At 36.9% G+C, this 116,977-nt stretch overlaps 2 protein-coding genes and 1 pseudogene across 5 annotated transcripts in view; 1 reads left to right on the top strand and 2 right to left on the bottom strand.

The window, feature by feature from the left end:
* Nucleotides 1–13,352: 13,352 nt before the first annotated feature.
* Nucleotides 13,353–13,910, top strand: LOC114030476 (annotated as a pseudogene).
* Nucleotides 13,911–21,127: 7,217 nt separating this feature from the next.
* On the bottom strand, nt 21,128–99,550 carry NCK1 (NCK adaptor protein 1). 3 transcript variants are annotated; one of them, XM_027845242.1, is made up of 6 exons: nt 99,450–99,550; nt 98,717–98,777; nt 58,106–58,155; nt 33,607–33,850; nt 25,523–26,235; nt 21,128–23,207 (listed from the first exon to the last, which is right to left on the bottom strand). In XM_027845242.1, exons 4-6 carry the CDS (start codon nt 33,830–33,832, stop codon nt 23,013–23,015), a joined length of 1,134 nt encoding a protein of 377 aa, XP_027701043.1. In that variant the 5' UTR covers nt 33,833–33,850; nt 58,106–58,155; nt 98,717–98,777; nt 99,450–99,550; the 3' UTR covers nt 21,128–23,012. The 3 variants fall into 3 exon arrangements, with proteins under 3 accessions (XP_027701043.1, XP_027701042.1, XP_027701044.1); XM_027845241.1 differs by lacking the exon at nt 98,717–98,777; XM_027845243.1 differs by lacking the exons at nt 33,607–33,850; nt 58,106–58,155; nt 98,717–98,777; nt 99,450–99,550 and adding an exon at nt 30,729–30,875.
* Nucleotides 99,551–106,929: 7,379 nt separating this feature from the next.
* SLC35G2 (solute carrier family 35 member G2) overlaps nt 106,930–116,977 on the bottom strand; it is a 55,608-nt gene continuing 45,560 nt past the window's right edge. The window contains exon 2 of one of the 2 annotated variants that reach the window (XM_027845307.1): nt 106,930–108,301. In XM_027845307.1, coding sequence (XP_027701108.1) covers nt 107,040–108,278 — 1,239 coding nt within the window. In that variant the 5' untranslated portion in view covers nt 108,279–108,301 and the 3' untranslated portion in view covers nt 106,930–107,039. The remainder of the gene's footprint in view (nt 108,302–116,977) is intronic. The other variant, XM_027845308.1, reaches the window with a different exon arrangement.

The following is a 116,977-nucleotide window of genomic DNA, read 5'->3' as shown; positions in this document are numbered from 1 at the left end:
CAGTCAAGGGAGGGCACTGAAAAAAAGGAAAATGAAAGATGGTAAACAATAGAAATCAGAAGAAAAAAAATTATGTTTTACAAACTGTCCCTTTGGACTGCTAAGTCCTTGAACTACATAAGTTCTTAGCACTCTCTGGACCTTTGAATCAGACCATTAGAAGTGTAAGAGGCCTTAGAAAACATCTAATCTGAATACCTCATTTTATAGAAAAGGAAACTGAACCTTAGAGAGATGAAAAGGAATTGAATAGGGCAAGGGAATAATCATTTGTGTGGCACCTATTGTGTGCCAGGCATTGTGCATAGCACTTTACAAATATTATCTCAGTTGATCCACACAACAAGTCTAAGAGGTAGGTGCTGTTATCTCTATTTTATAGTTGAGGAAACTGAGGCAAACAGAGGTTAAGGGATTTGTCTAGGGTAATATAACTGCTAGTTGTCTGAAGCTATATTAGAACTCAGATCTTTCTATCTCCAGGCTCAACATTCTATCACCTAGTTGCCAAGTAATTGGTGAAGTGATTTACCCCCAAATCACATGGTCAATTAGTGACAGAGCTGGACTAGATCCCAGATCTCCTGATTCCCACCCAATATTGGCTCTTCCTACTACATTCAAATATACTTCTAAAAATTTTTTTGATGGCATTTTTCATTTCTTCTGTCTCTGTGATGAGAATAATAAATCACTCAATCAAATAAATCAACACCACAAAGGCACATTTAAAGTGTTTATTGTATGTATGTATATATATATATATTGATCATCTATCATGTTGAAGATACTATGTTATATGCTAAAGGAAACAAAGTACACATTCTCACCTGAAGGCAATGACCATCCAGGAAAATGGTTAACAGGAGATATTAAAAGAGCATTTGCTGGCCCTCAAAGAACTCAATTCAATTCAAATGTATTGTCCCAAAGCACCAGTTGCCTATTGAATATTTCAAGTTGGATGTCTTGATGACATCTCAAACTCAATATGTCCAAAGTAGAATTCATTATCTTTCTCCCCCAAATCACCCCTCTTCAAAAATTTCCTGCTTCTGTCAAAAGTACCACCATTCTTCCAATCTTCCAGGTTCATCACTTTGGTGTTGTCCTCAACTTCTTACTTTCCATTATCCTATATATCAGTCAGTCAATAAACATTTATTAAGTATTTACTATGTGCCATGCTCTATGATAAATTCTGAGGATACAAAGATAGGTAAAAACATGGTGCCTGTCTTCAAGAGCTCACCTTCTAATCGGGGAGGTAACATGCAAATAACTGTACACACAAGAATTAGAGTAAATGAAACATAATATCAGAAGGAAGACACTGGGCAGGGTGGAGGGGTCCTACAGATAAGACCACCTGCAGAAGTTGGGTTCTGAGCTGAGTATTGAATTCAGAATGCGAGGTGAGAGGGAAGATATGAGCAATAGCCAGTGAAGAGGCAGAAAGAGTTGGGAGATGGTGTGTCATGTGAGAAGTACAGCAAGTGGACCAGTGAACCCGGATCAAAGAGTTCAGGGAAGGGAATAAAAGGTAACAGGACTGGAAAGGTAGAAAAGGGTCAAGTTATAAAGGGCTTTAAGTGTCAACCAAAGAGTCTTATATTTATTCTAGAAATATTAGGGAGCTACTGGCATTTATTCATCTAGTAACATGGTCAGGTCATGGTCAAAATCACTTACTTTGGCAGAGAATGGAGAATGGAATAGAGTGGGGAAAGCTCTGAGGCAAAGTGACCAATCAGAAGGCAATAGCAATAGTTTGGGCATAAGGTGGCAAGAAAACACATGAGGGTGGCAGTGGTGAAAAAGGGCATATACAGGAAATGTTGTTAGGATGGAAACGACAAAACATGTCAACATATTGGATGAGGTGCATATGAAGGATTCCAAGCTTTCAAGCCTGGGTGATGCTCTCAACAGTAATAAGAAGATTGAAAAGAAGGAATAAAAAGATAAGGTGTTCTGTTTTGAATGTGTTGGATTTAAGATGCCTACAAGCCAACCAGACTGAGATGTTCAAAAGGTAATTGGTGGGATAGAGCCAGGTAGAGGAGCAGTAGGAAGCAGTGTGGTGAGCTACCCTCCATAAATTCCTCCAAACAGATCTAAAAATGCACTAGACAGAATCCTGATGAGGAAATACAGAAAAAGTCACAGTGTGTCATTTTTCCAGTTCAGACAGAGATTTTCAGACACTGGGGTTGGGGTCAGGCCAGGAACATACCACATAGGGAGCACTCCAATGTCCAGGGAAAGGCTGAGCAAGAGGAGGTCCTGGATCTATAACAAGGCACTACCAGACCCATAATGGATCATTATGATGAGGGCAAGTGTGAACTGACAGCTTTGTCACCCACTATCAGGCTCCCAGTCACAGATCCAGGGTAGAGTGAGAAGAAGACCTGTGCATGGAGGTATGTCCACAGGTGGAGAGACCCTCGAGGGCGTACTGAGAAAACTGGAAGTTCAATAGCCAACAGCAATAGAAGCAGCAGTAACAGTATGGCTCAGGCCCCAGACTTAGAGCCTGCAAAGGAATAACCAAGACAGGAGCATCAGACCAAAGGGGAATCTACAATTCTACTTTGAACCAACAGAGCTTTCCAGATGGTTTATAGGGGTAGAGTCTAACAGCAGTCTACTCTTACACAGACCCAAACCCAGTTCAGAAACTTGCAGGAGAACAGCTATCAGATGTTGCATTGGATCAGATCATTTTGGAAGCACTGAAAACTTTCAGGTTCCCAACCTGTTGCTGAAATCCTGGATCTCTCAATATCCCAAGAAAGTAGCAACAGGACCAGCCCAGACCTTCCTTCCGGAAGTGTGTCAGAGAACAGCCTTATCAAGTCTATAGTCAGTATGTAGGCTGTAAGAATGGTCAAAAAAACAAAACAAAACATTGTAAAGAACTATTAAGATAGCAGGAATTCTCAAGACACAAATCAAGAAGAGGAGAGTGACTCCAAAACAACTATAAGCAATGACTCAGAGGAAAACACAGCTTGGGCATAAACTCAACTAGAATTCCTGAAGAGATGAAGCAAGAATTTTTTTAAAAAATTAATCAATGAAATGAAAGCACTAGAGAAAAATATTGGAAGAGAAATGAGAGTTATGGAAGAAAGAATCAGAAAGGGAATTAACAGCTTAGCACAAAAGACACAAAACCTTGCCCAAGCAACAAACTCCCTGAAAATTAGAATGGACCAACTAGAAACCAATGATTTCATGAAGCAACAAGAAATATTAAAACAAAAATCAAAAGACTGAAAAAAATAAAATACAATGTAAGTTATCTCATATAAAAAATAATTGACCTGGAAAACAGATTGAGGAGGAAAAAAAACTTAAGAAGAAAAAGTTAATCATAGCACTACTCAAACAAAACCAATTTGACCAAGATTAGAAAGAAAGCAGAAGGTAAGGAAGCAATTTTTACAAGTATCTCTGATAAAGGTCTCATTTTTCAAATATAGAGAACTGAGTCAAATTTATAATAATTATAAGCCATTCTCCAGTTGATAAATGGTCAAATGATATGAACAGGCAGCTTTGAGCCAAAGAAATCAAAGTTATCTATGGTCATATAAAAAAATGCTTTACAGCACTATGGATTAAAGAAATGTAAATTAAAGCAACTTTCAGGTACCACCTCACACCTATCAGATTGGCTAATATGACAGAAAAGTTTCCTTTTCAAGTGTGTGTGTGTGTGTACACAGAGAAAGCCATTTTGGTTGGCTCTCACATTCAATGAGGTTAGAAAGACAGGTTTGAGCCAGGTTGTGAAATTAACAACTAAAAGATCATTTGGAACTTTAGATGGGGCAATTTCGATTGAATGTTGAAAAGTTGGAACTCAGATTGCTAAGAATTTAGAAATGAGTGAAAGGAGAGGAAGTAAAGGTATATAGTGTACATGGCTTTCTCAAAGAGTTTAGCCAAAAAGGGGAGGAAAGTTATAGGATCACAGTTACAGGGAATGGTTAGATGGAGTGAGTTTTTTATTTTGTTTTTGTTTTTTAAGATGGGAGAGCCATAAGTATGCTTGAAGGCAGCAGAGAAGGAATTAATAGATAGGGGAGAGAAGTGTGGATGATAGAGAGCACAATCTGCTGCAGAGGACAGGAGCAAGTGGGATCAAGGGTACATGTGGAGGGATTTGCCTTGTGAAAGAGAAAGGATCACTCTTCCTGTGTGAGTCAAAGGTGAAGGAAGAGATAGTGTGGGAAGGAAGTTGAATGATAGGAGTTGAGGAGAGGAGAATAGAGAACTCATGGCAAAGGTCCTGAGGACAAGTCTTGCTATTTCTGCCTCCACGATATCTTTTGCATTTGATTGCATCTCTATAATCACATTACTACCATCTTAGCTCAAGCCCTCATCACCTCTCCTCTATATTATTGCAATAGTTTTCTCGCCTCAAGTTTCTTTTTGCTCTGTATCCATCCTTCACACTGTTGCAGAAATTATTTTCTGTAACTACAGATCTGACCATTATATTTCCCTACTCAGTAAACTACAAGAGTTCCGTACTGTTGCCTCTAGGATTAAATATAACTCCTCTGTTAAGCTTTCAAAGTCCTTCACAGCCTGGCTCAAACCTGTCTTTTCAATCTCATTGAACATGAGAGCCAGCCAAAATGGCTTTCTCCATGTTACACACATACAACACACACACACACACACACACACACACACACACACACCCCTCCATTTTCCATCTTAGTGACTCTATGCCTAGAATGAACTCTCCTCACCTCTGCTTCATAAAATTACTCTTTTTATTCAAAATGTCACTCAAGCACCATGTTATAAACGAAATCTTTCCAGATCCTTCTTAATCACTAGTGTCCTCCCTCTCACTGGGAAAGAGTGAAGAACGAACTTCACAGACCAGTTCTGAGAGGACAGATGTTTTTTCTTTGTTGTTACAGTTTAGAACTTTGATAATATCACACTTGAATGAGTTTCAGTTTTTGGAAGATCTGACTGTAACATGTGTGTGTACATATATATGTATGTATGTGTATATGTATTTCCCCAATTACATGTTAAGACACAAGAAAATTTTTTTTAAGTTTTGAGTTCCAAATTCCATCTTCCCTTCCTCCCTCCTCTCCCTCCCTCCTCCCTGAGACAGTAAGCAATCAGATACAGGTTATACACGTGCAATCATGTAAAACATTTCCATGTTAGCCATTTTGTACAAGAAGACGCAAATAAAAGAAAAAGAAAGGAAGGAAGGAAGGATGGAAGGAAAAGAAAGGAAGGAAGAAGAAAGAAAGAAGGAAAGAAAAAGAAAAGAGAAAAAGAAAGAGGAAAGAAAGAAAGAAAGAAAGAAAGAAAGAAAGAAAGAAAGAAAGAAAGAAAGAAAGAAAGAAAGAAAGAAAGAAAGAAAGAAAGAAAGAAAGAAAGAAAGAAAGAAAGTATGTTTCAGTCTGCATCCAAACAAGATCCGTTCTTTCTCTGCAGGCGGATAGTATGTGTGCTTTGGGATTGTCTTGGATGATTATATTGCCGAGAATAACTAAATCACTCACTGTTCTTCATTGCACAAAATTGCTGTTACCGTATACAGCGTTAACTTTTTAAAGGTCACTCGGGATGTGGCTGTTCTTCAGCCCCTTAGTCCCAAGAAGTTCCCTGCATTCCATCTGGTGCCAGTAGCCAGTCGCTATAATTCCATCAGAGTGATCAAGGAACCTCCTCACACTTTGCTTTGCTAGCTCCTTGATATTCCATTGTTGTTGTTGTTTTTTTCTAGGAAAACTGCTAAGCTTCCCTTTGACATTTGTTTTTACTTCCTAGACACAAGCTCTGTAACCCTGATTAAGTCACTTAGCCCTTTTTTACGTTTCCTTAACTTAAAAACCTGATCATAACAGCACCTACCTCTCAGGATTGTTGTGAGGATAAGATGAGATAATATTTATAAAAGGTGGTAATCACTTAATAAATGCTTATTTTTTTCTTTTCTCCCTTTGGAAGCATCTCTCTTAATTGAGACTTCACTAGTCACTGTGAACTGATTTTAAGTATCCATTTTTAAAGGGGAGAACAGATGAATATTGTTGCTTATTTCTCCAGGATGTCATTGCTGCTCACATTGCCAGGATCTTTTGATGTATAAGTTTTTTTTCCATGAGTTTTTTTAAGTTCTTTTGGTTTTCGAATGTTTGGTTTTTTACCTTCAAATAAAATGCTCAGGCTTACTAGCAATTGATTCAGGGGGCAGCTAGGTAGCTCAGTGGATAGGGCACCATCCCTGGGGTCAGGAGGATCTGATTTAAAATCTGACTTCAGACACTTAACACATACTAACTATGTGGCTCTGGACAAGTCACTTAACTCCTATTGCCTTGCAAAAAAAAATTGATTCAGGAAATAAAGCACAGATTTCCCCCCACCCTTAAATATGCTCTATTGCAAATTCTTTAGCCTTTTTTGTAGGAAAAATGTGGGAAGATCCAGATTAGTGCTTTTTGATATTTTATTTCTTTTTTCTTTCTGGAAATTTGAAGGATTTTTTTTCTTTGTTGCTACAGTTTTAAACTTTGATGACATTTGACTGAATTTTAAATTTCTCCTTGTCTGAGAGTTTTCTGAATTTTTTTTCCTATTTGTTTCTATTCTTAGAGTGTCACTTGTTCTTGTGGTTCTAGAAAGTTTTTTGGAATGATTTTTTAAATGAGATGGCAGGACATTTTCTTGTTCACTGTTTTCAGAGTTGCTGATGACCCTTAGTTTCAATCATTTACATCTGTCCCTTAGTTCTTTCTCTCTAAATGCTTATTTTATTGATAAGAAGCATGGCAGTGCAGTGGAAAGGGCATTGAACTTGGAGTTACAGGATTTGAGTCCTAGCTTTACCACTTACTGCTAATACCACCTTAGGCAAGTTACTTAAACTCTGTAGCCTTCAGTTTATTCAGCTATGAAATGAGGATCGACTAGATGACCTTTAAAATTTCTCCAAACTTTTTTTTGCACAAACAAAACTAATGCAGTCAACAATTAGAAGAAAAGCAGGAAATTTGGGAAACAAATTTATAGCAAATTTCTCTAATAAAGGTCTCTTTTCTCAAATACATAGGGAACTGAGTCAAATTTATAAAAATAAGAGCCATTCCTCAATTGATAAATGGTCAAAGGATATGAACAAGCAGTTTTCAGAAGAAGAAATCAAAACTATCAATAGCCATATGTAAAAATTCTCTAAATCACTCAAAATTAGAGAAATGCAAAGTAAAACAACTCTGAGACACCACTTCATACCCAACAGATTGGCTAAGATGGCAGAAAAGGAGAATGGCAAATGCTGGAGGGGCCATGAGTAAATGTGTACACTAATGCACTATTGATGGAGCTGTGAACTAGTCTAATCATTCTGGAGAACAATTTGGAATTATACTTAAATGACTATAAAACTGCGCATGCCCCTTTGACCCAGAAATATTGTTACTAGGTCTATTCCTCAAAAGGAGAAGGATTCAAATGTACAAAAATATTTATAGCAGTTCTTTTTGTGGTGGCAAAGAACTGGAAGCTGAGGGAATGCCTATCAATTGGGGAATGGCTGAACAAGTTATGGTATATTAATGTGATGGAATGCTATTGTGTTATAAGAAATGATGAAGGGGATGGTTTCAGAAAAACCTAGGAAGATTTCTATGAACTAATACAAAGTGAGCAGAACTAAGAGAACAATGTACATAGTAACAGCAATATTTGGACACAATCAACTGTGAAAGACTTAGTAACTCTGATCAATGCAATGATCCGCAATAATTCCAAGGGACTTATAATAAAAGATGCTATCCACTTCCAGATAGAGAACTGGCGGATTTTAAGTGCAGATTGAAGCATATTCTTTTCTCTTTGTCTTTTTTTTTAACATGGCTATTGTGACAATATGTTTTGCATAATTTCATGTGTATAATGGATACTGTGTTTTCTACCTTCTCAAACAGGTAAAGGAAAAGAGAGAATTTGGAACTAAAAAAAAAATTTTAAATAAAGACTTCCCCAAAATTTTTATCTGTGATTTTGTCAGTTCAATTATTGCCTAAGTTTATTCTTCTATTTTGGCTGCATCATCTTCTTTTCTACACTCTACAGTATTTAGTCTTCTCTTTTCTGCTTCCAACTTGGGCATTTCCTAGTTTTATAAGTTTTGTTCATTAATCCCCCAAAGACAGCACTCTACCACATCCAGATATCACAACTCATTCAAGCCATTTCCTAATTGATAGGCACTCCCTCAGATTCTGATTCTTTTGTTTTTGTTTTTGTTTTTAATAGTACTTTTTTTTCAATTACATGTAAAGACAATTTTTAACATTCATGTTTTATAAAATTTTGACTTCCAAATTTTCTTCCTCCGTGCCTCTCAGATTCCCATTCTTTGACACCTCAAAAAGAGCTATAAATATTTTTGTACAACCTTAATTAGGGTTTGTTTTGCTTAGGACTAATTCCTTAACCTATCCTCCCTCTCATCACTCCTCCCCTGCATTCATTCTCCCTTTTCCCTCCTATTTCCCTGTTGAATGAAATGAATTTCTGTACCCAACTAACTCTATGTGTGTATTCTTCCTTCTTGGTAAATGACCTCAATTTTTTCAGTGAATTATGAGGCAAAGTTCTCAGTTGAGAGAGTGTGGGGAGAGGTGGATGAAAAAGTATGAAATAACTGCTTTGGTGAGTGAGGTTAATGGATTGATTAGGGATATGTAAAAGGATTGCCTTGCCATAGTGAGGCCCAGTTGAGATTACGTAATTTAAACTTGGAGTAAATTTAGGAAGAATGCCTTTATCACATTTTCTAACCTTGTCCAGCAGTATGTGAGTAGGAGTGAAGGCAGCAGACGCATGGTGGGAGTAATTCAATGTTGAAGTTTATCAAGACAGGATTGACAATAGAATAAGGGGGCAAAGGTCTTAAATGTAGAAGATAAAGAAGAGTTGAACTGGCTCACTAAAAGGTCAAGATAAGGAAGGGGAAAAGGTATAGCCAGCACAGGGATGGTGCTATGGGAAAGAGTAGAGGGATAGAGGGATTAGAAGTCACAGTGAAGATGAAGAACAGGGTTAGCAGTGAAAAGGCAGAAGGAAATACAGATGATAAAAGATTATGTTTAGATGAAGGAATTTCAGAGTTCATGAACATAAAAGTGAAAACCTGTGGTTGATGGCAGACTAAAGGGCAAGACCATCTCTGTATATAGCTAAAGTAGAACAGAGTGATAAGGCATCAGAGTACGTCTTTAGGAATGGTACGTCTGCTCAAAGAAATAACAAATCTATTACTTGGAGCTAACATCCATGCCATTATCAAATCTTTTGCCTACTATTTAAGAAAACATGGATGCCTTAGACTTGGGAGGGAAAAATTTTAAAATATATATAAAAAGAAACCTTTCAAAAAGCTGTGGCCCGATTTTAAATAGCCAATGTTTTCATGTATTTCCTCTGTGGCAAACCATTCTTGTGAGAATAACTACCAATGTTTTTTTTTAAAGTATTATCATTTAAGCTCACTAGGCTACTCTAGCAGAACAAAATTTTTAAATGTTTGTTGAAATCACTACTATAAGAACTAGTTACATTCTAAAAACATTTGGTGCTAAGGAAAATGTTGTGGTATAAATGTCTTAAATAATAATAAAATGTCTTACTTTAAAATGTTTGCCTGTGGTAATACGGCTAATATAAACTGTAATTTTTGTTCAAAATGCTCTCTACAAAATCTTAGGTTTTGTTAGTTTAAAATAAAATTCAACGGGGTGGAGCCAAGACGGTGGATGGCAGAGACTTTCCTGAGCTTCCCCCCAAACTCCTCCAAATACCTTTTAAAAATGACTCTAAACCAATTCTAGAGCAGCAGAACCCACAAAAAGACAGAGTGAAACAAATTTGAGTTGAATATGAAAAGATGATATCTAAAATACAAAATTAAGGGGTGAGAGAGGAATGTACTTGGAGAAAGAAAAAGGGAGAAGTAGAATGGGGTAAATTATCTCACATAAAAGAGGCAAAAAAAGAGAGCTTTTATAGTGGAGGGAAAGCGGGGGAGGTGAGGAGGAGTGAGGGAACCTTACTCTCATCAGAATTGTCTCAAAGAGGGAAGAACATCCACGCTCAATTGGGTACAGAAATCTATCCTACTTAGCCTACAGGAAGGTAATAAGAGAAGGGGGAGGGTGATAGAAGGGAGGGCAGATTGGAGAAGGAGGCAGTCATAAGCAAAACACTTTTAAGGAGGGACAGGGTCAAAGGAGAGAGAGAATAGAATAAACAGGGGTGGGGAACAGGATGGAGGGAAATACAATTAGCAGTAATAACTGTGAAAAAAAGTTTTAAAGCAAGTTTCTCTGATAAAGGCCTCATTTCTCAAACATACAAAGAACTGAGTCAAATTTATAAAAATAAGAGCCATTCCCCAATTGATAAATGATCAAAAGATATGATCAGTTTTCAGATGAAGTAATCAAAGCTATCTATAGCCATATGAAAAAATACTCTAACTCACTATTGATTGGAAAAATGCAAATTAAAATAATACTGAGGTACTACCTCATACCTGTTAGATTGGTTAATAGGACAGAAAAGGCAAATGACAAATGTTGGAGGGAACATGGGGAAAAATGAGACTTTAATGCATTGTTGGTGGAGTTGTGAACTGATTAAACCATTCTGTAGAGTGATTTGGAACTATGCCCAAAGGGCTATAAAACCATGTATACCCTTTGACCAAGCAATACCCCTACTAGGTCTGTATCCCAAAAGAGATTTTAAAACAAGGAAAAGGAGCTATATGTACAAAAGTATTTATAGTAGCTCTTTTCTGGGCGTAAAGAATTAGAAGTTGAGGGGATGCCCATCAAATGGAGAATGGCTAAACAAGTTGTGGTATGTGATTATGATGGAATACTATTGTAGAATAAGAAATACTAAGCAGGATATTCTCAGAAAAACCTGGAAAGATTTGCATGGGCTGATGCAAAGTGAAATGTACTGTGTACCAAATAACAGCAATATCGTAAGATGATCAGCCATGAATAACTTAGCTATTCTCAGTAATACAACGTTCCAAGACAACTCTGAAGAACTTATGATGAAAAATGCTATCCATCCCCAGAGAAAGAACTGATGGTCTCTGAATACAGATTGAAGTATTCTTTATTTTTACTTTATTTTTCCCCTTTTCTATATTTTCTTATACAACATGACTATTATGGATATGTTTTGCATGACTATACATGTATAACCTATATCGAATTGTTTGCCTTCTCAATGCGGGGAGGAGTGGGAAAAGAGGGAGAGAGAGAACTTGGAATTCAAAGTTTTAAAAACGAATGTTAAAAATTGTTTTTACACATAACTGGGGAAAAATAAAACACTAAATAAAAGCTTAAAAGTTCAAACATTTTCTTAAGCCAAAAGAAAATAAATTTTATTAGCTAATTAGAAAAGTGAATTTTACTTCCCCAGTCATTCAGTGCAATTCAAGTAACAGCATGAAATAAGGGTGTGGAGTTTGCTAGTCTCAATCAATACTGAGAAGGTAATATAGCCAATAAATGTGCAAACTTGCTAAACTAACTTAACAGGTTTGCTAAGAATGTCAATGCCACACAACTTAAATTAGAGTCAAACACTGGTTGCTCCCAGAGTTACTTAGCATTTATAAAAAAAAAATCCACTAAGCACTATAGAGAATGAAAGTAAAATTGGGGTATCACTCTACATGCACTAACCAACTTCACTAAATTGCATTCTTAGGATAAAAATGAGTAGACGGGAAACATTTTAAAAGGAATAAAAGTGCTATACAACTGAAAGGTATAAAGGAATAGGGTGTCTGTGGCTTTTTGGGTCCATTGTTGTTGTTCAGTTGTTTTCAGCTCTGTTCAACTCTTCGTGACCCCATTTGGGATTTTCTTAGCAGCAATACTAGAGTGACCATTTTCTTCTCCAGCTCATTTGACAAATGAAGAAACTGAGGCAAACAGGGTTAAGTGACTTGCCCAGGATCACACAGCTAGTAAATGTCTGAGGTCAGATTTGAACTCAGGAAGATGAGTCTTCCTGACTCCAGGCACAACATTCTATTATATTCTATTATAAATGGTAATTTATCTCTAGTAATCTCTTGGGGGCAGTTAAGAGTGACATAAGCAAGGTTGCCATTGATCAGTTGAAAATGTATTGGTAGTGCCACACTCAGGAAGATTGTGGTGACCATTATTCATTGGCCTAAAGATTTTTAAGTGGCCCTATAGGCTGAATCCAAGCCAGAAGTTAGGTAGAACCAATATGGCATGGAAAGTGCTGACTGGTAAATGGAAGCGAATTTCCACGGATGGCAGAAGCCAAGTGGCCAGACTTGGACTCAAGAATGCCTCCTAGTAAAGAAAAAAAAAAGCTGAACTGCCACATCCAGTTTAAATAGGAATGGTCTAAATAACCATATGCGTTGATAAGGACAATGAGAAGAAAATGTTTAAAGAATGATAATTTTCCATCTTTCAAGTAAATAATGTATTACCATTGTCTCTAATTTCTTTTCTTTAACGAGAGATATGAAACTACAGAGTTTCAAAAGAAATTCTAATAAATTTTCCTGTTTGTCACTCTTGATTACTACTTTAAAGGGATTGTTTTGAGTTTTTTTTTTAGGCTTTTATTTTTTATGGAGAAAAAAAACCACATTAGTAAATACAATTTCCCCAAAGAAAAGCATTTTAAAATAAAAAGGTTGAGATCTCACTAATAATCAGAGTTTTAGATTAAAACAATTTCAACTCAACCTATCAAATTGGTCAAAATAATGAAGAGCAATGAAACTCAATGCTAGCAGGGATGTGGAGACACAAGCATACACAGGTATTAGGGGTGGAATTTCAAACTTGTAGAACCTTTTTGAAGAATGATCTGGCTACACACTGTAAAACTAATAAAAATAACATCCTTTGAACCAATAATTCTATTATCAGGAATATGCCCCAAAAATGCTTCGAGTCACACTGCTCCAAAAAAAAAAAAAAAAGCTATCTGTTCTAATTACAAAAAAAGGAAGTAACATAAATGGACGACAATGGGGGAATGATTAAATAAATTATGGCACGTTAATTTGATATAATATCATTATGCCACTAAGACAAGTATGAGAATTAAAAAGGAAATCTGAAAGGATCCTTATGAAACAATACAATACCCCCCCAAAAGTATAGGATCAGAAGAATGGAATATATAAGAAAAAAATGAAAGATAATGAACAGATTACATACAGCAGCAGCAGTAGAAGTGAGCAAGCGAGCTGCTCCGCCAAGATGTGTGACTTCACGGAGGATCAGACAGCAGAGTTCAAGGAGGCCTTCTAGCTGTTTGACTGAATGGGGGATGGAAAGATCTTATACAACCAGCGTGGGGACATGATGCGAGCCCTGGGCCAGAAACCTACCAATGCTTTGGGAATCCCAAGAGTGATGAGATGAATGTGAAGATGCTGGATTTTGAACACTTTTTGCCAATGCTACAGACCATAGCAAAGAATAAGGACCAGGGAACATAGGAAGTCTATGTAGAAGGGCTTTGGGTGTTTGATAAGAAAGGAAATGGCACAGTCATGGGGGCTGAAATACGACACATCCTCATCACCCTGGAGATGACAGAGGAATTGACAGAGGAAGAAGTGGAAGTGTTGGGGGCAGGGCATAAAGACAACAATGGTTCTATCAACTATGAAGAGCTAGTCCAGATGATGCTGAATGGCTGAGAACAACTCCCCTTTCCACAAAGAACCCCCTAACATTCTGAGTGTGAAAATCATACTCTTGTCCCTGAAGTAACTAACTACACTTTCAGGGGTACCAATATCTTTACTTCCAACCCCCACCTTTTGTCCTCTTTGGCCTATTTGCGCTCTTTCACCAAATAAACTTGCTATCTGTTCCTACGGGAAAAAAAAAGATAATGAACAAAGAATTTGGACAGGGACTTAAGACGGAGTGACTGAAGTTGATATTGACATTAATTTAAATAATTTATATTTATTTACAAATCTGTGTTTATAAATGTATGTTACTTATATAATTTTGTATTTTAAATATATAATTCTAGTTATTTATATAACATAATGATTATATTATATAAATATATTTATAAATTCATAGATTAAATATAATCAGTTACTAAGTTTAGTTGGTGGTATGATGTTGAATTTTAAGTTTTTAATAAAACATTTTATTTTTAAAAGAGGTTTGTTCATTTTTGTATTAGGTAGTGTTGAAGATGAATGAATAAATTAACTACATCATCATCCAATTTGCTCTTTAGTCTTTCGATATTTTCTTCTTAGGATAAAAACAAAGTTAAACTAATATATGGCTGTGCCATTGATGTCAGATAAAAATGATGGAAGAGACAGTAGGTTGCATTTGCAAGATAGTTGAAGCAACGTGATAGCATCTCAGGCATTGCCCCAAAGTGAGACCTCACATACAACCAACAGCACATTGCTTAAATAAGCTGATACTTCAGGAGCTGAAGATTGATTTAAGATGTGAAGTATACTTCTTTGAAGACATTCTGCCTCACCTTTTTATAATAGTCATTTCCCAATATAGGCTCCATTGAATCCTTCCTTGTAAAAGTTAAGTGAAACCAACCTAGACAGTAATCACTTCTGACAACATGTGGAACATTCAGAGAGGAGGGAAGTGTGTTTTATCACATGCTCTCTGGGACTATAATTAATCATCACAATCAATCGAAGTTTGGCTACCTTTCAATGTTTCCATTTATATTATTATTGTCCCTTCTCACCTGTCCAGAAGACTATAATCTCAATCATTCTCCCTTCTCTAAACTTCATCCTAATTAACTCACTATTCGTCTTACCACAGCAGCTTTTCAGCCCTCTTCAAACCTCCCACGGCTCCTCGTCCCACAACTCTAAGCCAAGAATCTTGCAAAATGAGGACATTCACTAAGAGCTCCCTCTTCTCCCATCTTCTTCATCTCCCATGACCCAGATGTCTTCTGCAACTATCTCCTTCTTCACCCATCTTGCATTAAGTGACATAAACATCTTTACAAGCACAAATGATCCTATTTAATCTCATCTTCCCCAGCAGATTACCTCCTCTATCATCTCGCCTCTCACTCATCTTCAATCTCTTCCCATCTACTAGCTGCTTTGTTATTGCCTACAAACATGCCCACGTTTCTCCCATCCTCAAAAATCCATCCACCCCCATTAGCTATCATCCCATAGTTTTTCTTCTGTGACTGAAGGCTGTCTATAATAGATGTCTCCACTTCCTCTCCTCTCATTCTTCTTCTGTCTAGTCTGGCTTCCAACATCATCATTCAACTGAAACTGCTCTCCAAAGCTACAAACGATCTCTTAATTGCCTAATCTAATACCCCTTTCCCAATTCTCATCCTTCTTGACCTTTCTTCAGTCTCTGATACTATCTTCTCTCAATGTTTTTAGCTGGAACTTGAAGGAAGCCAGAGAAGCCAGGAGGTTAAAAAGATGAGGAGGGACAGTATTCCAGACATGTGGAATAGCCAGTAAGATGGAATATCTTATTCAAGGAATAGCAACAAGGCGAGCATCTCCCGGTTCTCCTACCTATCTGACCACTCCTTCTCAGTTTCCTTTGCTTGCTCTTTTTTTTTTTTAAGGCAATTGGGGTTAAGTGACTTGCCCAGGGTCACACAGCTAGTAAGTGTCAAGTGTTTGGTCTGAGGCCAGATTTGAACTCAGGTCCTCCTGACTTCAGGGCTGGTGCTCTATCCACTGTGCCACCTAGCTGCCCGCCTTTGCTTGCTCTTCAAGGTCACACCCACAAACCTTAGGTATCACCCAAGGGCTCTCTTCTATTATCCCTCTATACAATTTCACTTGGTGATCTCATCAGTTCCATGGATTCAATGATCATTTCCATGCTAATTATTCTCAAATCTACTTATTCTGTCCTAAACTCTGCTGACCTCCAGTTTCAAATCTCCAAATCTCTTTTTTGTGGTTGTTGCTGTGCAGTCATTTTGAGTCGTGTTCAACTCTTCATGACCCCATTTGGGGTTTTCTTGGCAGATACTAGAGTGGTTTGCCATTTCCTTCTCTAGCTCACTTTACAAATGAATAAACTGAGGCATACAGGGTTAAGTGACTTGCCCACAGTCACACAGCTAGTAAGTGTCAGAGGTCAGATTTGAACTCAGGAAGACGAGTTTTCTTGACTCTAGGCGTGGCACTCTATCTATTGCACCAACTTAAACATCTCAAACTGGATGTTCTGCAGAAATTTTAAGCTTAGCATGTATAAAACTGAACTCCCCATCTTTCTTCTTAAACCCTTACCCCATTCAAAACTTCTGTATTATTGTCAATGGTATCACCATCTTTCCAGTTATCTAGGTTCATAACCTACATGTAATCCTCAATTCCTTACTCTTTCACCCCTATATCCAATCTTTTGCCAAAGCCTGTTTTACCTTCACGACGTATCTTACATAACCCTTTCTCTCCTCTGACATTTGCCACCACCTCGATGCAGGCCCTCCTAACCTCATGCCTGGACAATTTTAATAGCCTTCTGTATCTCTCTGCCACAAATCACTTCTCTCTTTTGGCCCACTGGTTATGATTTTTAGTTTTATCAAAGACGAGGCTACTGTGTCCATTTGCTTCTATATACTGTGTAATCTGTTCTACTAATCAACCAATTTCTTATCCAATGCCAAACTGTTTTGACCATTAGTACTTGTAGCATAGCTTGAGACCTGTTACAGTTAGGTCCCCTTCCTTCCCATCTTTCTTTTTTAATTCTTTTCAGATTCTTAACTTTTTGTCCCTCCAGATGAATTTTTTTTCCTCTTTACTTCTTTAGATCTGTGTGTAGTGTTTTGTACTTCTGTCCATATAATTCCTCTGTGTGTCTTGGCAGTTAGACTCCCAAGTATTTTATATGTTCTGTAGTTACTCTAAATGGAATTTCTCTACTTTCTGCTGGATTTTGTTGGTAACAAACAGACATGCTGATTTATGTGGGTTTATTTTATATACTGCAGATCTGTAGTTTTTCAGGTGATTCTCTAGGGTTCTCTAAGCGAATCATCATATCATCTATATAAAGCATTAATTTTGTTTCCCCATTGCTTATACTTAATCCCTCGATTTCTTCTTGTATTGCTATAGATAGATACCAAAGATCTCAATTGTCAACTATGATGGTCTTCTTTCAGTCCTCTTCCTTTTCAGCCTATTGGCTGCATTTGACCATTGCCTTCTCAATCTCATTTACTATTTTATCAGATCATACTCCTGAGGGTATTCAAAAGGCACTGCCCTAAGCCCCCTACTTTTTTCTTTTTACACTCAGTGACCTCATCAGCTCCCCTAAGTTTATCATTTCTATGCTAGTACATTAGTTCTCACCCTTTCTCATCCCACATAGCCAATCAGTTGCCAAATCTTGCCATTTCTACTTCAACATCACTCACACCTGATCCTTTCTACCCTCACAGCCACAACCTTAGTTCAGACCCTCACCACCCCCCTGCTATTACAATAACCTCCTAATTGGCTTTCCTAAGGTCTCCAGGCCATTTTCCATATTGCCGTCAAAATTATTTTACTTAAGCACAAATCTGATTGGGTGACTGCCTGACTAGAAACAAATATACTATTTAGCTTTTAAAGCCCTTTTATAACCTAGTCCCAATCCATCTCTAAATAAACTTATTGTCCCTTTACTTCAAATTCAGCAAACTGGCCTTCTGTCTGGTCTTCACACATGACATTCCAACTCCCCCCTCCAATGCCATCACACTGGCAGTCCCCTATTATACTCTCTGCATCTCCGATTCATAGAAATCTCCACCTTCAAAAGCAGCTCAAGCATTACCTTCTACATTTAAGTCTTTGCTGATTGCTTCAACTGTTAGTAGCCTCTCTCTCAAACTACTTTGAATTTAACTATTTGTACTTTTTTGTCATTGTTATCTGCCCCATTGGAATGTAAGCTCCTTGTGAAAAGGAATTTTTACTGTATTTGTATCCCCAAGTGACTAAAAGTCGTTCATATGTAGTAGACTTTTAATAAATAATTATAAAAATAGCACACTTTTACCAATTTATAGTCCTGTACTTTTACCAATTCCTGTTACTTCTTAGTGAAAATACTCCATTACATTCATCCTCAATCAATGGGCCCTGAACACTTTCAGTTCTTTCCTACCAGAAAAACTGCTATGCAGTATCCTCTTGAAGGCACCACTGAAGCAAGTATCTGGTTCAGTCTTTAAAAAGCAAGCCAAAACCCCTGCCCCCATTGGAATTCTTTGAAATATAGGTGATATATAATTCTTCCTAAAGATAGAGGAATGAAGATGACTTATGAAGTAATTTCCCCAAGTGTAGTGTGATAGAAAGAATGATGGACTTGTAGTTGGGAAGCTTGAATTAAAAGCCCAATTCCAACACTTACTGGATGAATGAGCATGGGCCCTTAAGGCATTTAGCCAGTTTCTGAGTTTGAAACATGAGGAAAATAGTACTGGCAAGACTGTAAAGGAAAACATTATGTAAACCTCAAATAAAGATGATAATATACAAGGTATCACAAAAGTCAATGCAGTTTTAAACTTCTTTAATAACTATTAAAACTTGGGGCAGCTAGGTGGTGCAGTAGATAGAGCACCAGCCCTGAAGTCAGGAGGACCCGAGTTCAAATCTGGCCTCAGACCAAACACTTGACACTTACTAGCTGTGTGACTGGGCAAGTTACTTAATCCCAATTGCCTAAAAAATTAAATAAATAAAATAACTATCAAAACTGCACTAAGACTTTTGGGGTACCCTGTATTTTTTTTTAGAATAATAACAGGATCCCAAATTTTAATCCTATGTAATTCAATTTTAAGGGTGGTTGGGGTAGAGAAAAGCAGACTATAGACTTTAAAGTCAAAGATTCAACTAAAAAGTTTGCTCATAACTGTACTTTAGTAAACATTTGTAAATTATGTTATTTATGCTAATCCAATTACAGTAATGATTTGCTTCCTTTTTTAAAACTATTAGAGAGAGAGAGGAATTGAGAGTCTATAAACTCTTTTGTCCAGTTTTGGGGAGAGATTATATTGTGAATGAGTATATGTTTACATTCGGTTTTACTGAACACTTTAAACACAAGCTGACAAAGTAAAACAAAAAAACTAAAGATCCAAGGGCAAGACACCAATATATAAAGCAGCTATAAGTTTTTTTTTTATACACATGAAAAAGAAATGATGATACTGCTATCCTATGAGGCATTATTTTATGCAAATTGTGAGTATGCATTTATGAATTTACAATCACTAATGATTAAAATAACTCTGAGGTTTCATCTCACCTTTACCAACAACTTGGTAAAGATGATAAAGTATCTTCATATTCAATGTGGGAAGAACTATAGGAAAACAATCATACCAACTACACTGATGGCTGATCCAACTGTTTCAAACATCAAGGAAAAAAATTTCAAATTATTCAAAGTGACTAAATTAAATTGACCCAGTGATAACAATAGTAAATCCCACAGAGCAAGCTGAAGACAGAGGAAAGTTCCCAGGTAGACCAAAATAAATTCATAGCATAATTTTTTATGGTAGCAAAAACAGTGGCAACAACGTAGATGCCCATCAATTTTGGAATGACTTAACAAATTATGAGAAATGACTATAATGGAATGTTATTAGGCCATAAAATAATAAAAATGAAATGTTGAGAAGAGTCATATAATCTTATGCAGAGTGAAAAACCAAAAGGATAATATTCAAGGTGACCATACTAATGAAAAAAATACTAAAAGAGATCAGAATGCAAATTAACATAATGGTCATTTTGACTGCCGAAGACTGGTGAAACATTTTATTTTCCCCCTCAACTTTTATTGCTATGTATTTTTTACATCACCTTCATTTCTGAACATAGCTTTTCCCCATTCCCTACCCAGAGAACCATCCCTTCCAACAAATAAGAGAGAAATAAAAAATAAGCTCAGCAAAATTATGACACCAACTGAGTTTTACAGTATATGCAACGTTTTGCATTCACAGCTTCTCACCTCTACAATGAAAGAAGGTGCATTTTCTCATATTTTTCCAGGCTGAAGTTTAGATATTATAATTAATGTGTTATTTCTCTCTCTCGCATCACCCCACCCTCATTTGCAATGTTGCCAAGCCATTTGTTTTATTCTTCTAGCTCTGCTTATATTGGAATCAATTCATTGAAGTCTGCCTATGCTGCTCTCAATCCTTCAGGTTCAGCTTTTTCATGGCTCAGTAATATTTATACTTTGTTCTTCTTGGTAGACAGATGAGACTATCAATTTAGAATGTTGCATATACCTTCAGACGTGGTCAACGTGTTGGCTTGTTTTACTTCTTTTGTTATAAGGGAGGTTTCTATCTATGGGGGCGAGAGGGATACTTGGAAGTGACAACGAGGTAAAAAGAGCAATGAAGGTTTTATCAACCTTCTACAACAAAAAACTGTGCCTATGCATCACTTATGTTAGGATTATGTGAAAATATTTCAGCACACTGGTACAAATTAAATATGTGATTCACTTTGGCATGATCTTTATCCTAAAAGAAAGGATAATAATACGAGTAAATATGGATATCACTGACCTCCATAAGGCATTTTTAGCAACAGCAATAATGATCTAGTTGTGTCAAGAAATACATGTTCATTTTTGATGATGCTTTTTTCTCAGCTGCTTTCTTAAAATCCTATTCAACATTAACACATGAGAAGAGAACTGAGTTATGATGATCTCAAGTCTGAGCATTAATCTCTCATTATTCAAAAAGCATCATCTCCACAATGAAGGTAAATTCCACCCTATCTGCAGCAACTGGACCTATTCCTTCTCCTTTTACTGAGTGTTAAAGGTCTGTAGAGTGCCTAGGCTAATCCTTTCATTTTATATATGAAGGAACTGAGGCCCATTCCTCATAGGTATTTCTATAAATCTGCAGAAATATTAATTGGTGTGCCTTATGATCTATTGATATTCCTGATAAGTAAAATTTGTAAAAATAGTAAGCATACATCACATTTATTGCTATTAAAGTTCTCTAACAACAATTAACTTTTATAAACAAAGGGTCACTGAGTTAGAAAGATTAATATTAACTAAGCTACAAAAGCAGAAGAGGAATAATGCCAATCACCTTAATAGCACTGCCTTCATAACATCTGGAAAGTTCTACCATTTTATGGTAGATTAGCAAAGTTTCTGAAGCCAGGACTGCCACCCAGTGGCAATACTAAAGTAATAAATAACTTTAAGACAAAATCATGTTTAAGATAATTATGTTTTTCAAAACTGAATTAAATTTACAGATTTCAATTTTTAAAAGTTCTTTTGGTTCATTAAGAGTCTGTAAATAACATGTAGAGACACAAAAAGATAAACAGTTCACATATTTAAGGAACACTGAAGAATTCTTGTTTAAAAAACCAAAAGGATCATTCTAACTTTAAAATTCCACAGAATATTGGTCATTATTCATATTTTTACTGATTTTCCACCATTTACTAAGTGAAGTAGCTTTAATAAACATCCGAAATTAATTTTTAATAAGCATTTTCAGTTGACTGTCTAGCTTAAATCTTCAGGTTTCAATTTGTGAGTGAAACAAAATACTCAACAAGGTGCAACTATGAAGTAATGATACCAACTTTCCCATGAGGCACACAGAATTAGTCTAATTACTATAGTCATGTCTCATATTAGAAACCAACATACTTGGTTAGAAAAAAAAAACCAAATCTACAATTAAGAGCATCTACAAAAATAGACTTTGAAATAAAACACATAACTCGATGAATAAGTCCTGTTTCTCCCACAGAAAAGCAAGACCAGTTCACAAATTCTTCAAAGTAAGGCATATTTGGGAACAAAACACTAAATTTAGTGTTCAGGTCAACAAGTCCTGACTGTCTCCTATCAAAACTAGAAAGCAGAGAGTAGGACATATTTTTTTTTAAAAAAGCATTTCTAATAACTGTTGATGTTGCCTAGGAAAAAGTCAAGTATCTTACAGTTTAGTCTTTTCCCCAAAACTTTGCCATTTCTTATTTTTTGTTGGCACAGACTACATCCTGAAAATCCTTTGGAAAAAATGACACTATAGAGTTCATTTCTCATTTTAAAAGCTAAATGTATCTCACAGAGATTGCTTTGTTTTCACACAAGTAACAGATGGAGAATAATCAGAAAAGGCCAATTCAGTTCTTTAGGGTATTTCCCCTGCCCCCTCAATAGCTTAAAAACTCCACAGAATTTCTTCCAACCTTCATGTTTTACATGAAACACAGGCAGTGAATGAATTTCGTAAAATTATGACAGACAGGCTTATTTGGTATTTACAATGGCTTAGAAGAAAAATGGCACCTGGAAACCATCTCTAATCTTTTCCAGTGATTATTGTTCTTCAGTCCTACATAAAAAAAGATTAATATTTCCAGGGAAATTTATTTTAGAATATTTGATTATAGGGACACAATATTTTTATACTTCAAGAGACAGTGTAACAAAAGCAATTGCCTAATATGGTAACCCTACTAGAAAAATAAAGGATAAGTAATTTAGAATGTCTATAATTTAAAGATGTCTGTCTTTCACTAAACTGATGATGTAAAAATATAGAACTTATTACTGGAAACAAGAAAAAGGAAAAGCAACAATAAAGCTGAAAATCAAAAGATGGAAGCAATTGCTTTACAAAGTTTTTTTTTTTTACATAAAATGGCATATATGTGCATTGCTATGTTATAATAAAAATACATATGTATTATAGTCAATTTCATATAGAGTTAAAAACATCAACTTCCGGTCTGGCACGATTGGACCAACATCTTCTTAGTCTTCAATTATATTTCTAATTTGAAATTTGCGGCAGTTATTCTGGTCATCTTTCTATCATGATAAATGCTTGATGAGATATAATTTTTCTCCTTGTTCACTTGTAAAAATTGGTGCTTTTTTATAATGTTCTACAAGTTCTTCCATGGTGCTGAATTTACGCTGTCCAATGCAGTAAACAGTGTCTTTCAACTGGACTTTAAAATGCTTGTTTTTCCCTTGTGCTTTCAAAGATACTGAGAAATCATTTGGCTAAAAGAAAACAAATATACATTTAGAACTTAAGTCATTTTTACCAAAAATTAAAGATATGGCTATCACAGTTTTATTATAGATTATACCTATAATAAATAAATTCTCAGCTATAACATGTGATACATAACATACTTCTACCTCCAAGCAAAGATTATTTGATAAACATATGGAACAACCTTGCTTTATCCACCTCCTTACAATTAGTCTCTGGTAACAGAAAACTCTGAGGAAAAAATTCTGAATAATCAATTCTTGTCCTAAAGGAAAAAGGAATGAAGCTTTTCAAGGAAACTTGCAACAATCATCCAAAAGGCTCCAGAGCAGAGACCTAATTCAAGTCTTCAAGGTTACACAATAAGAAGTGGTAGTATATTAGGAAATTTTTGGTTAAATGTTTTGGCCTTGCAAAAATATCTACTAAGAAAAAAAGAAAATGCAGTCCTTTGCTCTCAAAACTACCACCTTTACGTCCCACAGCAATCCAAAAAGCCTTTCAACAGGCAGTTTTCTGAGTTAGAAATACACAACTTCAACCTTCCCAAACATATGAAAAGACAGTAAGTTCTACACTGACTCACACTTCCCCACATGTACTCCCCCATCATTAATCCTGTCCTTTTCTCTCACCTCCCACTCCTGTGGTAAGCTATCCAGAGCTGATGGTATCACCACAAGGCAATTCTTAGCACAAGAACTGTCTAATCTAATATCTCTCTATCAAAATCTCATTGTGCAGTACAGATATTTGGCTAACCACTTATTTTTCCAAACCACTAATTACAATATTTTTTTGGCATAAATATACACAGAGCATCCATCCTCCTCTCATACCTCAAGAAAATCATTCCCCTTAATTCCTTTTGTGATTTTTTTTTTGAAGCAGTTGGGATTAAGTGATTTACCCAGAGTCATATAGCTAGTAAGTGTCTGAGGGTAGATTTGAACTCAGATCCTAATGACTCTCAGGCTGGTGCTCTAACCACTGTGCCACCTAGCTGCTCCGCCCCCTTAATTCCTTTTGAAGTAAAAAAAAAAACCCTTAATTATGGTTGACAAACATAAGCATATTTATAACATTTATATAATGAAAAGAAAAAGAAAAAGAAAATAGTAGCTAACATCTATATAACACTTTAAGGTTTGTTTAATATGTTAACTCAATTGGTCCTGAACAACTCTGGGAGGTAAGTATTACCTAATTGTATAGATGAGGAAACTGAAGCTAGAAGATACACTGACTTGCCTAGTCACACAGCTAAGCAGATAAGGCAGAATATGAACTCAGATCTTCTTGACTCTGTCTAGTAATCTATTCAATGAGTCACCCAGTTGCCCCATTAAGAAAAGGAAAGCAACTAAGTTCTGAAATCAAATTCACGTGATCGACCCCTTAAGATCCCTAAAAAAAGTCCAAAAACCCTTCTGAGAACCTCACCAAGTCTCCATCTACTACCATATCTTCCTCAAATTAACCTTGTGCTTTTACATTTTGCCCCTTTGAGAGGCAGTGTGGTATAACAGGTAGCAAGTCAAGAGGACCTGGGTTCTAATCACACCTTACATTTAGTAATTTTGTGGCCCTTAGCAAGAAACAATCTCAGCCTCAGTTTTCTCATTTGTAAAAAAGACATAATAATAACTGTAGTACTTACTTCACAAGGTTGTTGTGAAGAACAAATGAAAAAGCATATGCAAAACACTTGTCAACTAAGGTATTATAATAATGTCAGGGTTCATTTGTTTTTTTAACCATTTTTATTTAGTTCATTTTTTCAGCATTATTTCATTACTAGTACTGAAATAGAATTGTTTTCCTTAAAAATGAAAAGGATTAATTCTATGTACATTACAGGCTTAATAAGCCTACACTACACAGGCTGGCCTGGGAATTATCATTTATAATACAGATTTTATCACTGATATTGGTTTTGTTCTATTTTGGTTTTTTGAGGGGTATGAAAATGTCTGCCAAATTCCAAACAACATGCAAAGAAACTTGGAATACAGTCTATTTATAAATTGGGATTTCTCTATATTCTTACAGGGAAATATTTGAATATTTAATTCAAAGGCAAATCCCCCAACTTAAAATATATTTTAGTTTCCGTTTTTCTCAACCAGTATCAATTCTGATTTGGTCAGTTTCTAATTTTCCCAGTTCCTCAGTTTGATGCACAAGATAGTATTTCAGAATGCAAGACCAAATAGCCTGATAAAGAAATTAGGTCAAATTAGAGGATTTATTTACATAGTTTCTAGTTCTAAGGAAAATTCAGAACCTGATTGTGATTTATCAATGAAAAATGACTTACTGAAGATTCACTATCTCGAATGAGGAAGTCCCCTTCATTCCCTCTTTCATTCAATGCCATTTCTGCCTGATGTCTAGTGACTTTCCCATAATACCACGGGTTGCCAGCAAATCTGCCGGTGACTGCTGGACCAATGTAATCACACTGTGGAGGTGATGGTTCCAATCCTGAGGTTAGATGACTATTATGCATGACAGTAACATAGTTCTTTGGCACCAGGCCCACCTGCCCATTAATCTTCCGACATTTCCACCACTCAGGGTCATTTTCAGGTTTTTCAATAACATCCATCACTTCTCCTTTCTCAAAATTTAGCTCTTCATCATTGGAGGAGCTGAAGGGGTAGAGAGCTTGGACCACATGTAACACCTGTCCACTATTTAAATTGTTGACAACTGCTGCTAATTTCTCTGATAAGGAGCCCATATGGTCACCCAAAGGACTGTCGCTTTCTTCAGTCACATAGTTTGAAGGAAACCATCCAACCTGTCCATTATAGCTCCCCCGCCACCAACCATCGCTGCATTTCTCCATGACAACCACCTTTGTCCCTTTTGTCAAAGATAGTTCATCCTCCCTCTCTGCCATGTAATTAAATTTCACATAAGCAGGCATGTTGAGGTCATAGAGACGTTCTCCAGGGTCAACAAAACTGTCATCAGCAGGAGATGCAGAATCTGGCACACTGGGTTTCCTTTTCACTTTTCCAATACCTGTTTACATAAAAAATAGGGATGGAAAAAGAAAAAGAAAGCAATAATTACCAAAAAGTTATCATCTGATCATTATTCATAAAGTCTTCAGTTTTCAATGTGGTGCATCTTTCTGGGAATGAGCATAAATTTTTTTTTGTCTCACTAGTGATATGGACTTAAATCCTACCATCCACATGACATAATTTATCTCGCCTACAATACCCACTCTTTTACTGTTTACTGCTCAAAGAATAGATGGCAGCTACACAGATAGAAATATGGATAGAGATATAGTGGATAGAGAGGTAGGCTAACAGTCAGGAAGATCTGAATTCAAATCTGGTCTCAGACACTACACCTATGTAACCCTGAGCAATCATTTGATTTCTGTTTGCCTCAGGTTTTTTTCCCCCTTGTAAAATGGGAATAATAATAGCATCTACCTCCCAGGGTTACTGTAAGGATCAAATAATAATTGTAAAGTACTTAACACATTGCTGGGCATATAGTAAGCACTATATAAATATCAGCAATTATTATAATTATTTCAAATAACTATATGCAGATAATATGGTATCCTGAACTTTAATATATTTTCTTTTTAAAAAGCTTTTCCTACTTTTGAAATCTGTATATACAGATGTAAAAAAAAAAATAAGTTAAAACCTAAAGCTATCAACATATAAGTGAAATAGTTGTGGCTCTTACTTTAAAAAATCCCCCCAAAGTAGGTGTCCATTAATTGGGAGAACAACTTATGCCATGCAAACAATGAAATATTATTGTACTGTGAGAAATTACTAATATGAAGAATTTAAAAAAACTTGGAAAGATCTGTATGCAGAGCAAAAGAAGCAGAACACTTTATTTAACTATAATAATGTAGAAGAAAACAACACTAAAACACACTTCAGAACTCTGGTCAATGCAATGACCAGTGCAGTGACTGATGATGATGAAGTATACCTCTTGTCTCCTGGCAAAGAGGTGGTGGACTATAGGTTTAAAATGAGTCAGGCATTTTTAGGTGCACCCAACATAGTAAACTGTTTTGCTAATTAATTGTATTTACTTGTTATAAGACAGGAGGGAGAAAAAGAAAGCTTAAGTATCTACATAATGCCTATTACATTTCATGTACTATGCTAAGTATTTTACAATTATTATCTTATTTGCAAAGTAGAGTGTGTTATTATCTTCATTTTATAGCTGAGGAAACTGGGGCAAACAAGGTTAAATGACATGCCCAAAGTCATACAGCTTACAGTAAGTGTTTGTGGCCATATGTGAACTCAGATATTCCTAACTCTAGGCCCAGTGCCTTATCCATTGTACCCCTTATCCATCTGTCTCAGAGAAAAATTCTAATTGTCAGAGTGAAGGGATAGTGCTTGTTTTCTTTTTTTTTTTTTTAAGGCACCAACATTTAAAAAGAAAACAAATAGACCTTAATTTACTAGAAATTATCAAAAATCAGTCAAATCTAGAAGTAAAATGTGCTGATTACAAAAGTAGCCTTTAATCATTATCATTCTCTTTCTGTATTTCAGAAATCCTAAAGAAATCACCTCTAAACCCAATAGACATACTAAATTAGAAGGAAGGACTACACTAGCAAACTCAGTTGATATCTCAGAGAATAAAATGACAGTAGTTGATTATTTTGTTCTTAGAAGTGGAAATACAGATAGGTAATTTTATGGTATTAATCACTTCAACTTTCATGCTTCAGAGTCAGAACACAATTAGGATGCCTTGTTTACAGACAGAGGTGTGGACTACTGGCCAGTGACTGTGGTGTCCTACTGCTGGATTAGGTCTTAAAGTTAACAATCTCAGTGATCTGCTATCAAATGAGAGAATGAGTATGAAAATACTTCTAGAAGGTAAGTGATATACAACTGTAAGGTATTTCTATTCATTACTTTCTGGCTCAAGTCAGGGACTAGCAGAGGAACTGGGAGGAGGGATAAGGAAGAGGTACTAAGCAAACAATAAAGATTCATTCAATTTTAAAATGTTGGAGTAGTTCAAGCATGTTACCATTCCACAAATAAACAACCAGATACTCTCATTACATACCTGGCTTCCATAGAAGTCAAAACCCCTAATCCATATATATCTATCTTTTTTTTCACCCTCTTCCCAACTACAGTTAAATATCATCTTTCTTCACTCCAATCAGTCCTTGATGTGTCAGACTGCTCTTAATCTCCTAATCAACCATCTATTTCTCCAAACTTCACATCTTATTTTTGCCATTTGTTTTGTCATCAAATTCCACTTATAATTCTTGCCTGTGGAAGACCTACTAAGAAAGACTCCATAAGTCAATTATGGCCATTTACTTACTAGATTAAGGAGAAAACAGAATGTAAGTGAAAAGTGTGGTGTTTGAAAATGCCTAGGTTAAGTCCATAATAAAAAAAAAAGAAATTTTTTAAAAAGAAAAAGATTGCAAAAATATCTGGATAAAGTGAAATGAAGGAAATGTATCCACCTAAATTAGGTTAATCTTTTTCATGTGGTCAAAAAAAGGTCACAGAGATAACCATAAAGTTAATATCCACCCTCCCACTGGCTTTGGAACCAGAAACGACTGGTTAAGAAATGTCTACTCTTTTCCCTTGAGGCTTTTATATGATGGATCCTCTAGCCACATACCATATCTTCCTCCTTTGATCCTCTCTTCATTCTGAACTCTTACCAGACTGCTACCTTATCATGACATCTTAGATTTAAAGGGGTTCTAGAACAGGTAAACTGGGGTCTGTGAACTGATTTTTATAATTTTCTTTCAATATCATTATCTTCCTTTGCAATCCTATGTATTTTATGCCTTTAAAAACATTATCATGAGAAGGGGTCCGTAGGTTTCACCAGAAGGCCCAAGGGGTCCATGATACAAAAAAGTTTAAGAATTTCTGCTCTCAAATGTACCTAGCCCAACTCCTCATTCCATGCAGAACATCTCTTCCAAAATAAGCCCAAGTGCCACCTCCTACAGGAATCTGCCTCTCTCCCCAGCCCCCAGATACTAAATGACTTTATATTTCCTTTGTATATATTTTGAATTTCATTTAGTTTTCTGTGTATGTTGTTTTCCCACCAAAAGCTCCTTGGGGAAAAGGACTGTTTTGTTTTGGTTTTTTTGTCTTAATAGCACTTAGCATAGTACAGAACATAGCCTGGCACATCGGAAGCACTTAATAAATGCTTAATGAATAAATGAATCTCTCACAATTGGTCATTCACCGGACAACTCTAAGTGTTAAATGCTGAAATCTGCCTCAATTCTCATCCTATGTTCTAGGACTACACAGAGTAAACATACCTATTTCTTCTTCCACATGACAGAATTTCAAATACCTGAGTAACTGAGTTTTCTCATCTCCTAATACATTCCTCAAATAATAAAAGTTTTTTTTATAGCACTTTAAAGCTTGCAAAGCATCTTCTAAACATTGTCTCATTTGAGCTTCACAAGAGTTCTGTGAAATATATACCACAGGTATTGTTACCCCCATTTTAGAGAGGAAAAAATTATTTGCCCAGTCAGAAAGTTAGTGAGAGTTGAAGGCAAGACACCTTCCCTTCCTCCTTCCTTATCTAGCTTCTGAGAATAAATAGAAAGCGTCTTGGTAACTTTTTTCTCTGCTTCCTCAAACACCTCTGGCATAGGAGAAACTAATTATCACCACCCAGTTTTACAGAAAAATAAAACAAACACTTATGCAGATCAAATCAGACCTAAGTGATCACAAAAACTCTATTTTTAAAAAGCCCACAGAAGACACACAGATCATGTTCATATATTACGTCAGTAAATTTAAATATTATTTTATCACATAATGTCAAAAACAATCCTACAAGTACATGATTTTCTTTCAGTATTTTAGCTAGTAAGGAGTTTTAGCAACTCTTCCAAAATGCTCAAACACATGAAAAATATCAACCTCTAATGGTTATAGATTGTAATTGGGTTAATTTTAAATGTTTATAACCAATATCTAGCTTCTACTAATCTGTATCTTTTTTTTTCCTTCAAAGTTTAAGGGAAAAAATTACTGCTAAAATACTTCAAAATTCAAAGATAATTAACTCAAAATTCAAGCTCCTTTGTATAAGCTTGTTAACATGAACTTTAGTCATTTCTATGGTTTACCAAAGTTTGTTTTCTACTTTAAATGTTGATTTTAAGAGAAAAAATAAGCATACTGTATCTAAATTGGAAATTTAGTTGAACAATCTATATTTTCATCTCCATGTCACTAGCCAACTCTAAAGTACTTTAAGTAATCTAGCTTCATCTAAGGCAGAATTAATTTTATTTAAAATTCCCCACAGTCACATATTCCATAAGAAAAAATGAAAAACATCAACTTTATGACAAAACATAAATAGGCCAGATCTTTCTATGGAACATTTACATCTTTAAAGGGAGAAAATCTAGCTCAAAGAAACACAAATACTGAAGCAGATCTACGGAGCTAATAAACACTTAAACTTACTGAAAAAGTCTTTAATGATGTTCAACCAATCCATTTTGCTCAAAATCCTGTGCTCTCCTTCTTTCAGTGGGTCATACAGCTCGGGATAACTCTCAGTGAGCTTCCTGGTCTGTTCTTCAACACTGAAACTCCCCACACCCAATCCATGTGACTTGGCCCATACCCAAACAATAAAAGTTTTTCTGAGGCTTCTCCCATTCCGAAACTTTTGATCTTCACAAGAACTTGCTTAACAAGTACGTCATGTCTGTCACAAAAAAACACTCTAACTTTCAAATATAAAAAAAAAACTGAAAAGGTGGCCTAAGCATTTGATAATACTTACTGAAGCGATTTTTTTCCTTGCTAGTACTAAGTTCTATCTCCATCTTTTTTGGTATTTTCCCTTTCTTTTTCTGTTTAACTCTTAGTAACCGGTATAATCAGGAGCAGTCTGGTCCATTAATTACTTTGGGGAATTTCCAAGTAACAAATGGCTGCATGCAAAAGTTTAAAATACTGGGAAATGGTTGGCTGGATGAAATCGCCAGATTATTATCATCATTCCAGCTATATGAACAAATGACTTAAATAGATTTCATAGAGTACTTTAAGTTCCCCTAAAAAAGCAACACCACATAAGTGAAAAGAAATAAATCATATACTAGTTAACTAAGTCTTAAACAGTTGACTAAAACGTTATCAATACTGTCAAGAAAATAGTAAGCAAGATTTTTCTTGTATAAACAAATCATTTTAAAGATACCTAATTTGGTTTCCAAAAAACTATATTAATAAACACAAAAATTAGAACTCCTCCCTCCTTATCACACCAATTTTTAAAATGTCCTTTGGCAAATGTCAAATGGACTTTTATCATATCTTCTTAGTAACTTCTAGTAATTTTCAGAAAAACTGGACCAGTTGAGTATGTCCCTGACTCTTCCTGTATATTCACGAATAACACTGAGATCCTTGGCTGATGAAGAAAGTTAACTTGCTCTTTCCAAGTCCTTAAATCAGCATGTACATACAGTTTTGCTGAGAATACAGGATTTTAAAAGATCAGAAATCATTGGTTCTGATTCTGGTTTTACCAGTAACTATGGACAAATCATCTAAACCTCTTAACTAAGAACGATGTTCATATATTGTTCAAATTTTGAAGATCCAAGCAAAAGTTACTTCAGATGTATCACCTGATGATCAGTGATTATCTGGCTAATATTCTATGCTTAAAATCCCTCTGGAATGTTACTGATTTCACACTTGGAAATTATTTGTTTTATGTTTGTATCGCACTCTAAATCTGTGATGAATTTTGTTACTGTTTTGAAAATGTTACAACCGTCTGTTAAAGAGTATTAGTTTTTACTTTTATTATTCATAATAATTAAATTAAAAGGAGAAAGTAGGATGATAACTACCTCCTTGGTAGGATGCATGAGAAACAATAAAAACTAATTTAAAACAATTAGTCAGTGGTAAAACACAAAAGTATTTTATTTAAGCCAATTATTTTAGCCACCAAATTACCTTTCCAAGTAGAAATTTTTCAACATTCTTTTCTGCATATGTAGAAAGCACAATATTAGGTAATAGCATGTTTTCCTGAATACCAACAATCAAATCCAGTCCCTCCCCAACTCCTTTCCTGTTAGCCAAGAGGGAAAGGACAAAGAACAGAGGTCAATCCTCACCCCTCCACACTTCCTTCCTCTCAGCTTAGCCAAGGGAAGAGTAAAGCAAGGACCTCTGTTTTCTTGTACCAACAAAGAGACCCAGAGGAAAAAGGAATCAGAGAAAGAAAGAAACAGGAGAAAAAAAGAGGGAGGTATTTTAAAAGGCCGATTATTTGTGGTTGGCTACAAATGATTCCATAATTAAAATTACAGCAAAAATGATTTAATTATTTTTTAAAGTTGAGATTCCTAACTAGAAAACCAGTAGCTTAAATACTAGGCCAGTAGGTATTTAAGTTCATCTCAAATATAATAACTTATTCTACATTTAAACTTTAAATGAGATATCATCTGAGTTTGGCTCAATTAGGGCACAAGACCTACCTGCAGTCCTCTGACTTGGCTACGTTCAACATCTACAGACCTAAGACTGCCCTTACTAAGCTAGTATAAAGATTGAGGCAGACAGTAAACACCACAGGATAACAGGTCTAAAAGCCATAAAGTCAGAGGGCATCCAGTCCAGCCCCTTTATTTTAGAGACAAAGAAACTGAGACCCAGCGAGGTGAAATAACTTGGCCAGGATGGCATCAAGTAGTGGGGATCAGAAATAGGATGTGAATCTAGTTTTTCTGACTCACAGGGTACTCTTTCCACTGTATCATACAGCTTCCCTCCACTCTAGAATCAGTCTACAAACTTGTTCATTAGGGTCATTCTTGCTGACTTTTACATTACAAATTCTAGAAACATTTTGTTCAAAACTACAGTAAATTGTATGGAATAGCATGGAGTGGCAGACGTCTTGGAACTTGATGTTATCCACCTGAAACTATATTATTTAACAAACTCTCCTATACTGCTGACTCGTGGACCTGGCCCTGCCTGATTAAGCTGGTACCATTAACGCACTCATGCTTCAGCATGATACCATTTGAGCTAAGTATTTTAATCAATTTCAGCAAACATTTATTAGCCACCTACTAACACTTACCTAGATGGCACAGTGGACACAGTGCCAGGCCTGGAGTCAGGAAGACCTGAGTTCACACTAGCTGTGTGTCCTTGACCCCAGACAAGTCATTTAATCCATTTGCCTCAGTTTCCTCATCTGTCAATGATGAATGACTGGAGAAGGAAATGGCAAACCACTCCAGTATCTTTGCCAAGAAAACTGCAAGGGGTCACAAAGAGTTTGACATAACTGAACACTTACCTAAAGTATCCTTTAGGTTTTTTACAATAGAAGCTTTCCTAGCACTGTTTTTCCTTTCAACATAGTTAGAAGGCACAAAACCAGTTCTGTTCATAGAATTTCGAACTCTCCACCAGGACTTGGAATCATCCAGTAGCCAAAGTCTTTCATTCTTCTTTATGTCAAGCTCTTGCTCCTGCTGGGCCACATAATCAAATTTGGCTACCACCACCACTTCTTCTGCCATCTTCTAGTAGCTTTGGCACTGTCAACATAAAAGGCATAGAAAATTTAAAAGTATTCCCTTTAAGACAAAATGCCAAGAAATCAGGACTGAAGATAGTATTTGGACGTATGATACTCCATATATGCTGGTATGAATTTGGATTTTTCAAGTCCCAAGTTTTTAGTCTGTATATCCTGTATATTATTTTAAAAGATCTTGAATTTCAAATTTGATCTGATATTGGAACATTTGAAGAAAGGCATACCTGTTAGCAAATCATTGTATCTTTCTATTTCAAAATTACTTTGTCCTGTTTACAGGGTCAAAAATAGAAGCCAGCAAAGGGGACAGATAGAGGTATCAGGGAGAACAATAAGGGTGTATGTTGTCTTGGTAGCCAAGGAGACAAAAGCATCCAGAAACAAAGGGAATTCAGAAATGTCAAATGCTGCAGAGAGACCAAAGTCATAGAACTATAGATTTAGAAATGGCAAGGAACTTAAAGGCTAATTACTCCAACTCCCTCAGTTTACAGGTAAACTGTGGCCTAAAGAGGCTAAGTGATTTGTCCAAGATCAACTGGTATTTGAACTCTTGTTCTCTGAATTTATCCAAAGCGTTCTTTCCACAGCATCATACTGCCTTCCATGAAGGATGAAAACTGGGGACACACATACACAGTGAATTTCCTTTTCTTTTATACTCTCAGCCCTTAATTAGAATTTTGTGTTTTGATTTTTTAATATTATTTGTCAAATTGTACATTACTGGTTATCTGTACTAGTATTTTATTCCTCTATCATTTTAAAAATCATATCAGTACAGGAACCATGCCTTTTATAAAACTGGTATTTCCTCAGGCCTGGCACAGTGCTCTGTATGCAGTTAGTATTTAATAAATGTTGTTTCGTGTCATATTGTTGGTTGTATTACATACACTTCTAATTAACTTAACTCTGCTGTATTATTTCTGAATTTGTACATACTCTTTTCTTTAATTTAATAAGCCATATTTTATGATCTTGAATATGTGGAGACAGGTTAGGAGTAGAAAGGAAAGGTGAAGTAGGCTCTAGAAAAAAATACTTGCAAACAGTGGCAGAAGAAGGGTGACAAGTAATTAGGGATGAGGTGAACCATATATCTGAACTAAAGGAATCAAGTCAGCTCAGTGGCAAGGAAAGTTCAGGAGGCTCATTGTTTTCAGTGGGCATGTAGGCAGCAGGGAATTTTAATAAAGGGTACAAGTTAAAATAGTCCTTAGGGTTGAAGGCGAGGACCCCTGGACTGATTTCAAAGAGGAACTTGTGCCTAAAGCCTAGGGCTAGAATCTAGCCACTACATCTTTGTACCTTTCATATCAACACCTCACAGAGCACACAGCACTTAAATTTCACTTTTTTTTCCTATTCCTTCTTCCCTTATCTTCCAAATAATGCTATGGTATATAGTTGGGGAAGATATTTCTACATAAGAAAAAAAAGATTAATCTTCATCAGCTTACTAAGCCCTCACGGCTATAAAGAATGCCATTGGAAAAGAAAAGTAGTTTTAGTCAAAATACCATCTTCTCATCTTTAGAATTTATGCTTTTAAGAAGGGCAAATATTAAGGCAGACTACAGTAGAAAAAAGCAGAGATTAATCAGAAAGATACCGCAATGTTAGTCAAAGAATTTTTGTTAAAGAATAGAAAAAATATTTATAAATTTTAAAATCTGTATTTCCTCAGATCTCTCTGAATCAATGATAAGAAAAAAACCCCACAATAACAAAATCATGTTGTTCACTACTTAACCCCTTACTAATAGGGTCAACTGTGATTGAGACTTTATTCTTTTTTTAATTTTCTTTTCTCTGAAACAGGGCTGAAAATGATATATTCAAAGTACTCTTCAAAAATCAAAGCTATCTATAGTTATGTAAAAAAAAAAAAATCCTCTAAATCAGTGATTTAGAGATTTAAAATCACTCTGTCCACACAAGCCATAGGTTCCCAAGGTGGGTGACACCACCCCCTGGGGGGGGGGGCCTGGAAAAATGGGGGGGGGGGGGGGCGAAATTTTTAAAAAAGTTAAAGTGTTAAATAAAGTAGCTTTCCAGGGAATGCTGAGTAATTTTTTTTTATTTTTATTTTTTATTTTTAGGCAATTGGGGTTAAACGACTTGCCCAGGTCACACAGCTAATAAGTGTCAAGTGTTTGGTCTGAGTTTGTATTTCAACTCAGGTCCTCCTGACTTCAGGGCTGGTGCTCTATCCACTGCGCCACCTAGCTGCCCCATAATTTTTTTTTTTAAAAGGCGGAGGTAGGCCAAATAAGTCTGGGAACTTCTGACATAGGGTATCATACCCTTACCTGCTGGTGTTCTGCCCAGAGGAATGTAAATTTTGATATAAAACCTGACAAGTTATCTTGGGTTTACAGGCTAGATTTCTTTCTTAAGGACCATGCCTTAAAGTCAATTCATTCTGGCTCTCATTGATTGGCCAACAATATGTCCCAGCCCAAGCTCCATTTACTGCTCATTGCTTGGGCCCAGACTGGCTCAGAGTAAATGTAAATAGCAATTGTCTCTGTTTTGGCCAGAAACCCTAAAGGTCTTCCCCTCTCACATTGATTTTTTTTTTGGATTAAGTAAAAGAGGCCATTCTTTGATACATTTCTTACCTAGCCTTAATCACTAAATGGGCGCTGCCTCAGTCAAACTGAGACATGTTAAAGACCATAGCTTAAAAAGGCCAACATCTCCTACTGCACTGGGAGCCATCTCTAGTCATCCTGATTTATATTTTGCCACTGAACCCAAATGGCTCCAGAGGAGAAATTGAGGCTGGTGACTTTGCACAGCCGTCCCTCACTTAAATCTAATTCACTTGCAAGTCATGGCATCACCTTCCTGATGCCATGGTTCTCGTTGAGAATGAAGGGCAAACAACAAGTACTCCCACAGCACCTAGTACATTATCCAAAGTTTTAACATACATGTTAACTCAAATAGTTCTCAAAACAACTGCAAACTATATGAAAGACTATTCACTAATAAGAGAAATGCAAATTTTAAAAATCTCCGAAGTTTCATTTCTTTTTTCTTTGTGCAAGGCAATTGGGGTTAAGTGACTTGCCCAGGGTCACACAGCTAGTGAGTATCATGTGTTTCAGGCCGGATTTGAACTCAGGTCCTCCTGACTCCAGGGCCGGTACTCTATCCACTGTGCCATCTAGCTGCCCCCTGAAGTTTCATTTCAAAAATGATAAAGGCAATAAATGCAACTGAGGATTGGAATGACCTAGGAAATGACTTCATGGAGAAAAAAACTGTACCTGGTTCTTAAAAGATGTATAAGATTTGACTAAGCAGGAAAACAAAACTTTTTTGCATAAAATCACATTTATAAAGAAATAATCAAGTGAGTACATATACATTAATACCCTGCAAGTAAGAAACATAATTTCACAGAGAAAACATATCCAAAGACAAATTAGAATGAAATTAATTAAATCAAGAAAGGTTTCCTAGAAAAGGTGAATTTTCTGACTTGGGATTTTATAAAAGGATACAGAGAGATTGGCTGAAAGAGAAGTATTCCAAGTAGGAGAAATGTTATATATAATATTACATGCATTCTAATTCCTCAGAACGGAATGAGAAAGATATATAGAGAGGTCAACCAATAGATTAGCAAATATCTATAATCCTAGCCTCTCAACCAGGCTATACAGTCTTGTGTCAACAATAACCTACATGGGATTTCTACTTAGGTACGTTGCTGTCACCTCAAATTAAAGATGCTCCAAACCAGCTCCCCTTTCCAACCTCCCTGTCTTTCTTAGCAACATAACTGCTCTCCACACCATCTTCCATATAAAATCAGCCATTAATCAATCACTCGATAAATAAGCATTTAATAAGTGTTTTACTACAGGATAGGTAATAAGCTAAGGGTTGAGGATATAAGGAAAAAGCAAAAAGTCCGTGGCCCCAAGGATTGAGATTCTCAAGGGAAAGAGACAACATATATAAAACAGAACATAAGGTAAGTAGGGTAAACTGAAGGTAACCTGCCAAGCACCTGACTAAGAAAGACAAAAGAATTCCTGCTCTCAAGAAGCCTACAGTCTAATAAAACAATTATGTACAAACAAGATGTATACAGGACAAACTGGAGATAATCAAAAGAAGGAAGGCACTAGCATTGAACAATGGAAAGGCAGCTTGTACAAGGTGGGATGTTAGCTGGGACTTGAGGGAAGCCAGAAGGTGGAGGTAAGGAAGGAGAGAATTCCAAAGATGGGAGACAGGAATGTAAGATGACTAGAAATGTAGAAAGGGACTGGTTTTGAAGAGTTTTAAATTTCAAAGGACTTTATATTTGATCCTGGAAGTAATAGAGGGTCATAGTTATTATGTATGGAATGCATTTCCTATGGAACTGCATATATGTGTGGAATAGCCTGGTAAATCATGCTAACAGCACTGTGGGGGTCAGATTGAAGTGAGAGACAAGGCAAGAAAACCTATGAGAAGGTTACTATGACAATACAGGTGGAGAAGTGATAAGGGTCTAAATTAGTTTCTGTGTGAGTGAAGAGAAGGGGAAGTTTATGAGAGCTGATGCAGAGAAAGAAATTATAAGATTTAGCAACTGACTAGATATGTATCATGAGTGAGGGAAGGGTGGAGGATGACCCAAAAGTTGTGAACTTGGATGGATGGATGGTAGTGTCTTTAGCGTAATAAGGAAGCTGAGAAGACGGAAGGGTGGAGGGGAAGGGTGTGGAAATAATGAGTTCTGTTTTGGATATGTTGAGTTTCAGATATCTAAGGGACATCCAGTTCAAAACTGTCTAAAAGGCAGGTGATAATGCAGGGGTGAAGCTCAAGACAGACTAAAGCTGGCTATACATATCTAGGAATCATCTAAATAGAGACAAATGACTCCATGAAACTGATGAGTCTCCAAGTAAATGTGTATAGAGAAGGCCCAGGGCAGAACCTTAAGGGACACACAGAGGTAGTAGAAATGACATGACGATCCAGCAAAAGAGGCTGGGGAAGGGCTGTCAGGAGAATCGAGAGAACAGTTATAAAAACCTAGAAAGAATAGAATATCCAGGAGAAGAGGTCAGTAGACTTGGCAATTAAGAGACCACTGTTAACTTTGGAGAGAGCAATTTCAGGTTAGTGATGAGGCTGGAAGCCAGAAAGCAGAGGAGAGGAAGTGGAGGCAACAACTGTAGAAGGCTTTGGTGAGCGTGGTAGAATCTAGCAAGGGATTTTTAAAGGATGGGGAAGATGTGGATGTATTTACAGGTAGAAGGGAAGGAGTTAGCAGAGGATGAGATTGAAGACTAATTTTTCTTTCCATTTTCATCAATTTTTCTTTTCTCAGATTGTCTCTTAGATTCTGTAACAAAGCAATTTTAAAATCTCCTAGAAAAGAGGTGAGGGGGTGATAGATAGTCCATTTCATCATCAAAGACTTGAATGAAGAAGATATTAGGGGATGATGTCAGAGAGATGTGAGATGTGGAGAAGAAGGGGGAGCTCTGTCAAGGCAGAGCTCATAACAAATGGCCTTGAACTTTTTTCAGTGAAATATGAAGAGAGATCCTCAGCAAAGATCTATTAATTATCAGGTTGTTTTTTTTTCAAAATATCCCTCATCTGTCCCTTCCTCTTCATTTTCACAACCACTATATTAGTGCAAATCCTCATCAGCTCATACGTGGACTACTGTAATGGCCTTCCAACAAATCCCCCTTCCTATTTTCAATCAATCCTATATAATTCTGTCAAGACTAACTTTCCTTAAACACTATTTTATCATGTCACCCTCTACCTCAAAAACCTGAGCTACCATCAGTAACTCTGCTTTCAAGGACCTCTATAATCTTGCCCCACCATACATATGTATGTACAATGTACAATGTATGTACAAATGTACAATGTATAGTCTCACCTCCATGCTATTGACTGTTTTATCTTAAGAGTAGAAAGGAAGGGGAAAGAGGGGTATGTTGCCTCCTCCCCACCTCCTGCATAGAATGCCCTCCATTCTTCTCCTCTCCTATAGTATACAAATTCTATCTTTCTTCTAAACTCAGCTTTAGTCCCATTTCCTATATGAAGCCTTTCCTACATAAAGAAATAGTAATAATAATAATAATAGTTCTCTAATGGAAAAGAATCCTGGGCTGGAAACCAAAAGTCCTGGGTTCTGGACACCACTGAAACTAATTCAGTAAGTCATTTCCTATTTCTGGAGTTCCCTTTTACAGCACTTGATTATGAATTTTTTTATTGTTCAATACTTTCACACATATATTCATTTTATACTCCTAATTAGATTGTAATTTTCTTTTTGTTAGGGATTATATATCATCTTTCTTCAATGGGTTTTTGATATTATGCATATGGGATAGTCTCTCTAACGGTACAGACTACAACCCATCTACAATTTGTCCATCTGTATGACTCCAAAATACCAGGCCCTCTTCTGGGTCTCTTGACATTAAATAGATACTAATGTAACACACACAAGCTATTCATCTCTTAAACTTCAAGGATGAACCCATTTTGGGGGTTATATTATCTCTGATAACTTATTACCCAAAATAATGTAATTGGTTATTGATAATTTCTCGTAGAATATTTATTCACACTATGCATCTCTTTTCTGCTCTTTGTGTGACCTGCAATTTTGATACTTTATAGAGATTATAGTATTCCATGATTTGCAGTCATACAATGTCATCAGAAAAAGTATTAGTCTTAAAAGGTAGGTTTTTGTTCCAGGGAGAGGTTAAGGTTCAAAGAGAGGATTGAAAAATTTCCCAAATCCCATCCAGCCCACTCTCTTTCTCCTATTCAATTGTGGGCCCAGTTACTGGCCATCTGCAGTGGACAGTCCATCATCCTACATCCTACATATTATAATGTTAGAAAACAGATATTCTTCATCCACCTGATTTTTCCTATGTGGATGAAGATGAACACTTTTGAGTGATTACTGGTCTCATTTAAAAAGCTCTGCAATGTTTTGTGGTTTGATGTTATTGACACAATGTCCTCTGGAAAAAGGAGCAGCTGAAGTACTATACCATCTACAAGAGGTCCTTCCTCCATTCAAACTACACTGACCAGAGGTAAGCATGTGTCTTATTGTTTTACGTATGGTTTGATTTTAGTTAGACATCTGAACAAAATCACTTCTGTTGTTACAGACAAAATAGCTAATTTTATATCTCACTTCAAGGTTTAAAGTATTTTACATATATTATTTCATTTGGTAATATCAAATTATATATCAAGGGCTCTTGTACGATTTTAACATATGGATGGTAGATACCTTGTTGGAAGAGTCTTTATGGCTGCATTTTGCTCTACTGAAGCAGATGCCTTTTTTTTTTTTACAGTCAACAAACTATTGTATATATAGTATAAAAAACTACAGTATAACAGGACTGCATATTTGCTGCACCTTTTGGTCAATCGTGTGATTAGAAAGACGTGCTACAGAATATGTGAGAAAACAACGATAAAACATGGACTAACTTCCAGATAAAGTGCAAAGACTGAGAAAAGTAAAGTCTACTGAGAAATGTGTGGGTCCTAGGCAAAAAGACCGCTCTAAATTGTTACTGCTCTAAGTAACTCAGAATAAAAAGGAGGGTCATGCCATTTGTTTGTGCCTTAAGCAGTGATAACAGTGGAAAGCTTTGAAAAGCTATTTAGAATCGTATTTTTTCTCTGTTCACGCTATCCCTTCATTAACTTTTTTTGGCTTAAAAAAATCAAACATTTGGGGTATCCTGGCATAGTGGATGACAGAGCATTAAATTTGAAATCAGGAAGACCTAGGTTCAAATTCTGTCTCAAATGGTTTCTAGCTGTGGGAGCATAAGCAAGTCACAATGTTTCCAAGCCTCACTTTCCTCACCTGTAAAATAAAGATGACAATAATCATACTCATCTTATTATTAATGGTTCAAATGAGGTTATGGAGATAAAGTGCTTTGCAAGTCTTAAAAAGTTACACAAATGAGAGCTATTTTCACCCTACTGAAAAAGATAAAGGAAGGATCCATATCCCAATTATATCTTGGTGTCTTTATTTTTCACTAGGCTATACTGCTGACTTCTCGGACATGCCCCAGAAATGTCTTCATCCTTTAAGATCACACCAGCCCTGCAATTCAACTCTTTTGGTCCCTCCTCTTGATTGGATGGCTTCTCCCACATTCTTCATTTGAAGAGAATGCCCAGGCCAGCTATAAATTCATTTCTCAGCACGCTGCACTTTAAACTTCTCTACCTTGTTCAGCCCCCAGCATCCATTCATTCTATTCTTCCCCCTTTTCAGCTTCCTTTTTATTTACTGCCTTCCCCCATCAGTGTGTTAATTTCTTGAGAATAGGGGCTATCTTTTTTTTCCCTTGTATTTATAACCCCAGTGCTTAGCCCAGTGCCTGGCACATAGTAGGCATTTCATGAATGATTACGGATGATGAAGATAATGAAAATAACCATAAGATCCCTGAAAAGGTCACTATTTCAAAAGAGAAAAATAGAACCACTTAAAATGATTTTCAACTGTAATAAATTTTATCATATTAAGAATACAAGAAAAATTAGGTTCAAGTTTGAGTACTAATAAAGAATACCAATAAACAACTCTAACTCTAGCAAACACACCTAGCTGTGTAACCAGGGCAAGTCATTTAACCATGCTTGCCTCAGTTTCCTCATCTGTAAAATGAGCTAGAGAAGGAAATGGCAAACCAGTCCAGTATCTTCACCAAGAAAACCCCAAATGGGGTTATCATGCAGAGTCAGAAAATGACTGAACAACAACAGCAGCATTCCATTCCTGAAGTTCTATTTACCTTATATTTATCTGTATGTATTTATGTACATGTAAATTCCTTGACACCAGGGACAGTCTCATTTTTGTCTGTATCTCTAGCACCTAGCACAATGCTTGGAACATAGTGAGCATTTAATGTTCACTGATTGGTTAAAAACTGATTTTTGAAAAACAGCCCCAGGTCAGTAATATTCTGGTTCTGCATCACAGAAATGTCACCACTAGTCCCACTCTGACCTTGGAGAATAACCGTCCCAGTCTACTGAATAGCTGTCCTTATATCCCAGTTTCCTAGTGTTTTAAATTGCTGTCTTCCCAGTGACTAAGTTTCCATCTTTGCATATTAATTTCCTGAACTCAGCTGCTCTAGCTCCCCACGCCCAGATACTACTACCTCCCTGAAGGGATCTCTTCTAACTACTTTTCCATGTGGATGGTCAAATTTGCCAGCTTAGTGGATCTACTGATTGTCTGCCTGTTTGAAGCTTTTCAAATTCCCTGTGCTATCTTTATCTGGTGACATCATAGAATTCAGAGTCCACATGGTCCACAGCATATGATATTTGTTTGTGTGCTTTTTTCTGCTCAGACTGATCTTCCAATCTTGCAATCAAGTCCCAATTGTAACCTTAAGTGCTCACTACAGACTAATGACATAATTATGCAAAAAATGTAGAATCACAGCCTCTTAGAGCTAAGCAAGGGAATATAATAAATATCATCTAGTGAAGTCAAATCTTTCGCTTTACAAATAAGGGGTCTGGGATTCCCCAATTAATAAATGGTCAAAGGATATGAACAGGCAGTTCTCAGATAAAGAAATTAAAGTCATCTATAGTCATATAAAAAATGCTCTAAATCACTATTGAATAGAGAAATGCAAATCAAAACAACTCTAAGGTATCACATCACACCCATCAGATTGGCCAACATGACAAAACAGGAAAATGATAAATGTTGGAGATGTAGGAAAATTGGAACACTAATGCATTGTTGGTGGAGCTGTGAAATGATCCAACCATTTTAGAGAGCAATTTGAAACTATGCCCAAAGAGCTAAAAAATGTGCATACCCTTTGACCCAGCAATTGCACTTCTAGGGCTATATCCCAAAGAGATCATACAAAAGAGAAAAGGATCCACATGTACAAAAATATTCATAGCAGTTCTTTATGTGGTGACAAAGAGCTGGAAATTGAGAGGATGCCCATCAATTGGGGAATGGCTGAACAAGTTGTGGTATATGAATGCAATGGAATACTATTGTGCTATAAGAAAAGATGAACAGGCTGACTTCACAAAAACCTGGAAAGATTTATATGGTCTCACGCTGAGTGAAGTGAGCAGAACCAAGAGAACGATGTACACAATAACAGCCACCTTGTATGATGACTAACAGTGATAAACTTAACTCTTCCCAGCAACACAAGGATCTAAGACATCTCCAGAGGCCTCGTGATGGAAAATGCTATCCACATCCAAAGAAAGAACTATAAAAGTTGAATTGCTATATTTTTTTCTCTTCTGTTGAGTTTTGTTTCCTCTTTCTGATGGATCCTCCTATTGGTTTTAATTTTTACTTCCAACATCACTAATGTGAAAAAAAACCAAGTAAGGGGTCTGGGGCCCAAAAAAGCATCAAGATACAGAAACCCAATCCGAGTTCTGGCATTACTTTGTTATGATGAATAAAGGACACAAGTTGAAGCCAAAGTACTTTATCAATGGGCTATAAAACTAAGGAAGGTTGTAGAACCTACTTCTCTGGAGATCTGTATTACAAGAACAAGATTCCACCTCTTTGTGATGAGACAGACCAACTTGAATGTTGAAGCTGGTCAGTGGTTTAAACTTTTCCAGAAGACATAACTGGATAGAGAAGGAGGAGGTGTTTTCTTTTTTAAAATGGGGTTGAGGCAAACATTTTATTCTACTATATCCAATTGCAGCATACATGCCATCAGATGAGGGAAAAAAGGAAAGAAAAAAAGTAGCTTAAAAGAATTTGAAAATTTCATCTAGTTTGAAAAAGGATAGATGAGCTTTGCAGGTCCTTTGCAGGGCAGTAATTGAAATGGCAAACATACATGACAGAATGCTTTTAAGCATATGTTGTATATGTTGCTAGGCACTCAATGATGTCAAAAACAAATAACATGTGCTTCCCAGCCCATGAGATTAATTACACTGTCCTGTCTTGCTTGTAAAACCAGTCCTATTTTATAGTCATATGTTATATTATTAATCAATCTGTATGAGGAACCCACAACATCCAGATCATACTGAATACACATGTCTCACCTGAATTTAACTTGGAAAGGGTTAGCTTATACACCCTTGATTTTATACAGAAAAGATTTAAGGGATATGTACTAAATACCCTTTTCTCCTATTGTAAATAAGTAATTTCCTCCTACAGAGTTCTTTATTAAATTATCAAACATACAGAACTAGAACTAGTAACAAATATTATTTGAGACAAGACTTTTCTCTCTCTTCAATCATATAAAACATAACTTTCTGTGGAAATGACTTTTATTCTAGGTGAATAGTCAGGGATTACCTAATTTTAGGGAGAAAAAAAATCTTCTAAGGAAAACTTGCTTTAATATCTGTTGTACTTTAACACATAATTTAACAGTTTCCTGTTCTGATAAAAATCATTATCATAACAATACACAAATGACTAACTCAGGAAGTTTGGGTGGATTGTAGATCTCTCAGTAAACAATGAAGAAGAAAAAGAGACCCAACAAACAATTAATTAAAATATATAGTAATTAATAAAACCATTTATAAAGTAATGTTCTTTAATTTCAATTAAATTCCCCAAAACATTAAATCTTACTAAATAATTTAATTGTCTTGTGTACATTAAACTTAGGTAGAAAGCTTACATACAGTAAGACAAAAATTAATGGTCTGACTATAAGCAAAGATTATTTTAGAATTTCATTTTCTTAAGGCATAAGTCATAACAATTGATTAAAAGGAACTGTACTAAGCATTATTTTCTTAATTATTCTAAAAGCTTACCACATTTAATTCCAAAACCACGATGGAAAAAAAAGGAGTATCCAATATACTACCTTATATATTAAAAATGTACCATGCTTTAGAGTGGTGACAAGAAATATTCTCTCTATTCTCTACAAAGACCAAATCTACATAAAGTATTGAGTGCTGTAAAAAGAAAAAAAAATAGACCAGAAAAGAAATATGAGATTTAATTATTGTGCTTTGCAGAAATTGTGCAAAATTATAGGCAGTTCTTACAGGGAACTATGTAACTAGTATCACTTAAAAACAGTAAAACTAAATTATTATACTTTTTTCCTTCTGACTTTATATCTTATTCAGTACCTTATGTTGGGATGGGATTAGAACTACTGGAAATAATTAGACCTTCAGGTACTAAATGGTTTTAGAATGCAAAGAACCATGCCTGTAAGGTGATTCAAATTAAGCGTAAGGTATGTAAACCTTAAAGTACTACATAAATGTTATTGTTATCATTATTATAAATTATAAATAAGCTATATCTAATGACTGGCTAGAAACTGAGTCCTTAATAAAGGAATTTGATCCTAAGGTAAATTAGGGTCATTTATAAAAACATTTTGAAAAAGAGTTCTGAGTTCAGGGAATTTAAAAATGAAGAAGTTACTTAATTAGTTTCTCCTGTTTTATTTAGCTGCAAATGCCCCTCTAAATAGGATTAGATGGTAATTCTCCCATTTCCACTAGGGAGAGAAAAAGGACACTCATGCACAAGACTTAACATACCTAGAAGAGATCTGTTAAAAGACATTCTTTATAACTGGCTGGAAACAGACATAGGATGCTGTGGACCTCTAAATCTGCATCCAGATCTGGGTGACAGTATGACAGTACTCCAGATTGGGGTGCTATGGCAGCTACAAAAATGGTTTCTCAGCTTTCCTTTTTTTGTATAGGAAAAGTCTCATTTGTTTCTGATATGTGTTGGAGATACTATCTCCTTTTCAAGGAGTGGAGATTAGGGACTTCCAGGACACTAATTGTGAGGAACTCTACTTCCAGATCCATACTTTGGGATCTTTGAGCTCAGTAACTGAGGGAGAGAAGAGTATGGGTCTAGAATGTTTCCTGATTTATTATAAAAAATTAACTAACAAGAGTCCTAACAATAATAATAACGAAGGGTCTCACCTGTGATTCCAGGTGCTATGGGACCATCTGAGACAAAATGGAATTTTTAACTTTGAAGTTATTATTAGAAAAAGAGGGAAAGACTTTCTCAACTCAACTTTCTCAACAGGAAAAAAGAAAACACAATGAACAATTAACACTTACACTATATATATCAAATCTCAAGTTCTGTCCTCCCAAAATATCTGGTAGGTGCCAGAATAACCTTGGGTTATTTTCTCAAGTGAGGTCTTATAGAGGTCTTGGTGGGTTTCCCCTCCTTATGCCTCTAAAATGCTAACTCAGATTGCATAGCGAAAAATTTTCCAGTACACAGAGATCCTAACAAAGGAATAAAGGCCCTATTTACTAATATAGATGGGTATAAATGGGTGTATGCAGGTATATATTCCATAACAAGCAATATTAAGTCACTTACATTCCTCACAATGAATAATAGCAACTGTAGTTACAAAGTTCTAAGAAGCAAAACCGTATCTTCATATACATAATAAAAAGTGATACAGTACTAGAGTCTAAACATAGAAAACACTGAAGCAGGTAAAATCTGTTAGCTCTGCCATGTAAGGCCACTAACCACAGTTTACCAGGGACTAACTGGAACAAAGAAGACAGTCTGGGAAGGTACCCAGGTATCTTTAAAAGTGATATTTAATGTAATATAGTCCTCTACAAGAATCAACAAAGAGAATCTGGACAGGTTGTGCTCCTTATTGAGCTGCACAAAGACTGACAAATCAGGCTATAACAAATGCTTACAAAAATGTTTAAGTAACTAGGAGGAGAGGGAAAAGGAGGCATGGGGTGGGGGAGAAGAACATAGCGAGAATAGGTTCTGCATTGAATCTGGCACCTGGGAATAGTGTGGCAGAGAGCAGATGAGATAATCTTAGTGAAAAGGAAAGAGTGGGAGGAAAGGGGGTGCATCCTGTGCTCAGGCAGGGAAAGGAAAAAAGGCTAGAGGAAGCCAACAATGGCCCATAATTGAGCACTACAGGCTCACTGGTTGTCCTAAGTCTTCGAACTGAACCCAGAAGCCCTCTATGCAATTAAAAAGCCAGCACCCATGAATAGGCACAAAACAGGAAGGGTTAAGAGTATGGAATATTTTGATCTCTGTCTGGTGACTGATTAAGGAGCCTGGGCTGATGTCACACTGAGCAAACTAGTGCAACTGCTAACAAACAGATAACCAGAGAAAAGAAAGAAATGTCAAGTAGGAAGATAGGGTGGATTAAAGAACATTCCCAAGAGCAACCCATAAGGGGCTCTAAGTCCACTTAAGAAACAGGAAACTGAGGCAACAATATATGCCAATGCCTTGACCAGTTTGTGCTACACTGGTCTTCCTGACAGAAGCAATGACCAATATGATAGGTGTTAAAAGAAAGGTGATCTTTCTGTTTGAGGAATATCTTTTCTAGCTCCAACTTATTAGAGCATAGGAAGAATTCTCAGATAGGAAAGAAGTAATCAGTGAAGGAAGTTAGTGAGGAAAAAGGTTCTGAGGAAGGAAAGCGGAATAAAGACCGGAGTCAAAAGCTGGTGGCTAGAAGAATATTATAACAAAAAAAAATTTTCTGAACTGTTGGGAGTTATTTATACACCTGATATTGGCCCCAGAAGGAAAAGATATATTCTGGAATTTGGTAACTGTCTTCTGGGGAATTAGTATCTGACTAAGGGCCAGAGTGAGAGTGATGGGAAGATAAAGAATGAATGAAGTAAGCCATTAAAGTAGTCAATACATTGTGTAGGAGACTGGACTAAACACTAAAGAACTTTAAACTCTATGATTCTGTGAACTACACTTCTTTTCTTCTGTGGTGAATTTATATAATTTAGAAAAAAAGTATTTCTAGAAGCTGTGGATGATTGTTGAGAACAGATTCCATGTATGTTACATAAATTTTCACTTGGAAAAAAACTTTAAAATCCAATTCAAAACATTTATTCTTGCCTTTTAGTCACTTGTAAAATCATTTTAAAGTTGGATTATCATCTAACCCAATTCTATTTCACAGATGAGAGAATTTGTGATTTAACCAATGCCATACTGCTAGGGATAAAATCACAATATAGGTCTTCCAACTGCCAGAGCAGTACTCTTTTCAAAACTGCATGCAAGAAAAGGAATTTCATGGTACAAAGCAAGAATGGAACATGGAGGCACCAGGAACATATATACCCTCACAAAGACCACTACCCATTAGACATCTTGCTCTTCAAAGACTAAGAGCAAATGCAAGGATCTGTACACACAGGCTATTTGCAAGGTGGGTATTTGTAAAATGGGAAGTAATAGAATCACACATCTTTCAAGTTCTGTATCCTCAATAATTACTTTTCTTTCATTTGCTTCCTTTTTTATATAGTGTTTTATATAAACTTGTATTAATTTTGACCTCCTTTATAGTCAATTATCTTAAGATCTCATCTATCTACAAAAAATTACTTGAATTAGTGGACAGAGAGCTGGCCTCAGAGCCAGGAACACCCAAGCTTGAGCTGCACCTCTGACATATACTTAACCTCTCACTGTTCTAAACAACTCTATAACAGTAGTTTCCAAAAAGGTGTCAACCTTCATTGATAGAGGGAGTGGATAGTGCAGTGCAGTGGACAGTGTCCTGTGCCTGGATTCAGGAAGACCTGAGTTCAAATCTGGCCTTAGACAAATACTAGATATGATCCTGGGCAAGTCAGTTATACCTGTCTTCCTCAGTTTCCTCAACAGTAAAAGGGGGACAACAATAGCACCTACCACCTCCCAGAGTTGTTGTGAGGATCAAAGCACTTAGTATGTAGCAGGTGCTTGATAAAGGCTTGTTTCCTTCCTTCCTTTCAATATCCCCACAAAACTAGTCTCACACTCTACTGACTTGCTCTGGGTTTCTTTTGTGGTCTTTTCTTTTCACTATATGATCCTTTAAATCATGTAGGTGACATCTTCTGCTGTGTTGCTACTGATTCCTCTCCCCCAAAATGAATCTCCAGAGACCAAGCCCAGGAAAAAGCTAAGATACTCAGATCTGAATCCCAAGGTCCCTTTTTTAGCTCTAGATCTACTTTTTTGTTCTCATGGACTAAATCTTCCTGAAATATTTTAATCTATAATTTCATTAAGAGAATGCATGTAATATTTTAAAATGCCAAAGTAAATTATACAAATTTATAAATGATTTGTTTTAAGAAAATCTAAAATGCCAAATTCTTAACTTATAAAACAAACAAGTGAAGGCATGGCTATTCACTTTATAAAAGAATTCACTACAAGGTTCTGCAAAAAAGATTAAGCTCTCCGCAGGCAATTTAAAATAATTCCGCTTACATATAACTTTTAAGTGACATATAGAGAAAACAAAGTATAACTATACTATAACAGGAAGTGAGATAAAGATATGTGATTAAACCTTATTGTTGGGATGAGTATAGGTCCTGTCTCAGATGGGAGTCCCCTTTGAAGATAGTAGAGTCATCCAAGGATAAAAGTATACAGTGAAATTCATATTACAAGAATAAGAAGCCACAATAAGATCCAGTTAAACAAGTTGATTCTGTGAAAGACCTCGTATCAATGCTTATAATGGGGAAGAAATGGTAATATGAAATATATTATGCGGGACAAATGCAGTTGTAGAAGACAGGTTATTTTAAAAGTACATTTTTATTGATATATTTTGTATTTACATCACCTCAACTTCCCCCACACACCTTTCCCCTCCAAACAGCTATTCTATATTACAAATGTGTTTAAAAGAAAAAGAGAAAAAATCAACAAAATCAATACACTGACAAACAAAAACAAAAACATATGCAATGCTCAAAACCTCTCCCTCTCCATTGTGGCTAACAAGCTGGGGGGAGGAGAGAAGGTATCTTCTAAACTCTTCCTTGGGACCATGCTTGTTCTTTGTAATTCTGAAACAATCATTTTTAATTGTTTTGTAGTGGTTGTTTGTTCCATTTATATTGTTGTAGTCATTGTGTATACAATATTGTTTTCTTGGCTCTGATTACATTCACTTTGCCTAAGTTCATGTAAATCTTTCCCTGCTTCTCTGAATTTATCAATTGGCATTTCTTATTGTACATCATATTTCATTACATTCATGTACCACAGTTTAGCCATTCCCTAATCAATGGGCATCTGCTTTGTATGCACAAAAGGTGCTTTAATAAATATTTTATTGCCTATGAAGACATAATAATAATAACAATAACAATATTTACATAGCACCTCTGTGACAGGACCATGCTAAATGCTTTACAAATATTATCTCATTTGATCCTCCCAACAACCCTCAAGGTAGGTGCTATTATTATCTTCTTTTACAATTGAGGAAACTGAGGAAACAGGGTAAGTGACATACTTATGGTCATAGAATTAGTGTTTGAGGCCAAATTTGAACTCAGGTCCTCCTGACTCCAGGCCCAGGGCTCTATCCATTGTACCACCTAGCTGCTTTTTAATCAATAACTTCAATGCCCAAATAGTGGAAAATCTGAGTCAAAGAGTACAGACATTTTAGTTACTTTAATTACATAATTACAAAATTATTTCCAAAATAACCATATTGATTCATAGCTGCACTCAACAATGCATTAGTGTGACTACCTTTCAACAACCCCTCTAACATTGACTATTCCCATCTTTTATCATCTTTGCCCATTTGCTGGGTGTGAAGTAAAACCAGAATGTTTTGATTTACATTTGATTTATTGTTAAGTGATTTGGGGCATTCTTTCATATGGTTAATCATTTAAAATTCTCCCTCTGAGTGGTTTTTGGTGTTTTATATTTATACACACAAATGAGCTCATACACACAGATATATGCATATATATATATATGTTTAATATATGCATTGCTGTCTTGGATGACAAAATCTTATAAATTTGATACAAGAATATTTTTTCTTCTGACCATTCCCCTTCTTATTTAAGATGGAGCAGTTATGTTTGTGCAGCAGTTTTTCAATTTCATATAATCAAAATGATGTATTTTATCTTTTATAATTATTTGGCTAAGAATATATCTCCTACCCATAGCTATGATAGATATATAAATCCTCTGCTCTTCTAATTTTGTACATTTGATTAGACAATCAGAAAAGATACCAATTGAGGTAATAGCTTCAGCAGAATTGCAGGCTACAAAATAAACCCGTTAACAATCAGTAACATTTCTATATAAAAACAACAAAATTTAAAGAGACAACAATAGAAAGTGAAATCTCAGTTCAGGTAACTACAAAATTACATATACATATCTATGATCTTTAATATTCAAGTTACATATTCATTCTGAATTTATTAAGGAATATGGTATCAGGTGTTAGTCTAGCCCTAATTTCTGCCAAATTGCTCTGAATATTCTCAGTTTTTATCATGTAGTACTTTCCTAAGTAATGTATGTTTTGAGATTTATCAACTATTGAGTTATGGAGTTCCATTACTTCTGACTCTTTCCTGTCTAGTCTGTCCTGCTGATCTACTTCTCTATTTCTCAACCAATATCAAATAGTTTTGATGTCTGCTGCTTTATAAGTCTATGGTATGGAAATGCTATTACCACTTTATCCCTACCTCTTTTCATTATTTCCATTGATATTCTAGATTTCTGTTCCTCCAAATGAATTATTATTTCATGAAGTTCTGTAAAGTATCCGTTTTTTGATTGGTATGGCACTATGGACATTTGTATTATATTAGCATGGGCCATCCATGAACACTGATTATTTCACCAAGTATTTAAGTTGTTCTTCATTTTTTTTAAGGAGCCCTTTGTAATTTAATCTATATAAGGATTCAGTGTGTTTTGGTTGATTGACTCCTAAATAGCTTATGCATTTTGTAGTTACCTGAACTGAGATTTCACTTTCTATTATTGCCTCTTTAAATTTTGTTATTTTTATATAGAAATGTTTATATAGAAATATATGTTTTATATAGAAATTGTTAACGGGTTTATTTTGAATTCTGCTCAAGCTATTATCTCAATTGGTATCTTTTCTGATTGTCTAAGTAAACTGTTATGTCATCAGAAAAAAAGAGATAGGTTTATCACCTCTTTAACCATCTTTCTTTCTTTCTTTCTTTCTTTCATGTTACTACTACTGCTAGTATTTCTAGAATTATACCAAATATTGGGGAGAATGTGTATTTTTGCTTTACTGCTACATTTATTGAGAAAATTTCCAGTGTTTGCCCATTACATATAGTGATTACTTTTGGTTTTAAATACATAATTTATTATATTTTAAATGATTCCCCAATATCTATACTTTGCAGATATTTAGCATAAATGAGTACTATACTTTGTGTCAAAGGCTCTTTCTTCATCTAATGAACTTATCATGTGAATTTTTCCCCTAACAACTACATAAGCTGCATCCAAATTTTAGAATGCTTTTGCCCCATTATCATTGTCTTTTACAGAATTATTATTTCTTTGATTTATTCTCTGACTCATTTGTTACTTAGGATTTCATTATTGAATCTCTATTTAGGTTGGTGGTTTTTGCTCATGCTCCCTAAACTGAATACTATTTTTATTGTTATGATCTAGAAAGGATACATTTATAAATTTCTTCCTAAAAGAAAATTTTTGTCAAAGTTCCAGAGTGCTGAGAAATATATATCCCCAAGCAGTCACATTCAGAAGATATCCTAAGTCTTTTTAGCTCTAGTTTTTACAGCAATCTGCTCTAATCTTTATGTCCCTTTATTTTATTTTATTTCCCTTTCTATTAGATTTGCCCAAATCTAATAGATGGACATTAAAGTTTTCTACTACTATTGTTTTGCTATCCACATCTTCTTAGAATTCAGTTTTTCTTTATAAATTTACATATAAATTTATGTCCTTTATAAGTTTATGTGTTCCAAACTTGTATTTGGAACATATAGTTCAATACTGATATTAATTTGTTGTCTGTGCTTCTTTTCAGCATAATGAAATTTCCCTGTTTATCTCTATACTGTAAGTTTTTATTTTTGAAATTATGTCTGATAGCATGATTGCAGCTACTGTTTTTTAGAATATAGGCCAGAAAATGACCAAGATAGCACCCGACATTTTGGCCATCTGGAACACTATCTCATTAGTGCCAGGATTTAAAACAAAATGCAAAGAAACCAGACTCCTTCAAAATAAGATATGATAAGAGCAACAGAAACTAATTAAAACACAGCAACTACAAGAAAAACATCCTGGTATAGTGGAGTTGGCCTCTTAGCATGATCTGTGTTCCTGGGCTCAAGTCTAACATCTGACACATACTGGCCTTTAACTCTAGGCAAATAACAACCTTTCAGTGTCCTAGACAACTTTACAATAAGATAAATTGAAGAGTATCTAGGTACCCATCTGCATGGGAAAAAGGAAGTTATTGAAAAGATTGCTCCTTATACCAATATAGGTTTATATTAAAAAAAAAAACATAATTGAGATGGAGAGCTTTGTATCAGCCTAAAAGTAAACCAATTTAAAAAAAATCTGTAAATATGAATTTCTACAGCAGAAAAAAGTTTAAAATATTTAGGCATAAGGAGCAGGTTGCATCTTATAAAGAGGGGAAAGGTTAAACAAATAGGATATTTAAGTGCAAATTACAAATGGAAGATTTAGAATACAATAAAAGTTCAACTCAAAAGTTCAGTAAGAAATATTTCTACATCCTCTTCAAGAGATCACAGGCTCTAAAAGGAATTCCCTTACCTGAGGTGAAAGGAGGCGGTCACTGTGCACAGGTGTCAAGTAAAAAAAAACTGGGAACAGGAGTGAGAAATGTTTGTTGGAGATAAAAGGAAGAGATTTAGAAAACACTCAATTAGAATCTGTAGGAAGTTAAGAACTGAGGAGGAAATGAAAAAGCATACAGTTGGAAATGAGTGGTTAATAGCTTGAAATCACAGAAACCTTCCTCAATTCATCTACATAATGCCTATGGCTAAACTGCTTTATATAATCAACAATTTCTCCCCCTAAACTTCTGGGTTATCTTGACCTCCATTCACTCGGTTCAAGCTCCTCTCCTGGGCCATTACTCCTGTTCTGACTTCATTTCCCTCCCTTCCCAATGCTAAATGTAGAATGCATTAATCAGTTCAACAATATACTGAGCTCAGCTTTCAATCCTTTGCCCCTCAGTCCTATTGCTTCAGTCCTCACCAAGTAAGTAGGTTATCCCCATTATCTGCCTTTTCCACTCACAGGGCATATAGGTGGTAAAGTGGATAAAGTACAGAGCCTGGAGTCAGGAAGACTCATCTTCCCGAGTTCGAATCTGGCCTCAGACACTTACGAGCTGTGTGACCCTGGGCAAATCACCTAACCCTGTTTGCCTCAGTTTCCTCATCTATAAAAATGAGCTGGAGAAGGAAATGGCAAACCACTGCAGTATCTCTGCCAAGAAAACCCCAAATAGGGTCACAAAGAGTTGGACATGACAGAAATGACTGAACAACAACAAGCCATTAAAACAGCACTAGAGATCACACAACTAAGGAAATCCATGCAGAGTTAAGAACTCCCTCTTAATTCCTTATTCTACACCTCAAAACTAATTGTGGACTGAGAGACAAAGGATCTGGGGTCAAATACTATTTGGTCACTTAGTACCTGTGTAACCTTGGGCAAGTCTGGGCTTCAGTTACTCATTTGTAAACTGAGGTGTGCCTTAGACTTACTTCTCTAAACGTCCCTTCCAACTCTAAATTTATGATCCTATGACACGTTGGTAAACATCCCTCATGCTTTCTTTGCCCTCGTGTCTAATAAAGAGGTGATCCTTGTCCCCTAGATTCCATTTTCTTCAATTGCTTGCTCCTTCAATCAATACACCTCTCTAATTTTCAATCTCTCTATTTGCTGACTCCTTTCCTGCTGCCTACAAATATGTTCAGGGCACTCTCATCCTTTAAAAAAAAACCTTCACTTGAACCTACCATTGCCTCAAATTATTACCCTCTACAGCTCTTCTCTCTTTCAAGACCAAACTCTTAGGCAAAGCCATCTCCATTCACTCTTTCCATTTTTCTACCTCACCCTCACTTCTCAGGCCCTTGCATTCTTGCTTTGACATCATCACCCAATTCAAACTACTTTATCCAAGAGTTACCAATCATCTCTTAATTACAAAATCCAACGACCTTTTCTCAGGGTTCATCCTGCTTGATCTCAGCAGCATTTCACACCGCTAACAACCCATTTTCCTAGACATTTTGTACTCTATAGAGCTTCATGATACTGCTTCCTCTAGGTTCTCTTATCTGTCTGGCTACTCCTTCTCAGTCTTCTTTGTTGGATCACCATTCATGTCCCATGCCCTCTTCATCCAAGCTCTGTGCTAGGTATTCATTCTCTATAAACTGTCTTGGTGATCTCATCAGCTTCCAGGGATTTAAATATCATCCTCACACAAATGACTCTCAGATATATCCAGCACTACTCTCCTAAGCTCCAGGCTCACATCACCAACTGTCTATTGCACATTTCCAACTGGATATCCTCTAGGAACCTCAAACTCAAGATGTATAAAATGGAGGCTTTAATTTTTTCCCTCCAACCCTAGTCTCCCCCTCTCTAGACATCCCTATTTTTGTTGAGTACACTACCATTTTAACACTCAGATTTGTAATTTTAGAGTCATTCTCAAAACATCACTCTCCATTATAGATACATTACCTGCCTCACCCAAACCCCATGATAGCCAATCTGTTGCTAAGTCTTTTTAACTCTATCTCTTAGGATTTTAGGATGATAGTTCTAGAGCAGGAAGGGAATGCAAGGTAAATCTAGTCCATTCTCCTCATTTTAAAGACAAAAGAACCAAGGTCCAGAGAGACTTGCCCACAGTCATCCTGGTAGTTTACAAAGGATAAATTTAAAATTCAGATCCTCTGAATCTGAAAGCAGCCCTCTTTCTTTCTTTTTTTCTTTTTCTTTTTCTTTTTGCTTTGTTTTGTTTTGTTAGGCAATGGGGTTAAGTGACTTGCCCAGGGTCACACAGTAAGTGGTATGTGTCTGAGACTGGATTTGAACTCAGGTCCTCCTGAATCTACCACTGGTGCTCTATCCACTGCACCACCTAGCTGCCCCAGAAAGCAGCCCTCTTTCCACTCTACCATGACACTTGCCATACACATTTCTTAAATCTGTTCCCATCTGTTTTTTTCACATGACCACCATCCTAGTTCAACACTTCATCACCTCCACCTAGACTATTAGAATAGCTTCCTAATTATTCTTCCTACCTCCAGTCTCTCCCTTCTCTAATTAATCTCCCACATATTCAGCAAATTGATATTCCCAAAGCACAGATCTAAACATATCACTCCCCTTCTCAAGAAGCTTCAGCAACTCCCTAATAACCCTAAGATAAAATACAAACTTCTTTGTTTGGCATTTAAAGCCCTTCACAACCTGGCTCCAAGAAGTACTGGACTTGCTGAAAGATATGGATTCAACTACTACTTCACATGTGGACTTGCTCTGGGCCAGTCACTTAACCTCTGAGAATTGAACCAACCTTACAATTTGTGAGGATCAAATGAGCTACGATATGAAGAAAAAAGATATAAAGAAAAAACAAAATATAAATATATCCCTTTGAAAATTTTAAAGAGCTATGTAAAATGTGAGCTACTTTTACTAGGCTAAGCATTCACATCAATATCCCTCAGGAACTCTATATTTCAGTCAAACTAATCTTATCGTTTCCCCTCCAGTGAAACTCCACCTACCACATCCCTGCCTTTGCACTGGAATGCACTCTCACCTCTTAGAAGGTGAGCTTTCCTTCAAGACTCAGCTCAAATGTCACCTCCTACAAGAGGCCCTTCCTCAAGTTATTAGCTACATACACTTATTTTGTATTTACTTTGGATATAGCTTGTATTTACTTGCATATGTATGTATTGTTCCTTCAGAGAAAAAGTAAACTACTTTAAGGCAAAGACTAACTCATTTTTCTATCTTTGGATTTTCAGTGCCTATCAAATTTACCTTGCACATAGTAGGTGTTTAATGAATGCTTGTTGAATACAGCCATAGAAAAAAATTTTTGAAGGATAAAAGAAGTTATAATAATCAGGGCACCACTGCCTTTTCAAATAATTTTTTAGTGTTCTATTTGTGCTATAAATTAAAGATATTGTTACAAGAATTACTAAAAGTAGGAAAGCAATGTATTTTACACTTTACAAAGGCAAAAGATTAAGAGATGCATACCTTTGTTACATTAACTCTTCTTACTTCAAATTTACATTCAGTGTGTGTGCCTATGAAAAAAGAAATTCCAGTCAATATTTATGGAACTTATCCAAAGTATTTAACATCAAATCACTTATTAAGTTTTGGTAAACAATAACTACTAAAAATACTGGTATAATATTTCTATTATTGATGTGGTTCAGTCATTTCAGTCATGTCTGACTCTTCATGAACCCATTTGAGGTTTTCTTGGCAAATATACTGGAGTGGTTTGCCATTTTCTTCTCCAGCTCATTTTACAAAAGAGGAAACTGAGGCAAACATGGTAAGGTAACTTACCCAGGATCACACAGTTATTAAGTGTCTCACATCAGATTTGAATTCAGGAAGATGAGTCCTCCTGACTCCAGACCCAGCATTCTATCCACTGCACCACCTAGCTGTTCCCAGTATTAATATTATATTATCATTATTCATTAACATAAGTAACCCACAGGGGAAGGAGCCGAGAAAACAGAGGAGGAGGAAGTAGTTAAATTTCTGACCCAAATTCCTCTAAACAGATCTAGGAAGTGCACCAGATTGAATTTTGATGGAGAAATATAAGAAAAAGTCACAGTGAAGTCATTTTCCCAGCCCAGGTAGGCATAGGAAGATAGAAAGAGAGGTCTGGAATCATTAGGGAAGTAGTCTAAACAGGAACACCACAGAATGGAGCATTCTAGCACAGGTTGTGCTCTAGAGCAAGTAGAGGTCCCAGATTCATACTGTGACCTCATACAATATCCAGGAATAGGTAGCAGTTTTATTACCCACTATCTAGTCTAAGGTTACAGATCAGGGTGGATTGAGAAGGGAATCTGCATTCAGTGGTCAAGGGATAGGTAGTGGAAGAATGCATATGGAGAGGATTAAGTTCAAAAGCAAGCAGTAGTGGTATCACTCAGACACTAAGAGCACAGTAGGTCTTAATTCCAGTTTCCATCTTAGTCTCAAATTTGCAAAGGAATAATCAAGGTGAGAATCCCAGACCAAAGGGTAAACCTGCAGTTCTTTCACTCTGACCCAGCAGAGCTTCCCAGCTAGCTGATAGGGGTGAGTAGTAAAGCAATATTATTGTTGCTCAGACCAAAACCCAGGTCAAGAACTCGCATAGCTCAGACAAGGGGGCAGTTATCAGACTTTGCCCTAGATCAGATGACTTTTGGAGCACTGAAAGTTCGTTGGTATCTAGGCCTGAGCTGACCCTGAGATTCTGAAATAACGTAACATTCCATTGCCTAAGAAAGCAGCAACAGAATCTGCCCATATCTTCCCTTCAGAAACGTACAGAACCTGACCCTAACAACAAGTCTGAAGTCAAAAAGTAAACTGGAAGAATGAGCAAACAAGCAAACAAACAAAAAAAAAAATCCCACTTTAAAAAGTATTATGCTGAAAGGGCCCTCAAAATATTAATCCATAAGAAGAGAATGATTCTAAAACATCTGCAACTGAAGTCTCAAAGAAAAACACAGGTCTTGCACATATTCAACTGGAATTCTTAAAGATATGAAGCAAAGGTTAAAAACAAAAAGTTTAAAATGTTTACACATATGAAATGATAGTGTAAGATAAAACTGGAAAAGAAACGAGTGTTATAGAAGAAGGTATGGAAACGAAATTAACAGCTTGGCACAAGAGGTAGAAACCTTGCCTAAGCAACAAACTCCCTAAAAATCAGAATGCACCAAACAGAAGCCACTGACTCCATAAGAGAACAACAAATACTACAAAGTTAAAAACAAAATCAAAAGACTGAAAAAATGTAAGAAAATGTAGAAGAAGAATAGAAGAAAATCTCACAGTAAAAACAACTGACCTGGGAAACAGATCAAGGAAAAAAAAATTTAAGAATCATGCACTACCTAAAAGACATGACCACCCCTACCCTTCCCCCCGCCAAAAAATGATCCTAGATATATTTCATTAAATCTTAAGAGGCAGCTAGGCGGCACAATGGATAGAGAACTTGGCCTGGTATCAGGAAGACCTGAGTTCAAATCAGAACGAAAGGCACTTATTAGCTCTGTAACTCTGGGCAAATCATTTAACTTCTATCTGCTTCTGTTTCCTCATCTGTAAAATGGCACCTACCTTGCATGGTTGTTGTGAGGATCAAATGAGAAAATATTTTTGAAATTGTCTAGAACAGTACCTGGTACATAGCAGGCTCTTAAAAAACATGTATTTCCTCTCTTCTTCCCTTATTTCTTATAAGAAAACTATCTAAATCTCTTAGGACCAGAGGGAAACGCAGAAACAGAAAGAATTCATTGGCCACTTCCTAAAAGAAATCTCCAAATGAAAATCACCAGAAAAATTATAACCAAAATCCAAAGCTTCCAGATCAAAGAAAAAATACTAAAAGCAGCCAGGAAGAAAGGATTCATAAACCAAGGAGTACTAGTCAGTATCACACATGACTAAGCAGCCACCACAATGAAGGAGCAGAAAGCTTGGATTACAATGTTCTGAGCTGACCCTAAGATTCTGAAATAACATAATATTCAGCAGGATCATATCAGAGGATATAGGTTTACAGTCAAGAATAACTTACCCAGCAAAACTGAGTATAATGTTATCAGGGGAAGGGGGGAGAGAACGAATCTTAAATAAAAGAGAGGGTTTCCAAACATTCCTGTTAGAAAGACCAGAACTGTGCAGAAACTTTGAAGTTCGATCACAGAAGCTGAAACACAATGTACAAGTTAAAAGGGTAAACACAAATGAACAGTTATAAGGAACTAAAGGATAAACTGCTTACATTCAATATGGGGAAATGATTCATGCCCCCTCTGAAACCTACGATCAACAGGGTTCATAAAGAGTCTAATTACACAGAAAACCTAGGAGTGGAAATAGAAGGGAAGAGGAATAGGATATACTGTGGGATGGGGGGAGATGAAGGAAAAGGAAGATTAGGGAAAACTATCTCACATAATAAGGGTGTGCAAGTAAGTATCAATATAAACAAGTAGGAATGGGTAAATGGCTGATACCTGAAACTCACTCTCATTTAAAAACTGTTAAAAGGAGGGAAGAATACACACACACACACACACACACACACACACAGAGTTAAATAGAGAAATACAGGTCACTCAATGGGGAAAATAAGGGGGAAAGGAGAGAAAGGGAATTTAGAAGAAGGGTAGGTTAAGGAAGGGATAAGTCAAACTCTAAGGATATACAAAAAAGAGCTCTTTTTGAGGTGGCAAAAAACTGAAATGGGGTGAATGGCTGAACAAGTTATGACATACAAATATGATGGAATAAATTGTGATCTAAGAAATGGTGACAGAGAAACTTTAGAAGACCTGTATGAACTGACATAGAATGAAGTGAATAGAACTAGAAGAACAATTTATACAATGACAACTACACTGTAAAGATAAACCATTTAGAAAGACTTAGGAATTGTTGATCAATTATGATTCCAGATGACTAATGATAAAGCAAGCTACCCATTTCCTAATAGTACACAGTACAGAATGAGATAATACAATATGCATGTATACTAACAGACGTGTGTATACACACATATACGTATGTATATGCATGTGTGTATGCAAACATATACAGATGTGTGTGTGTGTGTCCATGTCCTTTTGGACATGGCCAATGCAGAAATGTGTTTTGCTTGACTACGCATATTTGTAAGAGATTTTGTTTTCTTTTTCTCTCAACTTAGGGAGGGGGATAGAATTCTGCTTATTGAAGAATAAAATTTAATTAAAAACAATCCACATTAAAGAAATTTTATAAATTTAACAGTATATTTATGAAACTAAATAGGTCCCTTAAAGATCATCTAGTCTATTCCTTATTTTCTCGTGATTGTCACAGATCAGAGGGTTTCACAAAGACAACAATAGAAAGCTTGGGAAACTCTATGTAAAACTGTTAAATTATGCAGATTTAAGTCTAGGTTTCTTAACCTTTTTTGTGTCATTGATCTCTCTGACAGTCTGGTGAAGCCTATGAACTCCTTCTCAGAAAAATGCTTTTACATGTACAAAATAAAATACTTAGAACAAAAGGCAACTAATTATTTTAAAATGCAGTTATCAAAATTTTTTTAAAAACAAGTTCAGACTTCAAGTTAAAAATTTCTGCATTGCAGTTATACCCTGATGTTGGGTAACCCAATATGAAGAATTTGCCTTAAAGGAAGAGTAATTCAGTAAGTATCCAATACCAAATCCATTATCTGTAAACATAAGATTTCTTTTACCATTTCTGAAAAATCAAATTTTATATCCTGCAGAGATATAGAACAATCTACGAGTACTAGTCAGTCTGTGATGGACCAGTGCAACACAAATTTTAGGGACCCCAAACCCAAAAGGCCACAGACTAAGTATGGACTCCATAAATTTAATGTCTGTGGCCAAAAATCTTTTTGTCAAAGAAACCTCAAGATGATCCCTCTTATAGACAAGCACTGGGACTACTTCTTTCTTCCTTTTTTCCCAGTTATTCCTACCACTTCAAATCCTGCCTTAGACTGCCACTGGGGTTGAGTATAAAGTAGGTACTAGGGTTGGGGAAATCCTAGGCAGTAGTGGGACCTGTAGGAATGAAAGGAAACTAGGAGGGGAATTAACTACCAAACAATTGTGGTCAGTCATTCTAATGTGATCATCCACATGTAAAAGATATACATAAGGGGCAGCTAGGTGGCACAGTGGATAGAGCACAGGCCCTGGATTCAGGAGGACCTGAGTCCAAATCCGGCCTCAGACACATAACACTTACAAGCTGTGTGACCTGGGCAAGTCACTTAACTCTAGCCAAACAAACAAAAAAAAAAGATATAAGGGCTACTGTTTATATGGATGAATGAATAAGACATCTAGTAAGTGCTTACTTACCCAAAGTGCTAAGGATACAAAAAGAAAAAGGTAATTCCTGATCTCAACTCACATTCCAATGGGAGAGACAACACAAATGGAAGGTTTTCAGCTGCAGGTCAGATGGGTTCAAAATGTAAGAAGAAATGACCCCAGAAGTGGTGGTTGTTTGATTTGTCTGGTATATGCTGCCTTTTGGTTGGCAGTTGGTGGGGATGGTTGGACAAGAAGGGACAGATAAATGGTATAGAAGTTCAGAAGTAGGAGAGATCAATACAGAATGTAGTGTTCAGAGATTTCATGAAGGACATGAGATAAGTTGTTAGATTTTTTTTTTAAAACAAGAATTTATTATCACTCTCTCCCCTGTCTTCCCCTGACCCAACCTGAACAATAATTTTTTTTTAAACTTTAGAATATGCATTATATAGCAAAACAAATTCCATACACTAAAAATGTATGTGTCATTCAGCATTTCAAATCTATCACCTTTCTGCCAGGAGGTAGGTAATGAACTTCATGTTCAATTCTCTAGAAATAAGATTTATCATTGCATTAAACATTATTCTAAAGTCTCTCAAAGTTGTTTTTCTTTATAAGATTGACATTGTATAAATTGTTCTCTTAGTCATGTCTACTTCACTGCATCACTTCAAAGAGGTCTTTCCCCATTTCTCTGAATTGAATTAACTGAAACTGTTCATTTTGTTGTTTCTTGTGATACCGTAATATTCCATTACATTCATATACCACAATTTGTTTAGCTATTCCCCACCAGGGCGTAACTCAATTTTCTAATTTATGGCTATTAGTACAAAAAAAAAGTTGTTATAAGTATTTATGTACATATGGGTCTTTCTTCCTTTCTTTCATCTCTGTGTGGTATCAGTTTAGCAGCTGTATACCCAGGTGAGGGGATATTCAGTCAGTGATTTTGGGGGCATAGTTCCAAATTCCTTTCCAGAAATGCCAGACCAATTTATAGCCTCAGCAACAGTGCACTGGTATGTCTATCTCCCCAAATTCCCTACCAGATTTGTCATTTTTGCCTATCTGATTAGGCAGTAAAGGGTTGATGTAATTTGCATTTCTCTGATTAGTAGCAATTTAGAGCATTTTTTCAGATGGCTATTAATAGCTTGGGTGTTATTCCTTTGATAACTACAACAAAAATTCATAGTTGGTCATTATTCCAGACCAGGGCAGCTTAGATAGTGAGAAAGAGAGATCTGCAGCCATAGGAATGGAGGTTGGCTGGAAGCAAAGCATACAGGTTACAGTGGAAACTCTACCATCTGTGGGCCTTGGAGGTGGCAGCTACAGTAGCAACACCTGACACACTCAACTCACAGGGACAGCACAGCAACTTGAATACCTAGTCAGAGAGATTCTAAGACACCCTTTTGTTAGCAATGGGTCCAGTGCCACTTAGCAGCTCTGCAGTCTATTACCCAATTCTGGGTCAAAATTCCATGGTGGAGAGTAGTTACAGTCAGGAGGGAGGAGGGACCCTCCCTGGGTAAGGACCAGAGCACAGAGTAGGAAGGCAGTGACCAGACCCCTCCCTAGATCACACCACCTAAAAGTAAATGCCCCCATATCAAGCTATAGAAGTTCAGGTTGGCCATCCTCCCAAAGGTGAGCAGAACAGGCTGGAAACATGAGCAAATAACAACAAAGAACTTGACCATTAAAAGCTTGTATGAGGACAGGGAAGCTCAAGCCAAAATTAGGAGGAAAACAATGATTTGAAACCATTTATAAGTAAAGCCTCAAAGAAAAATGCAAATTGGACACAAGCCCAACAAGAATTTCTAAAAAAAAAGCTAAAGACTTTTTTTTAAAAAAAGCAAAAAAAAAAAAAGATTTTAAAATTAAAATTTTAAAAGGTAAGTAGCTAACTTAGTTAAAAAGTTAATTAAACTTATCAAATTTTTGAAAGGTTAAAATCAAGTAAGAGTGGTAGGGGGAAAACTGGGAAAAGAAAGAGTAATGCAAAAAAATTATGAAAAGAGAATTAGCAGCTTGACAAAAAAAATCTCACTGAAGAAAAAACTCTTTAAAAATTAAAACTGGTCAGGTGAAAGCTACTGACTCCATGAGACATCAAGAAAAAATAAAACAAAGTCAAAACACTACAATAAATAAATAAATGAATAAATGGAAGAAAATGTGAGATATTTCAGCAGAAAAACAAATGACCTGGTAAACTGATCAAGAAGAGAAAATTTTTAAATTATCAGACTATTTGGAAGTCATGTTTTTTTTTTTTAATAAAAGAGGCTAGACTTCACATTTTAAGAAATTATAAATGAGAATTGTCCCACTATCCTAGAACTAAAGGGCAAAGTAGAAACTGAAAGAATCCACCAATTATGTCCTGAAATTCTAGAATGAAAATTCCCAGGAATATTATAGCCAGATTCCAAAGCTCTCCAGATCAAGCAGAAAATATTGCAAGCAGCCAGAAAGAAAGAAGCTAGAATTTCAGCCAAGAATAACCTACCCAGCAAAAATAAGTATAATTCTACTGGGAAGTGGAAGGGGAAGAATGGGGATGCAAGATGGATATTTAATGAAACAGAGGATTTTCAAACATTCTTGGCTTTTAAAAAACAGTATTAAATAGAAAACATGACATTCAAACACAATATTCAGAAAGGTAAATATGAATGAGAAATCATAAGGGACTTTAAGGCTAAACTCTTTATATTCCTATATGGGAAGACAATACATGTAACTCCTAAGAACTTTATCATTATTAAGACAGTTAGAAGGGGTGTAGTACTAGGACAGAGGGCATAGGTGAGAATCTATTATGTTGGGATGATCTCAAAAAAGAATGGAAAGATGAGAAAGAGGGATGCAGTGGAAGAAGGGAGAAGGGAGAGGAAGAATGGGGGAAATTTATCTGACATAAAAGAGGCACACAAGGAAGGAAACGTAAAGGGGGAGTGGGCAACATATGAACTTTACTCTCATCTTAACTGGTTCAAAGCAGGAACTATATGGATATAGTGATAGATAGGAAGGATAGGGTAAAAGAAAGAGAGAGAAGAGAATAAGATGGAGAGAAATACAGTTAGCAATCATAATTATGAATGTGAATCAGATGAACCTCACTCATTAAAATGAAAAGGATAGTAGAATGGATTAGAAACCACCAGACTTCAATGAATGTTGTTTACAAAAGACATACTTGAAACAGAAAGATGCATGTAGAGTTAAAATAAGGACCAAGAGCAGAATCCATTATATTTCAGCTGAAGTTAAAAAAAAAAAAAAAAAAAAGGCAGGGACAGCATTCATGATCTCAGACAAAGCAAAAGCAAAAATAGACCTAATTAAGAGATAAGCAGGGAAACTACATTTTGCTAAAAAGTATCGTAGACAATGAAGTAATATCAGTACTAAACATATATATGCCATCAAATGTATCCAAGTTCTTGAAGGAAAAGTTAAAGAATTACAGATGTAAATAGAGAGTAAAACTACACTGGTAGGGGAACCTCAATTTATCCCTCTCAGACCTAGACACTAACCATAAAATAAATAAGAAAGAAGTCAAGGAGATAAATTAAAAGATAGACATGATAGACCTTTGGAGAATACTGAATGGGAAGAGAAAAGAATATATATTTTTCTCATCACCTTCACAAAAACTGACCATGTATTAGGGCATAAAATCTCAAAAACAAATGCAGAAGTATAATACACCCTCTTCTGACAATTGCAATAAAAATTATATTGAAAAAAGGGTCTTGGAAGCATAGACTAAAAAGTACTTAGAAACTGAAAAATCTAATGCTAAAGAATAAGTAGTTCAAACCACAAATCATAGAAACAATCAATAACTTAATTAGAAAGGCAACAATGATAGAACATAATAAAATTTGTAGGATGCAACTGAAGTAGTCCCTGGGCGAAAATTTACATCTCTAAATGCTTACATCGATAAAAGAAAGAGCAGATCAATAAATTGGGCATGAAACTTAAAAAAAAAAAGTAAAAGAACAAAATTTAAAATCCCTAAATAAACACCAAAATAGAAAGCTTGAAAATAAAAGAAGACATTAATAAAAGTGAAAGGAAAAATACCATCAAACTAATAAATAAAACTAGGAGCTGATTTTATTTTTTAAAAAATAATAATAAACTATTGGCTAATTTAATTTTTAAAAAAGAAAGAAGAAAATCAAATTAGCAATCTTAAAAATGAAAAAGGTAATGTACAACCACTGAAGATGAAATTAAAATAATTAGTAGGAGCTATTTTGCCCAATTATATGCCAATAAAATTAATAATCTAAATGAAATGGATGAGCATTTACAAAAATATAAACTGCTTAGATTAACAAGAGAGGAAATGGACTTAAGTAACTTTGTCTTAGAAAAAGAAACTGAACAAATGAGCTCTCTTAAGAAAAAAAAAAACCCAGCATCAGATGGATTTACAAATGAACTCTACCAAACACTGAAAGAACAATTCCAATATTACGTAAACTGTTTGAAAAAACAGGAACTAAGAAACTCCTTCTATGACACAAATATAATTTTGATAAGTAAAACAGGGAGGACAAAAACATATAAAGAAAACTACAGGCCAATTTCCCTAATGAATACTGATGCAAAAATTTTAAATAAAATACTAACAAGATTTCACAAAGATTATACACTATGCCCAGGTTGGATTTATAACAGGAATGCAGGGTTGGTTCAATATTAGGGAAACTATAAGCATAATTGACCATATCAATAATTAAAAATAACAAAAATCTGTAAAAGTACATCAATCAATGAAGTAAAAGATTTTGACAAAATGCAACACTTATTCCTAAAACACTAGAAAGCACAAGAATAAATGGAGCTTTACGTGATATATAGTAGGTATCTAAAACCAGATTTATATGTGCAATTAAAAAAATTTTTTACATAATCAAAATTTTCCATTTTATCTTGTTATCCTCTCAATATCTCTACTCATTAATTTTCCCTCGTGCCTAGATCTGAAAGGTAATCTATTCCTTGCTCCTCTAATTTGTTTATGAGGTGATTTTTTAATATCTACATCATGCATTTATTTAGAGCTTATCTTGGCATATGCTACACGGTGTTATTCTGAACCTAATTTCTTCCAGACTGCCATACAATTTTCTGAGCAGTTTTTGTCAGTGAGTCCTTTACCCAGTAAACAGGGTCTTTGAGTTTATCAAGCACTAAGCTACTCTATTTGTTTGCTTCTGTATGTTGTGATCCAGTATGTTCCACTGGTTGACCTGTCTATTTTTTAAATCAGTACCAAGTAATTTTGATGATCATTGCCATGTAAGGCACTCTGAGATCTGTCATTAACAGATAATCTTCCTTTGTACTAGGTGCATGTTACAAGTTACAGTTACATTAACAAGAGGCAACATCGAAATGATTTGGTACTGTTTAAAAAGAGGTCAATATCAATAACAAAGTTAACAAATCATATGATTATCTCAACAGATGCAGAAAAAACTTGACAAAATACTGTACCCATTCCTATTAAAAACACTAGAGAGCATAGGAATAAATGGAGTTTTCCTTAAAATGATGACCAGTATCTATCTAAAACCATCAGCAAGTATTACAAGTAATGGGGATAGGCTAGAAGCATTCCCAGTAAGATTAGGGGTGAAATAAGGATGACATTAACACCACTATTATTAATACTGTACTAGAAATGTTAGCTTTAGCAATGAGAAGAAAAAGAAATTGAAGCAATTAGAATAGGCAATGAGGAAACAAAACTACCACTCTTTGCAATGATATGATACTTAGAGAATATTTAATAGTATACTTAAAGAATCCTAGAGAATCAACTAAAAAACTACTTGAAAAAATTAACAATTAACAAAGTTGCAAGATATAAAATAAACCCACAGAAATGACAGCATTTCTGTATATTGCCAACAAAGCCCAGCAATAAGAGAAAAAGAAATTCCATTTAAAATAACTGTAGAGGGACAGCTAGGTGGCACAAGTGGATAGAGCACTGGACCTGAAGTCAGAGGTACCTGAGTTCAAATCCAGCCTCAGAGACATAACACTTACTAGCTGTGTGACCCTGGGCAAGTCACTTAATCCCAATTGCAAATAATAATAATAATAAGATAACTGTAGATAATAATAATAACAAAATAATTGTAGGCAATATAAAATATTTGGGAGTCTACCTGCCAAGACAAAACCAGAACTATATAAACACAAACAAAACACTTTTCACACAAATATAGTCTAAACCATTTGAAAAATATCAATTGCTCGTGGGCAGGCCAAGCCAATATAATAAAAATGACAATTCTACCTAAATTAATACATTTATTCAGTGCGATATCAATCAAACCACCAAAAATTATTTTATAGAGTTGGAAAAAGTCATAAAATTCATCTGGAAGAACAAAAGTTCAAGAATATCAAGGGAATTAGTAAAAAAAAAAAAAAATGCAAAAGAAGGTGGCCAAGCTGTACCAAAACTAAAACTATATTATATAGCAGCAATCATCAAAACTATTCGATGCTGGCTAAGAAACAGAGTGGTAGATCAGTGGAACAGGTTAGGTACACAAGTAAATGACTATAGTAATCTACTGTTTGATAAACCCGAAGACTCCAGCTTATGGGATAAAAACTCACTAACTGACAAAAACTGCTGGGAAAACAGAAACGAGACAGACCAACAACTCATACCCTATATACCAAGATAAGGTCAAAATGGGTATGTGATTTAGACAAAGGGTGATATCATAAGCAAATTAGGAAAGCAAGGAATAGTTTACCCATCAGATCTATGGAGAAGAGAAAAATTTATGACCAAACAAGAGATTGAGAACATTATAAAATGCAAAATGGATAATTCTGATTATAATAAATTTAAAAGTTTTTACACAAAGGAAGCCAATGCAGCCAAAATTGGAAGGAAATCAGAAAGTGGGGAATTTTAATTTTTACATCCAGTGTTTCTGATAAAGGCCTCATTTCTAAGATAGAGGACTGAGTCAAATTTATAAGAATACAAGTCATTCCCCAATTGATAAATGGTCAAAGGATATAGACAGTTTCCAGATGAAGAAATTAAAGCTATCTATAGTTATAGGGAAAAAATGCTCCAAATCACTACTGATTAGAGAAATGCATTTTAAAACAACTCTGGGGTACCACCTCACACCTATCAGATTGGCTAATATGACAGAAAAGGAAAATGATAAATAATGGAGAAGATGTGGGAAAATTGAAACACTAATTGGTGGATTTGTGAACTGATCCAACTATTCTGGAAAGCAATTTGGAACTATGCCCAAAGGGCTATAAAACTGTACATATCTTTTGATCCAGCAATATCACTGTTATGTCTGTTTTCCAAAGAGATCATTAAAAAAAGGGGAAAGGACCCACATGTACAAAAATATTTATAGCAGCTCTTTTTGTGGTGGCAAAGAACTGGAAATGGAGGGGATGCCCATCAAGTGAGGAATGAATGAACAAGTTGTGGCATATGAATGATCAACAAGGAGAGAATTTGGAACCCAAAATTTTAAAAACAAATGTTAAAAATTGTTTTTACATGTAACTGGGGAAAATTAAAATACTAAACAAAAAAAAAAAAAAGAAAAAATTTTAAAAAAAGAAACAATGAGCAGGCAGACTTCAGAAAAACCTGGAAAGACTTACATGAACTGGTGCTGAGTGAAGTGAGCAGGACCAGGAGAACATTACACACAGTTAACAGCAACACTGTGTGATGATCAACTATGACAGACTTGGCTCTTCTCAGCAATACAATGATAAGACAATTCCAAAGGACTCATGATGGAAAATGCTATCCACACCCAGAGAAAGAACTATGGAGTCTGAATGCAGACAAAGCATATTTATTTTGCTTTGTGTTTTGTTTTTTCTTTCTTGTGGCTTTTCCCTTCTGTTCTTATTCTTCTTTCACAACATGACTAATGTGTAAAGATGTTTAACATGATTGTACATGTATAACCTATATCGAATTGCTTGCTGTCTTGGGGAGGGGTGAGGAAGGAAGAGAGGGTGAAAAATTTGGAACTCAAAATCTTACAAAAATGAATGTTGAAAACTATCTTTATATATAATTGCAAAAAAATACTATTAAAAGAAAAAAAGAAAAAGAGAGGTCAATCAGTGAAATAAATTAATCACATAACATACAGAAGCGAACACAGTACGGCAGCGTTTTATAAATTGAAGACTCTATTTACTAGGGAAAAGACACTATTTCTGATGACTACAATGTGTTTGTGTCCCCATATTATATGTATGCTCCTTGAGGGCAAGGGCTGGTTTTGCTTTTTTTTTTTTTGCATCCCCAGTGCTTTTAGCCCAGTGCCTGGCCCACAGAAAGCATTTAATGCTGGTTGAATGAATTACTGATTCTTGAAAAGAGGAGTGACAAGATTTTGTAAAAGAAGGTTGAAAGGAAAGAAGGAAAGAAGGAAAGGAAGGAAAGAAGGAAGAAATGAGAATGAATTTATTAAGCACTTCCTATATACCAGGCCCTGGGCTAAGCAATGGTGATGCGAAGAAAAAGTAAAAACAGTATTTGGGATCAAGTAGCTTACATTCTACAGGATACATATGTGTATATATAACATATCAATAAATATTATTTTATTAAGTCCTTAACAGAGGGAAGCACTGAGCTAAGTTCTAGGGAGACAAAAAACCAAAACAGTCCCTGTCACCAAAGGGATTCTAATGGGAAAGATAACAGGTATGTACACAGATATATACATAGCAAATGGAAGATAACCAGAGAGTGAAAAGCACTAGCATATATTTTCCTCCATTAGATTGTGAGCTTCTGGAAGGCATGGAATGTATCTTCTTTGCATCCTTAGAGCTTAGTATAGTGACTGGCACACAGTAGGTACTTGATAAATATTTACAGATTCACTAACATATGACAGTGCCAAGGGGTGTGCAGATGAGCTTTAGCTTCCAAACAAAAAAGTTTATATTTGTTTCTAGAGGTAATGCAGAGTCACTGCAGTGTACTGATTGGGGAGTGACAGAGGTTTGTGAAGAAAATCAGTTTGACAACTGCACAGAGGAAGGACTGGAATCAAGAAAGTCTTGAGGCAGGCAAACAAATTAGAAGGCTATGGCAATAATTAAGGTCCAAACTAGGGTGATGGCTGTGTGAATGGAGTGGAGGGCACTTTACAAGACAGATTTATAAAGACAGAAACTACAAGATATGGCAGGATCTTGCATAACTGCAAAATAGGGCAATGTAAGGTGAATGAGACTGAAGGTCAAGATTTAAGGGAGACCATGAGGTTGTGAATTCAAGTTCCTGAAAGAATAGCGATGTTGTTGACAATGATAAGGAAATTAAGAGGAGTAGTTGAGGTTTAGGAGGAAGGATAATGAACCCTCTTAGGAATGTGTTACATGTGAGATACTGTATTAGTAACAATATACAAAGGTTGCTATAAGCAATAAAATAAGCACCAAGAACTCAAGAGGTCTATTCCCACACTATACTAACCACTATAACTGTGTGTGGGAACATGAGTCTTCCAGCCACTTTCACTTAATCAAGTATGCTTCTTCTTTCAGTGGTCTAACCCCAAAACCTCTGAGGAAAACTGGGCTGCCCCAATGGACTACTGAAGGTCCCCTAAATTATGGTAAGTTGGTTGCCAGTATACAGAAGTTCCTTATATTTCTGCCATACCTCTCCTTTTTCAGGTTACTGTGAATTAGTCCTATGGTCTCTGGTTTCTACTACTCTACTATAGTTGGCATGGCCAACAACTCAGGGAAACTTTGCCCTTTGCCCTAGGGGAACTTACCCTGCCTATTCCTCAAGTCTGGATACAGGGACTTTGTCAGATTGGAACTACCAAGTGGGACAGGGGATTTAGGGAAGGCCTTAGGTTTGCTAGGGCAAAAGGGTCTGGGTGAGTGTTCTGGGGACTAGAAAGAATAGGACTGGGCAATCAAAAGTTCTCATCCTTTGAGGTTAAGACCAATGGAAGAATTTTGTCAATGCCTCCCCCATGCATATGTTTGTGGAGTATATGAGTGCCTATGAGAAACATCATGTGACCTCTGCAGCATTGAGCAACCAGATTGATTGCCCTTGTAAGAATGACAGAAGTTGGGGAATGGGCCCACCACCATTCTAGACATGGGGATTATGAATCCCTGCTTGCAAGCATGAGAGTATGATGATCCCCTCACGAAAGACAATGAAGCTACTTCTACCCAACTGTGCCTCTCAGGCCAATTAGTGAGCCTACCCCTCTGAAAGACCAGTATAGCATGATCCTGTATAGTTAATCTATCTGTGACTGGGAAATTCACCACATGTCTTCTCTCCTCAAATTTCCCACAATACTCCTCCCCTAACCCTTTCACCTAAAAACTTCATTTCAAATTCCACTGAAAAAATTGAGGCAATTCACCCTGAGCAAAACACTTTCTTCTCATATCACTGACATCATCACCCACATCTCCTCTTTCACTACAGACTCTGTCAAAGACGTAGTACTTATCCTTGCCAAGATCAAGCCCCTCTACAAAACCCTTGACCCCATTCCTTCCCACTTTAAACAGACTACTTCCATTATTATTCCCTTTCTATCACTAAACTTTCCTGGCATGTACAAATATGACCAACTCTCCTCCATAATTAAGAAATTATCTCTAGATTCCATCATCTCCATTGGTTATTTTCTTGTCTTATATTTTTCCTCCCCTTGTTAGTTAAACTGCTTGAAAAAAGTCATTCTACACTGGGTGACTCCCCTTCTTCTCCATCCTCTTAAATTTCCTCTGTAACCTGGCATGTGAACCCATCATTCAACTGAAACTGATCTTCCAAAGTTACCAATGTCTTAATGTTTAAGTTCAAAACAAGAATATTTTTAAAGTAATAGAAGAAACAGAAAGGAATTAAATTACTTCTGAATCAATATCAATGAGATATTTATTCTATTGGCTATGCCTAGGAGCAGCAGTTCGAGTAATGTCATGGTGCGAATACCTATGAGAATGCTCAGCAAGAAGCAAGAAATCAAGGGTATAATATCAAACTCAGTATTCTTCTATCCTGGTCTCAGCATAGATTCCTAACTCACCTTGTTTCCCTTTCTTCCCCTTCCCTCAGCTGACTTCAACAAATGCTCTTCCACGTTCTGCAAGCTCCTCTCCATTCCCTCCTAAGCCCAAACTCTAACCTAGTCCAATGTTCTTCAAAGATCTTGGAGACTCGGGGCAGCTAGGTGGCGCAGTGGATAGAGCACCAGCTCTGAAGTCAGGAGGACCTGAGTTCAAATCCGAACTCAGACAGATAACACTCACTAGCTGTGTGACTCTGGGCAAGTCACTTAACCCCGATTGACTCAGCAAAAAAACAAAACAAAACAAAAAGACAAACAAAAAAAAAAAATAGAATAGAGCCTCACTAATCTATACTTAGTAGATGGAAAGTCAATCTAAACAAATAAAAACTTTGTAGTTTTTAAAAATATTTCATAAGTATGTATTACTACTTATAAATAAATATAACTGGAACTAGGATATCAAAATTTTATCTAGGAAAGGTCCTTAAGGAATCTGCTTTAAAGACAGGATAAAAATAATTTGTAATTAATATAATAAACAATACTTGAAATTACTCAAAGGCAATTTACTCAGTATATGGAGGATTTAGAAATAGAAAGGTTCTCAAGTCATCTAGTCCAACTCTCTAATTTTACAGATGAAGAAACTGAAGCCCAGAATAGCCAAGTAATTTGCCCAAAGTAAACAGAGATAGTAAAAAGTAGCAAGGCCAGGAATTACAATGAAGTGTCCAACTTCAAATTCAGTACTCTTTCTTTCCACTGTTCAACCTCTTTGCAAAATGTCTTTCATTCTTGGTTTATACTTTCTCTTTAGAAAGGTTTACTCATTTCTTTTTCTGCCTAGACTGGTAGATCAAAAGATAGCATAAACATTGTATACTTTGACTTCCGAAAAGTATCTGACAAAATTTCCCATCACAATCTTAAGGGAAGCGAAATATAGACTGAATGACAGTTATCAGGTGAAATTGCAAATGGCTGCACAATCAATAAAAACTTAGTAATAGTAATTAACAATCTGATCTTGCACCTTTACAATTCAACAATAACTAATGACTCAGATGAAAACATAAAACAATGTAGCCACACACATAAGCCTGAAAAGGACAATCCATTTCTCAGAATGTGTCAGGGTAGCATCTGTTAACATGAAATAATCACCTTATGTGTAAAAAATCTAGAACACCATTGCCCTTCATCAGGTTAAAACTGATACGAATATTTTTGAGACTCAGATTAACAATGGGAAGGGAAGTGAGATGCAAAAAAATATATCAGCAGTCCAGAATGGTCCAAAATCTATCATGATGAAACTCAGCAAAGATAAATAAATAAATATAAACTCCCATGTTCAGGTTTTTTTTTTTTTTAAGTGAGTATTTGATAACTAGAAGTAGGTTGTTTTTTGGTTTGGGTTTTTTTTTGAGGGGGGGTACTTAGCTAGTAAAATCAAAAGGAAACATATGGATTGTAATATGAAAGGAAATACAAGCAGCAGTATACTTCACTTGAAACCTAAGGGAAACAGAAATGAATTGTGTTGTACCACCATCCAAATACCTCTAGCTAATAAATCAAGTCTCAACTCTGTTTGAACTGTCATAAGATGTCCACAAAAGATAGGATCCAGAAAATACAAAAGACTGGGAAATCTCTTAACATTTTGGAAGTGTTCCTCAACATAATTTGTTATAACTGTGGAAACAAAAATAGCTGAGCTGTGGAAGCAGCAAACAGCAGCAGTACACAACAGCCAAGTCACACTGCAAGTACTCTCTCTGGCCACCTACAGCTCCACAGGGCTTGTCTTATCCCTGCCCAGGGTACTAAATACACCTTAAACTCCTGTTTTCCAGTCACAAAGAATCACCTGATGTGGCCATACAACACCACCCTATCCAAGGCTGAACCCCTGTGGCCAATGATAACCTCACTTTTCTCATTCCTCAATGATTTACATAATTCCATCCCATCATATCCACTATGTTTCAGTGAATCTGAACCTGTGGTAGTCATTATTAAAACCTTGCTCTCCATCTATCATTGACCATAACTTTATTCCTATACCCCTCAACCATCTTACCTTCAAAAAATACAACTCTAAAGTTACCTAACCCTTCTACTGTGCCTTTTGGAATGTCTGCTTCATAGGTAAGAAACTAGATTTCGTCTCAAATCTTCTCCTTTTCCGCTTTTTGCATTCAATGAGACCAGGCTCCCTCCTGATAAAACTTCTTCCCTGGCTACCCTTTCCAGGGATAGATGCACTTTCACTCATACCCCTCCTCCAGCAATCACTGGTCATAGCAGAGGGGTAGGAGGAGAAATGGAAAATCTCCTTACAGCCCACTGCTACTTCCTGCTCTCTCTCTGCCACTATCATTGAGTAACCTCTTTTCTTCTCCTTTGAGGTTTGCTCAATTCATATTTATTAGTCAATCAAAATTCTGGTAGCTGTTGTCTACTAATGTCAAGGACATTCCCCTTTTTCCTTCTATGAGTTCAGTTCAAAGTCTTTGTCTCCTCCCCAACTTCTGCCCTCTTACTAGTGAACTTTTAATACTGGTACCCTCTCAAACAACCTACCCTCCCAGTTCCATACTCATTTCCACACTTCTCTACCTCACCTTAGCTATACACAGAAATAGTCGTACTTCTTGATCTTGCCGTTATCCACAACTGTTCCACATCCATGTTCATGAACTCTAAAATTCCTTTGTCTGAGCAGTCTACTGTCATTCCACTTCTCCCTCTGCCTTACAATTCCAAACCCTTTTCCTCATCCTCCCCTTGTCCTTCAATCCCCTCCACCATTTAGTCCTTTCCCTGGCCACTAGTCCTGCACTGGTTATACTCTTTTCTTTACCCATTTTGACTCTTTAGTAAAGAAGTTCAACTCCATATTGTTATCGTCTCAAGTCCCTTGCCTCCCTGTATTCTATCCAAGATCCTGCCATGTCAAACCCCAGACTTGGATTACTCCCATCATCTACTGCCTTCCCTCCTATTTATATGCTCCTAGAGCATATATCCAACAAAGCTAGAGAAAAACTTCAAAATCATACTGACTGGGTCCACTACAAGTTACATAATCTCAAATGGATCCTCACAATGACAAGACAATTTTTTATCCCTCCCTAATGAATTCACTATCCTACTCACTACAGTGAATTTTTCAAACATTTGCATCTTTCCTTATGACAGAACAAGCATTTCCCTGATGCCACTTCTTTCCTCCCACCTACAGCATGAGGAGGCTTTACCTAAAAGAAGACAAAACTGACCCCAGAGACCTGATGAGCCAGGACTGGAGCTGGCTTCCCTGTTTCAATTTCTGTCCCGGTCTCACTTAGGTAGACCTAAGACAAAGCTGCCTCTGGGACTAAATTAGGCATGGCTTACCTGACACATTTTCCTGGTCATCTACAGGCATAAAAAGTCTCAATCACATGGAGTATAGACCATTCAACCTTGGTGGATTTCTGAAGACCATGAGACTAATCTTACCCCTCCCAGCTTACCAGATATGTTTCCATTTGGAAACATGGCAGGGCTATGTCCAAAAAAGCTAAGTGTTACTGTATCCTTGTTGTATATCCTTATTGTATTAGGGCAAAATAAACCACCTTGTGTTAAATGTTTAATGACTTGCAAGTGTCTCATTTCATCCCAACATGAAATCTCAACTAAGAGCTTAATGCTAGCATCAGAACTATACCTCTAAAACTCTTCAAACCTACCACAGTTCCACTGATGCCACCCTTTTAGCTAAGAACCATGCCTCATATTTCACTGAAAAAAATCAGCCATTTGCTAATAACTCCCTCTTCTCTCCTCATCTTCACATGATTCAGATTCCTTCCACCACTATTTCCTCCTTCATTCCTGTCTCACTTGAAGAGGTGACCCTTATCCTTGCCAAATCAAACCCGTCTACATGTATGCCATATTCCATCCGTTTTATTCAACAGATTGCCCCCTCTATCATCCCAACACTTCCTCACTTATATTGAATCTCTTCCTGTCTACCGGCTACATTCCTCCTGCCTACAAACATACCCATGTCTCCCCCATCCTCAAAAAACACTCCTTTGATTCTTCCTTCTCAGCTAGCTATTATCCTGTACATATCTCATCTTTTTGTGTCTAACCTCCTTGAAAAGGCAGTCTACACTAGGTCCCTCCACTTCTTTTTCTCTCCCTCATTTAACTTGTCAGTCTGGCTCCCAATCTTATCATTCAACTGAAACAGCTCTCTCCAAAGTCATTAATGATCTCGTGTGTGGGTGTGTGTGTGTGTGTACATATATATATATAGTTTTTATTGACATCTTTTGTTTTTTATCACCACAGTTTCCCCCCAGTAAATCTCCCCCCACTCCCTCTCAGAGAGTCATCCCATTTAACAAATAGTTTTTTTTAAAGACCAAAAAAGTGTGTGTCTGTGAGAGAGACAGAGAAAGAGAGAGAGAAACACTAGCATACTACGCAACCCTTGCACATATCATCAATACATTAAAAAAGTCTGAAAATATATGTGACACTTGTGGACCTCGTATCTCTGCAAAAGTTGTTGAGAGTGTCTTTTCATACTCATCTCAAATACTATGTATTTTGTACTTAGTACATGTATTAGTACTATGAATGGCAAATTTTAAGGTAAGGAACACATTTAGTTTCTGTTTATAAGGTAATTGTGAGAAAAAAAAAAGTTATTTTTAACTTTCCTATTTAGCTAAGTAGCATTTTCAATGTGGTGATGCAGAAAAGTGATTTGGAATTTGCTAAATCAATAACTGTCGGGATACGGTCACCGTATTAAAGGGAGTAGCTTAGAAATAACTGTGTCAAAAGACAAAGAGTCATGTTATAAAAGTAATTTTCAAGGTGCATAACTAAACAGACTATTCAATGACGATTTAAGTGTTAGGAATCAAATCTCCAACTACTAAAGAATAATGATGCAAAAGGCACTGTTAACAATCTCACTATCTTGTAATAATATTAGAAATTGTATTTAATGGTTATCATTTGGTCAAAGATTGTAGCTCAAGAGGTGGATGGTGTATCAGATACCATCTAGTCCAATTCCCTCCTTTTACAGAAGAGAAAAATGTGGCTCAGGAAGCTTATGCAATTAGCCAAGGATCACCCAATTTCACCCTCTCAAAGACAAATGGCTTATTCACATTCTATTTCCCTCTAGCAATAGATATGTAAAGAGAAATGCAATATAATGACACCTCAGCTAGTTGGTGGTAAGTTTGGGTTCAGGCCTTTTTAAAATCATCTTAGACTTAAAGCCTGCAGTGAAAGAGCAGTATCAAAGCCAGAGTCCTAGAGGAACCATTACTTTTCTCACAATAGCAAAAAGCAGAAGACACATTAGTCCAAAGCAAGAAGTCCAGAAAAACAAAGTTCCACTCCTCTCTAAAGGGACCAAAACAAAGTTGGCAGTCATTGCCCAGTGTGCTCAGAAAATACCATTCGGGGAAGCTAGGATAATAATACCTAACATGTCTTAAATATAAACAAGAATGCTTCAAAAGTATTCTGAGGGCTACAGATGAAAGCAATGTACTTATAGACTATAGCTTAGCAATTAAGAGATCACTGGTAAAGGCAGACATCAGAAACAAATTAGACACACAAAGAATAAACTGCCTTTCATATTTACAAATAGGGAAGAGAGTTCATGAATAAACAAGCAACAGTGAAGATCACACAAGATAAAATGGACGATTTTGATTATATGAAATTTAAAAGTTTTTGCACAAATTTAATTAGTAAAAATTAGAAAGGAAAAAATTTTTTGCAACAAGTTTCTCTGATAAAAGTTTGGCTATGTCAGAAGAGAAGAAAAAGTATCTACTGCACAAGAGATACCACAAAGGTACAATGGACAGGACTTGGCAACTGATTGACTACGGGGACAAAAATAACAGCTACACCTAAGGAGGGCAGCTAGGTGGCGGAGTGGATAGAGCACCAGCCCTAAAGTCAGGAGGACCTGAGTTCAAATCCATCCTCAGACCAAACACTTGACACTCACTAGCTGTGCGACCCTAGGCAAGTCACTTAACCCCAATCGGCTAAAAAAAACCAAACAAACAAAAAACTAAGGATACACATCTGGGTGACTAGGAGGACAGTGGTGCCCTATTCCAGAGGTTCTCGAAGTATGATCAGGGAACTTCTGGGGCTTACCAAGACCCTTTCAAAGTGGACCATAAGGACAAGATTATTTTCATAATTGTACTGAAAACCTTTAATTTCTAATACAGTAAATATCAATAGATATAGCCTACATAAACAAAAGACTCATGGGGGAGACAGGTTCTCAATAATTTTTAAGAACATAAAGGGGTCCTGAGACCAAAAAGTTTGAGAAATGTTCTAAGAGAGAAGGGCTTGGGGGAAACGATTAGTTCAGTTCTGAATCTGAGGTTCAGAATACCACAACACTCCCCCTGGTCCCCCCCCCCCAAAAAAACCCATGGAGCTCACAAGCAGGCAGTAAATCAAGCCAGCTTTTACTGACGGGAGATACTTACAAAACTATGGACAATAAAGAAGAAGGGAAATGGTCCACATTGGGTTCTGGGTAGAAATGACCAACCTTCCCATTTTCCCCACAAGGGCCCCAAAGAGAATAGGGCACCCTCTTTCCAACCAATAAAGCCTGGTGAGGTTTTATAGGGTTTTTATATAGGTCAAACAGGACTGGGCTTTTAAAGTAGGAAGAGAGGTACTTGGACCTGGGGTATATGTCAAGTTTTAGGACTGGTGCTGACTCATGCAAGGCAAACAGGAAATTGGCAACTCGTTGACAGTCAAACCACATACACACATACATACACACACACACACACACACACACACACACACACACACACAAACTCTGAAGGAGAGAAAAGGGGGCTTTGGGTTGTGGCTCTTACTTCAAGTCTTAGTCTTACTCTGACTCCGAGTTTTTTTGAGCTTCCCAGGGGCTTTTTTAGTGGGTCAAGAAGTCAACTGTATACTTTATAAATATCTATAGGACATCCACTTCGAGATGTCCAAAGGGGAGGGAAGAGAAGGAATAAGCATTTATTAAGTGTCTACCAGGTTTCAGGTTCTATACTAAGTACTTCACAAATAACATCTCATTGGATACTCACAACAACCTTGTGAGGCAGGTATTATTATCCCCATTTTATAGTTGCGGAAACTGAGGCAAACAGAAGTTAAGTGACCTGCCCAGGGTCACACAGGTAGAAGGTATCTAAACTAAATTGGAACTGAGGTCTTCTGGACTTCAGGCCCAGTGCTCTATTCACTGTACCACCAAGCTGTATGTATAGATGTTAGAAATGTGAAGAAGTCAAGAGGGAAGTTAGGGTTAAATAAATAGATCTGAAAATAATCTGTAGACAGATAACAGCTCACCATGAGGGCTGGTGAAATCACCTGATGAGATAGTAAAAAGAGAAGAGAAGAAAGACAGGACAAAGCCTTGGGAGACATCCAAGGTTAATGGATGTGACCTAGAAGAAGAGGAGGCAAAAGAGAATGATAATGATAAATAGGAGGAGAATCAGGAAAAGAGGTTCACCAAAACCTCAAGAAAGTATATCCTAAAGAAGGTGACAAGACAGAATCAAATGCTACAATGAAAACTGGAAGGATGAGGATTGAAAAAAAGGCCATTAGACTTGTTAACTTTGAAGAAAGCCATTTCATTGAATGAAGTTGAGGCATTTCGGAGGGTTTACAGAGTGAGAGGAAAGGAAGTAGAGGCAAGAATTATAGCTAGCTTTTTTAAGGAAGTAAGCTATGAAAGGGAAGAGAGATACATACTGGACAACAGTAAGCAAGGAAGAACAGATCAGGTGAGGATGGGGTGTTTTTTTTTAAAGGATAAATGAGACATTAATGTGTTTAGAGGCAGCAGAGAAGCAGCCTGTAGTCAGGGAGAGATTGAGGATTAATGAGTGGGAATAATAGAAGGGGCAATCTGCTAAATAAAATGGAAACCAGAACCATGTGGAAAGGTTTGCCTTGGCCATCTCTTCATGTCAAAAAGGGTTGCAGAAGGAAATGATGGAGGAAAACATCTTAGTGATGTGAGATGAGAAGACAGAATTTTTGGTAAACAGCCTCAATTTTTTAGTGAAAAATGAATCAGGGGTCCTCAGCTGAATGGGAGGAGGGAAGAAGAGGGAAGAAGTATTATAGTAGGCTCAACAAGAGATTAAAAAAAAAAAGTTTGAAATATATGCTGGGATGAGTTAGACATAGAAAAGAAATACATTGCCAAGTGAGGGCCCAGTTGAGATTCTGTAACAAATTTTTAATGTACCTTATCAACATGGTTTTGTGATATCATACAAGAAAAATATACCAAAATCATGATATAGCAATTGTTTAAAGCACTGTTTTACCTGCACTATGGATTTCATACACTTTTACAAGTCATACTAGAAAGAATGGAAATCTGAGTTGCAGCTCTATTAATAACTATATTAGACCAGAGGTGAAGCAATAGCAAAAATTACTGGATACCTTAAAGTACAATTCCTCCATGAATTTTCTTCTTTCAATGAAAAGAAAGTCAATCAAATTCAACAAAAACAGAAAAAACAGATACAGAATGAGAACTATACAGCCTTCTGCCGCTACCCATGTAGTTCTTTTAGTATCAACAGAAAATTAAGTAGTATTGCACTAGTGACATCAACAGACTAGCAATCTGAATTTATTCCTCAATGATTAACAAAGTCCCATCTGGCTTGAACCTCTGTGTGTCATAATTCAAACCCTGTTATCTGTCCCCCACTGTTCTTTCCATTACTTCCATTCCCCTCAACCTAACTTTCCCACCCTGTCCAAATTCCACTTTAAAGCTACCTGTCCTTTCCACTATATTCTCTGAAATGCTCGTTGTGGGTAACAAATTTGCTCTCAACTTAAATCTTTTCTTTTACCATCTTCTGGCTCTCAAAGAGATCAGGCTCACTCCTGATGATACAGCCTCAGCCTCCCTTTCCAGTACTGGCTGTACTTTGACTCATACCCCTTGAATGACTGGTTGTGGTAAGGAAATTAGAATTCTCCTTGCTCCCCACTGCAACTTACAGGTTCTCCTTTTACCACCATCAGTCAGTAACTTCTCCTCCTTTGAGGTTCACACAATCCATATCTAGCACCCAATCAAAACCCTAGTTGGCTGTTGTCTACCAACCTCTAGGACGCTCCTCCTTTTTTCTTAATGAGTTAAGTGCCAGTTCACACTCTTGCTCTCCTTCCCAACTCTTGCCCTCTTACTAAGGGATTTCAAAATACGTAATGAAAAGGCAGCTAGATGGCATCGAGGATAGAGTGCTAGACCTGGAATCAGGAAGACCAAAATACATATTGATATTCTCTTAATTACTCTAACTTCCCAATTCTTCAATTTACTTTTTTCCCCAAGACCTATTTTTCGACCCCACCTCAGTTATACACCCTTGATGGTCACGCCCTTGATTCCTGCCATCACCTCGTACTTGTACACAAACTCTCAAATTCCCCTATCTGACCACAACCTATTGTCATTCCACCTCTCCATATTCCTTGTGACCCCAAACCCCAGTCTTCATCCTAATCCCTAAGCCCAATCTTCTCAATCTTCTATCCCTCCATCATTCAGTTCATTCCCTGGGCATCACCCCTGCACTAGCTACTTTCTCATTCCTGCCTCATATTGACTGTTTGGTAAACAAGTTCAGCTCCACACTGTCCTCAATCTCTATAGTCCCTGTCCCCTTATCTTATCATGAGTCTAGCCCTGCCAAACCTCAGTTTGGGACTATTCCCACCATCTGCTGCTTCCTTCTTACTCACATACTGCTGAATAAAGCTGAAAAAAAAAATTGTGGAAAAAGTGCTGGCTGTGTCCACTACAAATTTATGTTACATAATCTCAACTGGGCCCTCACTACAGCAAAGCAATCCTGTTATACCTTCCTGTTTAACTCATTATCCTACTTACCACAATGACAATTCCAAACTTTTTCATCCCTCCTCAAACCTCCCACAACTCCCCCCAAACTCACTATTCAACTAAAACTGCTCTCTCCAAAGTTACCAAAGATCTCTCTACTGTCAAATCAAATCCTTCTCCTTCTTGACCTCTCTGCAGCTTCTGATGCTATCAATCACCCTTTTTTCTCCTTGATTCTCTTTTGTCTTTAGGTTATCAGGATACCATTCTCTCTTCGTTCTCCTCCTACCTATCTGATCACACTTCAGTTTCCTTCGTTGCATCTTTATCCAGGTTATGCCCACTAATTGTGGGTGTCCCAGAGAGCTCTGTTCTGGACCCTCTTCCCTTCTCTATCTATACTATTTCAGTTAGTGATCTTATCAGTTTCCATAGACTCAATTATCATCTCTATGCAGATGATTTTTAAATTGCAACTTAGGTGTTATCCTTGACTCCTCATTATCTCTCACAACCCATATCCGATCTGTTGGCAAGGCCTGTTAATTTTACCTTTGTAGTCATCTCCTGCACACTCCCCCTTCTCTCCTCTAATACTTCCACCAACCTGGTACAGGCCCTCAATCACTTCATGCATGGACTATTGCAATATCCTCCTGGCTGGTCTCCCTGCCCCAGCCTATCCTACCCTCAGCGGCCTAAGTGATTTTCCTAAAGCACTGATCTGATCATGTGACCTACTCCCTCTGACTCAATAAGCTTCAGTGGTTCCCTATAAACTCTAGGATTAAATATAAAATCCTATTTGGCATTCAAAGCACTTCATAACCATCTACTGCCCTCACCATCACCACCTATGCAGAATTCTTATACCCTGAAGATGAATATGAAAATCCCAGATTCTCCCCAACCCTCCAACATAGCACCTACTGAAACAAAACAGAAATATCCAGGAGTTTCACAGGAAGAGGTTGTGGCAGATATACAGGATGTTTCCCTTCTTTCCCATATGTTCAGGGCACTCCTTTTTTTACTTGCTATTTCAGAATGAGAATATTTTGGCAATAGCTTTTAGTAGACTCGTAATATGACTTTTAGAAGTGTATTCTGACAACTAAACTCCTCTAGAATAAACAATGTAGACATTGCAAGAAATCGAGCTAATGAGATCTGATATATAGCAGAAGTTTATATTCTACTTAAAATATACTGGTCTTGCTAATGCAAAGACACAAACAACTTTAAATGACAATGCTTTTCAAAGCTTATCAAATAAACACCTGCAACATAAATACTTCCGGAATAAGCTTAAGTAAAAGGATGTGGTTAAAAATTACACCCAAAACAGAAGAACTGCCACTGCTAAAAGGTTGAGCCCTTTCAGATTAGAAAAATCCTACCCCAAAAAACATTAAAACATAACTTAGCTAACTTTACTAAAAACCTATATAGACATTTGTTTGGTGATGGGGGTTATATCTCAGAATTTAAGAAGCATATAGTCATTTGCTCCTGAGAGGGGTTTGGAGTCTAGATCATAGTATACACATATGTGTTTAGTAAATGCTATTGGAGATAGAGAAAAAAATTGAGAGGGGAGAACTGGTTTGAAGGTGGGGGGAGGAAAATGATGAAGCTTAGTCCAGAACATGCTGAATTTGAGGAAATGACAAAGTATTCAGAAGGATTTTATCTCTATTGAAATTCCCTATATCTGTCAAGGGAACTGCCATTCTTCCAGTCTGCCAAGTTTGTAATGTTTATGTTACACCCTTCATTCTGCCCCACCCCATACATTCAATCGACTGCTAACTCTTGTCACTTCTACCCTCCATAACATATCTTGCATCAGACCTCTTCTCTCTACTCACGGAGTCACTTCACTACCTTAAATTCAAGCCCTCAACACCTCTTGCCTAGACTATTACAATGACCTTCTAATGGACCTCCCTGCCTTTTGTTTCTCTCCACTCAAGCACATCCTTCATATAGCCTCCAAAATAATTTTTCTAAAGGCCATCCATGAGTATGTCAATCCTTGGTTCAGTATCAATCAAAACATTCTAGGATCTGGGGATGAAAATACAAAGAATGAAACAATACCTACTTTCTCTCTTTTTTTTTAATGATTGAGTCTCTCCTTTACCTTGCACATGCTGGATGACTCATCAGCTGATCCAACTGAGATCAACTTTGACCTGCTCCATTTCCAGTCTGAGCTGGTTCACCATGCCTTAGACAACCTACTGATCCCTCAACACTTGGTGGGGGGGGAGAATGTCACCCACCATATTAATGCCAAACTTAGTTCACATAGACAATCAGCTTAGTCTACTTAGTCACAACTCTGGAGCTCAAAAGATCAGCCAGCCTCAGTCTCCCTGGTAGCTGGGCTTACAAGGATGACCCATCAAGCCCCTCCTCTGATCAACAATCCCTGCTCTTTTAAGGAGTTTATGTTTTCTGAAGAAAAACTAGTGATACCCTATTGCCTCAAGAATAAAACAGTTTATCTCAACCATATCATGACTTTCCCCATCACGGTTTCAATATATCGCAGGTTGGCATAAGAAATTAAATGGGAATTTTGGGGGAGTTTTGAGAAGGCCAGCAGACAACACAGAAAAAGTTTAGAAACTCAGAAATGCATAAAATATATGTATAGTATTGTATAATATCAACATATTTTATCTTTTAATACCATAATAATTCAGACTTCTTCTCTGGTATAAAAGAAGGGTCAAAAAGTTTTACGTGAATTTTCTAGATCACAGGGGTGCTGCACCCTTAACCCCCACAATGTGGAAGGGATAACTATATAAATTCCTCTAAATGGCTTTTTAAAAGCTCCTCATAACCTGGCCTCCACCCATCTTTCCATCCTCATTATACATTATGTATTACTCTTCTTCACACAAAATATTCCATTCTTCCGTCTCTGTGCCTTTACAATGGCCATCCCCTCTACAGCCAGAATGAACTCCCTTCTCAACTCAGAATTCCTTTCCTTCAAGAATCAGATAAAGTCTACCAGAATGGCTCTCTGAACAAGAAGCAGATTACCTGGGTCCCACAACACCCTAAAATTTGCACCAAATCAAGTAATGATCAAGAAATTCAATGAAGAACTAGAATAAATGACTTCTTCCTCCCCATAAGTGCAAAAAAGTAAGCCAGAAGCCAATAGGCAATAGAAAAGGAGGCACCCTAAAGCAAAATGAGTGCTAACACAATGAGCGATGGCTAGGGACCACATGTAACCTGAAAAGCTTTTAAAGGCAAGAAGAACTAAGGGCTCTCCCGAGAAAACTCCAGGATGGGGACCCTGGAAATATGAGAGGTGCTGGCCTGACGTCACAGTGCTCAATAAATAATAAACATTTATTAAGTGCCTACTATATTACAAGCACTGTGCTAAGTGCTACGGATATAAAAAGAGGCAAAAGACAGTCCTTGCTCAAAAGGAGCTTACAATCTACTGGAGGAGACAACATGCAAATAAATATATATAAAGTAAGCTATATACAGGATAAATAGAAAATAATTAACAGAAAGAAAGCACTAGAATTAAAAGGAGTTGGGGAAACCTTCCAGTAAAAGATGGGACTTTAGTTGGGACTTAAAGAAAGCCAGATAAGTCAGTCAGCAGAACTGAAGAAGAAGAGTATTCCAGGTATAGGGGAAAGCCAGAGAAAACGTCCAAAGCTGAGAGACGGAATATCTTGTTCATGCAACAGTCAGAAGGCCAGTGTCACTGGACTGAAGAGTACGTAGGCAAGAATAAGGTGTAAGAAGCCTAAAAAGGTAGGAGAGGCCTAAGTCATAAAGGGCTTTGAATGCCAATGAGAGTATTTTGTACTGGGGGTGGGGGGAGGAGGAGCAAAAGAGAAGAAACCTCAGGAAGTGGTGGTCAGCTCAAGAAATCAAGGGACCAACCAGAGTCAACAATCTCACCCAAAAAAGCAGGGCATGGGGGAAGGTCAAGAGAGAATTTAAGAATCATTGAATTTCCTGAAAATTATGACAAGAAATAAAGCAGAAAAGAAAGAATTGAAAAATCCACCAATCACCTCCCAAAAGGAATCCCAAAAGGAAACGTCCTATGAATGTCATAGGTAAAACCCCAAACTCTCAGGTCAAATTAAAAAATAAGGGAAAAAAAAAATACTGCAATCATTCAGAAAGAAGCAGTTCCAGCAGATCCAGAGTCAACAATGAAGAACTAGAAGCTTCTACAATAAAAGAGAGAAGATCTTGGAATACAATATTTCAAAAGGCAAAATAGAAATTACAACAAAAAATAACTTTCCCTGAAAAGGTGAGTATATAGTCCTACAAGGGAAAAACAGACTTTTAATAGAGGACTTTCAAATACTTCTGATAATAAGACCAGAGATAAACAAGAACTCTGAAATGGAAACACAAGAGTCCAGAGAAATCTAGAAAGGTAAATTTATTTTAATAACTGGAGGGCATTGTGTGTACATATGGTACTAAATTCTTATAATCAGGGAAAGTGAGAAGAAGAATATAGAAAGACTAAGTGGTGGGGCAATAGGCATCAAATGAACTTCACTCTTACCTGAAACAAACAAAGGAGGGTTGAATACACAGACACACAGACACAGACACACACAGACACACACACACACACACACAGAGTTTGGTAAAGAGATATATCAAACTCAGAGGTAGATCCAGCTCTTTTCAACAGGAGGGAATCATAACCATTAGACTATTCTACATCCACTCCTGCCAATTAACCAGGATGCAACATTAGGTAATCTGATTGCTAAGTGGATGAAAGATTAGGGACTTTCCCAGTTGGGAGGAAGGGAGCAAACAATTCTCTGAAATTAGAAAAAGGAGATGTCCCACTCTCCCCCAAGTGTCTGTAAACAATGGAAGGAACATGGAAACAATAAGTGACTGACGTACAATTGTGACAAAACTCCTTGCATCAATTTTTGGGCCTGATTCGGTTTCTAGTCAGCAGGTCCTAAACAGAGATGGTCCAGCTTCCTAACCACACTAAGCTAGGTTCAAATATAATAAAGTTTTCTCCCAATTCCCACAACTGAATAAAGTTTTCTCACAAGACAAAAATTGGACTAGAGTCAGAGGTGGGTAACCTGGGGCCTTGAGGCCACATGTGGCCCTCTAGGTCTTCAAGTAAGGCCTTTTGACTGAACAGAACAAATATGTGACGCTTGGATTCAGTCAAAGGGCCCCACTTGAGGACCTAGGGGGCCACAAGTAGCCTCGAGGCCACAGGTTCCCATTGCTGGATTACATCCATAATTGAATAGAAAGGGAACTGAGCTATTTCCAAAATTGAGTCACAAGATGGAGTCAGTATGGTTCATTCAATTCCCACAATTAAACACTTACTGTCCTAATCTCCTCAATTCCCTCAGTATCTGGGTCAGGATTTGAATTCACATCTTTCTAACTCTAGATCTAGTACTCTATCCACTGAGCCTTTCAAGAAATGGCAGCAACAGAAACTAATCAGCCCATGACAAAATCAAATTTTCACTCACTTCTATCCATCCTATCATTTAACAGCACCATCACTCAATTTTTTTTTGAGGAAATGAACTTAAACACTAAAATGCTAAATTGAAACCCCCCATTAACTAGTATCTTTTTTTAATGTTACACATTAAGTGTAAGTTGTTGGTCCGAATTTGGAAAGTTTTAATATCTTTGAGTGTCATAATGGCATGCCTTAAATATATGCCTTAAATATATAACCCTGTCACAAATTTAAAATAACAATACAAGGTAGCTGGATATAACACATCGAATCTTAAATTATCTCCCACTTATCTATTTTCAATCCCCAAATCCAGTTTACTGCTGTAACTTTTGCCAACAGCAATGCCACCATGGCTCAAAGGTGGCTAAGCATGGTTAAAATATGTAGTTTAAAAAACTACATAATGGCCATGCAAGGACAGAAGATGGTTCCAAAAAAATGAGAAACAGAAGTAGAACAAGACTTTTCTCTACTCTTGGCAATGTTTTGCAAAGGAACTACCAGGATTATAATTATCACTATTATCATGCTACTTGATTCTCATTTTTACGTATGAACAAATAATACAGTGTTTTTAAAAACCCACTACTGAGTATCCAAAAGATAAACTAACATTTGTTGTTTTTTTATTTTCTTCCTTGATTTCCTCCTTTCTTTTCCTCCATTCACTTTTGATCTTCAATACTTTTAAATGTATTCTCTATCTGCTCACACATAGTGCAGGAGCTGAGAACACACAAGAATCACTTTTAGCACTTTGAAATAAAAAGGGCCTACACAGAGGTGTCCCATGCAGAGAATTCAAAAGCTGCTTATCTCACATCTAGCGCAGCGCAAGTCCCTTATCCTTGTTTCCCTCTTCTATGCTTCTAAAGTCAATACTATCATTCATGAATGTGTGATTTCTTTTGCAGTTCAAGCAGACACATCTGAGGGTAACTGAGAATTTCTGAGAATCTATTTTGGTCTGTTCTGCACCCAGGTATTGAAAATGGAAACACAGGACTTCATCTTATTTTCTTTCTCACAATCATTAGTGTAACTTTGTCCTCACTCCCATTTTGTCTGCCCTGATGTGAGGGTCCAAATCAGGTTCTTCACCTATCCTTCACTGTTATACACTTTTCTAGTAGATGTGACTGCATGAGTACCTGAATTCTGAGATAAAGTGGGTCAAAATTGCAGGTGCAAGTCCAAACTGGTAAAGGAAGTTTCCTTATTGAAAGTTCCCTATAATACCAATGAAATCATAGGTCTGGTTCAAAAAGAAAAAAACCTTAACTCAACCCTAATTTTTTTGTGCTGGTGGTCTTAATAAATGTCTCATGACAAAAATATCCCATCAATATGTAATATTAATCTGGTGGTGGTTTACTCCCTAGTGACTCCAAATTTTTCCTTCAGTAATCTTTGTTAATTTAGTCATCTATTTTCAGATGTGGCTGCAAAATAAATAAGAAAAACTATTAAAATAAATTTCAAAACATATATAGTTTCTAAACATGAAATTTACAACTGTGATAAACTACAAAAAATATTTATTATGATTGAAAGGACATCCTGTTAAGAGCAAAAAGAGCACTGGACTAATAATTATTATTAACATTTTCCTAGTGTTTGATTATTTACAAAATGCTTTCTACACATTATTTCATTTGAGCTTCAAAACAACTGTGAGGCAGATGCAAAAGGCGTATTATCCCTACTTCACAGATGAGAAAACTCAAGTTCAGGGAGGTTAAATAACTTAGTCAAGATCACACTAAGTAAAGAAGAGAAGAAGACTTGGAATATAGTACTTTTCAGATAGGAGATAGGGAGAGGTATGCAGAGTGAAATTTACAGGACCTGAGTTCTAACTTACATCCTGTGTAGCACTGAGCTATTAACTCAACCTCTCTAAGCCTCAGTCTCCTCATCTTTAAATGAAAGGCCTGGACTAGATGTCATCCAAGGTCCCTTCCAGCTCTACAGCTCTGATCTTCTGTCTCCAAGGATTGGGCCCTTCCCAGTCCTCTATAATTCACTAGCCCGGATGATCTCTAAGATCCTCTCTCTTCTGACAGTCTAGGAAGTCCCATGTTTTAGTCCTACTTCCTAGATAGATGGTTCATCTTGGACCAGTTACAATTCTTTGAATGGCTATGATATAAATATGATACTTATAAATAATTAGTGTCTCAAGGTTTATAAAGTACTTTCTTCACAACAAATCCATTAAGTAAATCTTGAAAGTATCAGCACATCCATTTTACAGAAAAAGAAATGAAAGCAAGGGAAGCTGACAGTTAGGTGGCATGGTGCACAGAGCACTGGACCTGGAGTCAGGAAGATCTGAGTTCAAATTCAACTCCAGACACTTAGTGTGTATCTTTAAGCAAGTCACTTAAACCTGTTTGCTTCAGTTTCCTCAACTGTAAAAGGGGGAACACTTAACCTCTCAGGATTGTCATGAGGCTCAAATGAGAAAAACGGTAAAATAGCTTGGGATATAACAGGTACCACATAAAAGTTATCTAGTATCACTAAGTGACTTGCCCAAAGTCACACAGTTAGTAAGTGTATGGAGGTAGGATTTAAACACTGGTGTCCTGACAGAGAACTGGGCCTGGAATCAGTAAGACTTGAGTTCAAATCTGACCTTAGGCATTTACTAGGTGTATGACCTAGGTAAGTCACTTAACTTCTTATTTGCCTCAGTTTTCTCAACTGTAAAATTGGGATAATAACAGCACCTACCCCACAGAGCTACAGTGAGGATCAACTATCAATAAGATAATATTTGTAAAGTGCCAGGCACAGAGTAGGCACTATATAAATGCTTATTCTCTCCCTTTCCCCACTGTACCATACTACATGTATCTAAAAAGAGGAGGTTGACCTAGATGATCTCTAATGCCCCTTCCAGCTCTGACATGGAAGTACAACAAGAGACTTGGGATCAAATGCCACCTCTACCTTTGTAGTACTAACCTACAGACTTAAGCTCCCTGGGCCGTGGCTACCTTATTTATAAAATGAGGGGTGCTGGACTAGATGGCTTCTGAGGTCTTTTCCAGAGCTGTAACTATGATCTTAATTCTATGATGTATACCACAAAAGAACTCATGCAGTGTACTGGAGGCAGCACTGAACCCCTGAAAGTGAGGAGGTCAGGATTTAATCCCCCACTCTATGTCTCTGACCTCGGGTAAGTCATTGAGCTTCTCGGGGTTTCAGTTTATTCATCTGCGAAAATAAGACAGAACTTCCATACTTCTATAAAATGATGTTTTTAAAGGGAAAAAAAATATTCTAGATAGAGATTTAAGTAAGTCTTTATGAAACAAGATTTAAATCTGATTGTATGAACTCTTATCTTATATTTGGCACAGAAGCTTAAGAGGAAAAAGAATGATACTGAATCGAAGGTCACAAAATCACTCCATTTCTATCAAAACAGCAGGATAACAGGTAACTCTTTTAGCTGTGTCACAACCTTTTTTTCTAACACTGTGCATAAGATATTACTAATGGTAATCAGGAGTGAAGAAATGAGAAGATGCATAAATACGGCAGAGATAGCAATTGAAAATGCAAGAGTAAATAAGCAAAAAGGTGAGAATTTTTACTGTGACACAGCATAGGGGATCCAGAAATTTGTGTCGCATATTTAGTGTATTCCCAGATTTATACGTTTCTATGTGGTAAGATTTTCTATAGAATGACAGAATCTCACAGTTAAACGGGTCCCCAGAGGCCATCTATTCCAACCCATACCAGAACAAAAATGCCTTCACACAGTCAATGACAAAAAGAAAGGCTCCATATGCCACAAAATATTTATAGCAGTATGTTTTGTAGGAGCAAAGAACTGGAAACAAAGATGCCTATCAGTGGAAGAATGAATAACAAACTGTAGTAGGTAAATTTAATAGAATGATTAATCACTATAAGAAACAATGAATATAGAGAAGTACGATTAGACTACAGTAATATGAACTGATGCAAAATTAAGTAATCAGAACCAGGAAAACAACACATACAGCTACAACAATACAATCAGAAAGAACAACAAACACTGGAAATATCATGGTGCAACAGAAAGATTATTTGATTTAGAGTCAAAAGACTTGTGTGTGAGTCATTCCCCAATTGATAAATGGTCAAAGGATATAAACAGGCAGTTTTCAGATAAAGAAATTAAAGCTATCTATAGTCATATAAAAAATACTCTAAATCACTATGGATTAAAGAAATGCAAATTAAAACAATGGGGTACCACCTCATCTATCAGACTGGCCAATATGACAAAAAAGGAAAATGATGTTAGAGAAGGTGTGGGAAAACTGGAACACTAATGCATTGTTGGTGGAGTTGTGAACTAATCCAATCATCTGGAAAGCAATTTGGAACTATGCCCAAAGAGCTATAAAACTGTGCATACCCTTTGATCCAGCAATATCACCACTAGATCTGTATTTCAAAGAGATCATAGAAAAGGGAAAAGGACCTACATGTACAAAATATTTATAGGAGCTCTTTTTGTGGTGGCAAAGAACTGGAAATTGAGAGGATGCCCATCAACTGGGGAACAGTTGAACAAGTTGTGGTATATGAATGTAATGGAATACTGTTGTTCTATAAGAAATGATGAGCAGGCAGATTTCAGAAAAACCTGGAAAGGCTTAAATGAACTGATGTTGAGTGAAGCAAGAACCAAGATAACACTGTACAGTAATAGCAACATTGTGCGATGACCAACTTTGTTTGACTTAGGTCTTCTCAGCAATAAAATGATCTAAAACAATTCCAAAAGACTCATGACTAATGTGGAAATACATCTAATAGGTCTGTACCTGTATAACCTATATCAGATTGCATGACGTCTGGGGAGGGGGGAGGGAAGAAGAAAAAAATTTGGAACTCAAAATCTTATAAAAGTGAATGTTGAAAACTATCTGTACATGTAATTGGAAAAAAATAAAATACTATTAAGTGGGGAAATTTTTTTTTTAAATTTAAGGAAAAAAAAGACTTGTGTTTGAAACCTAGCTTTGCAACTCACTACCTATGTGACCATGGGCAAATCACTTAATTTCTCTGAGTCTCAGTTTCCTCATCTGCAAAACGAGAAGATTGGATTAAATGTCCTCTAAGGTCCCTTTCTAGCTCTACATCTATGATCCTATGAATACTATAAAATTATAACGACCAAGCTCAGCCCCAAAGAAGAGACATGAAGTGACATCTTCCCCCTTACTTTGCAGAGGAGGAGGAGTATAGATATGGAACACTTCTACATAATGTCAGACTTTTGGTTGGATTGCTGAAATGCTTTCCCCTTCTTATCCTTTGTAATAAGGATGACTATTTGGAAGGAAGAATGTTTAGGGACATATTGAAAAATGTAGTGACATAAAAAAAAATCAATAAAAATATCTATCAAAAAAAAATAATCCCAGGGCAGCTAGATGGAACACTCACTAGCTATAAGACTCTGAGCAAGTCACTTAACCCCAATCACCCCACCAAAAAAGAATAAAATAAAACAAAATAATCCCCTCTACAACAAATCCAATAAGTGTTCATCTAGTATTTGCTTTTAAGACCTCTAGTGAAGGGAACACAGTATCATACCCCCTGAGTCAACCCATTCCACTTTTATAATTCTAATGGGAAAATTTTCTATCATAACCAGCAGAAATCTACATCTGTGCAACCCTTGCCCCCCCCATCACTCCTGCATTTGTCCAACACTGGACAAGCAAAACAAGCCAAATTCCTCTTCTATACAATAGTCTTTATACAGGCTAAACACATCTAGTTCCTTCAAATTATTCTTTCATTGACACTACATTAGTTGCCGTATTCTCAATATTGTTTACTTTATTAATATTCTTCCTAAAATGTGAAGGCCAAAACTGAACATAATAATACAGCTGTGGTCTGACCAGGGCAAAATACATAGAGACTATAATTTCCTTTATAAATATTATGCTTCTCAATGCAATCTAAGACTGAATTACATTTTTTTGGCAGCTGGAACATACTTGAGCTATACTGGTTTTTCAGTACTCTAAAATCTCCAAATCTTTTATAGATGATCTCTTCCCTAGAGGTGGGAACTCTTCAGCTAGAAAGTAATCTAGTGTGCAAGGACCATCTCACTTTCGTATTTGCATTCCCTGGGGCTACCCCAGTTCTGGCAAGTGGTAGACATTTAGTAAATGCTTATTGGCTTTTTTCCTTCAAAAATAGCCAATTCATTCACAATACCTCGGCCTTAGTTCAGGGTTTTGAACACAGCAGATGCTTAACAAACAACGGTTGAATTACCAAATCCTCGTATGGGATTGTGGAAAGAATGGCACACTGTGCTGTTGACAGAGCTGTGAACTGGTCCAGCAGTTCTGAAAAGCAACTTGGAATAAATTATCCTTATCTTTTGAGCAAGATATCCCACTATATCTCTAACACATCAAAGTATTTACAGCAGTACTTTTTTTTTGTAGTATCAAAGAATTGAAAACAAAGTAGATGTTCACCAGTGGGAGAATTACTAAACAAACAGTATATAAATATATGGAATATTACTGCACTGCAAGAGAAGATACACATAAGGAATACAGGAAAACATAGGAAGAAATTTACAAACTGATGCAAAATGAAGAGAACCAGGAAAACAATGCACATAATAACTACAACAGCATTCAACAACTATAACAGTCTAAATGAAAGAACAACAAAAAATTGAAACAGAATGCCTGTAATTGTAATGAAGAAGTCTGACCTCAGGAAAGAGATATGAGAACCTATCTCTTTTCTTTGAAGACTAGGGGTTTACGGGGTGTGGACAGCTATATATAATGTCAAGTTGAATGATATATTTATTAATAAATTTTAACCTTTTTTCCTTTCTTTTTACTCTGTTATAAGAAATGGTTTTCTGGAAGAAGGCAGGGAAATAAAGTGATGTAAAAATAAGGTATCCAATAATTTTTTTTTTCAAGAAAAATTCCCCTGTTCCAAACACAGGTTGGTCCAGATGAGATATTATTTATAAAGTTATTAGCATGGTGCCGGACACATAGTAGGTGCTATATAAATGCTAATTTCCTTCTTTTCTTCCCCTTTCCCACCAAGATCTCCATCTCCCTCTGGGGTGAAAAAAAGTAGGCCAAAATAGAAACAGGATAAATTTAACCTAGAACAAAAGAAAACTATTCCAGACTTGGAAGACCTAAATAGCATTACAAAGAAACCAGAGGCAAGTTGTTAACTTTCACAAATTAGAGCAAATTACCTTCCTTCAGAGGAGATTTCTTTTTAATCCAGACTAGGAGGCAGACAGAGGAAACAGATAACCCCCCCAGACCTTTTCTAAGACCCACAGATCTAAGAAAGTGTGCTTTAACAGGTATAAGTCATCTATACAGAGCTACTAGACTTACAAAGATTGGTCATGAATCAACTCTGGAAAAACCTTGTTGCCAAGATGAACCAGGGGCCACTAGCTGGCACAGTGGATAAAGCACTAGGCTTGGAGTCAGGAAGACCTGAGTTCAAAAGGTAGTCACACACTTACTAGCTGCGTGATCCTGGGCAAGTCAATTAACCCTGTTTGCCTCAATTTTCTCATCTGTAAAATGAACTAGAGAAGGAAATGGTAAACCACTTCAGTATCTTAGTCAAGAAAACTCCAAATGGGGTCACAAAGAATTGGATTTGACTGAAACAACTGAACACAGAACAAGATGAATTGCAACAGCTTCCTATCAGTAAACTAATCTCATATTGAGTACCTACTATACAGTAGGAGTTACTGAGATATTTAGTAGTGCTTATATATAAATATGTAAACTGTACACATACAAAAATATTCTTTGTGGATTGCCATCCCTTTGGCCTACAGTCTTGTTAAAAGCAGACATTTTGGAAAATTACATAAAATACTGTAGTAGTAGTAGTAGGTCACCACTGTTACATAATGTACTCTTTAGAAGTAATAATAAACAGTGAGATTTATAAAGGGCTTAAAAATGATACAGAAATAAACTATTAATTAATAGGTATTTAACACAGTGCCTGGCACAATGTAGGTACTTCATAAATGTTTGTTGTTTGATACTAAATCTATCAGAAAATTAATAAATTACATAGGGTAAAACCACTTGAGATTTCTTTCACGTATGATTCTATTCCTATCTTCTCCAAGGCCTTCCAGTCTTAGGATCATAAATCGTAAAAAGAGAGCTGAAAAGGACCTTAGTTTTTCTAGTCTAATGCCCTCATTTTATGGATGAGACCACTGAGGTCTAAAAAGTCAAAATAAATTCCTAGAAGATAAGTAGATAGTAAGTGGCAGAGTCTGAGTATGAATTCAGTTCCTCTGGTTTTATATCCAATGCACTCTTTCCACTGCAACATGTTGTTTTCGACTTTAGGTGACCTATCATCTAGAGTTACCTAATGTCTAGGTAGGGCTAAAAGTGAAAAAAAACACATCACTTCTAAATTATTCTTTTGCAAATCCCACTGTTTGTTTCAGGACTCCTTTGGCAGAGTTATTAGCCCTAAATCAGTCTTCCCAATTCCTCTGAACTACAACCAAGTTTCTGTTACCAAGCTTCACTTTTATGCAAAGACACACAAAAATCACAATAAGTGCATCAAGAGCATCTATCAAATGACATATTCCCAATCTACACTACCAAATAAAAAGCACACACCTTAAACAATATACACCAATGAAGTTTTGTGGTACCATTTCAATGAAACATGTCCTCCACTAGTGATAAAATTTATTGGGGGCTCAGGATCCACCAAAATAAACAAGTAACAAAAAAAGACTTGGGGGAGGGGGGGAGTAAAAACCAGTTCTGAAAGTTTACATTTCCCAAAGGGGATCAAGTCTCCATTAGGTGCCTAACTCCCTTCTACCACAATAAACCTATGGGAGTTCCCCTATCATATCCATCCTCACCTTCCCCTTCTTTCCCAGGATAGTATACTATATTTCTGATTTCAAAATAGATATACAACAGAACTTTTAAAAAGAAAGAAAAACTGGCACACAATCTTTCCCCCATCCAAACTCTTTTCTTAACCCTCTACCTGCTAATGCCTTCCCCTTCCCGTCTGACTTCGTAGACACACGTCTTTCGCAGGGATGTACCTAGAGGAAAAGGGTTGTTCTTAATCTGGGGTCCGTGAATTTAGCTGTTTCAAAAATATGTTTATAACTTTATTTAAATATAATTGGTCTCCTCTGCAAATCCTTGTTTTTTTATGCATTTAAAAGTATTGTTCCGACAAGGGGTCCTAAGACCCAGACCACAAAGGGGCTTAAAAAAGGGTTAAAGACCCCTAACCTAGATCCTGCCTTCCCCGTAGGAAAAGAAGCTCCTGGAGATCGGGGGGCTGTGCGTACGTTTGGGGGATTGGGGGTTTTTTGTTTTGGTTTGGTTTTTGACTCTTTGAATCCCAGCCCTCAGTAAATGCTTGTTGACTGACTGACTGACTGACTCGTCTCCAGCCCCGGATGGTCCCAGACGGGCGGCGGCTTGGAACCTCTGGCTGCCTGGACTACGAGTGACCGATACCGACACGGAGGGAGGGACAGACGAATGGATGAACGGTCGGACAGGGAGGGGAGGAGGCCCGCGAGAAGCCCAGGAAGGGCAGGGGGAGGGGAGGGAAGGCGAGACAGAGAGCGGGAGGGGGCGGGGAGCGGCACGTCTGCAGTCTGGTCGGGAGCCGGGACGGGCCCCCAGCCCTGCCCTCCCCCCACCCGGGGCCAACTTCAGGGCAGCCGGGCTACGTGCCCGCGAGCCGACGCCGCACTTACCCCCTTGAGGGTCGCCGCTCAACCGAGGAGCCAGAGGGGACGAGGAAGCCGCTACCGCTGCCACCGCCGCGGCGGGGATGGGGGTTGGGGGAGCGGCCGTTACCGGGCAGGAGGCCTCGGCGCCGCCGCGTAGCTCTGGCCCGACAGGGAGGGGGAGGGGCACCTCGGAGGGAGGGAGGGAAGGAGGGAGGGGAGAAGAGCGCGCACGGGCGCGCACACGGTGCTCACCGGCCCCCGCCCGCGGCAGTCTCGCTCCGATCCGTTTGGTCGGCTCCTCCTACCCCGCCCCAGCTCGGCACCCCGCCCCCAGGAAACTCCCGCCTGGCCGTAGAAGATTGGCTCAAAAGCGCTGACTCGAGGAGTGCTCAGACAGCGGGAGGGGATTGGGCTGAGCTGTCTGCCAATCAAAGTCGCCGGGAACGCGCGCGCGTTGGGAGGGAGCCCAAGGGATGCCTGGTGGCTGGGGCTTGGAGGGGCCAAATGTCATTGGCTTGCTTTGTACTTTACCTTGCGGTTGTCGGTGTGGCTGTAGGAGCGAAAACCGAGACAGGGCAGCGAGCCGCTTCTTCATCGTTCCCTAGCTGGGTCTGATAGTTCCTTTGGGCTCTCATCCCCCTCCTCCCCAATAGTTGCAACTGACCTTGGCGATTTAAATTGCAACCTCCCTTCCGGCTTGTGTCTGGGCTGGGTGGCCGCTGCAGCCCCGGGACAGAAAGCCTGCGGCATCCTCGTTCTAGGCCACCTGGGGAGGGTCCGGACGGCCGGGCTTTTTGGTAGGAGTAGGTCGCGAAGATGGAAATGTGATCACATCTTCAACTGAGGCCAGGCAGGCGAGCACCCTTATTCTCACCCCCATCTCGTCGACCAGTACAACAAAGACATATGAACTAAAACAATAAGGCCTGTGGTCCAGGGAGATTTACTTCTTACTACCTCCAACATAACAACTTCCTTTTTTGCTTAAAAAAGAAAACAAAAAAAGCAGGGGTTGGGGGAGAATAAAGCCAAGACATTTACCTGACAAGTTAAAAAGCTATCAGTGACTTGGTCATTGTATTCTTTCGGTATTTCACCTCCTGGCACCTGCTGGGTCCAGGGTTTTTTTCCACATCGGCGCCTGCTGTTTTCTCTTCTCCCACAATCCTGGCCCGGATCCAGGTCTGCAAATTTAATGGGTATCACCGCCTGGGAGACTGCACAGCACTAAAGGGGACGTGTTCAAGGGATTTAGAGCCAGAAGGGCCTTAGAAATCAACTTGTCCAGTCCTTTTACTTTTGAGAGTGAAGAAAGTAAGACCTGGGGAGATTAAATAACTTACCCAGGTATTTGAACGTAAGTCAAGGTGACAAGCATTTACTAGATGTCTACTGTGTGTGAATCACTGTGCTAAGGCCTGGAAGTCATCTGACTTCGTCTCCGTCTGATAATTGCCAAGATTTAAACCTACATCTCTTGAAATCCTGTAGTTCCTCCACCCAACATTAGCCCTCCTAGAAGCAACTGTATGAAAGATTAATCCTGCTAAAGCCTGGTCTCAATTACCTATACATTTGTTATTTCTTGTTTTATTTTTCCCCCATCTCTTCTTCGGGACCCTCACTGGAAAGAGACAAAAAAGGAAAAAAAAAGGGGAGGGTTCGAAGATGGCAAAGCATGGGGGAAAGGGAATAAAAAAAGGAGATAAGGAGTTACGCATTGAATACCTTCACTGGAAATGTGTATTACTTGAAAGTAATAGAACTATTCTAGGGTAGAGACCTATCCAGAGTATTCTCTTCCTCACTCTTGAAGCTTAATCATCTTTTGTTGGTTCTTTTCCCTTCTCATATTCTTCCTAAGCCTGTTCTGTATTCATACCACATCAGAATCCTCTTCCCCAGTCAGGAATAGTGCTGTTTGGGCTTGGCGGTAAGAACTGTCTAGAGAGGCAGAATGGTTGGAATCAGAGCTAAAGAGAAGCTTCGGAGCTAGGCAATTCACCCCTGCAGAGTTGTAAGCAATGGAGCATAAATTTAAACCTCAGAAGGGGCCTCAGAGGTCAGCTAGTCTAACATCCCTATTTTACAGATCAGAAAACTGAGGACCAGGGAGGTTAAGTTATTTGACCAAAGTCACATAGACAGTCAAAAAACATTTATTAAGCTTTAATTATGTGCCAGGTACTATGCTAAGTCCTGGCGACGTAAAGAAAGAAAAAAATACCCTCAAGAGTATACATTCTAATGGGAGGGACAACATGTAAATAACTAGGTGCATGAAAGATATATACAGAGATGAAGATGACCTAAAAAGGGAAAGCATCAGCTGCTGGAAGTTTGCAGGGGAGGTCAGGAAAGTCCCTCAGATGGTAAAATTTGAGCTCAGTTTTGAAGGAAGCCAGAACTATACTTTAGAAAAATTAACCTAGCAGATGAGTGGGACGCTAGTGGGGAGATACTTGAGACAAGGAGACCAATCAGAAAATTATTAATATAGTCCAGGTATAAAGTGATATGGTCCTACACCAAAATGAAAGATCTGTGAGTAGAAAGAAGGGAACCTGAATTGTAAATATAGAAGCAACAAGATTGGCAATGTGTTTGGATTTGAGGAGTGAATGAGATCAAGGGGTTGAGAATGGCAAAGAGGTTATAGGTTAACTGGGATGATGTTCATTGCTATCCATAAGTGACAGGAGCTAGGAGTTAGGAAGGTGGAAAAGGAATCTTTCTGATTTCTCCCTGCCTTGAATTACACAGTATATTTCATCTTTTCATTCAGAGGTGGGACCACTGGTGACAAATGCTAGTAGCCAATTAGAAGTAACTGGAGGAGCCTCAATATACGCCAAAATATTTACTGCATCACAATCTGTGGTAGCAAAGATCTGGAAGCAAAGTCATCAATTAGGAAATGGCTAAACAAATTGTAGAAGATAAATGTAATGGAATATTACTATCCCATAAGAAACAGGAATATGATGACTTCAAAGAAGCAAGGAAAGACATGATCTATGCAAAGTGAAGTATGCATAACCAAGAAAACAATATACACAGTAACTACAACAATGTAAATGAAAAGAAAAACCACCACGAAATAATCAAAAATGAATGTTGTAGAATTAACAAACAACAAGCATGGTCCCAAAGAAGAGACATATGATATTTCCTCCAATTCCTTTGAAGAAATAGGAAGTCCACAGGTATAGAACCTAGTATATATTTTCAGACTTTTTCAATGTATCGTTCAGTTTTGTTGATTGTTTCTTTCTTTTAAAAAAAAATCCTTTGTTATATAGGATGGTTCTCTAGGATGGCTAGGGAGGGATACTAGAAGAAAGATAGAAGATGTAAAAACAAAAGATATATTAAAAAGAGAGATGTGGGAATGAGGGGAAGTAACTGAAGGAACCAAGTGGTCTAGGAAAACAATGAGACTGGGTGGACTTTATGGAACTAAGGCCCTCCCTCCCCTGAGGTTCTTAAAACCCTAGGATGAAATAGAAAGTAGCCTAGCAATGATAAATTCAAATCCCATGTTTTGTAATATTACATTTTAATGGGTTTTGTAATGATTAATTTCAGTTGTAAATTTATTAAGTTTGAAAACACTATAATGTTTATTTTATATGGTGTAATACAACAGATCTATATGGCCATTTATAAAACAAATGCCCTCCTCTTCCTAGTGTCCTTTTCCTCCTCTTCCTTTTACTGTCATACTTCTCCAAAGGCTGTCTACTGTTTCTGTTTCTTCATCATCTATTCATTCCAAAACCCGCCAATGTAATGGAAAGAATACTGAACTTATGTTACCTCCATGATTATGGGTTTAACTTCTCAAGGCCTCAGTTTCCCCATCCATATAGTAGGGATAATAATATTTCAACTATTAACCCTCACAGAATTGTCACAAAGAAAGCTCTATCCAGGTGTAATTATTACCTTCTGCCCTCAGCATTCTGCTCTAGCTAATCTCTCAAAGGTCATCAATGATCTCCTAAATGTTACATCTAATGACCTTTGATCAGTCCTCATGCCCAGTTTACCCTTCAACAGTTAACTACCCCCTCTTTGACACTCTCCTCCTGCTATCTTGTTTTTCTTCTTTCTGCGAGGTTCAAGAATAGGCCCACTTCTTTCCTCTACATACACTGTATCTCATAGAACTTAACCATGCTCGTTGTTTCAATTATAACTTCTATGTAAATGACTTCCAAAAAGAGGTTTCCAGGACTGACCTCGCCTCTAAACTACGTGGCTATCTTGCTATCACCTCAAGCTCAAGATTATTTTGCACATGGTAGGCATATGCTCAGTAAGTGTTTGTTGAATTGAATTGAAAATGAATTTATCATTTTTTTCCAAAAAATGCCACCCCAAGTCTTCCCTACTCTTATCAATAGCACCATCATTTTTTCTCTCATAAAGACTTGCAACCTCTCCCTTGTCATATATATCCAACTAAGCACTTAACCTGTGCTTAACCTGAACCTGTGATTCTTCCCTCATTCATGTAAGTTTATATAAGATTTACAAAGAGCTTTCCCTACAATAATCCTATGAGGTAGGTAGTATGCTTAATATTATCCCTGTTCTACAGATCAGGCTGTGACACAGAAAAGTTAAGTGACTTGTCTAAAGGTACATAGCTAATGGTAAGTGAGAGGGAAGTAGACCCAGTCTCTTGGCCTTAAGTTCAGTTCTTTTCCCTTGAAACTTTCCTTCCCTTTTCATACTTTATCATAGGAGCATGAGGTCATAGATTTAGAGATGGTAGAGACTTTAGAGGTCATCTAGTCCAACCCTCTCATTTTTACAGTTGAGGATACTGAGGCCTAGAGGAGTCAAACGACTTTCTTGAGATCACACAAGCGCAAAGCTACAATTTGAACCCAGATCTTCTGACTCTAAATTCATTATTCTTTATATTGTCCCGCATCTGAATTATTTTAATAGTCAGCCTAGCTCGTTTACAATCACAGAATTATAGAACTGGAAGTAACATGAAATAATGTGCTCTGACCTCTTCATTTCACAAATGAAGAAGCTAAAGCCCAGAGAGGCTGTGAATGGCCAAATGTCACAGGTAGTTTATGTCAAATCAAGGACCAGAGCTCAGGTCTTCTGACTCTGTCCTATGTTTTTTCCATTATATGAAGCTATCACTAGTTTCACTAGTTCACTATCTAGTATCGCTCTGTTCCATCCTCCATATCAATGCTACATTAATCTTACTAAATATGGCTTTCATTGTGTTACAATAATAATGCTAAAAAAAATACTTAATGCCTCTCCATTGTTTAAAGCAGTGGTCTGAAATCCAAATTTTCTGCTTTTTTAAAATCAATTTAAACCCAAGAAGACCTGGATTTAAGTCTCACTTCTTACACAGACTGACTTTATGACCCTGGGTAAATCATTTAACCTCTCAGTGCTTCTGGACCACTCTAAGACCATAAATTTTAGATGAATATGTTTTGTTTCCCAAATAAGACTATTCACACCTCAAGCACAGGACCACTTCTCTTAACCTTCATAATACCTAGCACAGTGTCCTTGCTCAATAAATAAATAACTAGATAAATATTAATGTCAAATTGATATCTATTTGATAAACATTTGTTGAATGATTAAATAAAAGTACCCTTTAAAAGTTCATAAATTAAATTTTTGAATATATGTTATAATTTAAGTTCAGTAGTAAAGAGGTCTATTCAGAAGAAATCTGTGGTGGATCCCTTTGTTGTTGTTGTTGTTCAGTCATTTCAGTTGAGTCTGACTCTTTGTGACCCCATTTGGAATTTTCTTAGCAAAGATATTAGAGCGGTTTGCCATTTCTTTTTCCAGCTTATTTTATAGACGAGAAACTGAGGCAAACAGGGTTAAGTGACTTACCCAAAGTCACCCAGCTAGTAAGTGTCTGAGGCTGGATTTGAACTCAGAAAACTGAATCTTCCTGACTCTGCACTCTACCCACTGTACCACCTCACTGCCTGGTGATTCTCTTTATAGAGTGAACAATCTTTTTGTAACCTTCAGACATTTTACAAGTTCAGATTTTAGTATTAGAAGAATAGTACTTAAAGCAAGATACCTTTGCATTCCCTTCCTTATTGGCTCAGACTCAAAAGGGTGAGAAAATCAACCAAGCATTTATTAGTTAAAAGTATCTTAAATGTACCTCACTCAGAAAAATGCTGTTTGGTTTTTTTTATATTTTTATTTATTTAAAGTTCCAAGAAAGGAATCAAAGAGTTTTAAAACTGGGGGTGGGGTGGAGATGTCATCTACCTCAGCCCCTTCATTTACAGATACAGAAACTGAGTCTCAGAGAGGTTGTGACATATCAAAAAAGTAACCAGCTGGCATAAGTACCCAACTCTCTTGACTCTCAGTTCAATGAGTTTTCTGTGACCTCATTCTGTTTCTGGGAACTCAGCTCTCAACGGAAAGTTGAAATGAGCAGGATTAAATATCTGAAATAAAGCATTATTATGGCAAGTCAGACAACCCATTAATTATTGTAGAATAAAGAACACCTCTGCATTCTCATTTCATTTTCAAAAAGTGAACTATGGGTGAAATTTAGTTGTAAGGTTTTTACTATTATTTATATATCCTATCCATGCAAATCCAATAGACAGAACAGTGTTTTAACTGAATGAATAAGAGTAGAGAGCAAATATATTATGACACATTAAAATATGCCTTTGAGACTTTTTTGGTTCCCCTGAGGAAAATCTTTAAATAACATGCCACATTAATTTACTCCTTTGCTATTTCCACTGCTGGCAACTCTGCCAGTTGCTTGGAGCACTCCTTCTGTTGCAAGGTAAGAGGGCAGTAACCAGGAGAGATTTGTAAACTGTGAAGTTAAATGGAGAAGAACACTGCCTCAGCAATGGAATAGTGCATTGGATCCACAACGTCTGTGCAAAAACTAATGCATGCCCCTCCTCCACTGCTCATGGCAACCATGACAGGTTTTTACTGTGTCTTTTACTTACTGTAGCCTAAGTTAAATCAGTGAAAAGCCTTCCTTCTCCACTACCTTCTGACCCCAACCACACTGCCTCAATTCCATACTCTGCTACTGCCAACTTCCAATTTAATAATGCAAATCAGTGGGAAAAATCAGGTTTTATAATTAGAATCTCTTTTTACAGCCAGCTTTTCAGGAACGTACACTGCGTATATGAAGAGATGCAGGTATAATGTTGAAACGACTATGGCTATGAAAGGTGCCATGATACCATTTAACTTTTCTAATTTGTAAATTTCAATAAGCTTATATTTTCTTATAAGGAGAAATTTCTATTAGTGCAGAAATTGATGATAACTAAGGCTAGCATATTTTTCTGTCACTTACCCCTTAACTAATAGCTGTTTTTTAAAAGACCGAAGTCCACAATATTTCATATATTTAATATTTGCATTTATAATATTTTAGACTAATAGAAATCTTTCTACATTTGCATATTTTTCATCTTTTTACAACTATATGTTACATAGAACTCTGTCCATTATACAACACAAAAAACATTGATACATGAATACAACATGGCAGTGCACATAATTGAACATGATTCAGAACATGAAAATCAAGTCTCATTTAATGGGAGAATCAAGTATCTCTTGATAGTCCTCCCTTTTTAACTTTCTCCAATAAAGTTTATAACCAGCAAGGACAAAAACACTAATCATGATGATTGCCCCTCCAAAGACATCATAGACACTGGGGAAAATGTGTAGCACTAGAAGCTGTAAGATCATAGCCACCACAATCTCAAGGTGTTGCACTGTGCTAACCAGAGCTGGATGAAATTTATCTAATGCATAATAAACTCCCAGGAAAGCTGCAGTAGAACAGATGCATATGGCAATGAGATATCCCCAGGTTTCTCCATCTAATGGGATGATGGGTTCTTGAAGAATGAACATAGTGGATACTCCCCAGACTGTCCCAGTCCAACCAAAGGTAAATAAGGCAGTCCACATACTGATCTTCTCCCTGATGGACCTGTATACTATCATGGAAAGAGCAGTGGTCAGTCCTGCCATTACTGTCATGGTGTACCCAAATGCTTCTTTCCAGGCATTCAGCAAAGAGTTCTCTTCATCAACAATGTTGGGGATCATGACAAGGCAAACACCCAAGATACTGCTGATAACTGTAGCCATATCAATGTAAGCCATTCGTTCATCTACCAGCAAAAAAGCTAAAATAGCACTAAATACAGTGGTTGTTGCTCTCCACATAGTGGTTCCATTGCTAGGAGGAACTATTGAGAAAGATGTATAAGCACAGGTGATAGAGATGACATTGCATACACCATAGAAAAAGAGCCGCAGTCTATATCCTCTGGGTCCAAAAGGGGGTTCTTGGTAGTAACACACAACCAACACAGAAAATACCTGTAAGACAGATCGAATGAAAATCAGTTCTAGAGATGGCACTTTGGAACGATCAGAAACAAGTCTAGTGATAAGGGCCACACATCCATGAGCCAAAGCAGATCCAAACAACACTATCCAAGTCTTTCTAGACTGAAAAATGTTTCTTTCTGCAAAGCTGTGGAATTGTTCGATCTCGTTCACTTTTGGGTCTTCAGTTGGTGGGGTTCGACTATCCATGGTCCCAAAGAAAGTTCTTCCTTTTCTTTTCACTTCACTCAGAAGTCCTTTCTTGGGATTTTCCTCCATAAAGCTTCCATAATCTTCATTTATTTCTTCATATCCACTATCTCCTGGTTGGGGGTAATGAGAAGTATATTGTACCATCACTGTGTTGGGGTGTATTTTCACACGTTTTTTAACAGGATATTTTTTGGAGGGAGAAGTATCCATTTCTTCAGATAAACGGATCTGCACTTGAATAAAAAAAGGAAGAAATAGATTTACACTTTTGCTCAGTTGAAAATTTAATCAATATGATATCTATATATCAATTCATTGATAGAGAAATAGCTGTTATAGCATAAGTGAACTGGCAGCAGTAGGTATTACAGAGAAGTCTCTACCTAAATTTGCCTTTAAGAACCATGAACTCTATGGAATGAGCCACCCATTTTTCTCCTCCTATCTTAGTCATCTCCTATAGTGTCTGTCTTTAGCACTCTAGATCTTTCTTTCTTTACATCAACAATTCTGGTCTACCTTTAACCTTTACTTATCTAATCTTTTCCTTACTGGACATTATTCTCTTTCCAAATTCTAATCTCACTTTATGCAGTCCCCTCCCCACCCACCAACCCTGCAAGGAAAATACATTTTAAAAATAGCAAATTATACCAAATCTTTTCTTTTTCCTTTTGGGTCCATTATGTCTGTATTATAAATTCCAGATGCCCAATCACTCTCTCATTCCTTCATGAAAACATTGGATATACCAAGATCATACTTAGGACATACATAAAGAAATCTTACTCCTATGGGTGTTGAATAACTAGTAATGATATTTGCATGCCTAGTTCTCCCTGAGTTAGATTCTACTTAGTTCACTAGATTATGGTGAAAAAAGTGACATGATCACACCCTTGCTCTAGGAATATTGCATTGGCAGCAATGTGAAATATGGATTTAGAAAATGTACACATTGTATCCCTCCTTAAGGCCAGAGTCTTTTTCTTTTTGTTTAATTTTATTTTATATTTTGTATTCCCATTGCCCAGCACAATGCCTTGTAAGAATATTTAATAATATCCCAATTAATCAATCAATTAGTAAAAGACTTCAGACTAAGTGCCAAAAGGCCTTGCAAGATAATTGGGTAAATCCAATGTGTTTAGATTTGCTGAGGAAATCTGCCTGCTAAGTCAGCACTTAATAAATAAATGGTTTTTAAAATGGAATTGTACCATGTGTGAAGCATTGTGAAGAGCATTTAGAAACAATGAAAGCTCCCATAGCATATTCCACTGAAATATTTTATATGTGATCTGGAGTATCCCATTATTTATTATATATATATTTTATTATTCATTGTTCATATATATTTTGTCTTATTGGATGTTATTAATTATAAGAAAGCTAGAAAGAGCTGACCTTCTAGGAAGCAGTGTGATAGTGGAAAGACAAGGATGCTAACTCAGGAGTTAGAGGCCCTTGGTCCTTCTGTGTGACCTGGGCCTCTGGTTTCTCATCTATAAAATTAAGATGTTAATGTTGGACTCAATGGCTTCTGTCCCTTCTAATTTTACAACTATGATCCTACTATCATTTAAATTCTAAACTACTGTGAGTCTGAGTGATACTTTGTTTCTAATTTGGAATTGCTTTTCTTTCATTTTTTTATTTCAAATATATTAATAGGATTTAGAGCTGGAAAAGACCTTGCTATCAATTTGGTCCAGCCTTTCATTTGACTAATGATGAAGATGATGCTCAGAAAATTAAGTGACTTGCCTAAGGTCACACAAGTAGCAGAGTTAGTACAGAATTTCATATCAGTCAGTCACCATGCATTTATTAAGTGCTATAGGGATACAAAGGAAAGCAAAAAAGGAGAGTTTGAAGATTAGTGAGAGAGCGAAGATGAAAGAAGTGGTAATCTTCTGTAGAAGACAGGATGGAATGGGATCACGGGTGCGTGTTGAGGAGAGCCACCTCTTCATGAGAGACAGAGGGGAAGGAAGAGACATGAAGAAAAACATCTGAGTGCTGGGAGATGAGCAGAAGAAGAAAAGGAAACTCTTGGCAAATTATCTTAGTTGTTACTCAGGTATCCCCTCTAAGGAGCAAAAAAAAAGGGGGGGGATACTTTTCAGCTGGAAATCTATTTAACTTTGTAATAATAATTTAAAAAGAAGATCTTTCTGAAAGTTCTTCTTGGTGACACTCTACTAGGGAATAACACAGAGAAAACCAAACTACTCTAAATATCCAGCCAGAAGAGAAAAAAAAATGTTTAACATTCAGTTTGGAATGCTAGAGTGTAGCATGGACTGTCTGTGTACCTTACCCAAACTTTAACCAAACCAACCATTCCAGTCCATTCTTTTCAGTGAACCTAGTCCAGTACTCTTTAGTTACCCATACTCCTTAAGTGACCATATCCTGTTATCTCAGGACTCCCTCTACACACTCCCCACCCCAACATTCTGCCCTTCACTTGAAAGCTTTCATTACCTCATTCTTCTCATCAACCGCTTTGGCCACTAAACTTGTATTCTTGTTGCCTCTAGCCTAACTCATATCCTTAGTGCACCCTCCCCCTATTTCCCTCTATCACCCCTCTGCCTCCTTCCATTGTGCCCCATTGAACCCATACTACAATGTCAGTAAACTACCCTTTATATATATAACACCACATCCTCCACTGCCCTCTCTCATTGAGAGGTCAACTTTTATCAATCGTTTCCCCCTTCTTAAAGGAAATAGAGCAATTAGGATGGGAATCCATGTTTCTTCTCCAACCTGTTCCCCACAATCATCCTCAGCAATTTCAATATCTGTTTTGATGAGTATTCAGACTCTTGAATCTCACGGCCTCTCATCTTACTACTTTAAGTCGTCAAACCTTTTTTATTCCACATCAGCTATAAATCAGTATTACATAAATAATAAAAATCAGTAAACTCTGAGGCTTGTCATTTCAGGGGATTGTATCACTTCTGAAATCCTGGCATTTTCTTCTCCATCTTTGATCACAAATATCTCTTCTGTTCCTTCATCATACCAACCAAACTTATTTTTCTAAACTTAATTTGATAATTAATCAGTCAGGAACTCGAACTCTCAACCTCATTCAGTCCATTAGCCTCATTCTGTCAATACTGGACTCCCTTCTAAAATTAAAATCCATGGTAAGTTACTTCATTATTAATCTCTTTAGCACTCTACCCTCATGCCAAGCCTACTACACCAATTTTGGTCACTTTCACGCTCTACTTTCTCCCCTCCTCCTCCACTGACAAGATTAGCTAGAAAAGAGACACAAACCTGACTGAAGGAAGATTAATGTTCTCCAACTTCATCTAACCCTCATTGTTTCTCAGTATTCTCTTATTTATAGCTTGTTGACATCGCTGGTGACAATTACTCCAAACATTTTCTCTCCTTAAGAAATGAATCCTCTTTCTCTATCTTTTACCCTTCCTCAGGGTTATCTATTTTACTTCTTTAAAAAAAAATAAAGCCCATCCCTATGAGGTTCTTCAAAGACCTTCATTTCACTTTAACATATTATTTTTTTTTTTACATTTCACTCCCCCCGCTAATCTCAAATAAAGAGGTTTTGTTTCTCTTTCCTGAAATTTCCACTTCCACCTTTATTCTGGAGTCCATCCAGAATACTGCCTTTAGGACACAGTGATCAGAGCATGATAGATTTAGAGCTGAAAGTGTCCTTAGAGGTCATCTGGTTCAATCACTTCATTTTACAGATGAGGAAATTGAGGCCTAGAGAGAATAAATGACTTGCCCAAGATCACAGAGGTAGGGTCAGAACTCAGATTGAAACAAAGGACCTCTGACTCTAAATCTATCATGCTCCTTCTGTGATGGCTTATTTTCTCTTTTCTCTTCCCTCTTCATATATGTCCAGGTCTCACTTCTCTTTAAGAAAAAAAAAAAACAACAAAACAAACCATTCACTTGATCTAATAGCCGTTTTTTAAGCTATCGTCCTCTTCCTGTCTTTCCTTTTGAAAATAAACTTCTCGATATTTGGTCTACACCTGCTGCCTCAGCTTCCTACCCAGGATTCTTTTCTTAATCCATTGTAGTCTGTTTTCCTGTTATGCCTTTTCTTTTAAAGATAACTGACAATTTCCTTCTTTCTAAATTGGTAGAAGATAGACTTATCATAAGGAGAATATGAAGCTGCTTGTCACAGAGAAAGTGCTTAATGTTTGCTGAATTGAATTGAAATTTAAAAGGAGAGGAAAAAGCCTAGATAAATCTAAAAAACTGGACATATTAGTATAATTTAACCTTTTGACCCAGAATAAAGCACTACAGAGGAGGAGGTAATATTTAGGTGTTTGGTATTGATAGTAATAACTGAATTCATCTTCAAATTCTAAAAGCATTTATTAGTGTCTGTATAGGTAGAATCTGGACCTGTGATTTAATTGATATAGACAACTCCTGAGTGATTAAACTTTCTCTTCCGAAGCAGACTGACACCATCCCTGCAACTTACAGTCTTAGAGAGTTGTCCAGGCCTCCGAGAGGTTAAGTGATTTACCCTGGGACACTTTCCCCAGATCACACAATCAGTATATGTAAGAAATGGGAGACGTCTCCTAGGTCTTCATAGTTTTAAGGCTCTCTAGCCACCAAGAGTTCTGAAAGAGCGCTAAGAGCACTCCCCGAACACTAAGCCTTCTTCTACCATGGCCACTGGGGGATCAATCCCTGTGGAGAAGGCAATTCCTGTCTCTTCAGATCCCATACCCCAGACTCCTCAGCAGGTACTGGAGGTCCTGAAGGGCTAGGGGAGAAAAAGATCTCACCAAAGTCCTCAGCACTGTCAAATGGTTCAACACAGGACTGTTATGAAGCTTAAATAAGATGGTGGATGTGAAGCACTTTGAAAAAATACTTTAAAGCATTATTTAAATGCCAGTTATTGTGAAGAATATTATCCTACAGTCACCAGGCCTCCAGGCTGATGATGACTTCATTCTCTGAGCCTTGGACTGCACTCCGGCTAAGCTCAAGCAATGTCTATAGAGCAATACAGGCTTGTGCGGGAAGATGTTGTAAAAACCGGGCTGTAGAGGAAAAAGTGCATGCGTACATGTTGAAGTTTAATCTGTATTTTTAATACTTTCTTAAGTCTATACAATCAACAAAACGAAAAATCAAGCTCTGATTTGTAGCACTTGCTGATTTCTGAGGTGTAAATGCTCACAATGAAAATGTAAGAACCAGATGATTAGAGATGTCTCTACCTTACCCTTGGTTCAACATTAGAAACAGATATGGTTTTATCAGTACAAATAGCATTAAGGAAGATGCATTACCATCCACTTTGCTATTGTATCCTAAGCACTTTGGCCATTCTATCCTGACTTGAGGTTGAAACCTCCTGTATATCTTGCTATTAGAATGCGAGCTCTTTAAAAGCTAGGAATATTTTTCTTTTCTACTTGTGGTCCCAATGCTTTGCACTTAGTAAATTATTAACAAGTGCTTTTCTATTGATTCATTCATTCAAAATCCAATGACGTTTTCTTAGACCTTATTCTCCCTGAACTTCCTGTAACATCTGACAGGTAACAAGTCCCGCTTTCTAGAAATCCTTAGCTTCCTGACATAGCACTTTCCTATTTCTGACTTCTTTGGTCATTGTCCCTTCTTTGAGTTTCCCCCAGGGCTCTCTGTCTTTGATCCTCTGTTCTTCATTTCTAATTACCTGCTTCTGTAAAAATAAGAAATCATTCATTTCTATAGTTTCAAATTTCACCTTTATGCTATTGAGTCCTAAATCTACATCACTGAAAAACCCAGTAGTCCCATGATTTTGGCTTGCAGGACACTGCTGTTTGGATATCCTACTGTCACTTCAAATTCACCATGTCCAAAACTGAATTCAATGTCTTACTTTCTTCCCTAAAACCAGCATCCCTTCCTAACTTTCTGTTTCTGTGCCATCATTTTCACAGACACTCAGAGTAAAAATGTGAGTCTTCATAGATTCGTTCCCTCCCATATCCTCTATAGCCAATCAGTTTCCAAGTTCTGTTGTTTCTTTCTTTGAAATATTTTTCAGATCATTTCTTGTTCTCTATTTCCTGTGCCACCATCCTAGTCTAGACCCTCGTCATTTCCTGCCTGAAGTCTTGAGCAGCCTTTTAACTTGTCTCCCTGACTTCCAGCATCTCACCGACTCCAAGCTATCCTGCATATCACTTTATGACATCTGCTTAAAAACAACAGAAACCTTTTAGCGTGCTATTTCCTGCTCAGTGGCTCCTTATTGACTATTCTGTCAAGTCCAAACTTCTCTGCCTGACTTTCAAGGCCCTCCATAATCCTCAGACTAATGCCACCTTGTTTCCCACTTGTCTACAATGTGAACTCTGGTGTCCCATGTCTCTCTAATCAGGCCAGTTGTCTCCTGTACCGCAACGCCTGTGATAGCTTTTGTTCATGCTATTTTCTCTCTCCATAATGGCTTTTGCTTTGATTTGTGAGTAACTTGATTTCATTAGTAGAATATATATTTGACCAGTATTTCACATCTTCGGCCATGGAAGGAAATAAAATAGTGTTTTGCGTCAGTAAAGACTGCTCAAAATGATGACACAGTGGATAGAGTGCTGGGCCTAGAGTCAGGAAGACCTAAGTTCAAATCTGACCTCAGACATTTACTAGCTGTACAACCCTGGGCAAGTCATTTAACCTCTGTTTGCCTCAGTTTCCCCATCTGTAGAGGGGATAATAATACCTCTCAGGGTTGTTGTGAAGATTAAATGAGATAATGATTGTAAAATTCCTGACACATAGTAAGTGTTATATAAATGTTAGTTATTATTATAATTCTTTTACCATGTCCAAGTTGCCTTTTTTCCTTCTTCTGTACTATCCTTCAAAGGTATTTTTGCAATTCAACATGTGCCCCCAAGTAGATATAATTACTGGTTTCTTGGATTCCTCCCTTGTTAACTTTGGGGGATCTTTCAATGCAGCATATCCACTTGGTCAGAGAGATAGTCAATTTCAGTCCAATTGCATAGGATTTTTCTTGTGGCCATTGCATTTTATGTTGATGGTCATGGATCTTTTGAACAGGATTTTCCTACTATCATATCTTTGCTCAGCTAAGGGACCTCAATGAGTACTTAACAAATGCTTGTTAGTGATCAACTTGAACCAAAACAACTTGAAGAGATGTTTATTCACATAATGTGGAGGGGAGATATGGTAATCCCTCCCCCCAGCTTAGAGGATGTAGTTAGAGAATATAAAGAGATCGATGATGGGTGTTAGTTTGTTAGCAAGATTCTAACACTCTGAGATCCCTTTACCAAGTGTGAACACTTTTCTCTGATCGATTACGAACATTGGCCCACAAAGATCTGCTCCTTTGAGGGCCCTTAAAAGGCTGAGCTGCTAGTTCTGTAGTCAATTAGGCAGGAGCCAGCAGGAAGAATCCAGGTCCTGTACTGGAATAATGCTTGGGACAGTGAGGAGAGGATTTCTCTCTCTTTCCCACTACCCACCCATCAGCCTTGGCAGCTAGCAGAGGAGCTATTCTATTGGAAGAGAAACCTTTATTCAGTATTGGATGACAAATATAAAAGAGAGCTATTAATCAAACATCATTCTTAAAAATTAGAATTGGGCAACTGGAAGCTAATGACTCCATGAGACATCAACAAACAATAAAACAAAGTCAAAAAATGAAAAAAAAAAAAGAAAGAAAGGAAATGTGTGCTATCACATGAGAAAAATAACTGACCTGAAAACAAATCAAGAAGAGATAATTTAAGAATTATTGGACTACCAAAAAGCCATGATCGAAAAAAGAGCATAGACATCATATTTTAAGAAATTATCTTTAAACTGTAGGGTGGCAATCATACTCTCAGAAGCAAAAGAAAAAACAGACCTAATTAAAAGAAACAATCAAGGAAACTACATTTTGCTAAAAGGTACCATTGACAATAAAATAATATCAAAAAAATTTTACACAAAAAGTTTCTGTATAAAGATCTCCTTCCTCAAATATATAGAGAATTAAGTCAAATTTATAAAAATAAGAGCCATTCTCCAATTGATAAATGGTCAAAGGATATGAACAGTTTTCAGAATAGGAAATCAAAGCTCTGTATAGTCATATGAAAAAATGCTCCAAATCACTATTGATTAGAGAAATGCAAATTAAAACAACTCTGAGGTACTACCTTACACCTATCAGAAATGACAAATGCTGAAGGGATTGAGGGGAAATAGGTATACTAATGAATTGTTGGTTGGATAGTGAGCTGTTTCAACCATTTTGGGGAACAATTTGCCCAAAGGTCTGTGCATGCTGTGCACACTCTTTGACTCAGCAATACCACTACTGGGTCAGTATCCCAAAGAGATAAAAGAAAAAGGAAAAGGACCTATATGTACAAAAAATATTTATGACAGTTCTTTTTGTGGTGGCAAAGACTTAGAAATTGAGGGGATGCCCATCAAATGGGTAAATGGATGAACAACCTGTGGCATGTGATTGTGATAGAGTACTATTGAACTAGAAGAAATGACGAGGAGGAATGGGGTTTCAAAAAAACAAAGCAAGGCCTATATGAACTGATGCAAAGTGAAGTGAGAAGAACTGGGAGATCATCATACCCAGTAACAGCAGTGTTGTAACGATGATTAACTGTAAAAGACTTTGTTACTCTGATCAATGCAATGATACAAGACAATTCCAAAGGACTTATGATGAAAAAAATAATGCTATCCACCTCCAGAGAGAACTGATGAACTCTGAGTTCAAACTGAAGTATAATTTCTCACTTGCTGTTTTTTGCTTTTATTTATTTATTTTTTTGCAATATGGCTAATATGGGCATATGTTTGCATGATTTTACACGTATTATTGA

The sequence above is a fragment of the Vombatus ursinus genome, unplaced genomic scaffold (genome assembly GCF_900497805.2).
Source record: "Vombatus ursinus unplaced genomic scaffold, bare-nosed wombat genome assembly UNPS02014959.1, whole genome shotgun sequence".
Taxonomy (NCBI): Eukaryota; Metazoa; Chordata; class Mammalia; order Diprotodontia; family Vombatidae; genus Vombatus; species Vombatus ursinus.
This window is presented reverse-complemented; position numbering and strand designations above follow the sequence as displayed.

Excerpts from the sequence above, each read along its gene's own strand:
- NCK1 (XM_027845242.1), bottom strand. The coding sequence starts at position 33,832 with ATGGCAGAAGAAGTGGTGGTGGTAGCCAAATTTGATTATGTGGCCCAG. Across the intron at positions 26,236-33,606 it reads AAACCTAAAGGATACTTTAG|GTATTGGAAAAGTGAAAAGG; the intron begins GTAAGTGTTCAG and ends TTATGTAAACAG. Across the intron at positions 23,208-25,522 it reads TTCGAGATAGTGAATCTTCA|CCAAATGATTTCTCAGTATC; the intron begins GTAAGTCATTTT and ends GTTTTCTTTTAG.